The following is a 141,052-nucleotide window of genomic DNA, read 5'->3' on the forward strand; positions in this document are numbered from 1 at the left end:
ACTGCATGTGTCAACATTGGAGGAGTGTTTCGTAAGCACAGCAAGGTGTGGTTTTCTATCCAAAAGCGGCCAGCTCCCGTCTATTCACAGCAGAGCACTATCTGCGCAACAGGCCGGAGACAGAGAGGGGAGAGGTGCGCGTTGTGTCCTCTGTCTGCACAACGGAGCGGAACGAACTTAAGACTTTCGCACAACGTTAAAAAACAACAACAACAACAACTACTCGGCAGACATGGCTTTGTACGAGTCCAATTCGAGGATGCCCACCATGGGCCAGGGAAGCAACTCGCGACCGGATTTGGCGAGTGCAAGTTTTAGAAACGACGTGTTCGTCGGTGGAAACGGCTTCCACGGAGACTACCAAGGAGGGGACGCCGTGCACTCCTACAGCTCCTTCTCCAAGACCTCCATGAAGGGAGGGGGCACAAAGAAAGGCATGAGCACGGGGGGCGCGGGTGGAGGTGGCGGATTTAGGTAAGGAATTACCTAAAGAAGGATATTATTTATTAGAAGGAAATTCTAATAAATTAGAAGGAAAAGTATCAAAACAACTTTATAATAGTTAATGTTTATCTCTCCCCATGATTCCAACATCTTGGGAAAAGAATAGTAATAATAATAATAGTAGTAGTAGTTATATCTTTGATTTTTGGTGGAGGGAATATCTTTGTTTCCTGTGTCCTCCTCACATCAAACAGCTTAGCTAGGTTCCTAATTCTGTGATTTATTACCTCCATTTTATAGATTTTGTTAATTGTGTCCTGCAGGTTGCTTGGTTGTGGCGCCTCTGGTTTTTTTCTTATTTGTTTATGTGCAGCTACTGTTTAAATTCTAGAAAGGGTATTTTATGTTTTAATTTCAATTTCCATGAAATTCAATGATCATTTGTGAGCATTTATACCAATCTAGTAACAGCTGTATATTAACTAGCAATGCTTATTAAAAACAAAGCTAGCTGTACTTACACACATATATGTAGAATTGAGTGTGTAAAACACACAGTACACCGTATTCTTTGATAACGCTTTACACATTGGTATTAATTAAAGCTGCATTACAAGCTCTGAAAACGTATTGTTGTTGTTTTTTTCCTCATGTGTAGTCCACAGGCAATCCATCAAAGAGGGTTGTTCCTGACAGGCCAGTGCCAGGAATACCTGCAGAGAGCGATGATGGTTCTCCAGAGTGTAAGTGCAGCACACACGTTACAATGAACACCATTCATCTCGAGTGAAGTGAAGCATAGTTTTGCAAAAGGCCGGTGTCTGTACTGTGTGATTTTTATAGGGGGGTCCAGCTGGAGAGGCAGACAAACTGTTGAACATGGCTGCAGAAAGCATGGAGCAGATGATGGTCTGTGGCAGTGAGCTGCAGCAAATGCGTATTCCCAATGACATCTTAAGAAGGTGAGGCGAGATGCACTGTGTGTTTGTTTACCTTTGCAAATTGCAGTGTGAGTTTGTTTTTTGTGCGTTTGCATTTGATGTGTCTACTCATGACCACGTATGTATACTGGACGAACGTGCTAGAGTTTGAATTTCCTTTTGTAGTTGAATCAAACCATGTAAAGAGTTTTATGCTCGCTGAACATTCCTCTCAGCTCTACTTGCCCAGCTGAGCTCTTTGATGTGGTGCTGTCAGTGGGCCCTCGGAAGATTCACAATGTTTTCCCTCTTTTCTGCAACTCTACAGCGTCGACCAGTTCCAGCACGTGCATGCTGCGCTCCAACAGCAACTAGTCGGTAGTATGACCATAAGACGGAACAGAGACAGCGTGGGTTCCCTTGAAGGGGAGAGGATCTATAATGACGCCATGGCCTGGATCGCTCAACAGAAGGTGAGCTCTTCATACGTCAGAGACATTAAGAACATGATAAAAGAAAATATGGGTGATGAGGTTGGAATCAATATTATAACAATAATTTGGATTTCACAATAAAGTGATTTTAGGCTATACGAAATATATTAAATTGAATTGAATACATCAGCACAATATAATAAAGACATGTAGAATCACATATGAAATAATCAAATGTATGAGTAATTTGCTTCACTGTCATGGACAAAACTCTTCACACACGTGAAATGAAAAACTTTGATCATACGTTATCTTTTGAACTTACATTTCACTTGTAATTACTATTTTGGACGGTCATTAAACGATGGCACATTCTGTGACGGCATCGCCCACAAAACGTCTTGGAAAAACTCAGTGCCCAATAGTTTTCCAACCTGTGGAAGCAGTACGAATAGTTACACCTGCGTATCCGTGCTTGCATGTATGCCTGGGTGGGTTAGTGTGCTTTTAAAAAAAAACATCTTCTGTCTCAGTCTTTGTTCTTTCGGTATTGAGTTGTTTTTTTTAAGGGAAACGGATGACCTATACTGCTGCCATCTGTACCTAGCGGCTCTATTTACTGCCGGACGTTGCTTTTAGCCATTGTACCAACAGTCCAACATAAAACTTTTACTAAAGACAGTCTCTAAACAGCTTCAGCCAAGTCTGTCATGAAGGAAAAGGGAGTGGTGAGAGAACAAAAGCCTTGAGAGAGAGAGAATGTGAGTAGAGAGAAGTGACTGGCTGAGGTCGGTTTGCTGGCAGAGCACTTATCAAAGCTCAGGGCTGTGAACAAGGGGGGGGGGGGGGGGAATAGTTGAGATAGTTTCCTGCTTAACGACGGACTTAATGATTATATGCTGACACCTAGAGGACAAACGGGGGAATTGATAGTGTATCTGTTGAGAGTTAAAATAATGTTGCCTTAAAGAACAAGGAGGGCTCTCTGTGTATTCTTTGTTGCTTTTAAATCGAGCTTAGTCCTCTGTGCCCCCAGCTTCACTTAAAACCCCATCAATGAGCCACATCGATGTGGTGGGATAGTATATTTTGAGTTAATTCCCCATTCCCTGCTGTCGTAATATTCAATACGGCACCAAATGTCTGTTATTTCGCAGCTGAAAATAGTCCCCAACAAATAAACGCTTTACTCCTGTTTGAGTTGCATTTGCTGAAACAACAGTGCCCAGGTACTTAAGGAAATGACTGAGTGCTTAAAAATGAAACAATGGATTTGTGACCTATTTTGAAAGGAGGAATGAACAGGCATAAGTTACAGCGCCTCAGACACGTTAGGGAGGTTAGAGACCATTGAGAGACAGATTATGTATTGTTTGTTGAATATAAAACAAGTAATAATGCCAGCCTTATTATTTTAAATCTGTATACATACATTATATGTTATTTCATGAAACACTATACAGTAATGTTCCACTAAGTATGTTATTTTGCCTCAACTGAGGTGGATTTTGACATTCTAATTGTGTTTAGCGCTTATTGCATTTTAAAAGTTAATAAACTGCGATTTTGCATCTTGTAGCGCATGATTGAGACGGCTGCATGGGGAGATGACTCCGAAGCTATAGAAAAGCAAATCCTAAGCCACAACAAAAACCACAGCTCGGTCCAGAGGAGCCAGGAAGTAGACCGTGCCAGAGATGACCTGGTGAGTGGTCATCCTGTTTTATTTTTTTTACTTTGGACTGCTTTCTTCATACGTCTTGTTTGTAAAGGTTATCTATGCATGATGTGCACAGAAGCGTTGTAATCTTATGTAAAAACAAGCAAAAAAACAAAATCTCTTCTTTTTTTTTTAGAACATGAGGGGCGACAAGTACAACCTGTCCATGCTGGAACAAGAATGGGAAAGCCTGCAGGTAGAAACAAACCCTTTTATAAAAAAATGTTTAGTTTTTTTTTACTTTGTCAATATCAGCTGCTCTCGTGTTACTTTCTATCATAATTATACATTTCCTTGTGTCTGTCTCAGACAATGTCGGACAGCCGTGTGCACCAGCTGCGTGCGCTCCAGGGCATCATCAACGAGATCTCCCGAGCCATCATATGGGTGAATGAGAAAGAGGAGGAAGAGCTCATGTTCGACTGGGGAGACAAGAACATCGACCAGTACATCCCCAAGAAGCAGGAGAGCTACTCAGTAAGGACCTCCTCTTTTCTGCTGGGTGGATGTTTTCTGTTTTAGTTTATGGGCGTGATCATACCTTCAATATCTGATGTGTTTTATTTCCTATACCGATCAAATCTTAGTTAGAATTAAAGCTGCGAGCAGCGGTGAACGGGCCCTCGCATCCTCCAGCGCGTCGGAGGTGCCGCCGGGACTCCGGCCTGCGCGTCCGAGAACGTCCGCTGCCGTCAGACAGCGCGTCCGCGAGTGAGACGTTTTTAATCCCGCGTGGACCGCCTGATGCCGGAAATGATGCTTTGCAAATAGTCCGATGCTTCCTGTATCCGCTGCCTGGCGCTACAGAACGCGTGCAAACATGCATTATGTTGCTCTGTGTCACATGTAAACCACATTGTGTAAAAGTAATGTAAATCGAATTGTATTTGTCACAAAACTCAGATGTCCTTTGGCCAGCAGGTGGCGCTGTGAATATTAGAATAAATTAGCTTGTAGACATCCTCAGGCCATGACTTTTATCAAGCATGTGAAGTTTGGGACTGTTTGGAACAAGTACAGCTGAGTTACATTAGCTTTTTTCATGGTGAATCACTTAAAGTAGCCGCCCGCTACGGCTAAGCCATTCCGTCAACCGTAAAGCTGTTGATAACTTTTGATGAAGTTGATCCAATAATCACCCACAGCAGGTTTTGTAGCAATCGGACCCAGCATGTAGGAGGAGTTTGCAAAAATGTGTTTTTCACTCAATTCAAAATGGCGGAAAATCTCAGTAGGCGGAGCTTAGGGGTCTGAGAGGCTTTTTTGTAGATATAGCTCAAGTGGACATGTGTGTCGAATTTCAAGTCAATCAGACTTACTGGCGGCGGGGCATCACCGGTCACGCTTGTAGGGGGTGCTAGAGAGCCTTTTTTTTACACCGAAAAATGCATCCTTTTTCAGAAGAAAATTTTCACCACACCTGACAAGTCACCACACCTGATCCAAAAATGCGATCATTGAGGACAAAAAAAGTTGAAAACCCTGCAAATAATAATAATCCCCAGAATTTCAATAGGGCCTTCGCTGGACCGACGTTGTCGGTTGCTCGGGCCCTAATTATGTTTGCGCTCAAGAGACAAAAGCTTCCCTTACGTTCCGTTCTCCTGACAGGGCCTGATGAGAGACCTGGAGGAGAAAGAGAAGGAGCTAAACAAGCTGAAGGTGAAAGCAGATGGACTCCTGAACAACAACCACCCCGCCTCTGATAAGATTGACGTAAGGTGTTTCTGGGTGTTCTTATTAACCTAAACAGCCAGCTATTCATTTGGCTTTGCATTGACCACTCTGTGTGCGCCCACAGGCCTACATGGACACCTTACAGACCCAGTGGAGCTGGCTGCTCCAGATCACCAAGTGTATCGACATCCACCTGAAGGACAATGCGGCCTACAGCCAAGTAAGCGCTTGGCCCTGCGGTGAAAGTAGTGACCTGTATGTTTTGTCGCATGAACGCTGATCGAAGCCTTTTGCTGCCACTTTCAGTTTTTCAAGGAGGCCAACGAGACCTACGCGAAGCTGCAGAGAGAGCACGAGTCCATCCGAAACAAGTTCACGTGTGACAAGAACACCCCGCTGGATACCCTCACTGAACTCCTGAGAAACCTGGAGGTATCATCACGCTCATGCTCAAACAATTTTTTCTGTCGAGTGACACAGGTTTAAATCATTTAAAAGTCTGGTGAACTTGGTTCCGCCAGTTTTTTCTTTTTTTTAATTTTCTTTTCAAGCGACTAAGTGGAAGGCTTCTGAATGTCTGCATTCGTGTTGAATAGTTGCAGTGCATAGTGGCTGAGTTAAAAACACAGGTCTGATATCTGCATGTTCACAGAGAGAGAAGGAGCGTGTGATGGAGAATAAGAGGCAGGTCCAAAGTCTGGTCAACAAGTCTAAGACCATTGTCAGGCTGAAGCCTCGCAACCCCGAGGAGAAGAGCAGCAGCCCCGTCATGGTCCAGGCCATATGTGACTTTAAACAAGACCAGGTGGGGTGCATGCTCTCTCTCACACTCACACACATGAGCATGAGGTGGAATGTTACAAGTGTAACTCAGCGTCTCTTCTGCTTTGTGCTTCAGATAGGGATTCTAAAAGGGAATGAAGGCATCCTGAAGGATAACTCGCAGCGCAGCAAGTGGCTGGTGACGGGACCCGGAGGCATGGACATGTTGATTCCCTCTGTGTGTCTGAAGATCCCCCCACCGAACCCGCTCAGCATCGGCCTCGCCAACAAGTAAGAACCGTTCAGTCAATGTAGACCGGTGTAGGTCTGCGGCAAATCCTTTTAGTCGGGGCGATTCAAAATGTGTCAGCTCAAGGGGATTCATCATGTAATACACAGTTTTTCAACCTTTTCTGAGCCGCGGCACATATTTTACATTAAAAAGATCCCGCGGCACACCAACAACCAAACACGACATCGAAATGACACCTTTTAGCATAATACAGCATATATGCAGGGGTGTCAATCTCAATCACAGAGAGGGCCAAAATAAGAAATTGTGACTACGTTGAGGGCCAAATCGAGTCACCATTTAATAAACAGGATAGAAGGGATATTGGACAAAGTGCAAAAAGAATACATGTTTAGGTAGGCTACATTATTTTATGCATATGCCAGAGCAAGATGTTTGGCATCTTTTCTTGGCTGCCAGTTCATTAATGTCTGGAGTTAGGTTCTGTGCTGTGGAAACCCTCAAGATGGAGTGAAGGTGTGCATCAGTGAGACGACTCCTGTGTGGGTTTTTGTTCATCGTCATCACAGAGAAAAGCTGCTCACGCAGGTATGTGCTTCCAAACATGCAGAGCGTTTGAGCAGCATGTAGGCGGAGTTAAGGCATCGTTTCGGGGGTGAAGCTTGGAAACTGTGCAGCGCCCTCAGAGTCACACTTTGCCTTGAGTGTCATTACACTGGAGGTCTATCAGCTCCACAGGTGCTTTTTCCACCTCAACTGCAAACGGATTGCTGAGCAGTTCAAATTTAAATTTCTGAGCTGCAAAGTCGGTAAATCGCCGAGTGAACTCCGTGCCAAGTGCACCCAGTTTATCAGCAAAATGCGTAGTCGGGAACACAGCGGTGGAGACTTTTACTGCATCACACATGTCTGTGATCATACGTCCCCGTCCCTGAAGCTGGAGGTTTAGCGCAGTGAGATGCTTCGTTATGTTGCACATAAAGCCAGCTCACATCGCCACTTTTCGTCCCGGAGCTCTGTGGTGTGGCGGGCCAGTTATGATAAACATATGATATTTTCTGGCGGGCCGTTGTACCGAGGGCCGGATATATGCTGACAATTTAATGACAAGTCTCTAAATATGTTGATCCTTACTCGGCTTTTCATCGGGGTTATTTTGTCCAGGGCACAGTTCAGAGTCTGCATTTTTCCTATTCAAATATTTCTCCATCGCTGTTCGTCTCGTCACCGCAACCTCTCCCGCATTTCATTCTACTGTCTTAAATGAACACGGTCATTACTGCGTATACCTACTGCCACCCACTGGCATGGAAGAGTATATATTACTTAGCCAGCCACTATGTTGCAGCTCAGACGCTCAACAATGGCAATGTATTTGCAACAACTAAATAATATTTTTTTGGACTCATTAAGTGAAATTGGACATTTTCCCACGGCACACCTGACGATCTCTCACGGCACACTGGTGTGCCGCGGCACAGCAGTTGAAAATCACTGATGTAATGAATATATTGGATACATCACATTTCCCGGAGCTAGATAGAAAAAACAGCCTTCCTTTTGGGAAAGTCATATTTACTTTGTTGACATTGGTCCGATAGATTCTAAAAGGTTTTTACTGCCTCAAGTCCTTTACTGCGTAACTGTTTCAAAGGCCTCAGAAAATAAGCTGATACCAAAAAGGAGCAAGTAATCATTCAGTTAAAATGAAAATGTGGGAAACATTTTGATAAATATTACATCATGTTTATCATGTAGTGTCTGCATATTCATGGCTTGTGCTGCCCCTAGGAATGAGCAGTATTATGAAGCCATCATGAGCATCTGGAATCAGCTCTACATCAACATCAAGAGCCTCATCTCGTGGCAATACTGCCTCAAAGACATGAATTACATCAGCTCCCTCACTGTCAGCATGGTAAGATATCGCAAAGACTGCAACAAACGTAGCCAATTCTGAGTTTTGCTGTTACAATAACTCACTGTTTTCAAAACCAAGCAAAGTCGAATTGGATTTTATTTCCGGCTTAACTCGAAACTCTGTATTTGCTTACCTCCTGTGACTCTTGCTTAACCCGACTCCTCTCCATTGTCTCTCAGCTGTCTAAGATGCGTCCCGAGGAGTACCGCAGTATCATCAAAAGACTGGAGACTCACTACCAAGAGTTCCTGCGTACCAGCCAAGGTTCTGATATGTTTGGGGAAGATGAGAAGAAAACTATCCAGGGCCACTTTGATAAAACCCAGAACCACTACGATACCCTGATTATCCAGCTGCCTGCTTACAGTGAGTGTAAAATGTTTTTAACTAATCCTTAAATTGCCAGTCCACTACATTTGCAAAACTACTGCTGTTTTTCCCCCCACAATACATTAATGTTCTTCTAATGTTCCACCAGCCAATAAAGGGGATGAAGGGGTGAAGCCTGAACCCCCAAAACCGAAGCCTGCATCTCCCACGATCACCGAGGAGACTTCCCACCCTCCCCGAGCCAGCTCCACCCTCAGCCTTACCCTGCTCAGTAGTCTGCAAGAACTTCGACGCAGGCTGGAGCTGGCGGAGTCCGGCCTCACCAGTCATCTCCACGTTCCCCTGGGGGACAACAGTGTGCACGAGTGCTCGGTGCACATCCAGAATCTGCAGGTGTGTAACTTTTCTTTCATTGTTCTATCCAAATAAAAGTGAGGTTCTTCTTGGCTACCTTTCAAAATGTGCAAAATATAGATAAGAAACAAGTGATGCTCGTTTCTTATCTAACTTGTTTTTTACACATTGGTATCCAGACTGTGCACCAAGACTTGGACTCCATTCATGATGAGTACCTGCGACTAAGAGAAAAGATTATAAAGCAGCTGGACGGGATACCTGCCGACTCCGAGCAAGCCAAGTTCCTCCGCTCTGAACTGGAAATCATCAACCAGAAACTGGGAGGCCTGCAGGGTCTCTACCCGGCCTACCATCAAAGGTGCATTATTGTAGTCTGATCGCATCACCTTTTTATCCATCCCACAATTATTTAGAAAAATACTTTACAAACAAAATGAAATGTAAATGAAAGCAATTGACAAGAAGGAGTGCATTTAATGTGATGGCTTTGTGTCGTTAACAGGCTGTCAGCTCTTCAGGCCTTGCTCCAGAGCCTTCTCCAGGCTGAAGATATCATTAAAGTCCACGAAGCCCGGCTGACAGAGAAGGAGACCACCTCTCTGGACCTTCGGGAGGTGGAAAACTATCGGAGCACGTTAAAGGTTTGACACACTTTCTATATTTAGTTTGAACTGCAGTCTCTTGCGTTCCAGTTTCAGGACTTCAGGACAAATGGCATTAATTAGCAGCACTTACTGAATCCTCTTTGTCCTAAAAAGACCACACTTAGTAGTAAACCATCACCTACACAGAAGTTCATTCTTGCACTTGGAAACAGTGTTTGTGAAAAAAATAATAGCAACTCAAAGGTTTACTAATCAACTTCTTTTCCTGAGCTTTCAACCGCATCTCACAGTCTTTATGTCTCTTCAGTCCACAGCGACTGGAATGGAATGGAATGACTTTTACTTTTGATACTTTCGGGACATTTTGCTAATAACCCTTTTACTTAATCCGGCACACTGCGCCTTTAAGTAACATTTCCAATGCAGGACATAAACTTCTAATGGAGTATTTTAATATTGGAGTATTGCTATTTTTTACTTCAGTAAAGGATCTGAATACTTCTTCCACCACTGACATAACCGTAGCCATTCTCTGACAAAAAAACAATCATATCATGTAGTTATTGTCACAGCGCCCACCTCTAGATGTAAATAAGGCTTAAATAGGATGCCTGGTTATAGTTGAAATGAAGAATTTGAATCTATTTTGTGATTGTCTATTAAAGCAAATGAAGAGTGATCTGGACCAAAAAAGAGACCTGCTGACCGCTATGGATTCTGACCTGGCTAAAGCAGTGCACTGGAATGGTCACATCTCAGAGTCCTTCCACAAGTGTGACGGGGACTTGTCCAAGTACTCAGACCTGGTGGGTCAGATGTCTGACCGCTGGCGCCGCATCCAAACCCAGATTGACAGCAGGTGGGATCATCTCTTCATGTGCACACATTCCTTCAATACCCGTGAACCGGTAACAACATTAAAAATATCCGTTCATCCCTTCCTCTTCCTCCCACTCTTTCCTCCACAGAATGTGGGACTTGGAGAAGCAGGAGAAACAGCTGAGTCATTATCAGCAGAGCAGCACTCTCCTGCAACAGTGGATAGACAATGCCAGGAAGCGCCAGGACGCGCTCCAGACCGTTAAACTCAGCGACATTCAGACTCTAATGGACCACCTCAACCAGCAGAAGGCACGTCTCTCCTTGTTTACGTCAGCAAATTGTAATCAATAACGGATTCGATTTGATTTTGAATTGGAAATATCCACCATTTATTCAAATTGAGACACTGAGCATTGGTTTAATCGGTGAATTTAATGCCCCTTTTTGCTGACTGCACAGGCGCTTCACACTGAAATTAAAAGAAAGCAGGAGAAAGTAGAGGTTATGCAGAAAAGCGCAGACACCTGCGCTGTCTCCATTAAGGTAGGTCGTCAATTCATGTGCATAAAACCATTTCACACGTGTCAACAAGCAGATGAGCCCAAGCATGTGTGGTGCAAAATAATGAAGTCCATGTTGTGTTGTGGGTTTTCAGGACTACGAGCTGCAGCTGGCTTCCTACAGCGCAGGCCTGGAAACTCTGCTTAATATTCCTATCAAGAGAACGATGCTGCAGTCGCCCGCTTCTGCGGTCAGACAAGAGGTATGAGGAGGGCCTCTCCATTAAGTCACACCAAACCAATTTGCTGTTAATTATTGGTACACCTTAGTTATTACTACTATTTACTTTATTTAACAGTCAATCCCTTAAATGCATCTGTCTGTTAACGTTCTCACTGGCATGTAATCAACACAAGAATATTTGACATCAGTATTCATCCACTCATTTTAACTCCCTTCAGGCGGCTGACCTCCATTCTCAGTACATAGAGCTACTCACCCGCTCTAGTGACTACTACAGGTTCCTTGGGGAGCTGATGAAGAACATGGAAGAGCTGAAGGTAGGGATCACAGTTGTCAAGTATATTGTGTTGGTAAAATGAATAGTACGATAAAAAACATCATATAGGTTTGTTCAATAATATGAAAGTAGGTGACTGAGGCTCTTTCTGTTTTTGTCAATACTCTCTTCAGATCAGAAACACCAAGATCGAGATGCTGGAGGAGGAACTGAGGCGTCTGAAGGACGACGTCCAGGATCGCAACCAGAAAAACAAGTCTCTGGAGGATGCTTTGGCCCGCTACAAGCTGGAGCTCAGTCAATCACAAAGAGAGGTTTTTTCTTTTGAAGATGTTAAGAGAACCACGGCAATACAAGTTAACGCTACCAGGGACAGCCTGGCTAGCACACACAGCCAGCTTCAAGAGCTCAATGACCAGCTGACCCAAATTAAGTTCCAGCTGGATGAAGAAAAGAGGAAAAGAAGGTTGGCAGAGGAGCGCTACACAAACCAGCAAGAAGAGTATGAGGCGGCTGTTCGCCGCAGACAGAAAGAACTAGAAGAACTCAACTGGATCAAGATTGATCTGGAAAAGTCTGTGAAGGACAAGGAACGTGAACTGGAGAGGATGAAGATACTGCTAGATGAGGAAGCGGCACGTCGGCGAAATGCTGAATCAGATATCTCAAAGGTAAGAACACAGTGCACCCAGGAGGTTAATCAACTTAAGCAGACATACGAGACGGAGATCCACGTCACCAAGACCACGATCCTGAAAACCTCACAACAGAAAGAAGAAGACACGGCAGAGCTGAGACTGCAAATTGACAGACTCACCTCTGAGAAGAGAGACCTCGAGGAGGAGCTAAGGAGACTGAGGCAGTCCATTGCTCACACAGAAGAGCAGAAAAGCAGAGCAAATGCTTTATCTTTCTAACCTCTAACATTACACATTGTGGTACTGAACAATCATTTAATTAATGCATACCTATTAAAATAATAAATATAATGTACACATCTTTTTAGATATATACATTATAAATTGGTTCAGACAGTACATCTGATTGGCATTTCTAAACATTCAATTAGTGATTGGTGACATCACAATTTAAATGTTGAATTAGAATTGTGGGTCTTTGTGGGCAAAATCTGGTTTTATTGGCATTTCTTTGCAGGCATAATAATGTGTTTTCTTGTCTCTCCCCAGACATCCACGAGGATGCATGATTCCCAAAGCCAATACAGCGAGGTGCTGCTGGAGAGGGACAGTTTGCTGTCCAAGCTGAAACTGCTGGAGCAGGACAAGACTCGTCAGCTGCGCATAGAGGAGGAGCTCATTCGCATCAAGCTCACTCTAGAGACCGAGCTCCGCAACAAACAGCGGCTGCAGGATGAAAAGAATGCCGTCCTCAAGGATTTCAACTATTTTAAGAGCCAGTATGAGCTGAGAGACAGCGACATCAAGAGGTTTGAATCGGACAGAGACCAGGCTGATCGAGACAGGCTCTCCCTGAAGAACGAGATTGAGAGGCTCATGAGGGAGCTTAAGAGTGTCGAGGAGAGGTACAAGAGTCATTTGTCGATCTCTGAAAAGGAGGCTACAGACCTGGCTCTCAAGAGAGATGCCCTGGAGAGAGACATACAGAGGCTGCAGCAGAAAAACAACACTCTGACCCGGCAGACCCAGACGGATGAAAAGGTCCCAACAATCAATCCAGAAAAGTCCGTGACAGTGAAGGGTCTCCGTGACGACGTCTCTCTGGAAGAGCTCATCAAATCTGGACTGCTGAATAAAACTGACTTGGCGAAGTTCAACGAGGGAAAACTCACCATCAGAGAAATTGAAGACAAGCTAAAGTCCTATCTCTATGGCTCTACCTGCATTGCGGGGATCTATGATGAAGCCAATGACCAAATAATGCCCTTCTATCAGGCAATGAAGGAAGGCCTGCTCATGAGAGGAACCACCCTGGAGCTTCTGGAGGCCCAAGCTGCTTCTGGCTTCATTGTTGATCCAGTCAACAATGTGTTCTTGACAGTAGAGGAGGCCACAAAGAGAGGCCTGATAGGAAAAGAGTTTAAGAATAAGCTGATGTCAGCAGAGAGGGCCGTAACTGGATACAGAGACCCATCCACAGGAAAGACAATCTCCCTCTTCCAGGCTATTGAGAAAGATCTTATTGAGAAAGGTCATGGAATCCGTCTTCTGGAGGCCCAAATTGCCAGTGGTGGGATTATTGACCCCAAAGAGAGCCACCGTATTGATGTTGCTGTTGCCTATAAAAGGGGATATTTTGATGAGGAGATGAATGAGATTCTAATTTATGAAGGAGATGACACAAAAGGGTTCTTTGACCCTAATACTAAAGAGAACCTGACATATCTTCAACTTAAGGACAGGTGCATGAGAGATCCGAAGACAGACCTAATACTCCTGCCTCTAAAAGACAAGAAGAAGCTCCAGAAGTCACAGGAGAGCCGCAGCAATGTCCTTCGCAAGAGGCGAGTTGTGATCATTGACCCAGACACTGGGCTGGAGATGTCAGTGAGGGACGCCTATCGCCGGAAGCTAATTGACTACGACACTTTCCTGGAGTTATCGGAGCAGGAGGGCGAGTGGGAGGAAATAACTATCACGGGGTCTGATGGCTCTGCACGTTTGGTGATAGTGGACAGGAAAACAGGAACCCAGTATGACATCCAGGACTGCATTAAACGCGGTGTCATTGACGACAAGGCTTTGGATCAGTATCGTGCCGGAACACTAACATTGACCCAGCTCGCTGACCAAATTACCAACTGAACCAGCAGCACGGCGATGACATGTTGATGACATGGTCACCTGCAGCAGTCCCACCCAGCTCGCGCCTTCTTCTACCGTTCGTAAACGCTTCAACATTATTTCGATTACTGTTTCCCCCCCTGAGATGTTCGATGACCACAGCCCTGTGGCGGCTATATTTGACACAGAGACCTTGGAGAAAATCACTCTGTCTGAAGGGCTCCGAAGAGGCATCGTTGACACTATTACAGCACAGAGGCTGCTGGAGGCCCAGACATGCACAGGTGGTATCATCAACCCTGCCACCGGTGAGAGACTGTCGCTGCAGGATGCTGTCTATCAGAGTATCATCGATGACAGCATGGGCGCTAAGCTGAAACCTGCCCAGAAAGCCTTTGTTGGTTTTGAGGATGTGAAGACTAAGAGAAAGATGTCCGTAGCAGAGGCAGTGAAGGAGACATGGTTGCCCTATGAAGCTGGCCAGAGATTTTTGGAGTTTCAGTACTATCGTCACTATCGAAGAAGCTATCCGCAGAGGTTGGCTGGATGGTCAAGGGGCCCAGAAGCTTCAGAATACACGGAACCACCAGAAGAACTTGACCTGTCCCAAGACCAAACTGAAGATCTCCTACAAGGAGGCCATGGACAGCTGCATGGTGGAAGAAAGCAATGGTATGAAGATGCTGCAGGCCTCTTCAATGTCCTCCAAGGGAATCAGCAGCCCTTACAATGTCTCTAACCCGGGTTCTCGCTCTGGGTCCAGAGCCGGTTCCCTAGCCGGCTCCAGGAGTGGATCTCGTAGAGGCAGTGTGGATTATTCCTCAACTGTCAGCTATAACTTCTCCTCCAACACTACCAGCTACAGCTCCAACGATCACTTTTAATACACACCATAAAAACAAATTAGACTAGTTATTACCAGCAGTTTCTATGCAATGAAAAAAACTGTTTGCTTTTCTGTTTGCTTTTCTAAATGTTTGCTTGAGTGCAGTTTTTGGTGTTTTAGTGTTTCAATATTCAACTTAATACAGACTATGATTAATACTTCTAAAGCATATATGCTGAGTGAATATATTTGTCATAGGTAATTTTAATAAAGGGATTTTTGGGGGAATCTAACAATTTGTTTTTAGAATTTTTGCTCCTTGATTTATGTTGTTTTTCATTCATGTTTTTGAAAAAAGTTGTTTCGTTAATTGCAAATGCTGAAGTTTAGCTTAAAATACTGAGTTGACAATGTAATGATCAACAATGAAAATTCCTTGCCACTAAAATGTTATTCTCACGTGATTGAAAATAAAGTTGTCGCCACAATTTTGATTCATTCATTTACTAGCTGGATGTCTGTGCATTAAAAGCTGAAAATGTTCACTGCATGAGGAGAGGGCAGTATCTATTGTTACCTGTGGATGGCGCCAATTGTCATGATAAAACTACAATTGCAAGCCTGTAGCCCTCTAAGCACACCAGAGAGGTGGGAAACAAAATTGTATATTTTATGGTATAATACAAGCAGGACTGTAGTGTTGGAAATATTTATGGATGGAAATGTAATTTCAACAGCAATGCATGCTGTTATTTTTTAAATTTAATAATCATGGTCTCACCTATATATATTAACAAACATTGGTATTAATAACCAATTAATTAGTCATTAAATAAAAAATGCTCCAGCAAGTTTCTCCTGTGGTCTAATGGTAATCAAACTGCGTATATAATATAATAATTTCAACAATTATATATTTATTTACTAAGTCATTCCTTGGATGGTGCATTCAGCCCAAACAGGTCAAACCAAATCCTTTATTTCTAACATGAATACGGAATGTACCACTTCTATTGATCACTGTGACAATGACACACATGAATATAACAATTGGACATATTCACAGCACCTTTCTGCGCCGGTCTATTAGAGCTACCACCGGTATGTTCAACTTCTAGAATCATACTTACCGCTACACTAGCTGATTGAATGTCCTATAATCTTATTTAAAAAAGCTCACTTCACTACAACCACTCCTGCTAACGGTACCTATGTCATCGTCCCTCTCCCCCCTGACATGTGATGGGTTTTGGGGGGGTCCAGTGGGAGGACGAGGGAGGAAGTCTCCGTCTGCGTGTGAGGAGTGAGGGTGTGAACAAATGGAGACAGGCAGAGGAGGAGGAGGCCCTAGAGAGGGGGGGTAGGTGGAAGGGGGAGGGAACAAGGGAGACAGGCCTAGTGGCACAGTGGGAGGAGGACTATCCCATGCCAGGACTTGTGGCGGCTGCAGCGGCAGCACCGACTGGAGGAAGTGTGCTCAGGGAGGGGGGGGGCGCTGAGCAGAGCTGAGCAGAGCAGAAGCAGAAGCAGTTCAGGAACCGAGCAAGGGCTTCAACTTTATCCCCGGCAGCCACAGCAGAAGGCCGAGGAGAGCAAATTCCAGGAGAGGAAAATGAGCCTCCCAGCCTGCACTAAGCCTGTATGACAGGCTGAGGGCTCTTTGATCAGGACTTTACCCGACTCGTCCTCTGTCTGCAGCTCCGACTGACAAAGGGGACACAGAGTAGAACCCCCTTAAAAGAAGGGAAAGAAGAAGAATCAAAGTACTCGCCTTCAGTTTGAAAAGGTAAGGCACGGTGTCTGAACTTTTCCACGGTCAATCGTTTTGCACGGAGGGTTCCTTAAAGTCGGGCTGGTCAGTGCTTAAAAAAAAAAGTAGGATTAGACTCCCACACACTGTAGTACTCTTTCCTCCCCCTTCTCTTTAGCCCTTTGCTCAGTCCCATTTCATTGAGTCTGCTCAGTTATTTAAAGTGCAAAACAGGGCACTGCTCTCTGTATTTACTTTGGCTCCTACTAAAACCAGCGGTGTGTGTTGGTGCCCCAGCTCCTTCCTCCAGCACTCTGAAGACAGAGAAGGGACTCATTCAAACTGACCCAGCACTGATCTTGTGATTTTTCTTTTTTTTTGGAGGGGGGGGGGGGGGTCAATGTGAATGAGTATTATTTAGAGCCTTTGAATTAAACTCATTAAAAAGCTTGGCTTGAACTCTTAAGGTCTTTTTTAGCTTTTAAACGTCTTCCTCAATGAACTGTGTTTTGCAATGGCTATAATTTGGGGTTCCTTGCTGTTGTGGGCTCGGGTGCACTGGAGACCTTTTGTATGATGTGAAACACATGGGGTCATTCTTGTAGAAGACTTGCTCCCAGTAGTCTGATAGAGCTCCACCGACAAGCCCTTTGGAGACTGTCTGGACTCCTCAGTCAGTGGATAAATGATGGAGACAGTCAGAGTATGGCTTCTTTTATTTTTCCTTTTTTTTCTTTGAGCTACAGCTGCTGCGTGGTATTTGCGGCCCTAGGGCTATGCTTCTCAGGAAGCCATTGTTGATGACATGTACAAGCGTCCTTGCATCACAACAGCTACAGCCCTCTTCACCTGAATATTGCGTCCCTCCCTTGCTTGGAAATTACACGCACACACACACACACACACACACACACACACCTGCATTTACACCCTCTTGTGCGCCTCTCTTTCACACAACATAAACCATGCAGGTTGTTCTGAACATTTTGCAGGCTAAACTCTTTCAAGATTAGCTTTAATTACAGGCCCGGCATGAGAGGAGAAACATTTTTCAACCGGTAATTACAGCTTTTGTTGGCGGTTCTATTTTGAGGTTGCTCCTATGAACAATATCTGGCCCCTCAAGGCAAAAGAAATGTGACAGAAACCCAAAGTGTCAGGTGGTGCTCGCAAAGTCCCGGGTTCGGGCCACAGATGAATGGGCATCCTGATGGTGTGGTTTGGACAGGTGGGGTTGGCGTGAGGGTTGGGGTTGTGTACTGTAAGCAGAACACCGTGATCTAACCCTGGGAGGAACAGCAGGGGACGGAGCACTGGGGCATTTCACTGTGTCGCAGCGGTGCCGCGGCCACTCGGCTGACATGTGTAAGCCATTAAACGGAGGGAAGGAGACCTGGAGAAGGAAGGAGAATGGAAGCAATAAAGGGGAAAGGAAAAGAGAGATGGAGGGGAATGAGAGAGCGAGAGTGGGAACGTAATCCATTTTGGAACGCATTCCACTATGACCTTGGGATAGAAAACGGTAATTAGGGAGTACTTTAGGTGCGCACTTTATGCCCGGGGGCTGTCATTTTTATTCCCTACAAAATATCTCATGAAAATGCGGGACAAATACACGTTAGAGTTCCAGGGTTGCTAAATAAACTTTCAAAAAATACCTAGCTCCCCATCTCCATTTTCAATAGTTCTCATGGTTTTGTTTATGTCAGTTCTTTTTATTTATTTATTTTATTTAACCTTTATTTAACCAGGTGAGTCCCATTGAGATTAAAAATCTCTTTTTCAAGGGAGACCTGGCCAAGACGGGCAGCAACACAAGAAACACTTCAGCAGTGAATAAGTGTCGGAGCCACAGCGTAAACATTTAGAGCCCCTAACAAACTGTGGCCTTGTTCCTCTCCGGGGGCCCTTCAACCAGCCTGTAGTGTCACTGTGGACATGTTATCCTGCAGTATGAGGCGCGCGCTCGTGCCAAGTATGAATACAAGGCGGTTTGGAACAGTGAAGCTGATGGTATCAAGGTTAGGGGGGCTATTAGATGTGAATGCTAAATACCAACTGGGGGCTACAGCCAGAGGATAATGGGTACAACTCCTGTCATCTGATGGAGTGGTAAACAGGCGTGAATAGTTCTTTCCATGTGCTGGGCAATCGATCAAAGAAAGAAAGAAAGTTAATGTAATAAATTTAGTAAAAATGTACAAAAAAATCCATCAGGAAATCCCCCTGCAGGGCCCCAGACTTCCTGAAGCATTTATTGCACTTTAGGTGTTACTCAGGTTTGCAAATAGCTTTGGAGATCATTAATCTGTCCAGAGTCTCCCAAAGAGTCCGCATTGCACTGTAAGTGTAGCTGTTTTTTTTTCCGATTGGTGCAAAACTGAGCCAGCTCCTACATGCTGGGTTTGATGAGCTTTATTACCGGGACATGGATTTGAGTGCAGCACTGCAGTCTGAACCAGAGAAAGTTTGTGCTGTGTCTGGGTTTTGGTTCTTCTTTTTATTCTCCTATTATTGAGGAATACCAGGGCACCTATTTTTTATTTTTTCGATCTCAGACGCATAATTTCAGTTTAATGGACTGAATTGACACAAAATGGAGGCCATTGCCATACCATGTCAATCATAAACTAGAAGCTGGAGCCGACAGAAGCAACTCAGTCTGATTTTGGAGTGTGAATGGGGGGAAGGGAGGCCATGATTGCTTTCATATGTGCGCAGGCGTAATGTTTGTGGACAATTTAGTTTTAAATGACTAAAAAACACTTGGCATATGTTTCCAATTTGCGACCTATCCATTTAAATGTGGATTAGTCGATAAGGTAGATTTAAGTGTGGTAAAACTAGTCTGAAGTTGGGCCTCTGCAGCTTCTATAATATTGGGGTTGAATGCACTCCTGCTTCTTGTGATGAGGATTTTTATATTTAACATAGAATCAAAAAAGAGTGATACATAGATTGATTGCAAAAATAAAAGTTGCTCAGCATGAAACTTCCCCAGTTGAGTGCTTACATTTGGACACTTGTTTTTTATATTACAAGTTTTCTGAAAGTGTTATGTTTAGATATGCAATTGATACATAATGTCTTAATCTTAAATAGGTGCTAATTTGCATGAATTGGATAAAGCCAATGTTGACATATGAGTCAGAGCTATTCAGAGTTTAGTGTGTGTAAGTGCTTCTCAAGTGGACATTTTTGGCCCAGAGTATGAGAAAAAACTGAATTTGAGAAAGCAACCTTAAAAGATATGTATTGTTAAATTATATACATTTTAGGGAAAACAAGTTCAAGTAATAAATATCACCATGAAACTCCCACAGTTGATTCCTTACATTAAGACAATATTCTTTTTTGTAATACAAGTTTTCTGAAAGTTTAGGTTTAAATATGCAAATGAGCAGTTCCTAGTGGTCGCTGATGAGGTGTATGTACTACTAGGTAGATGGGTGGGTCACAGATGAGATAGTAGGTATACTCCTATATTCCAGTGGCTTTATGGCTCATAGGTGGGTATAATGTACATCACCTGAAAAATAGTTTTGTCCACCTCGTATACCTGCGTATACCCTTCAAGACAACACTGCAAAAGAGGCAGCATCTCTGGTTTGTACAAATATGTAAAAGCAATCTGTACACTGATGGCCGCACTGAAATCGCTAATGGAAAATGCAGTTGGGGAGCATGAGCCTGGCTCAAACCCCAGGCTCGGGAGAGTCTTTATTATTTGTGTTGAGACGAGCAACGTTTTTGCCAACTGTTGTCACCACAGTGGACTCAAAAATGAAAACAACTATGAGATCACTGTTCACATGATGAGGCCGTGAATTAACCCACAAGGTCTGACTAAGTGATGTCTGGATGATTTTGAGACAGTTCATGATGCTGTCTTCTTTCATCCCGTGGTTCACCTGCTCCCACAAAATGGAGGATTCCATACGGTGCGGGCCAGGTGAAGGGTGTGGCTCCTGAAATAGAAACGGGCTTCGTCCCAGCACTTTGATATGCTTTCCCATTCCGTCTTCCCTGCATTTCTTTCACGCATAAATGGAATGTTTGATTCATTTATTTTCAGCATTTTTGAGCCCGTCCCAAGTGATGGTTATGCATGAGTGAATGTGGCTGACAGCACCCACGCAGTCTAGTCAAGCTCTTACCTGCAGGGGTTGGAGCTGGGGGTGCCAGACACACCCTAATCCCCCAACATCCTGACCTCGGTAAACCTGTCGCTGCTTGTTCACGGTAGACCTGGCAACCCGTTTACTCGAATCTCTCTGCCTACCCGGCTCCTCTGCCAGCCTTGCTCTCCCAGTGTCATGGGTGGGCTCTGGGTTTTGAGTTCCTTGGCACTGCTTATTCTGCCTTTGTGAGCTAATGCTGCGCCTCAAACCGGGAACAAAAGCAGTCGGTGCAAATTAAAGACCAATTATCTTTAGTGCGTGCTGGGGCAAGTCGCTCGTGTTCGCTTGAATGATGAGTGGGAGAAGTGAGAGGTCTAGTAGGAGGAGGATGTTGGTTACTGCAACATTGCGCTTTCATGAGAAATTAATCATTCAAAGTCGATATTTAGAAAATTTTGAATTATTTTATAATGTGATTTTAGCTACTTTTTATGTATTTTATTTAATTTGGTTGAAACCTTGATTTCTCTTAGTTCAGTTGCCCTGAAATTAGTAATGTAATCAGTTATTTAATAGTTTTTAAGCATGTAAAAATAAAGCTAACTTTACTGCTAGTAGCTGGTTAGCTTGGTTTAGCATGAAGACTGGAAACAGGGAAACAGCTAGCCTGGCTCTGTCCGTACTCAGTCATAAAGTTTGCCAACAGCACATCCACAAACAAAAGTGTGGGGAAAAAAAACATGTTGTGGTTTTAGGGGGTGGTTATCGAACTTACTATTTCTTAGCGTAAGTAGAAAGCTAAGAGCCCGGCACATGACCCTCTGTGTCATTTTTCACACTTTGTTTTTGTTTAAACTTGTGAGATACATGATGCTGTGTGTTTCTCGGCAATTTAGTTTTACCTCATATGGACAGAGCCAAGCTAGCTGTGTCCCTGCTTCCAGTCTTTATGCTAAACAAAGCTAACCAGCTACTAGCAGCAACGTTAGGTTGATTTTTACCGTAGAGACGTGAGAGTGGTATCAATCTTTTCACGTAACGGCAAGAAAGCATATTTTCCCATAATGTCAAACTTTAAATACTTTAAAACGGAACACCAAATTAAGTAAGTAAGTAAAGTTTTTGTCAGCAAGTGCTTGTTAGATAGGGTACCTTCCCCATTTCCATTTGGTGCAGTACTTTGACACCTCCATGACAAAGCCTTCTTCCCAAGCCCGTGCCCTGGAGAGACGCACAGAGCCGAAGTACTGGCCAGCCTGTTCATTAATATCCCATTAGTCAACAGTTTTCCTGTTAGAGTCTAAGGGGAAATAGACTAACCCCGCCATTAATTACAACAATCCCCGAGGACCGCTCCCACCACCTCCACCAACACACACACACACACACACACCCAGCCCTGTTTCCCCGAGTGATGACCTCTTCATACACATGGCCTCTTTCATTCCGCTCTGAGGGTTGGTTTAAGCCGTGGCTGCACTGTCGCTGGTTTATGGCTCCCGCTCTGGCCCCCTTCAAAGTGTTGGGCTGTAGCCTGCAGTCATTGCAGACTTAATTGACGGACACATTCTTGACTGTGGCTCGTTCAATCACAACAAACAATTATTCAAGAAGGATGATGCAGCTTTGGCGGAAAGTGTTTCTGTTTGTGTGAAATCTGAAACATTTATCAAGCTCTTTTGATCAGTTATCTCGTACAAATGCTACACACAAATATAGATTCGTAGGTTTTTACAAGTCATCGACATTTGTTCTAATTATGGCTCTCTCAAAAGGTAGGATTTGGTTTGTTTTATTGACAATAATCTATTATATTTATAAAATACAATATTAAGTCCAGATAAAAAGAGAAAAGTAAAAGTTAAGTCAAAAATAAGTATATAAAATACCAAAAATAATAGAAAGAAAAATAGGAACTATACAAGAGCATTAAACTCAATACTACAAGGCAAGTACAAACACAGTACCCACAGGGTTGTACTTCAACTAATGCAATACTGCTGCAAATGAAGTGACATAGTTGTGTGATTAGTAGCTACAAAGTATAGTATATGTAATATTATACCATCCACTATGTACGATTACTTGTAAGATACTTGATCATATTTGTCTCTATGAATATAGAAGCGTGATACAGTACATAAAGTAATACAGTACAACATGGGACTATTCAATATACTATAGTACAATACTATAGCATGTAAAGTATTATATAGTATGATTATAGTATAATATATATATATATTATAATATATAATACATTTTATATCGCGTTTTGTCAGGGATTATAAAAATGATCGCTGAAAAAACAATTTGTTTTTTTGATCTATAGTTGAATCGAGGAATGGCGTCGGCACTAGTGACAGCCGCAGGCAACACTTTGCTATTCTTGGGCTGACAACCAGCACAGAGCACACAGAGATGACTAGATAAGAGACTAAGGGATGTGTCTGTGGTTGTGGTGGGGTGAGACAGGCTCTCCCTCCGGACCACCAGTGCAGGAAGTGCCATGAGGTCACAGGGACACGCCATCACCCAGGGATTTACAGCAACTGGTTCTATCCGGAATTGTTTAAAAGTTTTTTTTCTGTCTTTGTCGATGTTGCTCCGACTGACTGGGAGGGGGGGGGGGGGCTACCACTGCACTGTATATCTTTTTGCAGTGGAGATAAGTGGCACTAATCTCTCACATGTTAAAAAAAGCTCTTGATTTATGTTGTTTTGTTTCAACCAGTAAAGTGATTGTGACTCATACTATTGACCGTTTCTGTGCAAACAGGACACCCTCTGTCATACAATCTGGAATTGAGGTCGATCTCTAAAGATTTCTGCGGACACAATGACTAAAGCGGAGGACTTTGACCGCCAAATATTGACTGGAGCAAAGTCACCTGCTTTAAGTGGGAACGGTGTGAGGTTATTGCAGGGCCTGAGTCACCCGTGTCTCTGCTTGGGTATTTTCAACAGGAAGTCCCGAGATTCAGCATGGAGGAGGGATACGAACTCGACCTGACGTACATCACGGAGCGCATCATCGCCGTGTCCTTCCCCCGGGGCTGCACGGAGGAGATCTACTCCCACAACCTGAAGGATGTCACGCGAATGCTCAAGTCCAAGCATGCAGACAATTACCTGGTCAGTGCTCACCCGCGTGCCGCTCGCCACCTCACCTTGAAGTGAGCCCAGGTGTCAAAGTGCAAACATTGATGTAGGGGTCGATGGATATTGATGCGAGCGTATTGATCTCAGAGCACATAGTGCATCTTTCACTCATGATTATGTAGGCAGAATGCAGTGATCTAAGAGACGACTCTATAAATCACTGGCTGTGTTGTGTGTTCTCTTTAGATTATCAACCTGTCGGAGAAAAGACACGATCTCACTAAAATGAACCCGAAGGTGAGTTCACATTTACTGTGTCATCTGTAAAATACAGTTTATAATATCCTAGCAGGATGAGTATATCAATATCCATCAGCTTGGAAAAGAACCGGTACAATTCATTTCAATGGCAGAATAGCTCTCTGTTCATCCTCTTTGATCGGCTCTGTCTAACCAGCCACAGTAAACGGTATACTATTGATTGGTAATGCATAGCTGTATAGAGTGCTACTGTGTCTGTTTACACAGTGAGGGATGTGTTTTAAGACTCTAGATACGGGCTGGCCGGACATGCATGCTCCACCTCTGGATAAGATCTGCACCATCTGTAAGGCCATGGAGAGCTGGCTCAATGCCGACCCCCTCCACGTGGTGGTTATACACTGCAGGGTGAGCATCCAATCTCTCTTTTTTTTAAGTGTTAAAACCCCTGAAAACGTATTTAGTATTTCACGTGTATTTCACGCGACATCATATTCTGGTTCGGAAATTGCTAAATCCTGATTGGTGGACGGAAATATGTGACTGCCTTTTTCTAAATTAGCCACGCCCACTTCGAACATACAGAGATACGTATTTGTGTCATGTGAAATAACCGATACATTTGACAGAAAATGGTTTGTTTATGTAGGATGGAGACTGAGAAAAGTGCGCACGTGTAGTGAATCTGTTCCCCGTCCTCTCTTGTGTCTTCAGGGCGGCAAGGGTCGAATCGGCGTCGTCATTTCATCCTTTGTGCATTTTACCGACGTGTCAGCCAGGTAACCACCACTGTGTGTCACATTGTTCATGCTGGGTTACTATGAATTTCCTTGGAAGTCAGGATTGATCCTAATATGATTGCGCCCACTCGCTGTCGCAGCGAACAACCCACAACAGCTCCCGAAGACCAACAAGAAATGTCATTACCTAACCGCGGCTGATTTATTTACCTGCTTTGATTTTAGGCTCGCGGTGATTCAGAGAGTGAGTCAAAAGAAAAGTCACTTCTCTCAAATTCAAAAAAGGAAACTGCACAATCCATGAACCCTAACCCACAAGCCATGAATCACCCCCGTGTTGAATTCCATGATTCAGCTTGGAAACATGTTGGTTACTGTAATAGCTTCTGGCCACAGTGTCGGCTTCATGAAATTCTATTCATCACGAAGAAAACTGATTCCGATGTTCTTTTTAAAGCCATTGTTATTGTCCAAGCCCCGAAGTGAAAGAATGCAGCAAACATTAGGAGAGGCGGCCTGCTGTTACGCCGCTATGTAGATCCTCTCTGCACACACCAGTCATTGTGGCAAGAGCACACATCGGCCTTCGATTTAGCCTCTGCGTTTGTGTCCCGCTGGGGAAGACCCGGTCGGTAGGGCGAATGTGAAAGACGGAGGGCAAAAAGAGGTAGAGGAAGAGATAGGAAAACAATGAGGCAGATTTACAATGGAATAGATGCATGGGGGGGGAGGCAGAGGCAGAGGGAGAGGGAGAGAGAAACAGAGCTGTGGTGAAAAGGCTCCGGAGCTTGTTGGTTTTAGGTCGGTCTGAATAGCAGAGCTGTGCACACACTCTGGCCTCTCTCTGTCCTCCTCTCCCCCTCCGTGTTTACTTAAGGCTGGCATTCTCTTCCTCTCTGCTGGAATCCCCTGTCTCTCCGCTTACTTTCACTCTTGTCCATTATGCATGTGTATGCAGTGTGTTTGTGTTTGTGTGTGTGTGTGTGTCGTCCCAATTTAAGTCGGGGTTAACGCCGTTCAATTACAGAGCAGCAGAGTGTAATCTCTCTCCTGAGTCATAATTACCTAAAGTGTTTAATGTGCCTCACTGTCTCCCTCAAAGTGCTGATCAGGCGTTGGACCGCTTCGCCATGAGGAAATACTACGATGATAAGGTCTCCGCTCTGATGACGCCTTCGCAGAAACGGTAAGACCTCAAAAAAACAAAAGACGAATGCGCCCTTTCTACATAAGCAGCATGCGTCTATCCGCGTGTTGTTTGAGTTGGTGCTTTGTTGACCCACATCCAAACACATTCATGCCCCCAGAACCACCTGATTCACCACGAAACTTTGCATGTCCCGGTGCTGTTTGGTCGATATCTTTTCACTGAAAAGCCCGTCGTTGTGGATCATTGTTATGAGAATGGGAGCCCATGGGGACTTGGTGTAATCCTAACCCTGTGTACCACTGTGAATCATCAACGCTCACACGGAATGGCTCAACTAGTGTCTAACAACACGGCCAGATGAGCCCATATTATTTTGGCTGGATATCCTTTAAAATGTCTTGATACGGGTTCAGAGTTGATTTCTGTACCAAAAAACATGAGTAAATATGTGATTTTAAAAAAGTGAGCAAGACTATTTGACACATTTTGGACTGTCCATATAACAGCAAATGTGATACCCTTGAATGTTTAGTATTTCGTTGTTGGAATAGCTACAATAGTCCTGTGTATTATTTACGTCCACCTTTTGTCCTTTCGTGTCAGGTATGTTTGGATCCTCAACAGCCTTCTGAGTGGATCCATGAAGATCAACGCCTCGCCCCTGTTCCTGCACTGCGTCATCCTTCACGGGATCCCAAACTTCGACGCCACCGGAGGTTAAACTCTCATTGTTTACCACTACACACAGCTGCGACTCCCAATGAAAATGTGCAGTCGCTGCCACCATGGCGGCGTAAAAAGAACCCAGACACGACCACATCAGAGCTGGAGCAGTAAACAAGACGGCGACTTATCTCTTCTTTATATCGTTCTCTTTTTCCAACACGCGTGCATGCTCAGACAGGAAGAGGCACTTTGCATAAACAGAGCTGAGGAGTAAACCCATGGGAACCGTGTGTGCATGTAAATTGCTGTTTTTACAAATTTCACCGAAAAACAACAGAGGTGTTTTTTACGTCACGTCATGTAGCTGAAACCCCTTTCTCACAACAGCAGCTTATCACACTTTCTGTGCAAAACAATCTGAGAAGGTACTCATGAGTATCTTGTCCAACATGCTACTTAAGGTCATGCTATCAGTGCACTTGTAACTTTAAGTACTTTTGTTTCGTTTCAGTATGTCGCCCGTACATCAGGGTTTACCAGGGAATGCAAACCGTGTATTCATCCGGGATCTAGTAAGTAGCTTACACATGTGGTACGGTAATTTGTTTACTTCAGAGAATATTGGAGCACATCAAAGCAACCTTCTGTTTAACTGACTTCAATGCTTGATTTTCATTCAGAGCTACTGCTTTCTGTAAATATCTGTGATCGCTTCCCGACTCTGGCTCACTTGACTCACTGTTGTTTTTGTTCCAGTCACATTGGTCCAGGCCACAGAGGCCGTGTGTGCATCACCCTGGAGCCTGCCCAGCTTCTGAAAGGAGACATCATGGTAGGGGGAGTTTCTGCCATCAGTATTTACTGTAGCAATCACAATGTTCATTTTGTATTTTCTTTTGCAGGTTAAATGCTATCACAAGAGTGACGTAACTTCAGAGCGGGAAGTTGTTTTCCGGCTGCAGTTCCACACGGGAGCAGTGCAGGGCTACAACCTGATGTTTGAAAAAGAGGACATGGAGACTGCCAACAAAGGTAGAAAAAAACAAAACAGAGAGCAGGTCTCAACGTGCCGCCGCTAGTTTACGGCGACCCCTCCGCTCCACGCAGCATCTGCAGGGCTCGGTCTGGACTTAATTTAGACTTTGTTCTTTGAGACCAATAATCTTGTTTTCCCAAACATGTTACGTGAGAGAATCCTATTGGCAGACAACACCATTCATCCTCCCGCTTCTGAATGAATGGCCACACTAACGGCATTCCTGTGTGCTTACGTTCCAGATCCCAGATTTGCAGATTATGGTAAAGTGGAGCTGATGTTCTCCGAGGGACCGGAGAAGATCCCCGGTAGGTTCCCAGCTCTTTGTGGGTTTTATTCTCGGTAGTTGCGACAGGGAGAGGTAGTTGGAAAAGCAGACACGGAGCCTTTCTCCGTGTTCCCCTTCCCGTTGTCCTGTGCTCCGGGCCTCCCCCTCTGCCCCCTGGTGAGAAGGGACGTGGAATGTTGCAGAGGGGAAATGTAGTGTGAAGTGTGTGCTGACAGAGAGGTACAGAAGCACAGCATGTGCTGCCCCAGAGCCCCACAGGAGGGAAACTATGTGGTGCGGGTCTGTGTATGTGCAGCATGTGTTGTATACATCTGCTATTTTCTTGTGGGGGGGGGGGGGGGGCATGTGATGGTCATTTGATCAAAAGTGTGATATTTTTGCCCACCACCCCAACATGGATGTAGATATGATTTCGATCTACAGCATCAGGGGTGGAAGAATAAACCCATTGTCCCATGATGTGCTAAGGCTATTTTTAAAGGAATAGTTTCGCTTGGTAGCTTTCTTGCCGAGAGTGGGATGAAGATATCACATGTCTGTACAGTAAATATGAAGCTACAGGCAAGAGCTAGCTTAGCTTAGCAGAAAAACACAGCTCACGAATTAACACAATCTGTATGGTTTGTTTAATCCATACATATGTGTTTAAAAAACTATTATTTTATAAATACGACTCTCCTTTCAACATCTAGATGCAGTATAAACAAATGTGTTATTTTTGGGTCCAGGTGCCGACAGGTGGCAAAACGGGGCAGATGTTATCGTGGACTACAACACAGCAGATCCTCTTATCCGCTGGGACTCCTACCAGAACATCTGTGACGGTGAAGGTACAGTTATAACGCTGCATCAGTCACCACATGACTCACAAGACTTTCTGACAAAGCTATGGTCTGCCTAATGAATCAAAATATCAATGGCTGTTTTATGAAGGGAAGAAGTATGCAAAGGGGGTTATTTAGACATTAAATATTACTTTTCCACTGTACACACACACACACACACAAGCTCTCTTTTCCTCTCAGGGAATTAACATGCAGCGTGACGGGTCCTGTGCTGCAGTGTGATCGCATTAACATGCGCGCACAGTCACCACTAACTTAGTTTGCGTTGCAAGCGGCGCTAGCGGGAGTTATTGCTCACAAGCGGGACTTGCAACCCAGGCGGGCGGGCCCTGTGGAGACGAGGCTTTTATTGTAGCGAGGGAAGGACAGGAAGCTGAACTTTACCTTCAGGTTGCTGTGCGATGGGCAGTGTTGTTTCTGCGTGAGGGACAGGGAGGAGTGTTGTTGTATGTATGCTGGGTTCGGAGGAAGAGCAATCGGTTCTCAAGTTATTTTTTGTTGTTTCATCAAATGAATAGGCATGCTTTAACCATCCCACACACACACACATATACACACTCTTAGTAACGCCTGCACAGACACACACACATAGACTCACACTCTGAGCCACCCTGTTGGGACGTCCCGTCCTCGCTGCGGTTGCTGCTCTCCACTCAACCACAGAATTCACAACAACCTCCCAGAATAGAGCGACGTGGTAGTAGCTTTATAACACAGATCCACCCTTTCCCAGGATTCATTGAGTGTTTTTATAAGCGACTTTCAGCTTGATGAAAATGAGCTGGCTTTTTTTTTTTTTTTTTCATTTTTCATTTAAAATACCCCAACACGTCCATATATAACTTTATGCACACCTCTGGGAATGCAATGAAAGAGCTAAACACTCACATTTAAGAAATCATCAAAGCCGAGCACAGATATTAACAAAGGAGGATTCCCCCCCCCCCCCAGCCTTGCTTTCTCATGTAAACACTACATCTGAGACGGGAGACTGGGAGCTTTGTTGGAATTCTGCATCTACTTACCAGCAGTCCTCCGGCAGGCCCAGTTTGACTCCGAGAGGCTGTCACTCAGGGGCCGGTCGGGAGGAGGAAGTCTGAAGGACGCTTGCCACTGCAGTGCTACGGTTGTGAAAAGACAACCTCATTTACTTCAATGGCTTCCCTCCAACCACCGCTGAGACTGTGTGCTTATCCCCACGTGTGAATGAAGCGTTGAGTTTTAAAGGATTGCTTTTTCCAGAAAGCTTGTTTACTTAAGTTGACTGTAGGTTGCCGTCTTTGTGTAAGCTCGGCCACACAGCTGCCGGCTGCGGAAATGAATATCCGATAGTGAATATTAAAACCCAGAATTGCTGAATGGTAATTGCTCGCTTGGATTTTTTGTTTTCTTCCTACCTCTGGCAGTGTGTAGCCATGCAGACAGCTTGTGATATCTGGTTCTCTGCTTTCTGCTGCCGCCTCAATGCATTGCGTCGTCTTTCCAGAACCAGGCCTGGATCGTTCTCTCATCGGTTTTCATAGGGAGTTTTAATTTTCTCTGGTAGAATGTAACTCCATAGAAGACTGTTCACAGCCACAAACTAATCTAATATCTCAATCATACAATAGAATAGAAAATGCAAAAAAAGAAACGGGGGACTTAATCAGACCAGACTAAGACCACCAATTCACGGTCCAACATAATCTAATATTTTGGGACCACAAAGACAGTTAGTCATAAAAATGGCCATTTCCTTTTTCAAGAGGTCATTAAAGAAAACCCTCCAACCGAGGACAACTGTACTGCTGCTGTTAATGAAAAAAACCGTACCGAGCAACTGATTAGCTGCAACCCAGCTCCCGTATACAAGTATTGTGCTGCCCGTGTCATACCACACACTTTACTTGAAATGTAAGAAAAGTTGCAAAAAAATAATTGAGAAAACAACCTAAATCTTTGGATTACCCAGATTAACTGAGATGTTGCTTCTGCAAGGAAATGCTTTGTGGTTTTCTAATGTTTATTTACCTTCGTGCTATTGACGTATCTCAAAATGTCTGCATGGCAAGACACCACCAGGGGTATGTGAGAAAACGTTTAACACAGTTTAACTCCTCCACAATGGAGCTTACCCTCCATATGAGTGTTTATTCTGCAGTCTACGCACAAGAGGCACGTGTAGAAGCTCTGGGCGGATGATCATCATTATTGCTTTTCGACTCACGGTTGTGGCATTCAGAAGGCGCGGGATAGTAGGTAGTAACTGAGAAGGAATGGGACTGGGTTGGGTAATTGCATATCCATACACAACCAGACCTCCTCCTGTGAGAGCAGCTTGAGGAACGGTTCTGGTTTCACCGCTCTCTGCACTGTAATTGGTGGATTATTCAGGGACTGGCCACACCACAACAGCCAACATGATGAATGCTGGATATAAAGGGTTTGACTGATTTTCTTAAGTCGGGAACACACTCGGTTAACCATGCAACGGGAGTGTAATCCCGATAGGTGAAACAGCTTCTTTTTTACAATCGCCGAACCCCACAATTGAGTTTCGGGCACATCTGTTTCTCGCCGATATTGTTCATGAGAACGGCAGGCGTGCAATTTCATGACACACAAAGAGGGAGAGGAAAAACAACTCGGCTTCTGCTTCTCCGAGCTTCAAGTAGAAGGCAGGGATTGCTTTAATTAAAACGTGTCTTTTTACAGAGTAAAGAAAAGTCTGAAGCTGCAGGAATGTGGTCTCTCTGATCCTCTCCAGGCTGCCCGCCCTTTCTTTCTTTCTTTCTTTTCTTTTCTTTTCTTTTCTTCTCTCCTCCCGTCTCTCCCCAGTGGGGTAGTCCCCTAATGTAGGACAAGAGGTCGAGTTACGGCTCTCCTCCAGCCCGCCTCCACACCTAAGCCCCGCCTCACTTGTTTACATTCCTCTGCCCTTATTTGGAGATCTCAAGGCCCCCCCCCCCATTGCGTGGAGTGCAAGCACTGTCACCTTCTCAGCAGAGGAAGAAAGCAAGGGGCCAACTTCTTGGTGCTCTCTTGATTTGACCCCTTACCATTATCTGCTGGTTAAAAGCCATGTCCGCTCTCGTGTGCCTGCGTTGCCTCTTCTCCCCTGCGAGTTTTGTTTTCCCCGAGACTGGGATTGTCTTGTGTGCTTACCTGGCAGTGGAAGCGGAGGTAAGAGATTTTTTTCTTTTTTTTTCTGCTTCTTGAGACAGATGGGTGGCCGCGAGGGGGAGGGAAAGGAAAAAGGGAGGCAGCACGATGACAGAGGTGAGAGAGTGAGATGAAGAGGGGCCTGCATTGAGGGGGGAAAAGGGGGAAACATCTGTCTCGAAAGCTGCTTGCACCTTGCCAGTAGGAATGTTACAAGAGGGATTTGTTGGGGAAAACTCCCAGGCGGAACTGACCTGCATGGAGGCCTGAGCCGATGCTGCTCAAGGCCGGATGCAGGTTCAACTAGCATGTGAGCAATGGAAGGGGGGGGGGGGCAAGCCATACATACAGCAGCTTTTGGAGAGGAGGAGGGAGCTTTTATCATGCGTGTCTGGTATTCAGATCCTCCAGTCATGGTTTGACTGAAAGGCAAGTACTTAAGGCGGCACATTGAGGGAGAATCGCAGGAGTCATGTTCTAGCTCTCTATTGTTGAGGAGAGAGTGACAGCGAGGCACACTTCTCCTCCGGCCCTCGTTTTGCGTAAGTAAAAGGCTCGACTTGATTTTTGTTGTTTTTTTTAAATTCTGTGATGGATTCGACTCTTACTTGCAAAAGTGATGAAGGAGGTTGTTTGGACATATGCTGAGGGGGGGTCAAGGGGCAGGCGAGCGAGAGTAGGGTGGCTCAATCACGGCAGGGTGAGGAATGCAAGGGGTCAGACGCTGAGGATCCACAGCCGCCTGAAGAACTTAACATCTATTATATAACCCGAGCATGAGAAAAACCCCTTTTGTCTGCGGCGCGCGCTGCATACACTAGCACCGTGGCAGTTCACCTCGAAGACTGGTGGGGAGTTGTCAGGGCAGAATGAGTGGAATGTCTTTGGAATAAACTCTGATTAGAATCTCAAAAAGAGGGATATAAACATTTTGGGTGATTTTTGTTCTGACACATCCTAATTAGGTGATCTGCTCCACATGTTGATTCACATGTTTCTTCTCTGTCAATGTGTTATTATCCTAGTTATTTGCAGTCTTGATGTTTGCTCTGTATTGTCTGGAATGTTGTCTTCGTCAGGTGAGGTGTGATTGAGCTTTGTCCAGAACAGATTCTGAATGACGGGAGTTTTTGTGGGCTGACAGGACTGTGCATGCTGACGGAGTGTGGTTTTTGTGCCGCTTGTGTTCGTCTGCGTGAGTCCCCCCCGCTGCTGTCTGTGTGTGTCTCTTCTGTGTTCGTGTGCCCATGCCAGCTGACCGTATGAAGCGCTTGCGTCTCTTCTATTTTTGCAGCGCCCCGCTCTCAAGGCCTAACCCGGGACAAAGCGGCGAACAAGAGAAGCCCCGGCGGAGGAGAGGCGACGCTGGGCAGAGGGGCCCGCACCACCTCCGCCACCTCCAGCCCCGACCACAGCGACCACGCCCTCTCCGTCAGCAGTGACTCGGGCCTGTCCAGCACTTCTCTGTGGGCAGACAGACCCGCACCTGCCCCTGCCACCAACATCACCACCACTACCACCACCAACACCACCACCATCCGGCCTAACCAGGGCCCCAGCCAGCAGGAAAAGGTCCAGCTGAAGCGCCTTTTAAGTGGCTTCGGTCTCGAGGACCCCTTACTGGGGGAGATGGGTGATCAAGGGCCCAGAGTGGTCATCCAGCAGATAGTCCCGGCGCAAGTGCACACCAACGGAGACCCCAGACCCCGAGAGAGGGAAACGGACATCCTGGACGATGAGGTCATCACGGGTCACGATCTGCACAGCGTGGACAGCTTAGGGACCTTGTCGTCCTCCTGCCACAAGAGCAGCCAGAACTCCCTGCTGTCGGACGGCTTCGGGAGTCCCGGAGGAGAGGAGCAGCAGCAGCAGCAGAGCCAAATCCAGCACCACCTCCACCACCCGGCACCCCCTCCCACGGAGGAGTTCGAGAGGGCCTACGCTGAGGCCGGAAGGGGCTGCCTGAGCTCCAGGAGCAACTCCGTGGCCTCCGCTAATCCCAGCAGTGCTCCCACGGCCAAGCAGCACGTCTACAGGCAGGGCAGCTATTCCACGCAGTCCTGGGTCCGCCAGCAGCAGTTGGTCGCCGCGCAGCAGTTTATCTACATGCCCGAGGACGGGAACGACGCAGAGAGGTACCCAGGGAACAAGCAAGGGAGCAGTTCACCCAAGGCCGGCCTGCCCACTGAGCCCCAGGGCCCCGCAAGGGACATGACGACGGACGCTCTGAGGAGCGCGCCGCCGCACAAGGAGCAGGCAACGGTCAACAACAACAACAACAACCACCACCAGCGTGACGAGGAGTTCAAGTCCCTGACGATGGACATCGATAACTCCATCGACCAGCTCAACCAGCTGATCATGGACCTGGATCCCACATTTGTGCCGGTTCCCAGCCACAGCGGCTCCCTCAAGAGGAACGGCGGGACGCGCACGAACGGCTCGGTCTCCAAGTGCCCGAACGGCATCGATCTCAGATTCAGCGATAATAACGCCGCAACAGCCCTGAAAAACACACAGCAGACAGGTAAGACAGTCTGGGTGTGGTGGTGGTGGTGGTGGTGGTGGTGATGATGATGTGGTGTGGAAGCGCGGTCGTGAAACACATGTGAAACATGTGTGTCGGGCCATTATGAAACCAGAGGAGATGTTTTTGCTAGAACCATCTAATAAACATAATCAACAGCTTTAATTAACGTGCTCGGAGCATTTCCAAACGGCCCTCTCCAACAGCATCTGCCTTTCTCCTCCCTTCAACGACAGAGTTAACTTCACAAAAGCACTCCTCCTCCCCCTCTCCCACCTCACGTGTTTTAGTGGCAGAAATAGCAGGGCTGTTGCCAGCTTTTCAGATGTTTTCAGTGCGAATCTTGGGGGGGAGAGCGCCGTCCAGACTTGTCTGTGCAGCTATCTGAGTGGAGGATCAGTACGGTACACGGAGAGAGGGAGAGCAGCTGTCACCGACCTCTCTGAACATCGCCGTCTCTCTGTGTTTGATTGGTAGATGATTGCATTCTGAGGCGCACGGATATTTACTAAATCACAGTGTTTCCCTCAGACCGTCCCACTGCTTAGCTCTTTCATTAGACGTTAGTCATCTCTAATAGATGCTCTCTGTTTCGTCGTCCCGCGTTCGTCACACTTCCGTCTGTCCAGCTCTTAGCGGTGATGCGTTCTTATATACGTTTTCTCATTTGACTGTTGTTGTTGTTGTTGTTGTTGTTGTGTCTGTCGCGCAGACGGAGGTTATGCAACGTAGTAAACATCCACCAAGTAATAGTTTCCACTTTGTTCATGTTGAAACTGATTCCGGGACAGATCCCGGGAGGCTATTCTATGATCTTAAAACACTGTTTCAGTCACTGCGTGTGCGCTTCTACCAACAAGCTGTACAATTTCGTAGAAATGAGCAAGATTGCAAAATGCCTTTCTCTCCGATGCTACAGAGAATAGACCCTTTTCAGGTTTGGCTCACTCCTACAGGTTATCAGGTTTGGTACTATTGGCTTGAACATTCACACTAGATGCAATGAAACGTGTGTTTGAATCACACCGTGCATGTGGTTGCAGGGGGGCACAAGATGGGGAGGCCTGAGGAATTTCCAAGAGAGGAACAAGTGAGGCCGGAGGCAATGCTTTTTCCATTCGCATCCAAAGGCATACCTGTCTGTGCATATCAAGCACAGAGAAGCGTCATTCCAAGAAACAAACGCCAAAGGCAATAACTTGTTTTGCTCATTGGCAGATAACCGGCAGGAAGTACGGGATTGTTGTTAATGTCGACTTTTATCCGTTTGCTCAGAGTCACTCTGCCTGGCTGCGTTGCAGCATGAAGTGATTTATCGCGAGGGAAGGCTGGTTGGATTATATTGAGTGGCGCAAGTTACAGTATCCGTGTAACGAGACCAGTCACGCTTTTCCTGCCCGTCTCGTCACGTCATTGCACCACGCCTCCCATCTTGTTATTGTTTTTACTGTAAAGAAGGAAAGAAACAGAGAAGATGGAGATAGAGGAGGAAGTATTACAGTATTTATGATGTGTCAGGGGGGCTGGGACTGACATCGAGCAACTGATGAGAGGGGACATGTTCAGGAAGGTCGGGGATGCTCTAAAAGTAAAGCTTGCAGGAGAATTTGGTGCATCGCAAAGTTCTTCATCTTCTTTATATCTTATATGTTAATATCAGTATTCACTTGATGAATTATTGTGCTTTTTTTATGATGTTGGATCAAATAGAGTGCTGCAGGGACGTCATATGTTTGTATGTCAACCCCAGAGCCTTGGTGTCCTCTCTAAAGAGCCAATGGGATTTTTCCATTGGATTTTTGGATTATTGCAGAATATAAGCTCTGTGGCAAACACAAGTTTTTGATGCTTATACTTTTCGTGCAGCAAGTAATAAGCTAACGCTAGGCTAGAAACGAACTACACCGCGGTCGCATTTAGCCACAGCTAGCTTTTTTTAGGACATGTAAAAGCTTCAAAATTCACGAGAGTATTTACTGACATAATTTACTGACATATTTTAATTCGTGGAACAAAATGGAAAAAATCTCTTAAGCTTGTGCTAAACACAGACCTTATTTTAGGCATCAAACCGAAAACACTTTGACTTTGAGACGAGGGAACCGGAACTCATTTCCAGGCTTTAGGACTCATTCCTGCTGCACTTGAATGTCGCAGTGTACGAGTCCTCTTTAGTATGGATGAGCGTTGTGGATCGATTCGTATGTTAGTGTATGTACTTTTATAACACCATATTATAATAAAGTACATTTAAAATTCAAGTGAGAAATAATGTCTAGCTAAGTTAACCATATGGGAATATTTTTTTGTCAATATAGCCTTAAAGTCATCCTGCTCATTGATTTGCAACAACCCGACACAACTAGGGACCTCAAAGTAGAGCCGCCTCAGGGGAAATGGCCAAATCTATGTTGCCTCACATTACTGTGTTTATCCTCATATTGCCCGACTCTACTCTTCAGGGTATATTAGGTGACAGAAAAGATAGCGGTGAAAGTGTGTCATTGGAGAGAAAGAAGGTCTCCCACCATTCAGACCCATTGCTCGAATGTTTCTCGTGCCTCTAGTACGCTGATGCATTTAATGAAAGAGAAAGGGAAAAAAAAGAACACGGACAAGTATGTATGTCAGTGTCACCCAGACTCAGTGAGTAATGATCCCCGGCATTAGCCCCTCTGCACCATTAGCATTCTTTAGGGCTGAGAGGTCGGAGCTCGCTGGGAGGGCTCAAATTAACACCCTGGTGCTGAGTGGCAACACTCTTCAGAGTTGTCACAACATTGACCCCCCCCACCACACACACACACACGCACGCTCCCACCAGCCAGACCTCCTGGCATTCCTCAGCTGTCCTCTCAAAACATGGTTGTAGGCAGTAGCCCCATGGTCACTTTATGGGCTTTATGGGCTTAATTCAAATATCATCATTCCCAAACCTTTTACAGAGAGTTGCCGTCAAAGTCGGTATTCAATAGTACCGACTAGAGGAAGTAATACTAAAAGGTACCAACGGTTGGAGCGCTGGTATTTTTTATGTCAGTATTATTTTTTTTAAATGTACTTTGCTTCCCTGAAGTCAGCGATGCCTGTTTACCTGCTAATATTAATGATCGGGTTGCTGCTGTCTACTTGTGTGTATCCAGCTGTCCAGTCGGGCGTCACACGGATCCTGAGTCTCCAAGGAAGTGATGTCACGGATCAACCGGGCTTCTGTTCCTCAGGGTGGGGTGTGACGGAGGAGTACAGGGGCCAGCGGAAGTACTCCCCCTGCGTGCCACAGTCCCAGGTAAGTGCAGCACGTGAGCACAGTGTGCAACGAGCCCCTTCCCACCTCATGGATCGTTCTGTTCTGTTCTGGTTGGTTACATGTTTGTAAGTGTGTGTTGTTTGCCTGCAGCACCCCATGTTGTACAGGACCGACAGTGCGGACTACAGGGCCCAGGGCCCGGAGATGGACAGCGGGGTCGAGGCTGGGAGTGACATGGCTCCGCCCACTCCCGCCTTCCCCATCTCTCCGCCAACACCTTATGGTAAGTGACGGAGTTTGCAGGTGCTTTGCGATCAGCTTTCTTTGTCCCGTTTAATTAAATGTTCCCGTCCTCGTCTCCTTTGTGTTTTGTTTTTTTTACAGTGAAAAATATGTCGGAATTGACTCACCTCAGGCAAACGCCATCTCCCAGCATGCAGTCTTATGGAGGCTACAGAACGGACCACGGTGGGTGCAAATCTCTACTAAACGCCAACTGAGCTCAAACGTATGAATCTATTATGGAGATTCTTCAAGCCGAGGGAAGAAAAGTGGTCAGTGTTCGAGAATAGACGCTGGAAAACAGAACCGTGGTATAGAAAACAATTCCCCGTATAATTTCACGGTGTGTATATATAAAAACCAGAAATGTCAGTCCATTGTGATCTAAAAATATGGATCTTTTGACCTTTTTCTGAGCCTATGGATTTGAGGCACTTTATCATAGGAAGACAAACAGTTGACCAAGTTGCTGCGAAGAACTAAACACAACCCATTAAGACTGTTTTTCTTTGTGCAAACGCTCTTAACGTCAGCTTGTGTTTTTCCATTCAACCAATTAGAGATAGTGAGTGACAAAAATGCAGGCAGTGAGTAGGAGCTAATTGCAAGAGTCTTCTTTCATGTCTGCCCTGCGACTGCATGTGTGTGGATCCACTATCTCATTAGAGCGTCGCTATTTCAGGTCCCTCTGGCTTTACCTGATAATAATGACATTGTTGTTTGTGGAATTTTGAGAGGTTTCGAGACTTGAGGCCCGAGAACAAAGACGTCTCATAAATGTTGAAAGGAGGGAGATTCCTAACCAGTCTGTGCCCTGCATGTTTGGTTTTTTGGAGAATGTCTGTGTGGTCACGGTCTGGAGGGATTTTTTTAAAACATTTTTTTAGACATAACAGTGTTGATGTAAAGATTAAAACTGAGCCTTTTTTTTCTTTTTGTATGAGGTCGAACACACCCTGGCTATAAGATTGTCAGAAGATCCTTTCATGTTTTTTTTATTGTTTAGGGATTTTTTGATCATAGAAGTAGTGGAGAAAACATTAAAAGAAGTATATGTTGTGTCCCAAGCCGTTTAAATAATTCAAATTAAATCAAAAATAATTTTAATCAAATACAGCTGATAGCGCCGTCCCGACCGACCGCCTTTCCCTTAGATAAACACTGCTAGGTCTGTCGGCACTTTAGCCGTAGTTTGCACCGTTAATGCTGTTAGCGCTGTTAGCACTGTTAGCCGCGAGCCGCCGGCTCAGCCGTCGCCATGTTGAGAGCCTTTGAGAGGAAATAGAAATGCTTCCAATCTCGTATTAAGCAGCTTTAAGTTAGCTGTGTTTTATTTGGCATGTTTTGGGATCAGTGTTGTCACAGATGCACAAGATTGCACATGTTCAGGAACAACACACATACTTTCATTTCCACTCTACTTTGACCTCCTGTGGACTTGTTTCCATGGATCTAGAGTTAGTCTAAAGGCTGGAGGGCCTGGGAGCAGGCTGGCGTCCCTGCTGTGCCTCTCGCTACCTCAGACACCCGGGAAAGAATCGCCACATTCAGTCTCGCCAGATCTCCATGGTTACTGTGGGTCAGGAGGCACGGCACAAAAAAAACAACACTTTTCTTCCCCCCCCATGAAAGTGTCTCCGTGCACACAGAAGGGAAATGGGGACAATAAGAAAAAAAGCAACTCTTTCCGCTTTGCACCTCTCATTCCTGTGAGAGTAACCCAGAGAGAAGCCAGGTCCGGAGCCGTCGGTGGCTCCAGGCTTTGGCTGATTTGAAATAAAAGCTTTTAGATAATTGTGTCAGAGGGCTTTTAATTTCTAGCTGCAACGGAGTCTGATTTGTTGACTCGGTGGGTTGTGGCAGAGGGTAATTGGTGAGTGGTTTTATGTGGATTGATGGCCATGCGGACAGTTTTTATTTAATTTCAACTCCAATATTGATTGTTTGTTACTGGAAAGAACCCAGAGCTCTCCCCGAGGGACTTGCTGCCATATCTCACAGTTCTGCTCGTTACAGCCAGCTGATTTTCATTTGTTTTGGTTTGATTTTTGTTTTAGATTCAATGTATTTGCGTTCCTTTTCATTGAATTCAGCATTATGAAAACAAAACCAGCGCTTGACGACGTGAATGTGATCTATAAATGTGCTTGAATTTGTATTTCTGGTTTTGTTTTCTCGTACACAGAACCCCGAGGATATTCAGAGATGATCAGTCATGTTGGAGGCGACGGTTTACCAGACTCCTCCATCAACTGCCACAGGACGCTAAGTGCTACACACTCTGCCTCTATTGTTGGGACCCTTCCGTGGACAGACAGGTACAGATCTGCCCTACGCAGAACCTTTAAGCTTCACCGAACATTGTTTTTAGTGCCAGAGGATAGAATTTCCCAAAGAAACTTCAGACTGGTGTTGATTTCCAGTGGGATCGAGAGTATTTGCAGCACTTTTACATGAATTACTGTACAATCTGCAAGTCATCTGCTTCAGAGCTAACCCCAGTGATGTAAACAATGAGGCCCAACCTACTTGCATGTTTACATGCAGAATTCTTCACGTTTTTAAGACGAGTGGAAACGCTAGAAATTTGGGGGAAATATTGCACGTTTTTACTCGTGGCTCAGGTGGAATGGTTTGGTGTATTAATAAAAACAAAATGTGAGAAAGTGCAGTGGAAGCAGACCTAGCGAATGAATAATGAAGCATGTGACTTAAAGGTCACCCGACAGTAAAGAGACGGCCGATTGGGACATCTGATCTGTGTGGAGAGACTGTAATGTTCCTCAAAGGAATACATGAAATAAACATAAATGCAATATTTCTTTCACATTTTCCAGGTTTTAATTTGAGATTTGACTGGCGCTCTTCCTCTTAGTTATCTTCTTCTTCAATAGTTTTGATAGCACCTGATGAAAGTGCCACCAACTTTATCGCCCGGCTCCTAATATTCTCAAAAACAATAGTGGATGGAAACGCTCATTAATTTGCATTTTCCTTTGCAGATTTTCCTGGAATATTTAGTTGAACTTTGTTCCACATTAGAATGCAAACTTGACTTATGTCAATATACTATATGTTTATTACCTTTTATTTTTTTCTGTTATTCAAAGTTCCTCCACGAGCCAGTCCTGGCCAGAGCATCCCGTCCTGACCCGCCACTCGTCTCTGAGCAGCTATCCCTCGACCAGACAACCGCCGCCGCACTCCATGCCACTGGACTATGGCCACCACTCTCCTCCCTTGCACCACCCCCACATCCACCCGGCCCCCAACGCCCACAGCTCTCCTCGGAGCAGCCAGCGGAACTGCACGGCTCGCTACGTTCTCAGCCGCAGTCCAGCCCAAAGCTTCGACGAGCAGGACCACCCGGGTGTCGGGTACGGCGCGGACTGTCTCAACGCCGCCTCCAATCTGCTGGGAAACGGAGGCACGGACAGGGAACTTTTGACCTCCGTAAACGGGCGGAGCCAGTCACAGCTGCTCCAGATGCAGCCCCCGCTTCTGCCTGAGAAGAAGAGGGCGTCCGATGGGGAGCATTCGCTGGGAACGGCGTCTCCGGCCCTCAGCGGGTTCTCGAGTCCACACAGTGGGAGCTCCCTGAGTATTCCCTTCCCCAACGTTTTGCCAGACCTCTCAGCCCAGACGCTGGGCACAGCTTCACCTCTGCCAGGTGAGCCGCGCCCCCCCCCCCCCCCCCTTACGAAGCTAACGCCATCACTGCTGTCACATGGCTTGATAACCCCCACACAAATGAAGCATGTACTGATTATTTTGCGTAATAATTCTGTTTTCCAGATGTGCTGGCTGGCAAGCAGGTTACTGTAAAATTTGTGCAGGACACATCAAAATTCTGGTACAAGGCAGATATCTCAAGGGATCAAGGTACGCTTCCAGTGTCCACGTCTGTGCCAAAGTAATAAAAGAAAGGAAACTTTTCACAGAGCTACAGAGCCGACTCACAATGATGTTTCTCTTCACTCAGCCATTTTGGTCCTGAAGGACAAGGAGCCGGGTTGCTTCATCGTGCGGGACAGCCATTCCTTCAGGGGGGCTTATGGGCTGGCGATGAAGGTGGCTACTCCTCCGCCCTCAGTCCTCCAACAAACCAAGAAAGGTACGGTAACTTTTGATGGGAATGGTTGGTTTATACAAATTTGGTTTGAAAATAAGACCCAGGTTCATTGTTTGTGTATCTTTTCTGAATTTTTTTTCTCTTTGAAATAATGTTTTGGAAAAATACACGTATTTGCTGGCTTCCAATGAGAAGATAGAAACCAGCGTGTGTTAAGTATAGAGCTGAAGGCAGGATGCGGTTAGCCTAGCTTAGCATAAAGACTGGAAGCTAGGGGGAAGCGACTAACCTTTCTCTGACAAAATTTAAAAATATCTACATGCCTACAGAGTCTGCAGAAAGATAAAGTTAATGACTCTTTCTGTTATCATGAAGAAGATATCCCGTCACAGATTGGTCCGGTAGTACAGATTCCCTGGGAATCAGCCATCGCACAATCGCACACAAAGCCGTCTACAGTTACAGCCCCACTGTGCTCACCTTCATGCTGGAATATGAGAGTGTGTTTTGTGTGTGTGTGTGTGTGTGTGTGTGTGTGTGTGAGAGCTCGTCGCCGCGTTTCTCTCCCGGGCATCATCGAAGCCGAACAGACCCCATTTTGCCCTGATAGCCTGTTGTTCAGCTAATGTTTCAGCCCCTAACAAAAGATGTGCCTGGTCCATAAGCCAACTCTGATCCCAGAGCCTTCTCCTGGGAAGCGGTCTGCCCCACATAACTCTGTCTGATATGGACGTAACACATCCAGGGACTGGGGTCAAAATGGTAGTGTGTTTGTTTAGCATATTCAGGAAATCAGGGAAGGATTTTTTATTTTTTTAGAAATAAAACAACGTCTCTCTAGGAATCTGGCCAAACATTCTCTGGCCATGTTTCAACATGAAAACAAAGGCTGACTGAGTGACGATTTACACATCATGTTTTTGTTATTCAGAGAAGGGGCCAGAGGACATTAAATCACACACTGTGTGTATCAGAAACGAGTTGGAAATGTTTACTATATTCCATCGAGGATGCTCTTCCTGGACCGGCCCACCCCGGCGCCCGACCCTTTAATTTCACCGCCCACTCACACCTGTCCTTTTGTTTGCCTTCACCCTTACGCAGTCCAACGGGCACCTGTGTGTGCGGTGACGTCGCGACGCGGCCCTTCTCCACACTTTCGGCTTAGAGCATTGTGGCTCCTCAGAAGTGTGAAACTCAACCCACCTTAAGGAGCGGGGCCTTTCTCCGAGCCTTTGTGTCGAGACATTCCTCACGTAAACTCCTCCTGCCCCCTCGCAGGCGCTTCTGTTGAATCCTAATCCCATTAATCTCCGGGGAGGCTGAATGTAGCGATTTAACATGTTTTGGGTTACTCTTCGGGGCGGGGGAAATTACATGCTGCACTGAGATAAATGCTCGGGGCCGTTATTTAGGTCAGAGTAAATCTAGGGTGTACGACGGAGGACAGTTTTGCTCAAACAGACCGCAGACTATTAAAACGAATTGATCATCTGCTGTTATCTCTTTCTGTCTCTTCTCTCTGTGCTTTTTGCAAGCAGGGGGCGATCTAGCCAATGAATTGGTGCGCCACTTCCTGATTGAGTGCACACAGAAAGGAGTGCGGTTGAAGGGTTGCCCCAATGAGCCCTATTTTGGTGAGTACCTACTCTGTTAAGACTTCTCCCTTCACAGCTGGTTAGCAACAGGGACACCTCCTGGCTGTTTGGCTGCACCGCACGAAGTGCAGGACTTCACACACCACACTGCCCTCTGTTGGTGTGCAGCGCGTTGTACCACTGTCTGCTGGTTGTCTGCATCTTAACGTGACACAGGAATGCACCTAGCTCTCGATCCACGGCCTGCTGTTACATGCTTACATCTGTCCTTCTTAACCAGATTAATGGTATTTTCATCCTCCCCTGACCTGTCGTTGCATTTTTTTTTTTTTTAGCTATCCAAAGCTATCTAAACACTACCGTTCAAAGTTTTGGAGTCACCTTCTATATTGATGATCTTCTCCTTTCCCTTAACAATGACTGTTATTAACAGAGACAAAAAAAGTATTATTCAGACACCAAATGTGTTATTTACATTTGAAATAGTTTTGTCCCCAAATGATGAAGAATTCAATTATTAAAACCTACATTTAGTCGATTTCTCCACAGTGTTACATGCCCAGGGGAGAATACTGTTTTAAACAATTCAGTGTGCACTTGACACTGAAACAGGAAGCTGTTCCTATTTAAATCTACAGACATTTTAATGCTAAACCCATCTTACAAAATCGTAAAGTGGACTTCTTGCAACCTAAAAGCACACATTTATATGTCGGTAACAATGCAATCAGACAATCAGAAATGTTGTGGTTCACTCACAGAAATTGATGCGACAATAAAGCCTCACGAGATCTCACTGTAGTATTGATTTGATATCTTGTTGTTTTGCAGGAAGCTTAACCGCGCTGGTCTGCCAACATTCAATCACCCCCTTGGCCCTGCCCTGCCAACTCATCATACCTGACAGAGGTCAGTGCTCCACACGCAGTCACAGACCTGATCTAAAAGATAAACATTATTTAGGTTTTGTGGCCTCCCATATGTCTGTTTAGCTTGTCTGGCCTGTTTAGTCACTTTCTTTGTTCACGGAGACGTTTTTTGCTTTTCTGTGTTCATAGATCCTCTTGAAGATGTTGTGGAGACGACCTCACAGTCGGTCACCAACTCCGCGGCCGAGTTGCTAAAACAGGGTGCAGGTAATCAGGCGTCTAAGATCACTCGCTCTGAATAGACATCACGACAGAGCAATGACACAAAAACAGTGTTCTGTGGCGAGGATCCACACGTTTTGTCCTTGCCCTGTTATTACGGACCTTGCCACTGAAGGCACTTGCTCGACCGTTATTTGCGGTCGTGATCCGAGTGTATTTTGAATCTGCTGATTTGTTCCCGCAGCCTGTAATGTGTGGTACCTGGGCTCCGTGGAGATGGAGTCGCTAACGGGCGTCCAGGCGGTGCAGAAAGCCACCAGTATGTCTCTGAGCTCCAGCCCTCCACCGACCTCCACCGTAGTTCACTTCAAGGTGTCCTCCCAGGGGATCACCCTCACTGACAACCAGAGGAAGTGAGTGCCACGCAAGTCATATTCACACCATACACACATGCGGAGATGGTTTTTTTTTCCTCACAATAATCACTCCCCCTGTCTTTTTTTTAGGCTGTTCTTCAGGAGGCATTACAATGTCAATACCGTCATATTTTGTGCATTGGACCCTCAAGAAAGAAAGTGAGTATTGCTGATTTAAAGTTAGGCAAATCAGTTATTATGTCAAAATGTATCCTGTTTTTGTTTTTTACACATTGTCACTGCTAATTTTGAACGTGCAGTTGGAAAGTTCTGCAAAGCCAATAACCATCCTCCCTTCACTGCTCACAGGTGGAAAAAAGATGGCTGCCATTCAGCAAAGTAAGTAGATGATGATTATTTTTGACATTGGTGCAACCAGGGCAGCATTAAAGCAGTTATTTTTAAAGGGAACTTGGTCACTTTGAGGCAGATGACAGTGTTTTTCTCCACCTCTGCAGGATCTTTGGCTTTGTGGCGAGGAAAACTGGCACTTCCATGGACAATGTGTGTCACCTGTTTGCAGAGCATGACCCTGAGCAGCCAGCCAGTGCCATCGTCAACTTTGTTTCCAAGGTGATGATTGGCTCGCAGAAGAGCAAGTAGGTCTGACTCGGGACTGAGCCGGTCGCCTGGGCAGACTTTTACTAGTAGGAAGAAGAAATAAAGACTGAAAGGCTGAACAAAGGACACAACGTAAAGACTGAAGATGGTGACGTTCTCCCTGGAGATTAACTGGATATTACGTACATAATGATCACTTACCAGCACCAGGACATTTAATTACATCTTTCAGTAGAAACATGTAAATAACTTCTCTGCTGTTATTTTTCTTTCCTGTAAAATTGTAAAGTAAGAAAACAACAAAACTATAATAAAACCAACACAAATGTAATGTCTTATACTGTTAGATATATTCTTTTATGACACATAACACAAAGGCTGCATTTTTATGGACAAATCAAGAAAACCGTACCTTATTGCATGTTATCTTTTTCTAATATTTAACCAAAACAAACTTCATTTAAGCTATTAACATTCTGTAAAGTTGTAGCCGATGTAGACGCGCCTCTGTGCTGCATCTGTCCACCGTGAGGTATTTGTTGTGGAGTTTAAAATGCAGAAAAGCGGCGCATCCAACATGTATAATTTGGATTAAGGACAGGCTACATCTCGTACAGGATTATCCTATTTTATCTATGCAATGTAAATGTTTATTTTTTTAAACCACGGACATTTGTACATGCACGGCATGTATGTGGCTTCTCTGAATCTGTTAAATCATTTTTCTTCTTAAGAGGTGTGTGTGTGTGTGTGTGTGTGTGTGTGTGTGTGTGTGTGTGTGTGTGTGTGTGTGTGTGTGTGTGTGTGTGTGTGTGTGTGTGTGTGTGTGTGTGTGTGTGTGTGTGTGTGTGTGTGTGTGTGTGTGTGTGTGTGTGTGTGTCAATGAGAGAAACCATAGAAAATTATTTGAATGAAACCCTAATAATATATTGATTTGACATGAGTTGGTTAAAAACACATCAGTACTTTTGCATAGGAGATGGTACAAGTGGCATTCCACTCAAAGTTGCCAAACTTTATTTTGCCCTCTTTGGGGGGGGGGGGGGAGGGGGGCTCATGACCATTAACAGCCCCGCAGTACTTCCGCATCACAAATATATCGGTATCGTTGATTTTGTACATTTAAGTTTCATTTAAAATGGGCCATAGGCTGCTATATGGAGAGAAGAACTGCTGCAGTTGTGTTAGTGTTTTAAAAGTTCTTTGAAGAAAGAAAAGCGCTCAGTGTTCGAATTGCACAAATGCATTTAGGATTTGACATACACCTCGTTAGTCATCTGTCAGTGACATTTACAATATACCTTCCTCTGGGACCAAGATGAAACTGCTAAAGCTGTTTATGACCCCAGTTGATGGCTCGTTGACATTGTATATGCGATGGTGACCATGATAGTGTATTCCCTCAACTTCTACGGCCACGATACAGCTCTGTTTGTATTCTTACATTGATTATGTACACATTTGTTATCTATTATCTGTACCTCATACTTATCTCATACAATACTCTGCCTCTGTGTATAACATGCTACATGTGAACAATTTATTTGTATATTGACAATGGATTGTTTGATGTGTTCTGTAAATAAACAAAATGAAACCTGTGCTTAATCTCCGTGATCAGTTAACCCCTAAAAGGAAACTACACAGGCATCGACATAGCTGGGACCAGTGGCAGGCGGCAGGCTAAGACTACAATGGTACGGACAAACAGACATTTGCTGGTCATTGGTTTTTGCAAAAATTTACCAAATGAGATGTATGGAGCCAAATCCAGGTCAATAGTTTTGATCGTTTGAAAAAATAATTGAACCTGAAAGTTCAAATTTGGGTCTTGAACTTTGAAAAATACAACAATGTATTCAAAATAAAAATAAGTGAAGGAAAAGTTTTTGGGGGTTAAATATAACTTTGATTCAGTTCTGGAATCGTTTTGAATATATTTGATTTCATTTTTTTTTCACTTTCATATATACATATTAGTGTTGGGCAAGTTAACGCGTTAATTTCACGTTAACGCATTCATTAATTAACGCCGACAATTATTTTATCGCGCGTTAACGCATTTTTAAAATTTATTATAATTATTATTATTTATTTTTTTTTTTTTATTGAAAGACAAGAGACAATACATATACATAACAAGAGGATGACAAGAACAGTGGGATAAAAGCCAGCAAACATCCTATAGTCAGTAATGTTAGTGCACCTATATGCTGAAATTCACGGTAAACGCATTTAAACGGCACAGATCGGGAGCGAGCGAAGGACTTTGAAAGTTAGCGGAAATTATTTCAGAATAAGATGCCAACAAAGTATGAATTATATTCACATTAAGTATAAAACATGCTACCTGCATCTCGTGAACCAAATGTTATTGCCCTTTTGTTCATATAGCAGTACTTTTAAAATAAAAGTGTGCAATACACTACTTTTGAATTCATTATTGAACTTTGCCATAACAATGCGATTAATCACAATTAATCGCAAAAAATCCATGCGATTAATCGCAATTAAATATTTTAATCGTTGCCCAGCACTAATATATATATATATATATAAACATCAAACAAAAAGTTCGGAAATGAGTGTTTGGTAGATTATTTCTCTGATGTAACAATGCTTCTTGGCAATAAATTGTATACCGTTGGAAAGCCTGTTTATTTACCTTTTAAACGGTGCCCCATTTGTAAGGATCATGCATTTGTGGGATGAGCAGCACAGCTGAGTATGTGGGTTGCGCCCATGAAAAAGTTGCCAAATCTTCTCTGCCTGAACATGTGGAGGAACGTTATGTTCAGCAATGAGTCCAGATTCTGCCTCAGGAAGTTAGATCTTATAGGGTCAAAGTGTGGAGAAGACGGGGAGAACGCTATGCTGATTGCTGCACCGATAGAGTAACACCTTTTGGTGGAGGCAGTGTGATGGTGTGGGGCGGCATCTCCATCACTGGAAAAACGAGGCTTGTCTTCATTGGAGGCAATCTCAATGCAGAGAGATATCGAGATGAGATTCTGCAACCAGTGGCAATCCCATTTCTCCACAGTCTGGGACCGAACTCCATCCTCCAAGATGACAACGCTCGCCCCCACAGAGCGGGCTTTATCAGAGACTACCTCCAGAGTTTGGGAGAGAGGATGGAATGGTCCTGACCTCAACCCAATTGAACACTTGTGGGATCAGCTTGGGCGTGCTGTTCGTGCTAGAGTGACCAATACAACCATGTTGGCTGACTTGCGACAAATCCTGCTTGAGGAGTGGAATGCCATCCCACAGCAGTGTGTGAGCAGGCTGGTGACCAGCATGAGGAGGAGGTGCCAGGCTGGTGTGGCTGTGTATGGTTCTTCCACACACTACTGAGGCTCCTGTTTGTTAAATGAATAAATTCTAAAATTGCCAATATGTCTTGTTTCTTCCTTGTAAATGATAGACTTCAATCATCCAATCCACCAAACAAGAGTCGACAGCAACAGCAGAATACGCTGTTTGGCATTGGCAGAGAAGATTTGGCAACTTTTTCATGGGTGCAACCCACATACTCAGCTGTGCTGCTCATCCCACAAATGCATGTTCCTTACAAATGGGGCACCGTTTGAAAGGTAAATAAACAGGCTTTCCAACGGTATAATATTTATTGCCAAGAAGCATTGTTACAACAGAGAAATAATCTACCAAACACTAATTTCCGAACTTTTTGTTCGATGTTTATATATATATATATATATATATATATATATATATATATATATTGATATTTGAGGTCAGTTGCAGATTTAATATTTTCAGATTCAGATCATTTTTTTAAATAGTTTTTCATTTTCAGTTTCAGAGTTATGGCCTTGATCTGGCTTGGGGGCGTGGCATCACCTGAGAGGGGCGTGTAATTATGAGTGACAGCATAACAAAGAAGGCTGACAACCTTACTCAACCACGTTGCCTTCAGGAGACTTATGACTCAATGCTTTCCATACACCATATTCACAATGCAGTGGAAAAAAAACTAGGAGACTCTGAGCGCCATCTATCCTGAAGGAAGCTTCAGAAGGAACCAGCCACGAATATAAAACAATACCAGAACTGAATCAAAGTTATATTCAACCCCCCAAAAACTTCTCCTTCACTTATTTTTTGTTTGAATACATTGCTGTATTTTTCAAAGTTCAAGACCAAAATGTGGACGTTCAGTTTCAATTTTTTTTTCAAATGATGTGGACTTGGCTCCCTAGAGATGCACCGTGAGACTTTAGACAAGTTGGGTGTATGTTATTACACAGCTAGCCGTTTCCAGTATTTCTGCTAAGTAAGCTAGCTCAGCTTCATATTTACCAAACAGTGGTGGTTAGCGACCCTCAACTTACTTTAACAAGATGGCGGGTAAGCACATTCGCCTAAATGACGAACTTTTTCGTCAACATACTGTGTTCTGCGTTTGTTTCCTCTGCAGTAGCTTTTTGTTTCTTTTAAATCTCATTCTGCTCTCTCTGACAGCATTACCTGTGTTATTAATGTTTTACATGTTTTTTGCCCGTTCACACAGTGAAATGTTTTGTAACGTCATGTTAGCACCTTTCCGTCTAACAGACACGTGTCTCGTGCATCCCTTTGTATATTTATCTTACATTACCTTGAAATTCGGCTTCATAATTGGTAAACGTTTGGGTCGCCACTAGAATTTCTAATAAAGTTCTGTGGGTTTGAATCAAGTATGGCTGCACTGACCCCCTGGTACGCTGCTGTTAAATGGGTCAAACACACCGCTGAACCAGACACACCTGGTCTTTCCTCTCTCAAGTCTCAGCCACAGCAGCTTGAGTACCAGCCACGGGCCGTGTCTTCTGTGGCGCGTCTCATGATGCAATGGAGGATTTGAAAAGTAAGCAGACCAAGATACCACTGTCCAGAGGTCAGTAACAACATAACTCAGCTGGAACCAGTGTCCTTGTAGATATATATATATATATATATTCAGTTCAACTTGTAGCCAGCAGAGGGCGCTAACAACACAACACTTTTGAACCTGAGCATGTAGAGTCAAGTCCAGTGGTTATTGAGACGTGGCTTATTTCCCCAGTCTGAAGTGTAACTTAAAGGTGAAACACAGTAATGGTGACGGACCTAAGTGGATCACCATGATATCTTTAACAAGGCTGTCCATCAGTGTCTTTCTCTCTCGGTACATATGCACACACATGTCCACTGTCTCTTTTACGAAGCGCCATAAAAAGGAGGATTTTACCTCCACACAAGCCTGGACAGGTTGCTCTAATGGCGCTCAGGGGGAATACAATTGCATTGCCTAGCCAAAGAGGGAGGAAAGAGGTGTAATGGAGTAGTCCCCCCCCCCCTCACTACTGTCCCTTTGCAGGTGGTGAAAGTGAAGAATTCCCGGGGAGGGCAGGAAGGAAGCGAAGGCCCAGGTGTGGCGGCTGCGGAGAGCCCAGAGCCCAGTGTTCCTCTGTTATTTGGCGCCGGAGTGGCCACGAAATAAAAAGAAGCCGGGGAAAGTCCAGAAAACCAAGTAACATTATTAGACCGCAGAGGAACCCTGTCAGGAGACGATATTTCACACAGGTAATAACAGTGTGTGTGTGAGCATGACACAGCTATGTAGGCCCAACTTCATCCTGCAATAATTGCCCATCAAACTTGATTTATATGCCTTTTGCTGGCTGATTGTTGGTATACGTGAGAATGTACTTTAAAAGAAAAACAAGACAAGAAATTGCCTGACGGCTTATTTTCCAACTGTCAACCCGCACATGGGGGACCACTGAAGAGCCTCTGTAATTGAATCACTGCTATTGTGTTGACATTCCTGACCTGAGCGAGGACCCGTAACAGACGCTGATTAAGCCTGTCACATACAGTGTGCCCATCTCGACAAATAGCAGCAAACGTCACCGATTAACACCAGTCTCTTCTAGTGGGCTGAGGCCAATCAAGTTTCACTTCGCCAATGATGTGGAGGTGAAAGGGCATGTTTATCAAGGCTGACGGAGCTCATTCTCGTTCCCGGAGCATCCCCCCCAAGCTCTGCAGCATTTTTACGGCCACTTAATTAGAGGGGTACGGCTCATCTCGTCCCTTTTGAGGCGAAATTAAGGTTGGGGAGCAAAAATAGAAAGTGCATGTCTGGCATGGCTGCACAATTTGAGGCCCCTCAGTTTTGTTTTTAGCAGATGCCGAAACCTCAAAAACGCAATGAGATTAATTGTGGGGCTTTCATATCTTTCAAATAGTGCGGGTCGGGTCGAGATGATGCCCAACATCATCAATGCATCATTAGTTGTTTTTGAGTAATGCTGTGTTGAGTATTTTTTTGTTGTTTTTTCGTGAATCATTTCGAAATGTATGTTAAGTGTCAAAGCTGCACATTTCTGTGCCATACGTGGAGAGAAACCAAAACCACGCACTGAAAGGTGACCCATTAACTGGAGGGTTGTAAGCTACACTAACGGGTGCTCTCTGACTCCCAGTGTACTCCTATGTATGCATATGTATGTATGGCTAGGGACGGGTCTCAATTGGCCGTTGTCGTGGTCACTGAAGTGGAAAGAACAACAGTGAGGTCAAGTGCTGCCTGCGTGATGTGAATTTGACCTCAAGTGCTCCTTCATCGATACCACCATTGATCATGCTAATAATAGACTTCAAAGTGGAAGTTATTTGACACTGTTAACAACATAAAAGTGGATATCGATATGGTATTTTCTTTGATTCAAGACAAGCTTTACGGTAGGCTTTTGTCAACCACTTGTGGGTCGTGGGTGTCAATCACATCCCATGGTACTGGCACACCTGGTGGGTGGGAGGTGTGGGAGATTTATTGTTTGTCGTGACAATAAATATACGTCACACCGATTCATCCTGCTTTTTGGCTCCCAACTGGTCAAATACTAATGCTTCCCCACCCCCATTGTCTTATCCTTATTCAAACAGACCAACAAAATAAACTACACCAGAAATAAACTGCACATCAACAAAGTGAGCGGCGCCACTCTCAGCCCACTTCCGAGCTGCAATCCGTCAGGCTGAGAGCGTGGAGGTCCTCTCTCTCCGTCCTCCACTTCGCTCTGGCCTAATTACAGCCTTGGACTGCCTTCGGGGGCCAAGCCTCCAGAAATGGGGACCATGACAGGTCCACGAAAAAGAATTAACCGACCCTGGAATTAGATGAAAGGTGGCCTTTGCCCCCCCCCCCCCCCCCCCCCCCCCCCACACACACACCCTTTTGGCTCTTGATTTTGTCCTCCATTCAAAACCACATCTAATAATCGGATGGCTGTCGAAGCTTGGCATGGGTGCCAGTCGGAGCGGAATCAAAGGGAAAAGATGATCACATTAATCATAACAGAGGAGCCGTTGCGTCCAATTCAGCTGTGATGAGAGTCTGCTCCAGAAAGCTCTCAGACAGGGGCAATTATGTGAGAGACGGTCGTGAGACTATGGGGGGGAAACAAAGAAAAAAGAATAACAGTGAAGAATAACAGTGACCGGACCAGACTCATCATGTGATCTACAGCAGCAGCACTCCCAAACATTCCCTACATATTCCAACACACCCACATACGATATGTATGTATCCACACACACACACACACACACACACACACACTGACCCTCCCCACCACTGCCAACCCAAATTCCATGTAAAAATGGGAAAAGAGTTGGTTGGTGTTTGAGAATGAGGGGCACACACACACACACACACACACACACACACACACACACACACACACACACACACACACACACACACACACACACAGCCTTCTCCTGCAGACCTGAGGCTGATTAGACTATGTGCTTTTCAACCAGTGAGCTTTGGCTCTTAACACCGTCGCCAATGAGCCACAGCGCACTACTGGCCGAAAAAAAGCCATTGCGAGACCACTCTCGGAGCTTCGAGCCAGTGTATCTGATTCGTCCCAAATCACCTTAAAACAGTGGAAAATTGCTCCGGATTAGGATTTGACAAGCAGCTGCGGTTGGCCCGGCGTAGCCTCTTTTTTTTTTTTTTGGGACAGCGGGTCACGTTAAACACACGTGCAGTAATATCCTGTGTGTGTGTGTGTGTGTGTGTGTGTGCAAAAGCAAATTCTTCACAGTCCCTCTTTATTGAGCGGGCTGCTCCGCGGGACGACATTCCTCCGGTACACTGCCCCCCGTGCCCGGCGCTCTGCTCTGCTATGCTGAATATGCACAGGTGGCTGAGAGACCCCCCCCTCCGAAGAGCTCTGAGCGGAGGAGAGGGAGGGAAATCAGCAAGCTTTTTTTTTTTTTTTTTCAGCTTATGAAACAAATGTTTGGCATTCCACTGAGCACTGCTCTGCTGTAGACCTGTCTGTTAACAGGCGGCACTACGCCAGGGCTTGTTGTTGGCAACTGATTTGACATCGGCTTCCAAGCAAAGAGGAACCGTACACCTCGCCTCGTTATTCTTCAGAGGCATTCTGGACATTTCGTGTCGGTGCATTGCCTCTCTCATCTGCAACCCATTTATAGTGGACCTTTAAAAACGCCTTAGATGTAATTACTCAGGAATTTGTTCTCACTCACATGTGTGGTATGCGTCCTTATTTTAAGATATCTGCTTTGTGGCACTGACGAGCAGCCAGAGCAGCCCCAGCTATGTCACATGTCCTAACAACTAGTTCAGAAGACCGCTGCTGCACTGCATGTGTGAGGAACAGATACACGAGGTGCTTTTTTTGGGGGGGGGGGGGGGGGGGGGGGGGCAGGTCACCTTAACTTGTGTCTGAATTGTATTGTGACTTTCCTCTGGCGTACATGGAACCTGTTTACTGTAAAACCTCATCTCTTGGATCGTCTTCATCCAATGTTCAGATTTCTGGTCTGGAAATGGATGCCAAAATCAGCACACATTTCATAGGATGCTGTCTCGTCAAACATGTATTTTCAGAAAACGTGTATCATAAAAAAGAATTGTCTCAATGTAAGTAATCAACTTGGGAAGTTTCATGGCGATGTCTGGGTTCATCTTTTTTAATATACTCACCTGTAGTGTCTCCTCTTCATATTCAAAATGGATTTCACATACTGTTGGATTGTTTCATTTATAAAAATGCATAATCAATAACCATTTGTTTTGTATTTAAAGTATTATGCTGCAGGATAACTAGTAGTTCTCAAATAAATGTAGTGAGCAAAATAATAGAATAAAAGGTAAAGAAGGCATTCAAGTAGGCCTACCACAAATGTGTTCTCATAAGTGCTTCAGTAAATGTACTTAGTAACATTCCTCCGCTGGTTTTGTATGGATTCTTCAACATGTCATCTGTTGTAGCTTATATACTGTACCGAAGCTTGAAGTCATCATCTAATGTGTGGAACGGTCACAGTTTATGACTGTTTACAGTATACAGGTCAATGCAGGGTCACGTGCGGTAGCTCAGTGGACACACACACACACACACACACACACACACACACACACACACACACACACACACAAATGCCATCACATACTCATATACTCATTGTGCAGATGAAGTCACTTTGGCCTCTTAAGTTTACTGAAGTGTCACTGAATCATTGACAAATTAGAGCTGCATCACAGTTGAGGAAGCTGTAAATGCTTGACACACACACACACACACACACACACACACACACACACACTATTGGCGCCCCCTATGAAGGACTCTGTGCATAGCAGATGCCTGGACTCGTGTGCCCTTGAAACTGAGAGTTGATGCACATTAAGACATTGCTGTGTATTAACATGATTACTTCCTTGATAGCGTGTTTAATCACCTGTCAAATGCATCATATTTTGAAATGTATTCAGGCTATTAAGACCTCTACTAAATCCCTCAGCTAAAGCGAAGGGTTGTAGTTTTTTTATTGTTCTTTTTCTTATTTTATTCAAAATCAATTTTGAAAATGCCGTTCTACTGCTCTGCACTTGCTCGGATGGTTTTACAGGAATAACGGAGTCGAGGCAATTCATCGGCAGACCGCGAGCTCCTCGGGGGTGTGCCTACAGTCCCCGGGCTCTATATATTGAGATGTTTTGTCCGGTGGCGTTATGTGAATTAGAGAGCACCGCAGCGGGACAGCTCTGCTTCCTCACTTTGACACCACCTCCGTGCACGCTCCCCAGACGCCGCAATGGACTCCCGTTTTCGCGCACTTTGCATGACTTTTCTCCTGGCGTCGTTCACGCGGAGGTCAGGTGCGCTCGGCCCGGTCATCAGATGCGAGCCGTGCGACGTGGGCGCGCGGCTTCTGTGCAAGCCTCTGCCCCGGGACTGCGCCGAGAGGGTCCGCGAGCCGGGCTGCGGCTGCTGCATGACTTGCGCGCTGAGCTTCGGCCAGCCGTGCGGCGTGTACTCCGGGAGATGCGGCTCCGGGCTCACGTGTCAGCATCAGCCCGGTGAGACGAGACCTCTGCAGGCGCTGCTGGAGGGACGCGGGATCTGTGCAAACGGCTCTAACAAACGCCTCTCCGTCAGACCGACTCCTCCGGTCAACGAGCTGCCAGGTAACTGTTGCGCGTGCACCTTTTTTCCAATATGTTTTTATTCACCTCCAAGAACGGTTTTAAAAATGAGTTGCATGCAACGTGCAGACTTTGTTTTATTTGTTTCCCTCGTTGAATCTGCGAGCTTCTAAATGCCAAAGGAAGATGTGATGAGAAGAGAGTATGGTTGGTTTTACAAGTGTTAATCAACTCTCAGTTCCATCGCATACAATGAGAGCAGACATCCAGCTCAAAGCCACATCCACTCAGTGAGTTCTCTTCATTCATGCAAAGAGAAGCTGGAGGATGAGACGGGTCGAAGCATTAGGAGGAGGAAAGATTGTTTCAGCCTATTAGTAAGAATTTGATGGTGCAAGAGAGGAGAGGTGCAACTCAATATCAGGAAGTTGTTTCCTTTTTTTGTTGTTGTTTAAAGTCAGTGTGAAGACCTGAGCCTCCCTGAATCAGATTAAATGTTGATTTGAAAGGTGATAATGTAACTGTTTATCTCGGGTTCTTAAAGGAGAGGGACTGGGGCTACAGCTAGTCGAGGTTTAACACTTTTGGAATCAAGTGGTGGTGGTCGTTTTGCATATTTGTGTTCGTTTTTTCCAACCGATTGAACGATGTGGCACATGTCTCGATCACCATATAAAATCCCTGCCTCAAATGGAAGATTGTGTACCGCTTTTTGCGATTTAACACGTGTTGTTCTCCAACTTTAGCAGAGAATATTGAGACTTCCTACGAGGAGCGAAATTCCACCGGGTCGGGCCTCCAGACCTCGTACAGCACCCACAGGCCCACGGGACCCCCGAGACCTCCGCTTCACCCTTTTTCCCCCTCTGCCAAGTCAGAGGTCCTCTGGCGGGAGCAGCAGAAGAGAACCCAGAGCTTTAAAATGGAGGAGCTCCCGGGACCCCTCATCACGGACCAGCAAAACTTCTCTCTAGAGACCAAACAGGAGCCAGAGTATGTAAGTACCACAACCAGCTTTTTTTTTCTCTTCTTTTTTTCCCCTCTCTTCAGAGCACACTGGAGGAATGTTTTTCTCCTCTTCCTCTGTGTTTTGGTGTTTTTCTCCCATTGCGGGTGATGAAATGTTTTTGGGTCGCGGTGCCGGTGGTTGGCAGCAGAACGGCGTGGCAGCGAGCGGGTACGACGGCCCTGCGGCTGACCTGGGTCAGGCGGTTGTTTGGCCACAAGGCGTCCGCGTGCCGGGTGTACTGGGAGCCAGCGGATGATGGATTGGCCTGTGTGAGTGCCTGTTGGGAAGCCCTGCTGCTATTTTGATCTTCTCTCTGGCCAGAGAAGTGAGCACACACACCAGTAATGGGCTTTGACTGGCTGCTTTGATTAGTGACTGGAGTACTTGGACTTGAGGACAAGCCTTTTGGCTCCCTCTTTGAGCTCGTCCAAATTTCACTTTCTTCCCCCATCCTTGTGTGAAGTGTTAAGCAGCTTTGGCAAACTGTTAAGCCGCCGCAGTTCGGTCGGATGAATTGATTTCTCGTGCGTCACCTCTTTCATATCGCTCCAGCCATTGTTTAGGTATTACGCCGGGGCAGTGTGTGACACAGCCTGAGTCAGATTTGTTAACATCCTTATCCCCCCCACACCCCCACCACCCACCCACCCCTTACAAAAACAAAGAATGCATGTCCAAACCACACTGCAAAATGAAATGTTAGCTCGTGCTAATGGCATCAGCCGCACAAGTTCGGAGCTGGAGATGTTGAAGTGTCACTGCTTATGTTTTCCCCTCATCTGCAGGGTCCCTGTCGGAGAGAGATCGAGAGCATTCTCAGCAGCCTCAAGATTACAGACATTCTCAACCCCAGAGGTTTCCGCATACCAAACTGTGACAAGAAGGGCTTCTATAAGAAAAAACAGGTAAGAAAGCACATTCACAGGACCATCATATGATATTGACTGTATACGCTGAAATACAGGTTCGTGCATTGATTTCCCGAGAGGCTACACATCATTTGATATCATCTACCTGATAAACACTGTTTACAACTGTGAGAGGTCATGAGAAGGAAACCCACATTTCCTTTTTTTACATGCTGCATTAATAAAGATCCAATGCTGTAGTCGAGTGACTCAAGCTTTCGGGCTCCTGCAGCCCAATTACAGATGCGTATAGCTGTCTTCCTGCATTCATTGGTAGTCATTAGAGCCTCATCATTGCACCACCACACCAGTGAGGTAGACCCGAGCCACTGGCTCTGGAGACAGGAGCCACAGGGGCCAAACCCCAGCGGGGTTGACGGCTGGGACGATGGCCGTTTAACGGGAACCCTCCCAGGGAGACAGACGTCAAGGTGGCCGCCGGCACCCGACGCGCTCCCCCCATAATTGCTGGACTTTTGAGAAGCGCGCACAGAAATAGAGCCGCAGCCATCCCCGCGCTCACGTGGTTCAGCCCACGATCGGCTTGTAATAAATGAGTGGTTCTGACGCATTCATATGGAGCCACTTAGGGCTCCCGGCGCCCCTGCATCGCCGCCGAGGCAGCCCTTCTTATAACATAGCAGTCCCTCCTGCTTAATGGAAGTGTTCGCCTCGGCCTGCAATCATCTCATAACCAGCCTCACAACGCCGGGCTCATTGTCTTTGTTTATGTAGAACGGAACTCAGCGCACCGCCGCTGAGCCCCCGAGGGGCTGAAGGGCGTGGCACACATTTCACGTTGGTCAGTTTAATTTGGACGTTTGCATGATTTGAAGCAAGAACGTCCCTTATTACAGCTCTTAATAACAGTAAATGTCAGGACAGATGTTATGCGGGAAGCAGATGCACGTTTTTTCCCCAGTAATCTGCAAATTTAAATTTTGATTTCTGTGGTATTTTTACCATGCAATTTGTGATGCGTTCATCTCGCAACTACAGTTTTTCCTTCCCCCCCCCGTACTTCCTATGCAACAGTGATCTGAGTCCTCTCAGTCGAACCCCGCCGACATATTGAACTACATGCGGACGCCTTCCCTCCCGATCGGCTACGACTCCTCTGTGGAGCGGCAACGCCGTTGCTTGAGCCCTCGAAAAGAATGGCTGCATGTTTTACTAGAGTGAAGGTTGACCTTTAGTCAAATTGGCAGTAAAATAACAGCCCTTGGGTAGCTCCACCGACTCTGTAAGTCATTTGTAGTACCCATAATTTGGAGCTGTGGGGTATAATCAGCAACAGATGATTCGCACTGGCCACCAGCTTCTGAAAATAGATCTTGCTTCCCAGTTGTTCACAAACGGGACTAAGCAAATATTTTACCAGGTTTCTGTTTACCTTAAAGGTCTCTCTATATGTGTGTGTAACAGGAGGTAGACCATAAAAAGCAGCTCAAAATACCACAAGGCTGCGTCGGATAACCAAGGCTGCGTCGACTCAGCACAATCTGACCATTAATGCCTCTTAACTATGGCTGTTCTACTTCATCGAGTAAAGTGGCTTCTCATAATGCTGCATATTCAACTGGATTTACACATTTAGCTGCCCCTCGCCTCCACCTCCACCTCCACCCCTCCTCTCCTTATTTCTCCCCCCTCCCTTCACCTTGTCCCTTTCTTTCACTTTCAGTGCCGGCCGTCCAAAGGCAGAAAGCGAGGCTTCTGTTGGTGCGTGGACAAATACGGCCAGCCCTTGCCAGGTTTCGATGGGAAGGAGCGAGGAGACGCCCAGCACTACAACTCCGAGAGCCAATAGCAGCGGGGCCGGACGGGGGGAGGGAGGGAGGGTGGGGTTGTGAGAGCAAGAAGAATTGTAAACAAATGGAGACACTGAGGATATTGGGAGAGAGGTCAAGATACGGCTCAGCCGATACATTGGATGTTTGCTGTTTCCATCTGTTGCCTGTGGGACCTTTTTTTTTTACAAGGCGGAGCAAGGGGAACAGAGGAAGAAGAAGAAAAAGTGCCTCTGTTTCACAGATACTGTACTTTTCTGCGATGGATGGACTCTTCATAAGCTTTTTTGTCTCTGACGCAGCCAGGACAACTTCTGAGAAGAGGATGCGATTCATCTCAGAGGCCGATTATTCAAAAAAAAAAACAGAGACGTTTGTCACACAACAGTGATGAGAGTGCTCTTCATTTACGCACAATTGAGTGGCATTGCACATGTGTACATGCTTGTCATAATTTGTATGCTCGTGGTTTGTTGTAAAGACGTTGTGTATGTGTGTATGAATATGTCTTTCGGAGTAAGCATGCAGTGCCTTACTTTTCTATGAATTTCTTTTTTTTTTTCCGGTGGCTTCCTGCCCCTCAGGAAGTTGGACTGGACTGTGCAGCTCAAATACTACAGTGCGTATACTTTATTACAATTAAAATGATTGATGCTGGATCTGAAGCCACAAGAAGAGGGACATGTCCTTCAGTCTGTACTGTGGTTAATGTTTTGTTGTCACTTTGCATAAGCTGAATTTTTGGGGATAAAGGCCACAAACCGTTGTCTCTGATCTCTGTGTAGCCGGTGATCATCTCCATCACCTGGCTTGGTTTAAGTGAATAAGCTGTTTGCATGTGAAATGCAACCCTCAGACGTCTATTTTTTACTTAATAAAGGCAGTATAAAATGATCCAGCTTTTGCATTTTCATTTTTTTTTTTTGTCCTCATCTTGCCCTCTCTCGCTTTGTGTATGAAACAGGAAAAACACATTCAAACACCACCCCATCGTGATTAAATAACATTTTAATGGGACGCACAGCTACAGAATTAGAAGAACACATTGTTACAACAAAACCAATAATTGGATAGCAGCATTTACAAACAATTTTGGTCCACCACACATGAGCTCTCAACAACAGACAAAAAACACAAGTGGATCATAATAAATACTTAGAATAGATGCAAGAATAGGCCGAAATAATAAAAAGGCATAGCTGAGAAGAGCCCTCAGAAATCCTCGGCTAAACCTGAGGACCTGCAGAGACTGGTAGAGGTAGACAAATGCAGACCAGCCCATCCCAAACCTCACGCTGGCCGGGATGAGCCCTGATATGTTTGTGCTTGGCCACCGTGCACATACTTGCGGCACTTTAAGTATTTCCCCCAATACCCATTGAGGAAACGCCAATGGAGATACATTCAGACAATGTCAACACGTTGGATGAATGAGCGGCTGTGTCGTTTCGTGCCGTGCACAGCTCCAGTTTTGAATGAATCAAAAAAAAAGAAAAAAGATCCTGAAGCCTCTGAAATGGGCTTGGCAGAGCTGCGGACTTGTGGTTTTGAGAAATGGAGTTATTTAGTGAGAAACACAAATGTATACAGTGTTGCCCTATTTACAATCGGGAAGAGAGAGAGAGAGAGAGCAAAAACGGGCAAACATATAAAAAATCTAAAAATGACAAATGGTTAATGCTAGTGAGAATAAATAAGACTTGATACATACATCATGTAAATAATATGAGAGGAAATTTCCCTCTTCCGAAATAGGAATTTATATTTTGTGCGTGTTTTTAAGAGAAGTCAGTTCATCAGAAAGGTGGATTTACACTTTCCCTTTGTGAAACATGTCTGATTGTGACTAGATGCGCCCGTAAGTGTGTTTATTATGAAAGTGAGTCCATCCTCTAGCGCGTGACTTCTTGATGACACTCTGAGTCACCCAGCAGGTCGCTCGAGCCCGGGAGCTTCTTCCCGTTCCAGGGAGAGACACACCAGCAGCGAGCGGGCGGTCCGACCAGAGATGACTCACACTGATGGGGGGGAAAAAAACAAAACACATGAATAAATCATCCCGGTTAGCTTTAGGATGAATCTCTTTTTTTTCTCCCTTAAACAGGTCGAGCGAGTTTGTTTTTTTTCATCCTGGACTCCTCACCTGCTTGGCCTGGTAGTAGCCGCGTTTATCGCAGTTGGGGAGGTAGAACGTTGTGAACTTCTCTCCAAGTTGCTGCTGCGAGCTGGATATCGTGTCCACTGCTGCGTGCAGCTCAATGTGACAGGGGCCCTGTGCGTATACCGAGAAAGAAAGACAGACAATGTGAGAACTACGCCCACATGTGAACAAATACACTATGTAGGCTACTATGCAAAAAATGAATAAATAAATGAATCCCAATTATCTCCACAGCTCCTCGAGAGCTCCCTCTAGTGGAAGGAAGGCAACATTCTCAGCCTCTTGAGTCTGGTTGATGTTTCTTTTCTTTTTCTTTTGCTCACCTCTTGTGACAGCGTGTTGGCGATGGCGTTGACCTTGGTCCTGATACTCTCTTGGCCCTCCTCTTGGGGGTCCAAAGGAAGGTTGAGGCCCAACAGGTAGTGCAGAGATCCGTGGTCAGGGACAGCATCCTCTGTTTTAGGAAATAAGTTTGACTTTAATGTTGAATATATTTCTGTTTTGTGTATTTTTTCAAAATATATCTAAATTATTTTAATTATTTTTGTATTTCTTGTGTTGGCTTGAGGTCACTTTGTGGGATTTCCAGATCTTAAAAAAAACACATGAAACTCTTGAGACTACCTTGGCCCAGGTGTTCGGTGCAGACCCCCTGTCCTCTGGTCAGGGCGTGGAGCGGCCTGGCCTCGCCGGGCCTGGGAGTGCATCGGAGGCCCTCTCTGCAGTGGGCCGTGTGAACCCCACAGGACGCTCCTCTCTCCAGAGCACAGGCCATGCAGCAGCCGCATCCGGGCTCCCGCAGCACCTGCGCGCAGTCCGCCGGGACGGCGGGACAGGCGTTGAGCGTCTCCTGCGTACAGGCGGCGCAGCGGATGGGCTCCGGCCCCACCACCGGGGACGACCTCACCAAGACGGCCAGAGCTGCCACCGCTGCCACGAGAGTCATCTTCTCATATAATCCGGGCATCTTCAGATAAATGCGCTCTTCTTCTTCGATTTAGCCTCTACAATCTGCCTGGTTACTTTTCTTTCTAAACTGATTTCCCCGAACCAGCAGTATTTATACGGATGTCTGGCCTCCAGAGGAGTTAATGATTGACACGCTCGCCGCAGATATAAAATATTTTGACAAAGCAGCTTTAAACGGTGATGACCCTGCGTCACATGCGTAGATTCCAGGTTCATCAGGTCTGCAGTCAATATTGACTTTGGAACACAAAGTGAAAACAACCCTGTTTTCGTATAGGCCTACGACAAAATTACAGATCTTTGTGTTTTTCCTTTTGAGGTCATGAAAACAACCACATGGATACTGCTGTTTAAAGAAATGCAACAAAGTCGTAATGAATGGCATCCACAATAAGGAATACTGGATAGCTTATAGGCCAGGAGATAATGACTGGTGGTTATGAAAACTGTTGCTGACAGACTCTTATTTCGTGAAGTAATGCTGACCGATTTGTGCTTTGACACTGTTTTCACACTGAAATCCTATTTGTCCCTTTAATCTCTTTTGGTGAAGGTTCCCGTTATCAGGCAGATAAACAAGACCGTTCCACTTTCAGCATTGCATAACCCCAACGTTATGGATTGCTCTGCTTTGGAATCACAACATGTTTGTCTGAACAAAGATGGTTGTAACTGGTGGCAGCTTGTTAAAACCCCCTTTCGCCACTTCCTGCAGGATGTAAAAGGTTCTGACACATGTTCCTCTGCAGACTGTGTTTTCCATGGTCAGTTTTGATGAGGCTCGTAATGCGTGAAAAGTAGTTTATTCCATGAAAACTAAAATGTATCCATAGAACATAATGGAGTATCAAGGACTGACCTTCTGCTGGCAATAAAATACGGTCTACAATATGTGGTCAGAAAAAAATGTTGCTCCACATCCTGCTCCATCGAAGCACTAAACCCACTTAAAGGAGTCAACCCCAAATGATCCATGAGCAGGACCTTAATTATATTGTATGTTCAACATTCTAAAAACGCAACATATTGAAACAAACTGTAAACACTATAGCATGGCTCTTACACTGTTGTTTCCTTAGTGTAGTATTTGTCATAGCTGTGTGGCGATTGCCTGATACCTGGACTTACTCTGACGTACTCCACGTGACCCCACGTGACCCCGAGCTCTACGTTTTGTAATTTTTTTTGTTTTATCTGATATGAAACCCAAAAATGTGCTGAACTACAAAAAAAAAAAAAAAAAGATTCATGAACTGTTGTGCTTCTCCCAGGAGTGACCAATTAAGTAACAATGATTATAGAAACTCACAGATTTTGTAATAAGTGTCAAACTTTTGTTTTATTGTACTTTTACTTCACCACGTGAGATGCAAATATTGCACTTTTTGATACACTGCATTTATTTGATTGTTAAAGTTATTAGAAGAATGATAATGAGCTCATTAAAAGAAAAATGTATAGGTCAAAAAACTCAACAGCGAATAGAGAGAATTACCCTCCTTTGACCAACTTTTACATTAAAGTACTGCTTAATGTAAAAATAATCCTGTAATATAACATAGGCCTACTGTGCTCACAAGGGCCATTTGTCTGCATAACACCTTTGATACTTTCACTAAGGTAAACATTTTAATGCAGGATTTTAAATTATTTTGGTATTCCTTCTTCTACTAAAGTAAAGGATCTGAATACAACCACCACCTGAAAAGAGACTTTGGAAAAACTAGAGTGCGCATTGGAGTGGTGGCATTTCTTATAGTTATCTAGGAAAAGAAACCCCTAAAGAGAGATTTGACCGACGTGCATACAGAATTGCCTTTGGTTTCTTTTTCTTTGTAGTTTCATATCACGAGACAGATAAAATCTGTGTTGCACAAGTTTTCCCGTACAGTATTTCTGACGGGAGACACACATGTCAGAAATTGACATGAAAAAAAGACATTAAAAAAAGAGTTTTGAGAGAAAAACAGTATTGAAGAGTATACAAACACAACAAACACTGACAGGGAGTCAACACTTCCTGTTTGCCTTATTATTGTAGCTTAGTTGTTTTTTTTGTTCACTGATGACGACAAAGAAACTGTGGCTTGCACACTTTACTCTCTGGCAGTGCCCACCCTCAAAATGGCATTCTAGGCACGACGAGTTTGTTCTACGTTGCAGAGGCCGGACTGGTGGACGGTCCCCCCCCCCCCCCACATGTTTCACCTCGGGGACACCTGCAAAGAGTGTTGCTACTCCACCACCAGTTGGTGAGTTGTTGCCTCTTCAATGTTGACCATCAGGTTCACCAGCCACCGAGGGAACGGCTTCTCCTTGGAAATATTTTTGAGGACATTGGTGAACCAAAAAACTCACGTCGTAATTTGTATTTTTAAAGTTAAAGCATCTTTGCTTGAAGTGAGCACTTACAGCCAGAGACTCCTCCTTCTTCTTCTTCTTCTTCGCTTTACTGTTTCTCTTCTTCTGCACTGGCGGTTCAGCTGTTGTATTTTTTTTCCATTTGGAGATCTTAAAAAAGAACAAAAAAACATCTGTTTTCCCATTTGAGTTGCCTGATACTTCATTTGAATCGAGCCCCTAGAAAAACAAACTCACCTTTATTTTCAGTTTACCACTAATGGACCTCTTCTCATTTCCCAACCTTGTCTGCTGAGGCAGGGTAGATTCCTCACTTAAACCCACCGTACGAGTGTTCTGATCTGACTCAGAGAACTTGTCCGTTTCCTCACGATTATTGTCGGTGGATTGGATACTATGAAAACTCTCTTGGCTGAGGGAACGAGACATTCGTCGAGGTCTCAGAACCCTCAGCGGAGCATCTTCATCGTCCTCGCTCTCATCTTCTGCCATCACCTCCATTGTCTCCTCCTCCTCCTCCTCCTCTCCTTCTCCGGTTTCGCTTCCTTTTATTTCATCTTCCCTCTCTGACTCTTCCTGTATGGGCTCCAGACGTGGCCTCTGTTCCCCCATTTAGTTTTTTCTTATTCTTAAAGTACAGGGAAGAATTAATATAAAAGGTCCATTTAGTGATGAATTTTCGGATTAAAAAAAAATCATTTCACATGTTAAGAGTAGATACAGGGGCTTGAAACTTACATGTTGCTGCTTAATGTCTATGTAGCTGGATGACTTGGCTCTTCTGATATTTAAGGCTCCTGCAGTTTCAGGCTGTCGTTAGTTGATTATTGAAATCAGGTGTGGAAGCTTGATTACAGACAGGTGGGCGTGGATGTCCTTTTAGACACAGGAACCAAAGGTTATATAAAATCAAATATGTGTGTTGCAATACATATCTATTTGAAACCATATATACCATACTGTGTATATATATATATATATATATATATATATATATATATATATATATATTTCTGCACCCCACAAAGTGGGGCATTAACTTGTGAAGTCCACACATACATGCTTACGCACACCAAAAAAACAACAACGCCATTTCACGTGGTAAATACTGCAATGTACACATTTGAAATGGTAACTATTTTAAAGACACAGTTAACGACACTTTTTTGACACAAAAAGTTCAGTATATCCGTCACAGTCTCCAGTGAAAACAGTTGTATAATGTGCTCTGTAGCTCTGGAGGGAGATACAAACAAAATAAAAAATTCCTGGAAAAAACTATGTAATCTGGTACAAATAATTTAAAAAAATACAAATGAATGAATTAACTTGTGTGACCTAGAGAGTTTTTATTTCATCTGAAGAGGCAAACAAATGTGGAACCTTTCTCAGGCGATCATACAATTTGACATGTATGAAACTTAAAGGCACCATATGGAGTTTTTGACTACTAGTGCGATGGAGCAGTACTCAAAATGTGTGAATAAACAGTAGTATGTATCTTTTCTGACGCACCGACCACGCTACTTGGAGTGGATCCACGCCACTTCTTGAGAGCCTCCTTGCCGGTTGGAGAAGCGTAACCAAGGTAACCCGTGCCAATCTCAAATGATGATCGTGAGAATGAGGAAGTCTGAACTAATTCAATAATATTTGATGCTATAGCAAAGCGGAATCTTGAACCTAAATTGAAGCGTGCTTGACGTGACAGAGCTGCCCGCCATTGTCTGTCATGAAAGTTGTCGTCACTACAAGCATTGCATTGTGGGATATTTATGCCGCCGTAGCCTCCAGTGTTTGCATACTGTAATATTTCACATATGCAATTCGCGTACTATTGGTTTCACACTAAGTACATACTAAAAAACCTCACATTCTGTTTTAGCGTGCTAAACAGCGTGTTAGCATGGAAGTTTGGACGCAGCCATTGACATTACTACTGACCTTTACACACTATCCCATTATAAATGTACTCAACACGGCTGTAAGACAAACGGGATTTTTTGTGTGTGTTTTCTTTTTGTTTTGTTTTGGTTGAGTTCTGTGTCTCTTCGTTGTTTCCTGTTATTTATTAATTCAACTATACACTAGCAAAAGTGTAACAAAGTGCATTGGCCTCTCACGTAAATAATTGTCTTGAAGATGACGAAAGAAACATTGCAATAAAGTAGGTAAACATGATGTGTTTTCGCAAACTGAAGGTGAATATGAGCATAACATTTGTGTGTTTACGAGAAACATCTTTTAAGTCTTCGCCAATCAGTGATTCATGAGTTAATATTAACTTGGGAGCGACCTCTGGCTCACCTGGTACATGGTGTTCCCCCATGTATGCTGAGTCCTCGACAGCGGCCCGGGGTTTCGTTTCCAGGCTGCGGCCTATTTTCCTGTGTGTCGTCCCATCTCTTTCTCCCTCCTTCCCTGTCATCCTTCAGCTGCTCTAATAAAGGCAAAAAAAAGCCGAAACATGATCTTTAAAAATACATTAATTGGGTTAAAACTCAGCAGTTTTTGCAAGAAAATTCCTCTGGAGTCAATAACGGCTCCGAACTAACTAAACTCAGAGCATCATCTCTATTTCCCCTAAAATGAGTTCCAAAATACAGAGTTCCTTCAAGGAGACTTCCTTTGAAATGATTATAAAATTGCATATTTATAAAATGAAGCAGTGTCAGAAAATGTCTGTTTTCATGCTTGTTGAAATTTTGTTATTGATGAATATCTCAACCTCACTTACTCATCTTGACCCCTTTTAGCCCTGATGACACAAGGGGGAGTGTTATTTGTGAACCATCAGTCACCAGATTCCCTTCATTGCTTAATGTCAACTTCAGCTTGGAGTCAGGGAACCACGACGGTGACACTTTCTCGAAAGCAAAAGCAAGAACTCCTTCAGAATACATCGACGTTACAATTTTTCTCAAATTTTCAATAACTGATCAGATTTCTTTTAGTATTTCATTCCAAAGCAAAAAATAATTCAAACATCTACTGTACTGGAATTGTTTGAGCAAGCCAGCCGTGTGTTGACTTAACAGTTACACAGTGTGAACCCAAGACAAATTCTACGTCAACGCTGGGAAAACAGTTTTGAACCCCCCCCGCCCCCACATACACCCCCGCTCCGTGTTTGTGACATGGTGACACTCATCGGGCTCTGGGGTTGTGGGAGTCCACCGTTTGGCATAATAAACCATTGTGTGCCGCATTCTGCCGTGTAGAGTGACAGCTGTTATTCTTAGAGCCTTAAGGTGTGTGAAATTAAGTTTTACAGAGTGCAACTAATGAAGACTGCCTGGAAAAAGTTATATTTGTTGCCCGATGAGCGTTTGAGGTGGGGGGGGGAAAAATGTAAATAGATTGAATCCGCATATGGCTCATCCTAAAAATCAACTGAAAGATCTTCATTTCCTCCCTCAACCACAATCCCATACACATACTCGTTTCATATCTTTTGGCGGCATTGACATTCACAGCCGTACTCGTTTGATTATTTTATACACCAATATTGTCTTTATTACAAAATATTCAATAACCCAACTTTACACTGTACAAGATACAACATAGTTTACAGCTTTTGGCTATTTACAAAAAGTATGATCTGCATATCAAAGTGAACATATCTAAAAAGGCAGGTTGTAATCACTGTAAGCTTATTGAGTAAGGCAAAAAACTTGAAACATCACGTATTTACACATTTTGCGGATCGAGTGAAAGTCCAACGCTGATAAAGAGGCTACAAAGATATTCGAAAGGGCCTCACTTTTCTGAGACTGTATCTGAGAGACGTGCTAAAGCTTATATTTATATATTTCTTTTGAGGAAAACTCAAAATGTGGCTTTAATATAGCGAGAGAAAAAAAAAAAGCTGGAGTATAGGGCGACGCATGCCTCGGAGAGAACAGCAGCCAGACACTGCACCAAAAGTTTGTCCATGTGCACGGAGCATTTGAAAGGTTTAGGCTAAAGGACTAGGTCGTGCATTTGCAGAAGTCGTGTGCTTATTGTATGTGCTCTCTCTTTGTGGATGAATTCCTTCCTGGATATCTACATATATGTCTGCGCCCCACAAACTTCCAGTTAAAGTCCTCCCATGACATCTGAAAGAGCCCCGAATGCCAAATATTTTTCAACCGTCTCTCTTGTGTGTTGTTACATATATGTTGAGGCGATATGAGCAGCGAAACTAGAGATCTATGGAAAGCTCAATACTTTGGTTTTCTTTCAACAGGAGTGCTATGGCTGTGTCAACTCTTTAAAAAAAGTCATGCGCTATCAACTGTAAATATGACTCGAAAAAGCCTATTTCATCCAGTGAGCTCTGAGTATAAAAGAAAGAAGTATTTTGTGCTGTTTCGTTTACAATTCAGAGTTAACCACGCATGCATACACACGCTCACAAGTACACGCGCACGTGCATGCTTACGCACACCAAAAAAAGAAACAACACCGTATTATGTGGTAAATAATGCAATGTATCCTTGGCATAATCGGAGAGACAGTGCAAAAGCAATAGCGTGATCAGTCTTTGTCCGGATATCAACGCACGTATCCTCTGTACACGGATTATGCACGACATAGAAAACAAAGATGCACATTATACCTGGATCTGAAGGGGAACCCGGGAGCGCCACAAATCTAATCATCTGGTATTAGAGATGTTAAACAGAGGATTTGAGATTCTGGGCATTCTTGCCTCCCAAAAGTGGCAAGAAGTTTTAATAAAAATCCCCCCGAGTGAGTATGATTGTCCCGTATCACCATCTCATTTCTCCCTGGAAGTTCACACCCTGAATGAGCATATTCTGGGCTGTGCCAGTAGCTCAGGATTTATAGGAAACACCTGGACAGCCCTGTCTTCTCTAGGCCTCCTACCAGGCTTTTTCCTTTCCTTCTCCGCAGGGAAGTTTGTCTTTCTTCCTAAACCGCAACATCTGCAACAGCTGCAGCGGCCTCAATCTGGATCTCCGTCAGCTCGATGTCCTCCTCGCAGGTGGAGGGCAGGCACGTCGCTTGGCTGTTGCCGGCGTTCACCTGAATGTTGCTGCCCATGCTGGCGTAGGCGTTCAGGCTGGCGGCGGAGGAGACGTTGCCCAGGTTAGTCGGGACGCTGGTCTTGCCGCAGGAGTGGATCCGGCGCGCCAGGCTGGCGGAGCGCATGACTGAAGAGGTGGTCACGGTGCCCACGCACTGAACCTTGCCCTCCAGGAAGTAGGTCAGCATCTCGCCTTTACCCTTGACACTGACTTTGCCACGGCACACCAGGTCGTAGTTGGTGTTCAGCAGGCGGTAGACATCTTCGGTCACCTGGAAACATACGGAAACCACTGTAGGAAAACACTGTTGGGTTTCAGCCGAGTTCAATCAAATGAAACAGAATAAAACGGGATGTTTACGTATTGTTATCGACTTGTCTTTAAAGTCATGATGTCTACATATAGCATGCATTGTTTTTTATTAGTTTTGTGTTTTTATGATGTATTCATTTCTGTAGTTTTGATGTTTTTTGTCCAGGTTTCCCTATTAGCATTGCGTGGAAAACAAACCCTTATAATTGAATTACTTTTAGATAAATATTGTAATCTAAGGTGCGTTGGATACCTGTATCTTTCCCGGTACTCCGGTGCTGTCCATCCTGCTGGCCACATTGACCGTGTTCCCCCAGATGTCATACTGAGGTCGCCGCGCCCCAATCACCCCCGCAACCACCGGACCCACATTGATACCTGCACGACACATAAGAACACGGTAAAGAAAATATTGCCTGAGATTTCTGATTGTGATTTACTTTGTGATTGTGCCGACGGCTTCATACAAGGGTAGACATACCCACTCTCAACACAAACTCGTTGTACGACTGGTAGTTGATTTCATCCAAAACGTCAAACATCTCTATGGCGTAGTCTGCTATCGTGCTCAGATGGTCGTAGACAGACTTCTTGGCCTGAAGAGGAGAAGTACACGGAGCGGTTAGTGTGTATGCACGAAACGATCCCACCTATTGTCTTCGTTATGGTGCACTACGTCCATTTACACACAAAACGACACGTCACCTTGGTACCAATGGTGGGGACAAGGCCCACGGCTGCCATGTATGTACTGCCAATGGTTTTGATTTTCTCTATGTCTTTGTAGCACTCTTTATCCATGAGCTGCAATTCAAATAAGCACAAAATACAGACACCGTTCAAATCACCCGCAGGTCTGTGTTAAAAAAACAAAACAGAAAATCTGCATCCCACCTCGTCAAAGTCCGCGATGATCTCGTTCAGAAGTCTCAGGCACTCCACTCCCATGTTGTTGCCATCCAGCTCGATGTAGAAATCGTTGAAGTTCGGGATGGAGGCGAACAGGACACCGACTTGTGCGTAGGACTGATAGTAGAGATCCTAATGCAGAACGAAAGAATACAGTGTAACTGTGTCAAGCGCATCCTTTGGTGTCTTCTGATTGGTATTTTCTGTCTGTTTATCTACCTGTTGGTCTGTTTGTCTGTCTGCCTGTCTATTAGCGAGGCTCACCATGTTCCTGGGGTTCGACAACAGGAAGTGCTGAGCCACGTGAGCAGGCAGAAGATTGAAGAGAATCCTCCTGTTGTCCAGCTTGACTTTCTCCATGCCATCTCTATCCTCCTCCGCCTGACAGCAAAACGTAACACACACACACAAACACACACACACAAATACACAGATACAGCCGTGAGGATTGTAGCTTGTCCCACATTTTCACCACATGGGGTCAGTAACAAACCTTACAACATGGACTGTGTGGCTCATAGTTGGACGGACTTGGGTACATTACATGACTAATGCTGCTAGTTAAATGATTGGATAGCTTCAAATTCAGCTTTTGCAGTCCCACTTTGCAAAACAACCACCTGGCGCCAAACGAAAACAAGTGTCTTACCCTCGTGTTTGCCAAAGAACAGACAGCTGGCGGCCTATAAATACAAATCCCTCCATACCCCGATAGTTTACATATATCAAGGTTGAAATGGCAGCATTTCTACGGCACACAACGTATATACGTATATTATGACATCCACACTGATGCACACACTTCCTGACCTGCACAGCCCAAAGGAAGTCCAAGCGTAGTTTGAGGTCAAGTTGCCTGGAGTGGAGGGCCAGGGCGCTGACAAAGAGCAACAGAGACAGGATGGGCTCATAGCCCCGGATGTGGAAGGACCCCCCACTGTGGAACAGAGACCAACGCACAAGTCAGCACCGGACTGGACCACACAGAAAACTGCACATGAGGGTTATATGGACCCCCCACAGTGTCGGGAACAAAAAGTTTAATTTTTTAATATTTTTTTTTTTTTACTTCAAAACAAAATCTTAAACGAATGAAAAAGTATAAATGAAAGCGATTAAATGTGCTTGAAACTTTGAACCATACAAAGAAATTATATTATATATATAAAATTAGCTTTTTTCAAAAGAGATCTTTATCTCAATAGCCTTATCAAATTCTACATGATCACTTTTCAGGGACACAGTTATGATCTGTGCTCCAATAGAATTGGCCGAGCCCCTTTCGGTACGGGGGGGGTTGATGGGAAACAGCTAACGCGCTCCCATCATCCAGCCCACATTGTCCTTTCAGGCTTCTGATTTGGAACTAATGAGCAGATGTGCTGCTTCAAAGGGTGGAAAATGAAAGAGTGTGTGGGCTGCAGACAAGCAAAAGACTCCTCCACGCACATACATCTCAGAACATATACTGTAAATGTTCCTCCAAATTCATGGTTAGCCTCCCTTCTGCGGATCAAACACAGAAAAAGCGTTGCTTGATGTTCACAGCCAATCGTTGCCTCGTGTGATCCCGGGAACCGACCGACATAAAATAAAAAAAGAAGTGCAAACGAGGGGTGTTGTGCGTGATTGTGCGTGCCTGGTGTTCGTGGTCATGTCATGTCGTGCCGTGAACCCCTCACCCTGCAGTCTTGCGAAAGCCGCTGAGCTCCAACACGGTGATATACAGCACCCCCAGAAGGAGCAGCAGCACCATCTTTGGCAGCCAGGAGACCCGCAGGAAAAGTGCTAAGGTGAGCGTGCCCACCACACAGGACAGGAAGGCGTATCGGGCGCCGTCACAAGGCAGCTCCGCCATGGTGTGGTTGGCGCCGCTGTCCACATCGATGATGACGATGGAGCTGTTGGCGTTGGCACTACCCCACAACCAGGGCATGCAGCCCACCTGACCGAGACAGATACATATGGTAGTCTACTTTCATAGAAATAGTTATCATGATAGCTTTTTTGGTTTCCTAATTTACTTTACCATCATGTAAAGCACAATTGTTAGAATAATTATTAAATCTGTTACAATAAATCATCTCACAGGTGCAGTCTTGCATGTTAGCACTCACTTTTTTTTTTTAACCAAAGAGGAACTACAATTACAGTGCAAGGCTTGGCAACATTTTTTTCTACTGGTTGCCCAGTATGGTGGGTGATTTTTGGTGGATTTTTCGTTTGCCTTTCCCACTTACCACACAGGCCTGGGCCACAGCGTAGATTAAGAGCACTATGAGAATACAGAGAGCAGTGCGAATCTGAATGGTCAGGCACCCTGGGAAACACTGCGAGACAACAACAAAGACAAGTTAGGTGAAGGCGACGGACACCATGAGGAATTGTGAATGATGTGATACATCTTTAATATTTATATTGCGGGGCCTACATATATGACACTATATATGTTAATATACGGCAAGACTACAATGGGACAAAGTGCGTTAGCAGATGTGAGAATAGTATCGAAAGAAAGGCTTGCAATCAAAGAGAGGGAGAACATGAAAGTGTAAAAAAATAAATAAGGACAACTTTCAAACTGACGCGGTCAGGACGACCATCAACCTCAACAAAAGCTGAAATGAACAGACTAGTTTAAACACAGTACAGGGGCTTAGGAAGTAATCTGGAAGCCAATGAATACTGAATCGTTATTACGGGCCTTTGTGAAACACATTGACATGTTTCTCTTTAGTCAGCGAAAAAAGAAGAGGTACAGCAGAGAAAAATTGAAACGAGGAAACCTGACAGCTCTGTTCGTTGGGTGTGAGTAAAAGGTGACTGAGGAAAGGAAGGCGAGAAGGACGCGTTTACCTGTACTCTAGTGATATGCAGGTACATGATACAAGCGACTAGGAAACAGATGCAGAAGACGAGAAGGACAAGTACCAATGTGCCCCTGAGTGGATAAAAAAAAAAGAAAAAAAAAGGAGAGAAGAAGATGGCGGGGGGTTAGTTAAAAAGACACAGACCTGAGTAACTAAGAGGTAAATGGAGAGAGGGAAAGCAATAGAGAGAAGAAGGGACGGCGACAGATTCTGCTGTACGTACTGTGGTATGATGAGAAGATAGACAAGGCCAAACAAGGCAGCTAGGACCAGAGAGAGGACCACTGCGCTGATGAAGTGCTCATCGGGAACCTGGTGGTACTACGCGATGCCAGAGACCAGATAGAGAGTGGGTGACAAAATATAATTCGGAGGTTTTAATGCACAACAAGCATAGGTGCGTTCGTGTGTGTCTGCAGTGTCTGAAGTGCCCCTTACCCTCTGCTCGCGCTCCGAGGACTTGTACATGAGCGTGAGGAAGTTGAGGTCCGCCGTGTCCGACTCGGTCTGGCGGGCCTCGATCAGGCGGCCGATGTAGCGGTTGACTCGGGTCCTGGGGCTGCTCTGGATCACATTAGCCTGGTTTGCGTTGGGACGGTTCCTCAGCTTCTGTGGAGCTGTCCGCATGGCCCTCCGCTGGTGGAGATGATAAAAAAAGAAGAAGTCTTCACTGACAATGTAGAACTTGAAAAACAACAGTGTGATAAATAGCGCCCTGTGTTCTCCACACTACTGGAGCATTATCATATAAGGAACAAGGGTGAAAGAAGGAGTCAACAATAAACACGGGCAGCTGATTATACTTTCAAATTAGGACATTGCCTTCACACTTAACTTCATTACTGAATGCACCCCGCTGTGGCTGAGTGTCTTCGGCAGCCAAAGGGAGCTGCTTTGCAAAACATTGGGCGTTGGAGCAGAGCCAGAGAGTCAACATGGCAGAGTGGATGTGAGTGTGTGTGTGTGTGTGTGTGTGTGTGTGTGTGTGTGTGTGTACATGTAAGTGAGCATGGTGAATGAATTGTGTGGCTCGGTGGAACAGTAGGGGAGCAAAGGGTGAGCGAGGATCACCAGAGTGTTCATGAGTTCATGAGCTGACACTTCCTTGTTTTCCTCCTTTTCTTTCTGTCCTTTTCTCCGCGCTTCTGTATATTCTTCCTTTCCTGCTCCGTGCAGTCTTCTATCCTTCCCTGCCTCAGTATATTCGTCCTTCCTCCCCTGCTCTATATATTCCTCCTTACTTCCTTCTTTCCTTTCTCACTTGCGTATGTTCTTCCTTACTTCCTCCTTAGCTAGCCCAATTCCATATATTCTATACCTACATCCGTCTCTCCTTTCCCACTTCTTTGATTACAGCTATTCTTCCTTCGTTCCTTCCTTTCTCTCGTATATTCTTCCTTCTTTCCTTCCTTCCCTGGCTCTGTAAATCCTTCCTTGCTCCCTCTTTCCTTGCCTGCTTCTGTGTACATATCCTCTCACTCTTCTTCCCTTCTCTGCTTTGATCTATTCTACCTTTCTTCCTGCTTTTCATCCATGGCTTTGTCTATTCATGCTTACTTCCTTCTTCACATCCCTGCTTCATCCTTCCCTTACTTACATCATTCCCTGTCTCTGTTCATTCTTCCCTCCCCCCATCTAGTCTTTTTTCTTCCTTTATCTCCCTGTTTCCATCCCTTAGTTCTCTGTGCTTCCCTCATGCTCTCGTTTTGTTATTCACGAGGCAGCAGCATAGATTCCGACTTCTCCTTATATTCCATATTGCGCTCAATGTAGCACAGGACTCATCATGCAGCCATGTCTGCTGCACCAAAAATCCCATTCATCCGTATTGCTCCCCTCCGTGCCTTGAATGCATATATATTTTCTCCCAATTCAAGTGTCTGTGGTCGGAATGCGAAATTAGCTTTCAGTAGTGGGTGCATGTATGACTTAACCTGTCACCACTTTTCCGTTTGTCTTTCATTTTACACTAATATGCCTTCTGTCTACGGCGCAACAGTGTTGTCATTATCAGTAATGCCGATCTAAGAGGAGACATGTAGTTCGAGGTTAAGGTTTACTGCATGCAGCCACTGAGGGCAACATTAGAAGAGCAGGAAGATGATGCTTCGTCAAACTTTCATAGAAAATGATTAAAACACAAATCTGCGCTGCTATACTTGTTTTGACATAAATTACTTCCCTGGATGTTTGTCCTGACTGTAACACACCTCACTGACCCTTATCTTAGTCTTAACCCCAAAACAAACGATTCCACTTGTGGAAACTATTTTTTTGGAGAGGCGAGTCCTCATTAATGATGGTGTGACCTGTGGTTAGTCCCAAAAATGTGAAAAAATATATACCCAACACACACACCTGAAAATCTGGATTATAACAGCTGGCGCAAGAATTACACAGCTGCCAGGCCACTGGATTTCTGTTAAGGCACAAAAGGTCAAGTAAGCTCTTTGACATTTGGCCAGATTGCCAGTATGACTGACAGTTTGTGTGTGTGTGTGTGTGTGGGGGGGGGGGGGGGGGGGGTCATAGTATGTTGAACTATGGCAGGAGCGACATGCTAAGGTCTTGATAGAGCATCACTTACCATCATTCCCTAGCTTCTTACGATAAAGCGTACATCCTGCGACTGCCACATATTTATCACTAAGATGTACAGCTGCTGGAGTGAGTTCGTGAAGCCTTTTTAATTCCCAGGAACATTTGATTATTTTCTCCTTAACTTGCTCATTCATCATCGACTCAGTGACGTATTGGGTGTGATGATTTCCATGTCACATCTAAGAGAGACCATTCAGAGAAGGGCTGTACTTGGCAATTATTCTAATAATCAATTAATCTGACATTTGTTTTCTTGTTTAATCGCTTTATCTATAAAATGTCAGAAAGCGGTGACCACCGTCGAACCGCTCGCTTTCCGTCCAACCGGCCCGAAACCCCCAAAATAGGCAGTTGACTCAAAATGGTTAACGATTCATTTTTGAGTCTAAAGTCTGCAGCAAAGATCCGTAGACGATGGATAGAAGGGACTGGCTGTGCTACGGACATCACTGCAAGACTGCACTGTACAATGTTCAATGAGGTGACAAAGAACATTTGTGTGACAGCGTTGCGGACGTGTACATGCTAATAATATCTACTCTATGTCCAAGAGTTCATATTAAGAAAGCCAGTAAATTGTAAAGGAATCCACGAACACACGCTGTAGCTCCTCTAATGTTTGCTCCTTGGATGACCCACAGCTCTGTTCTGTTGAAATAATGTCCTGTGGAGCTGAACTCAGACAAATGTACAGTGTGGAACAGCCATCTCCTGGTGTTAAGCACATTGTTGAAACGGCACAGCTTTTTTTGCAAGACACCCAGGTATATACATTCAATTAAACATTTGAATATGAAGGAGGAAAGTTTTAAATGCCTCTTAATTGATGTGCGGTTCTACAGAAAGCATTTGCCTGACAGATGTTGTTGCTAAAGTAGTTTTCATCACCAATGCTTAAACAATACCAGGAAAAAGACAACAAAGATTCAGGTTGTGGTTTAAATAAAGAGATCAGGCCCACATTTAAGAGCATTTAGAAAATCCAGGTAAGTCAAACAAGCGTTTACCAAATATGTTTTTTAACTATTGCAGTAAACTCTAGACATTCAGACTTGTACATCTCTTTGTCTCCATTTATGTAAGTCACAGCACGAACAAACACAGAAACGTCAACACAGACACTGAGAGTTTATACCTTATCACCGTCCTCGCAGTTCATGACATTGGAGAAGGGAATCTCAGCCTTGAACATCTTCCTGCAGTGCATAAGCTGCACTAGCAAGTAGCACACAGTTTTGAACTTCATCTTTTTGGCGGGCTTTATATCCGAAAGAATCAATCCTGGGAATATCTGTCACCAGATAAGAAACGGGGAACAAGGATTTAGTCATGATACCCCAAACAGTTATATGTAAGGGTCTATGAATCATGCACAAGGCATTGGACAGCATGCACGTGCACACATGTTCATGCACACACACGCAATCATTATTATCAGGATCAGGAATGTCACTAGAAAGTGGTTCAGATAAGGTCAATCCCAAAGGTGGTTTTAATAGTTTTAGGACTTTGCTGCCTTCATTTCTCTTTTATAAAACTATTTTTAGAAAGATTGATCAAAATTAAGCACAAGTTAAAGCGTTTGAGGAGATGTCATTTGCAGTAAGACATATTCGTTTGGCTCGATACACAACGTCCAATGCGTTTTTCCCAGAGCAGGAGCAAATAAAGGCACAATAGCAGAGAGTGAGTAGCAGCCTATCCAACACAGCTTAGTCAGGGCACGTCTTTCTCTGAGCCATGCCTTTGATGAAGTCGAACCATCAGCTCTATTAAGAGGATTAGCGAAGTCTCCCGCATATCGAAGAAAAATGCACGCGACTGGGGTGTTACGGGTTCATACGAGGGCCCATGTAACCTGCGTACAAAGCGGTACATCGCGTAAGATTGAGAAGCTGCTGCAAGAGAGGAGAGGAGAAGTAGAAGGAGAAAAGAGTAATATGAAACCAAGACTGAAATTCCCTCTCCAGCTGCTTCTGGCACATCTGTTGGGAGATGTGCATGTTTATGTGTCAGCACTGACACACACACTAATATGTATAACTGTAAGTTTGCAAGACTGTGCAGACTCGAGATGATAGATGCCACGGGCATTATGGCCCCAGTCCAATCCAGTACAGGCTGGAAGTGAGATCAGCTCAACAACAAGTGTGTGAGAGCTCCATCCTATTTGAAGGTTTGATTGTACATATTGGCATAGAGGAGAAGACAGGTCAGGATAAGTCTGCTTTTTTGACCTAGCCTACTCGGACTTACCACACAAGTCTGTTAATACTGATTAGCATACGTGTGTCCACACTGTCTAGGTAATAAAAGGTTCAACCAAGGCCGACGTCTTATAGGAAGTGTCATCTCAAGAAACGACTGATGCTTTCATCTTGATCATTTTACTCTGCTAAAAAGAAGCTAAATACACATTCAGCAGCACAGAATTACAGTGCGATACCTTCCGTCGGTGAGATGGCACTATAAAGAAGGTTTCAATTTCATGTTTTTGGAGGAAGGCGTTCCTTTCGTGACCGTTTCCAGGCTCCACCTCATAATCTCCGTTTAGGCACTCCAGCGTAGATTTGGTGATGTGGACTTTCCTGTGGAACACATGCGGAGACGGGACAGGGTAATACACAAGCAGCCTCATAGGCACCAACAGTTCCCAAGCAGGTCATCTGCAGAAGAGTGTCACAAGAGACTGTCAAAACGAGGCCTGACACCTTTGGAGTCTTTTGAAAATGCTGCAAAAAGGTTGTTTTTTTTATGGCTAAATCTTAAAATAATTATCAGTATTTTAAAAACACTAGCATTAAGACTTTTGGTTAAAAAAATAAATACAATTATATATATATATATATATATATATATATATATATATTGGACAATAATGTAAATATTCACACCTCGCTTTACAATACGATTTCATGTGTCAATTCTAGATCACATAATTAGTGTGCATGTGCGGTGTCCATTGCTGTTGAGGCTGGTCTTCATGCTAAATGTCCAGTACTGACCCCGGTAGTCCTCCAGCCTCCATTACATTGGCTAGGGTCACATCATTGGACCACACATCATATTGCCATTTCCTGAGGCCCAGCACTCCACACAGCACCCGACCCGTGTGCAAGCCCACACGCATGTTTAGGTTGACCTCTGTGGCCTCTGCTACTGACCTGCGGGGACAGAACACATGCGGTGTTGGGGTGAGGTTGTGTTTGCATTTATATCTATACAGCTATAGGCAGAGCATTAAAAGGGCAGTTCAGAAGATGTACAAAAATAACACAAAGTGACATTAACAATTCCAGGGGTGGAAGTAACGAATTACCTTTACTATTGTGACTGTAACAAAGTCATTTTTTGTTAACTTGGAGGTTTTTTTGGTACAAGTACACACAAAAAACGGTAATTTTACCATTACTACTATTTATAACAATTATTAGGTACATTTCAAATTGCAGCCGTTACAATGTAGCAACAAAAATCAGGTGAAAAAGTCTTGATAAACTGCATGAGAACGGAACAGAAGTAAAGGAGATGAATCAGCAGCTGCAGCAGTGTCTGCGGCCGCAGGAGAGAGGTGACACTCCAGTAATGATACTGTTATAATTAATTGCGTTTACGGGCCGCCGTGGCCACTTCAGGTTGTGAATATAGTTGTCATGTTGCATAGTTAGGAGGTTAAAAAATTGTAACATATATCTTAATTAACGAGTGAGTTAAAGCATCATCCTGCGAGCAGTGACACACCGACGACCTTCGTGACCCTGAAGAGTAGGGGCACCCTAAGTCTGGTTATCATGCGATGCTAAATGCTAACATCCTCCAGCTGTGACTTCTGCGTTCCCCGAGGAACCTTTAGCTTCAGTGAGGACTTTCTGCTGTTTGTGACAGTGTGACTGCAGAGCCTCTTTCACTTGAAGACTTTTTGAATTTGAAGAGCGCAGTGGAACCAGAGAGAGTGAGAGGACAGGTTATACTGGGACGGAGAGGCCAAACGGACAGTTTATATCATGCTTTGACAATGAACGAGCGGGAAAAGTTGAACCTGGACTGTGGAGGACTTCACTGTGCTGTTCAGACAGGTGAGAACAACAACACACGGATGAACATTGTAACACTAACTAAATTTTAGATTAAAACGTCAACAAGCACATCCTGGCTGCAACAACGTTGCCTATGAGCGCACTAACGTGTGTCAGTCTGTGCATTTCTTGAATGTAAAAAAAAGTCGTGCCGAGTTATTACAGTCTATGCGAGCGACATATTAAATGGACAATACATGTCCCTGTACACGAAACTAATAGATTGCTACACTGATGTGGTTGTATGTATATATATATATATACATGTATATGTCTGTGTCTGTTAGTTTGGACATACGAGGTCTTAGCTGATGTTCTTCCACTTGCGTAGGCAATGAATTGACACTTATTGCAGTCTGTTTTGTAGCCTACTCTTTGATTTAACATTAGTATCTAAGACCCCTCCCCCCTTTTAAAACGTAACACAATAACATTAACTTACCTACTTTTTACAAAAGTACATTTTTAAGTACTTTTACTTGGATAAATTTCCTTACAGTAAGAGTGTTTTTTTCTTGAGTACAATACTCTCGTACTCTTTCCACCTTTGAACAATATATTATTGTACACAAGCACTGTACAGTTATTGAATAAGACTTATATACTAATAACACATGTCCGTCAAACTATACTTCATAGACACAAACTCGACAAATAATGTCTTTCACATGCTGAAACATTTCGACATAATATTGACTGGTCCCTCGAGCAGTCGTCGATCGATATGTTTTACAGGTGATCCATCGTGGGTAGGACCGCTACTGTCGTCATAGCATGTTTGTTTATGCACAAACCTTAAAGGAAATCAATCAGCAGTGTTAATTTAAACAACATTGTCGATTTAATTTTTTCTATTAAATCAAACATTATGTATAATGATGGAGGTCAGACACAGGCGAATAATACAAAACTCTTCATAAATAGATGTGGCAATCTGTCGGGAAGCAGACAGGGAACAAACACTGCTCAAAATGCTCTACTTTGCTCTAACATGCAGAAATAGACTAAAGAACAAAAAAGGCTGCTAGGTCGAGCATTTCTGTTTAATCAGTGTTGAGGAAAAACAAGTTGAATCTTAATTAACAGGCTTCCAGTCAAGTCATGACAGTTTCTGATTTAATCTTCCGCTGCATCTCAATCTCTCACTTTCCTTTGGCCCTATACGCAGGGTATGCGAGGACAACAAGCTCAACACAATAGCTGATTTTCTCCCTCTCTCAGCCAACTGTAGCTGTGCTCACTCAGATGTTCAGTGTTAGAATTCCCTCACAGCACACATGGCCAATCAGGCTGCAGTTTACTCTACTCGGAGGAAGTCTCTCGACATGGACTCAGTTAAACAGTGTGTTTAGAAGAGAATATCGATTAAAGGGAAGATTTCTTTGGCTTCAGCCGCGCCTGTTTAGAAAGCGAAAGGACCGATAATGATTTCATTCCTGGACACTAAGTGGAATGATACTTTAAATTTCACTATACTGCTAGATAAAAGACAAAAAATGTGAACACTCACGTTATGGTGTCAATCATGTCCAGACCCATCTCTACACAGCAGTGGGCGTGGTCGGCCTTGGGTTGGGTCAGTCCGGACACACAGTAGTAACAATCTCCCAGGATCTTAATCCTCCGACAGTGGTTCTCCTGACGATTACAAAAAGACATTGTGATTCCATGTCTTCCGCCCAAATAAGGATTAGCCAATCAGTAACAACAACATCTTTACCTCTACATTTGATCCTCAACAAGCATCTTCGTGGTCAGCTCAGTAAGTGGTTAAAAACATTCAAAGCACCAAAGGGCATCGCTCTTTCAGTTTAATCAAAGTTGCAACATTGGTGTCCGAGAGCAGCGGTGTTTCAGTTTAAATATTCTGACATTTAATTATAGTTTATCCATTTAACTGATCCATTTAGCTTCAAGCTATCCGTTGCTGCAAGTTCCAAGGTCGATTGAATTCATGGAGTTATTCATTACCTCATCATACACTGGGGGGTTATGTGTTGTACTATTTCTTGGCCGGGATCAGACCACAAATTAGTCAATTTCTAATTACACTCCACGGTCACACCCGCCTCACTACTCACGGCCGGGAGACTATACTACGCCGGGAGGAGCGCAGGTGGCAGTTTCGGAGACAGACCCCATGCGGCCGTCTGCTCTCTTCCAGGCTCTATAGTCTCGCTGTTCCACTCCCTTTCTCGAACCAGTGTAACGTTAGCAGAAAACAACTTAATGCGTCATCGAGGGTGTTTTGTTTCATGACGTAGATTAGTCCCAAACGGTCGACTCCATCTCAGTATTGGCCTTGCTAGATTAGCGCTGATTTGAAACAGTTTGGTAAGAAATGTCAGTATTAACACCAGCACTGTGTTTCATCACAGTACATCGGTACCATTTAGTTTATAGCTTAAAAAACATGAGAAAGTCAGCAAATCAGTCTGGCTAGGAGGTGGGGCTTAATGGATGAACTGTTGACAGAAATAGCCTGACACTCTTGGATTGATTGTGTTTTATGCCACCAAAGGATGTTTGACAGCATAAACATATGACACTGACCAATCACAGAGACCGTTGAAGGCAACAGAGATACAGTACCCAACCCAAAGACGTCATGTGAGGGAGAAATGAATAAATACAGGCACACAATCAGAAAGACAGAGGCAGTCAATAAAAGAAAAGAAAAAGTCAGATGAGAGTTATTCAACAACAGTTAGACAGCATACAGAACATGACGATGCCGTGGATCTCCACGTGGACTGATATTTGTACAGCATGCAAACTCTCGAGACCTTGAAGTCCCACCAACACGGAAGTGGTTCCCACAATGCAGCGCTAAATCAAAGGATCGGTCTCACTTTAGGGAATAAGGTGAGTCACTCTCTCACTCTTTAGGGACAATAAGCAGTGGCATGAAAAGGCGGCTTACCAACACAACCCATTATTAGAGGATATATGAGCAACAGGCAGAGATTTTACCAGGGAGACCGGGTTACAGAGGACGCCTTCTCATAACCCTTTATTGTTTCCATGGAGGTAATGGGATCACTGGCCATGCATGTGAAGAGCACAAAGCCTCATAATTATGCACATCGGTGGGCACAAGACAAGACGGATGCTCTATTTTTAACATGCGAGCCATGTGAGTTTTCAGAAAAGGGAGACAGCCAGGGCTTGTTAGAGGCAACTATTTGCCTCGTGCAGCTCTACATGCTGTGGTCATGCCTGTCTGAGTGCTCAGTGGCATGGAGGCACATGTGCTGTTCGTGTTCAAAGCCCTCAGTAGCAGTGAAATGAGGCGACACAGAGAGAAGCGCGTTGACTTGTTGAGCAGCTCTCTGTGAAAAACCTTTTCGGTTGAAATATTGTCTCGAATATTGAAGTAATTATTGATCTCAAATGAGGTTTCAAAACTCAGTTGTATGCCTCCGCCAATCAGTCCCGTTGCAGGTGTCTGTCCAAGGTCTGTCTATCACAGTGACCTCCGCTTTTGACCTTTGACCACCAAATTCTAGAGGTCAATTTGACATTTGTGCCACATTCTCAGAAAGGCCTCCAGGCGTTACTGAGGATTTGCATTCACAAGAAGAGATGGAATGGAGAGGCAGACCGACCACCCAAAAACATATTTGCCACGGCTGTGTTTCCTGTGGAGCAACAAAGTGTTATCTTATTTTATCATTTCGTAAAACGCAAACGGTTCAAACCTTTGGCAAAAGGAATGTGCTCAGTGCTAAAAACGGACAGCTAAATCTGGATCTGGTTCTTTCTCATTTCCTTTTGACAATAAAACCTTTTTTAACTGTAACGGAGCCAATGAGGTCTCTTCGGGGTGACTCAGGCCACGGTGGAGCAGTAACAGTAACAGATGGCGCTATAGTGAGGCATAGTTGAAGCTACAGGAAGCAGGGGAAAGCCCTGGTACTTACAGAGGCTCCTACTCTGTACTTTTCCTGTGCTAATCTGCACTACGAGGGCTTAGGGGCTAATTCAGTCCCAAGAAGGATTACCACCGTCATGTGACTGAGGCATTGTGGGCAATCCGGACGGTCAAGACGGCCACTGTGTGTATTAGGGACAGATAGACTTAGACACCTACTCACATTTTCCATTAGAAAGGGAAGCCAAAATCCATTTTTAAGATGACCGCTTTGGATAATTTATGTTTTCACTGAGGTCGGAATATATTGCGAGCACGACCAGCAGCATCAAAAGTGCAGTGTTGTTCTTTTACCAGGCACCTTACATACAGCGCACGCATATGCTTTCAGAGATGGAAATTAGAAAGCACTTCAGTGCGCACGGAAAAAAGAGAGGGAGACAAAAAAGAACACAGAGACAAAAAGAGGGAGACAAAAAGGGACGCGGAGACAAAAAGAGGGAGACAAAAAGGGACGCGGAAACAGGGAAACGGAAGGTGTGTTTGCAGCTGACTGAATCTGCCCTGCGCCAATTGTTGCTGGCACACGGTTGAAATAATTTTCTTAATTACTACAAGCAATCACACTATTTTATGTGTTCTATACGAGGCCAATACATAGTCAACAAACATTTTCCAATCTACCTTGGCTTGAATTATTTAATGTAATTTCATCAATAAAGGCAGACAGTGGATCCATTGCAAAATCTTTAGCTTGCATACAGAAGGTCTCTCAACATTTCCTCGCCTCCGCTGACTTCTTTCCATCTCTGCCTGCACGCAAGCACTGGCTGCATATTTCTCACCCAGCTCCCTTTTTTATTGATTTGAATTGATAAGCAATAATTTATGTGCAACAACAAATGAACAATATATCAACACTTCTTCCACCCACCACCAACTAGTGGGATGGAAGGAGCGGGTGCTGGAGATCCGTTTAGCAAACATATTAATATAGATTTACTTCACAGATATGACGGATACAACAAACAACAAATGTTTGGCGCTGTTTCTGATTGGAAATGGTAACGAGGAGCTCTGTTTTCTTAGATGATGAAAGATTCAAAAAATATATTTGGGTTTTAACATGCATTATGAGATTATTAAGCCTATGTCAAAGTAAACGGTAAAAGGAATTTGTGAAGCTTAATCTAATTCTATAAATAATGTTTTATGGTTTCTGTCGGTCTTTTCAGTTTGAGATGAGCAAACTGTGATTTGAATCTGTCAGCTTTTCTCTGTCACAATATGAAAAACTGTCACAATATTAAAAACAGGTTTCTTGAGGTTAAAAACACCTCAAGAACACTTGCTGTGAGTACTGTAATTATAGTAGTTGCTCTGGACTGCCTTTCCAGGAAATCAGCATTTAGCTGAGCTATGCTTAGGAACTGTAATAAAAATAACAAGCTATTGATGATTGAAATAATGTTTTTCGCCTAAATTGAAAATATGCATCTTATTAATATAGTTTGTAAATATAAATTTCAAAGGCTACTTGACTGATTTTACACATACAGGCTATAACAGTTGTATAATACATGCTATGTCAAGTCTAAAAAATAACCCTGATGACGTGGTGATGTGTGAAAATACACATTTTAAAACTGTGGTTGTGTTGTTTAAAATACTGGGGATGGTACTAGTTAGAGAGCGAACAAAAAAATGCTAGAGATGCATTCTGGGAAGTGTAGGATCCAGTGCTTTTGGAGCTTGACCCGTATTAGTGACTAAAAGTCCGGATGTCTTGGCCTCTGCTGCTTCAATGTTGACAGCTGATCATCCTAATCATTTTGAAGCATTTTTTTCACCCGTACTCCTCAGTCAAGATCTCAAGCTGGCTTGTTTGGCTTGGGTTTTGCTTCAGTCCACAGTTGTTAGGACACAGGCGTCTGAAGGGAAACTGTAGGACTTGAGAGTGATCCTTGCACCTGCTCGTGAGACAAACCCAAACAGGGTTATTGGAGCTGTGTTTACACCCGGACTTTAGTTTCTGGCAGGGAGCTGTCACAGTGTGGGCACTGAACAGTCCTTGTGCCTAATCTAAGAATACATTTTTTATTAGCATCCTGAGCAGTTGTATTTTGTTAAATTTTTCTTGGCGTAGGACTTTGTGTTATATAAACCTGCAGATGTACAAATGATCACATCTACAAAGCAGTTGGAACCGTTTTTTGAAGTTAACTTTTTGCAGAATTGCGCTTTCCTTGGGAATATAATTGTTTTTTGTTCACTTTCTTCCGCTGCATTGGAAATCTTTAGTGTCTCACAAAAGGATTACAGTTAAAATTGCACCATCTCTCAGGTTACTTACGCCTATCTAGACTAGAGTATTTGTTGTTATATGGTATAGTATAATGTATAAACAGGGAATTACATTTCTGACAACTGATTATCTGATATGCTCAGGTGAATTCTCTTCAAAATACTGGGGGGAAAAAGTAAAAATACCCGGGATGCAAATATAGCAATGAATCCCGTCAACTCCAGCATGCATCCGTGCACTGCACACGCGGCGCAGGCTATTCTCTAAGCCTTCACAGTCATAGTGTAGCCATTCGCAGTGTGTGTGAATGGAAAGGGAACTCTGACTTGTCGAGGGAAGCAAGAGGCAGCAGATAGATACATCATTGAGCCATCCTAAAAATGGAAACACAAGAGTGGAAGAGAGTGCAGAGAACCACGGGGCACAAAAGACACAGTTGAGAGAAGTAGGCTGCTGCGTGTCAATCAAAAAGCTGAGAAACAAGGAGCGGAGGAGTCTTAAAGCTGTGATGCAGGGAGGTGTTGGGAGAGGAGAGAAAAGAGACACAAGAATGAAAAGCGTTGTGAAAGTCTGCCATGGAAACGGCGACGACACGCACGCACACGCACAGACATACACACACACACACACACACACATGCATACAGACACAAAAGCAGAACTAGTCCAGAGCTATTAATGTTCTATAGCATCACAACAACAATAAATGAATCACAGAGTCCCTCTCACAACAGAAGCTGTTGTTTCGAGTGCCGGACAGACGGCTGCGAACTCAGCCAGGGAGAGGAAGTGTTTATGGAGTGACCGGTTGGTGTGCTAATTTATATTCTTGTTGTCCCTCTTCCAAATAAATCTCCTTCTTCTATTACTTTCCTTACAAAACATTGACATCAATTATGAATGCTATCTAAATTTTGTTACCTGTATTTAAAAAAATACCAACTCCTTATAATCAATTTCACACCACTTCTATGGTAAACTCCTGTCTCTTCAACCCTGTATGATTGTGTCTGCTCTGTGTGTTGTATTTTCTCGGATTCACCAAAGACCAAGTTTGAGTAGAGATACGGTTTCAAAGCTTTCCTGCAATGTCGGCGCCCCTCGTCTTCGTTCTCAGCGGTATAGTCGGCTGATTCTCAGCCCGGTGGTGGTGAGGAGTTATAATTACTCCCAGCTTGCGTTCTCGTGGGTGGTGGGAATCAAACCGCAAATACTGTTCAGTGTGAGTGGGTTTCCGGTAAATTTCAATCTTCAAGCTACCCTCTACTTCATATGTCACAGTCCAAGAGGGATTGTTTGCTATGCCTCCTAACCATAGACTGTATTTAAGAAATGGACGTATTCACCAGGACATCTCCCATTGGTTTGTGGACTGCCGTTTTAGGTGACCAAAAAGATTACAGTTAACTTTCATGAACTGAAAACAAACTCTAAAAGGCTTAAAGTTGTCCATGTTTTCATGTTACAACATGAAATCATGGACAACTCCCAGACCGGACAATACCGTGGTAGCGGCGTGTCAATAACAAGGTAGCCACGCCCTAAAACATACTCTGCTTTATAGTCTATTTTACTTTAAATGGACCATCATTTACTAAATGAACATCATGCTGTATTGAAGAACACTTAAAACTAGCGATTGAGAGCATAAGCTCATGTTTACAATGTTTACTGAGGTAATAAATCAAGTGAGAACTAGAGTCATTTTTTCATAGACTTCTATACAAACAGACTTCTTTTTCCAACCAGAGGAGTCGCCCCCTGCTGGCCATTAGAGAAAATTTAAATTTAAGGCACTTCTGCGTTGGCTAATTTTGATGATGCTGTTCACTGAGTTGCTTAGCTCACGGAAGGCTCAAACTTCAGAGAGTCTTGAAACCATTAGCTACTTACAGTAAAACATTTCAAAGCGCTCTTTTCCACTTCCTCCATATCGATACATGCAACAATGGGAGCCAGCTGTACATTACTAGCACATTTGTATTGATCAGAAACACGCTTGTGGTAGGTTGTGATGAGGAAAAGTTTGATGAGGGCACACACTTGATAAATACTGACGCAACCAAATTTGAAATCCAAAACCTGACGACTGATCCGAGGCTTTTTTCCTCATTCCATCCATTGCTGAATGTCAGCTTGCAAGGTTAATGCAACATGTCGGAGGGTACACTGTCTTTCCCTCTGGCCATTGCATGTTTGCATGTAACACAAGCGGCAACCTCCGGTGCTAAGAGATCAAGCCAATGCGGAAGTGTCAAAAACAGTTCCTCAAAACGGCCCAAGACCCCCGTGTTAAAATGCCAAACTTAACAGCAGAAATAAACTGGTTTACTGCCTGGAACAGAAAATGGTTTTGGCCCCTATGGCTAGTTTATGACAACTGTACATTTTATATAACTCCCCCTTTGAATTATATTAAGGCTGAAAAGCATAACTGAGGGCCTGGCAGCTTTGAGTGACAGGTGGATGCCGTCCCAGGTTGCTCGTCGCTATCTGTCTACTTTGCTGCGTCACCCTACCCTACGTAAGATCCGCCTCTTTGCCCATTTCTGGATTAGCCGGGACTTAGTCTGTGTCGTCGCTGCCAAGATGGCGACGAAAGGAGATAACACGTGAATCTTTTGTCAACACCTTTTTTAAGCTGCATACAACTAAGAATATAAGGGAAGGAGAAATACTGTAATAGTTTCCTTGAGTTTGAAAACTGGCGAACTGTTGCTAATTGCAAAAAAGTCTAATTTGATCTAATGTCTAAGATTAAGTGTAAGAGTGATAATGTGTCAAGTTCAGAAGCTGCTACCTGAGGTTAAAAGGCTTATCTTCATTTGTGTTCATATGACGTTGGCTGGATGAGGAGAGGAGAAGAGACTTGGTCGACTACAACAACACTCTAGGAGTACACTGCGTTCCTGGCTCACTTCCCATGCAGCTTGACAAGTCCAAAGAGTGGACAGGTGGTGTGGGGATGGTGCTGGAATGGTATTATGAGATGATGCCCGGTGGCCATGTGGCATCGCCCGCTCTGAGTACGGAACGAAAAGAGTCTGCGTGGCCACAGTGACCACAGCCATGAGTCACCGGCAGTGCCACTTCCTGCCAAAGTGGATCAGAATGAGTGGGGCTTTGGGTCAGGGCAAGGCTAAAACATTTGATGACAAGTTTCATGGCTGGGGACAACGTTTTGAGTGCAACACAAGGCTCCCAGCTAGCAGCCGAGCTGACATCAGACCGATCTATTCTGTCGTAACCCAAACAATGAGACGGATCCAATCACAACAGCAAGGAAACATACGTAGCTCAAGATTGCATTCCTTCGAGCCAAACTACTTCGGGAGATGGAAGTGAAACTGTATCATTTGAGGCCAAATGAATTGCAGCATCTTGGAAAATGAAAGTGCATCGACTTGTTGACATCACTTGACTTATAAATGAGAGCGTCTCTGGCTTGTGTGTGTGTATTTATTGCATGCACGGAATCCCAGAACGCAACTTTCCGCAGGATAAAGACAGACTGCAGCTGTCATGCAAAACAACAAGAGCCGGGTAAAGCAACCGATCCAAGACTAATTGGAAAGGCAATGACAATCATTTGACAATAACGAGTCAAATTGAGAGACACTCTCGTTTTAGTCGGTTCTAATTCTGTGCGCGTAAACAAACAAGTTAAAAATAGAAGCTCCCAACACGGCCAAGCAAAACCTTCTATGAAAGCAAAAAAAGGGTTAGTTGTAATCCTGTGGATTAATGGATTTGACAAGGGCATGTGCCGAGTGTAAGTAATAGAGGCCAGATTACATGTAGATAAGGCTGTGGAAGGGTGATCTGCGGGGGCTCAGGGGCTCAACCTTCTCGCCAAACTAAATATATGTGTCAAACTAATTCACAGTGTCGAAGAAGGAGCGATATCCTACCCGTCCTGGTGATGTGCTTTGATTCTGATCGGCACAATGTAAAGGAAAAGCACATCGAGGTTGTTTTTTTGTAACGCCAACACTGATGGCGTCACATTGGAAAGCCACAAGATTAACCACAGCGGTCAAACTCACAGCAAAAGTTGAGCGGATTCTCAGCACGGAAATCACAAAGAGCAACATATTGACAGATGGGAGAGCTGAAATCTTCTTTTTCCTACATGCAAACCCAAGAGAGATTGCGTCAAGGACAACTCAGTGGTCCCTTCATTCAGTTCGTTCACACAGCGAGTGATGAGCGGAGGCGAGGTTGAGCCCCGGGTAAATCTGGCCTAGATTAGAGATGTCTGTCAACTCTTCCTCAAATGAAGCACCGGGTAATCATATTAAGCATCATATGGGCTTCCAGTATTCACAGTGACATCATGCTAAGCTGGTACAATAGTGGCATGAGCCAGCGGCCTGTGGCCAAAGCAGTACACACACACACACACACACACACACGCGTACTTCCTTCCCTTGTCAAAGTTTGGACAGAGCACCAGCAAAAGAGCAGCTTCCCATGCCAACTGTGGCCGTAATTGAGGGGTGTGTGTTCAAGGAAGGGAAACAAACTCACCGTTGCAAGCTCATCAAACTTTCCAAACAGCTCATTTAGCAGCTTAACCAGTTCCTGGGCTGTGCACTGGGAGGCCAGACTGGTGAAGCCGACTATATCTGCAAACAGGATGCTGTGACGGAGAGAGAAAGAGAAGCTTTTCAGTCAAAGCAGGTTATTTATAGCAGCATGTATGAAGGAGAGAAAAAGAGAAAAGATTATTGGGTGCCTGATCAGATTAGCTCTCAGGTTTTTTTTTTGCAAGCGACATCTAGGAAGCCTGAGCTTCAAGTCAATTTGAACATTGATAATGTTTTTACAGGAAGCTAATCAAACATTCAAATTAATGACCTGCGGCAGCAAAAAAGAAAAAAAAGAAGAAAAATAAGAGCGAGCAAGAGGGAGCGTGCTCCGTTCTCTAACTCAGAATAGAAGCAAGAGCATTCTCATGGGGATCAAGGTGGAGACATGTCCTGTTAGGAGCTGGTGAACAGCCATTCTGGGATATATTGCAACCATCAAGGCGCTGTCACCTCACCAGGTGAACTCGTATTCCCTTTTCACAGTTGCTACATTGAACTGAGAGTGCTTGAGGTTTAAAATTGAACTGAAATAAAAAAAAAAAAATTGAAAAGTATGTGAAATCAGCACGTTTGTTTTGACTTGTGTATTGATTTGGTCAGGATCGCAATAACCAAAAAGAAGAAACGGTGCGATTCATTTACATCTCTGCTGTGATAGCACCTCCTACATTAATGCTGGCATGAATCTTTGCTTGCGACTGTCGGTGCTGTAATGCAATTGGTCCAGTATCTGTGTGGGTGGGCACTAAAATAGTCATCGATATCACTGCAGTTCCAACAGCCACACAAGCAGTTAACCGGCTGGGGGGCTAATGTTGTTCGCCGCCTCTTTTAGCTGTTAGTCCCATCTGTGACTTGAGGGCTCCGTATGTTGCTCATGTTAGTTACTCAGCGTCCTAATTGGGATCACAGTGTAGCTTACTGAGCGCTGAGGTTATCTGTTGCTGTGAGTTTTCACAGTCTGACTATTTTGCCGTCGCCACAACTGGACGATGAAAGAAACAATGAAAGAGCACTGACAGCTAACGCTATAGCTAGAGTGTGTGAGAGCTGCTGATGGAGGCAAGGCAAGTTTATTTGTATAGCACATTTCAACAACAGGGTAATTCAAAGTGCTTCACATAAAACCATTAAAAGCATCAAAACATAGGGCAAAAGAAAAGGAGATTTAAAAACAATTAAGAACATTGATTGAAACAATAAAAACAGTCATTAAAACACTAAAAAGCAGTGTAAGAAATAAAATACAGTAGTAAAATGCAGAAATGCAGGAAATTGATTACTATCCTTGAATCTGGTTGAATTCAAGGCAGCAGCAAACAGAAAAGTCTTCAATCTTGATTTAAAGGAGCTGAGGGTCTCAGCAGACCTGCAGCTTTCTGGGACTTTGTTCCAGATATGTGGAGCAGAACAACTGAACGCTGCTTCTCCATGTTTAGTTCTGACTCTGGGAACAGAAAGTAGACCGGTCCCAGACGACCTAAGGGTCCCCTTAGGAGGACAGGGGATGGTTCATAAGGTAGCAGCAGATCAGAGATGTATTTTGGCCCTACACCATTCAGTGCTTTGTAAACCAACAGCAGGATTTTAAAGTCAATTCTTTGTTTGACAGGAAGCCAGTGCAAAGACCTCAGAACTGGAGTGATGTGATCCACCCTCCTGGTCTTATTGAGGACTCGAGCTGCAGCGTTCTGGATCAGCTGCAGCTTCCTGACTGACTTTTTACAGAGACCTGTAAACACACCGTTACAGTAGTCCAGTCTGCTGAAGAGAACTGCATGGACAAGTTTTTCCAAATCCTGTTGAGACATAAATCCTCTAATCCTTGATATATTCTTCAGGTGATAGGAGGCTGATTTTGTAATTGTCTTGATGAGGCTGTTCAGGTTGAGGTCTGAATCCATAACTACACCTAGATTTCTGGCTTGGTTTGTGGGTTCTAACATCAGTGATTGAAGAGTGATGGAGGAACATGAACCAAACCTAACATCTGGTGGGAATCAGTGCTTATGTGACAGTCTGTGTGGAAGTCGACGTAGTCACCGTGATTTCACCCATTGATTTGTGGACTGCCGTTTCGAGGCATCGAGTTTGACATTTTTGGATGTCGCCATCTTGGCTTTTTGCGATCAGAAGTGACAGGAGAGGGTGGAGCTAAGCACAACCGAACGCCATTTTTAGGCCACCAAAAATGTCACAATTATTTTTTTACAGTTTGAAAACACACTCTGAAATGGTTATAGTTGTAACCTGAAGACATGGACGACTCCCAGACCGGACAACGCAATGTTAGCAGCCTGTCAATCACAAGGTAGCCACGTCCTAAAGCATACTCTGCTTTATGCTCTATTTGACTCTAAATGGGACCAAACTTTTTTAGTAAACATCAATATTTACTGAGGTAATAAATCAAGTGAGAAGTTGGGTAATTTTCTTATAGACTTCTATACAATCAGACTTCTTTTTGCAACCAGAGGAGTCGCCCCCTGCTGGCCATTAGAAAGAATACAGGTTTAAGACACTTCAGAATTGGTTTCGCTTCTCAGACCTGAAGGTTGCTGCCTGGCTATCGTCAGCAGGTGAGGCTCCATTGCATTCAGTGTTTCTGCAAATGTGTCCAAAAACAGTTTCATCCTTTTTTCAAAAGACAGAAAATTAGGCATAATAGTTGCATTTTAGATTATATTACCTTGCACAAAAAGTGTGGAGAATTTAAACATTAGATTAATGCATTTTCACTGGTGTTTTTTTCCACTACGTGTTTTTCTGTGCCGTTATTGATCTGTGCTGATTATCTCATTCGTCATATTTCATTGTGACTTGAAAACAGGCCGTGGAGGAAAGCTCACTTTCTTAAGGGGATTAGTCATCAAACTCTGACTGTCCTGTCCAACGTGCATGTCTTGCGGCTCCTGCATGTGGGCTGGTGTTTTCACAATGTGACAGAGTGCTGGATCTCTAGCGGGGAGCTGCTAAATGTCATTTTTGTCGCCTCGCAGATGCCACTGTAATGAGGGGAAATAGATTACATTTTTGTGAACGTTTTAATCGGCAACCATCTGTGGCTGACAAATATTTGAACCGGTAAACACTGTGCCAGTGTAAACACTTCACTTCACTGAAACTCTGAAAAGAACTGAACCGATACTACAGCGTATTTCACATCCGCGGGAAAAAATAGTGCACGAATGCAATCAAAGCATCTTCAATGTGTGCCGTGAATTACCCCAAAAATAAAGCAAAGAGCTAGATAAACACCAAATTGATTTTGATGCCCAGTTATGTAATCCCTCAAACTACCACAACAATATCTGTTTCATGCCTGCTATTTCTATTTCTTGTGCACTGCCTTGAACGAGCCATCTTAAAAGTTGAACTGCTGATTATAATTTGCACCCGGATGTCTCCAGCCTTCTGTCATTCTCTTCAAAGACCGGAAAAATGTAAACTCAAGACAAGCTGATTGTAAAATGAATCATCGTTTCACAGTCCCACCTTCAGTAACCGTTCAAAAGCCATGATGGAAATCCAGCCGTCTTCTCAAAAAGGAAACTATATATTTAGGGAGTTGCGTGAAGAGAGGAAGGTTGCAAACTACACTATGAAATCTTGTTGTTATATTGAGAGCCGATCATTGGTCATTTCTGTGTGTCTTTACGTAGACTGATGCTAATCATTTCAGGACTCTGCTTTTAAAAATAGCACAGTAGCACTGCATCTCTCTCTCTCTCTCTCTCTCTCTCTCTCTCTCTCTCTCTCTCTCTCTCTCTCTCTCTCTCTCACTCATGTGATAAAATAAGATAGAAGCCTTGCACACACAGTTCAGGATGATCCCTAGTGTGCTATGTGCAATGTGACCTCATATCTCTGCTCATGTCTGGTTCATGATATCCGCGTGGCTACTCGACATGTAGAGGCAGCAGACTGTGCCGTTTCAGCAATTCTCATGATGACTGCAAGCCTTAAATTCAAGTGCTCTTTTGCAAGACCGTATTGTGTAAATCGGCTCTCCACTTGCTTCATTGCTTTCAAGTCCACGTCCCTCAAAAAGGCAAAAAGAAACACTAGAATAATGGATACTAACACTGGACCGGAAGCTGATGAATGAGCTATGTGATAACATACATAATTGCAGCTCAGCCACAGGCTACAACTTCTTTCCTTCAGTAAGTCGTGTGGTTATGTTGGTGGAGGAGGATTTAGTTAGACATTTTCATACAGGCAAACAAAGGTTTTGGGTATTTTTCTGGAAAGAAACTTGAAGAAAGTACGACTTTCACACCTGCAGTTTGGTTCATTTGGTCCGGACCAAGGGTAAAAAAAAAAAAAGATTCGTTGTTGCATTTTAGTTCTGGTGCTGTTCCTGTTCACACTGACTTTTTACAAACACACCAGAAGAGTAAACATGACGTCATACAGCCCGACAGGTACCTCGTTGATTGGACGGTTTGGGCGATTGTCATCCTGCATCAAACAAAGCACTTTTTAAAACTTTAAAATATAAATAAAGTTATTATTATTATTATCATTCGTGCATCATCAGGACCCCACATGGGGAAATCAAATCCTGGTGACTGGCAGACGTTTATGCAGCATGTTAATGCTGATGTGCTTCTGTGTATTTATGTTCTTTGATTAATAACTGATTAGAAGTATTACTAGTCTTATTAGACTTCAATTCGACCGCATGCTATGATGAATAACGGTAGAGACAGTCCCTTTGCTCTCAGACGACTTGATGAAAACACACGTGCGAATGTCGGGGGGTACACATGGACACGTGCATGAGGCGCGTTATCGCTGTCACACAGTTTTTAATAGAGAACAGCGTTTGAACTATTAATCAGGAAAAATACCCGAGCCGACATGCTTATATACATTGCCTTAAATACAGATCAATTAGATTGATTGCTGAACAGATTTCATGATCAGTAGATGCATTTATTTGTAGTTGAGCTTTGATTGTTGAAAATATAATGTGGTGTGGTTGGTATGTTAGCTTTCAAACCTCAAAGTGAGACCCACCTTTTCAAGAGGTCTCGCTTTGGTTCTTTGGTCCCCACCAGCCATCGATTGACAGCTTTCACACCAGCACATGTAAACCGCACTAACGCGCTGCAGGGAGAATCCCATCGAGTGCATGGTCTCTTCTCGTGACCCAATGTGAACTTTGCTGCACTCAGTTATTTTTGGCCACGCTTACCTCATTTAAACCACATGCATACTATTGTGTCCACTTTTATGTGACGCATGCACGGCACATGGGGCCTGTGTTCCAAAGTACAAAGTTAAGGTCAGGGGGCTTCCAATTCGACCCGCTGTCTCTCTCCCTTTCCTGTGTCTGTCTGTAGCTGTGCTAAAGGCAAAGAAGCCCACAAAAGTTATATATAGAAATAATATTGAATATGGTTCAAAAGAAGCTGAAAAAATATAAAAAGCCACGAATATTGTGTTAGTAACTTCATGCTCAAATGTTCATGATGAAATACCTTACCAGCATGAGGAACTTGTCCCACTCAGCACATCATGCAGGTACATAAATCCAGGAATACACAAAAGCTTACTTGGTAATAAGGAACCGTGTCCACGTGTGCAAGGACAGGTGGACTTAATCATAAAGATAAATATGAATGTGGGAAGTGTGCTGAGCATTCAGTTAATAACACAAACATCTGGGGCTTATTTTCCAACTCCACTGCATTAGTTGTGATATATATCTGCATAGCATCATTTAAACTGTAAACAGCCACGTGCAAAATATACAGGTGCAAATTTGTGTTTCCACAGATATTTGACACAGAATTTGCAGATGCATTAAGAATACATTTCAGTGAGTAATCCCACACCTCGAAGGCACTCTCGGTATTGTGAGTTGGACCACTGAGAAGCAGAGGGATCGCAGACTGGAAGCTCCCGTATCTGATTTTCAATGTCCTCCGGCAAAACCTTCAAAACAAACGCTGCAGCACTCTTGGCAACAGCTATAGAGTTAGTCCAAACCTACTGTACTGTACTGTAAGTGTACCGTATTCACCGGTCAAAGTCAGAACCTCATCCCCAACTCAAGTTTCTGACTCCATCAACTCTACCATCCACAGCAGCCAAAGCACAACAATTGAAATGATTAAGCGGCGTAATACAAACATGATTTTTCCTGTGGTAACTACAGCTTGTCTGATAATATTGTCTAATTCGACCTCCCTCACACCCTCATCCATTGTTTCCTCTCCAATGGCACATATTCGCTCAAAGTTATTCCCTCAATTATCTCCTATTTCTCCCTGTGGGAGGCATTACTGTTGCTATTTTGGCAGACGCGGTTTCAATTTAATCACGTAGCGGAAGACACGAGCCAACTCATGGGTTAACTGTGGATGGGCCCCTCTGGAGCTGCAGTATGTGGGCTGTGTATGTGCTGACGTCGGGCCAATAAAGGGGCCGACGCAGACGGGTGTGCAGGATGCTTACAACAAAATTTAGAAGGATGAAGTGAAACTTCTTTGCAAACAATACATCTATTTTGTAATGGGAATGCCTTCATTGGTGGGAATGTCTTTACCTGTGCGTATTTGCTATATATGTGTGGTAGTGGAATGAAATATTACAAATAGACACGGTGGAAGTGCTTGTAAATTACAAAAGGAAGAGTGGTGAAGATGCCTGTCGTATTAAATGATATAAGTGATGATAAGACTGAAAGGTCTTTGATTAAAAGAGAGATGTGATATTAAAAGGTGCAGGCTCATCATTCATCTCCATTTTCACATTATTAATAATATAAATAAGCAATTTATAAGACGTGACTTGATAAACTAGGAAACAATTCAGAATGAAATACTGTCAATAAATGTCTTCCCGTACGGTAATCCCTGTTGTTCTCAGCTCAGGATCAGTCTATCACATCAGTTACTATACTACAACCGTCAAAAGAATGAAAGTGTGTGTCAACATGGAGCTATAATCTCCCACACATCGTGTTAAATAAACTTCAGGTTTGTTACTTTGGAGTCGTATTCTTTTCTCTTTTTTTCGTGAGTGATTACTGCAATATCCCCATGGCTGGATTTTAATCAGATCAAATACTGCAGTCTCATAGCATAATGAAGAAAACCAACAGTACATTGTGCGCCACACTGTTTACTTTCTAATTGCAGTCCGCCCAAATCACATAAATCATGTCCGCATCCAGTCTAGATCGCTCTCACAGGGGTGGCGCTATCTGAAGGAGTTCAGGGCACAGAAGCAATCAGCAGAGCTCCACCGAGATGTGTCCATATTTAACCACCGCGCGCACACACGCCCGTTATGCAACAAGAATTTAGTCTCCATTGCATTTAATCCCCTGTAGCAACCTAATCCTGGGGCTAAGCAAACTCTTCTCCTCAAGCCTCCCTGCTGCTCTGAGAACACAGAGGACAGGAGGAAGAGGAGACGACAAAAGGAAACAAGGGGATGTTGGAGCGGCATGAAGGAGATTTCGGAGAGGTGATGGAAAAGGAGAACGTCATGGTTTCAAACATGTTGCCGACACACGGGTTGAAAGGTCAACCACGGCCAACTGCAGCTGCAGGAGTCGGGAGGGAAATGCAAGTCTTTACTGCAGACTGCAGATTTGCATAATAGTATCTAGTAATAATACAAATAATAAGAATATTGATAACCCAGTGAAGTTAAGACAAACTCTCGTCTTTATCTGATTACTCTGTGTTTGTTGGCATGCAATCGGTGTATAGCTGGAAATATTCTTTCTTTATAATTTGAATAATAAAGTGAGACAATCCTTTTCATTTGGCAGGCATTTATTTCAAGCAAGAGTAAAGAGTAATAGTATTTACAGTATATACCAGTGTTTCCCAAATGACAAAATAAAAAGTTTTGGTTATTGACAAACTATCGCTAGCCAGCTCACAATAGGCCTAAGAGCGAATCTGTCCGCAAATCAACGTTCCTGGCCATTTTTACTGCCATTGCCACATCACCGTATATCATCATGGATCAGTAAAAACAGCCACTTCCAAGAGATATGTGTTTGATAAATGTCAACTTCGTTTTATGCATATGTTATTGAAAACATACACAGGTCATCCTGTCAACAGCAAAACGATCAGAATGTATGCGCGCCTTTCATATTAGATTCAATGTTATTAGCTACAATTATCACAACAGTACGATCATTCAGGCTCCCCCGTGTGGCTCGAAGGTGTACTGCAGATACAGATGTTACTGGATTTTGGCCATATCGCCTGGCTCTATGTAAAGGATCTGAATACTGCACATTGTATATTAGACGGCAACAAACGACACGAAGACATGAAATGTGCTCAAACGCTGAAGGGCAGGTCCACTCACAGGTGGTACGTTTGGTGGACGGGGTAAAAATGTCTGGGCGGGAGGAAAGACGCAGTCTTCTGAAAAAAAGAGTTTCTGTAACTTCTCAAAGTGAGACCCTGGATAAGGAGGAGGAATGTCCTCCTCACTAAGCATTGCCCAAACTGTCTTTCTCTATATTCCCCAGTAGGCACCCGAACTCCGAGAGCTTTGTTTCCCCTGGGGGCTGCCAAGGTATGATGGCCCAGAAGTTGGCATATGTACCACTGGCATATATTAGCCGTATAGTGCAGCAACAAATATGACCATATTTGGGATTAGTTCCTTGTTGCCCATGAATCATTTCTCTACCAAAATTGCCCACCGATATTAAACAAATGGAAAGCGTCTTTGGATTCCGTGTTATCAGGGCTGATACCAAATGAGTGAGTCGGGGGCTCACCCTTCATATTCACTGTGAAGAATTAAATATTTCAGTTTTGCAGCCTGCGGCGGTGTTAATGTTTCAGGACACTGTTGGATCGGATCACACTACATCGCGTAGCCCTCAGTGTTATTTCCAAAGGACATGTTTGGTCAATTTATTCAGTTCCTATTATTCAGTTGTTTTTTTTAAAGCATGCACCCATAATGCATTGGGACAGTGTTTATTCCACTGTTTCAGCTGGAAATTCTCCCATGAGGAGAACATAGTATCCCCAAATACCGCAGTTAAAAGGGCTGTTGGTTAAGTGAATCCAAGAGGGATTTAATTACCAACCGGGATTGTTCTGCGGCTGTGTTTTGTCGATGTGAGGATCCTACCTGACATTGTCGTGGCGCTGGATGTAGATTTTGTGAAAGATCCTTTCTGGGGGCTTCAGGAAATCCTCTTTCATCTCCATAGCTACGTTCCTGGGCAACAGACTCATTAGCAGGCGCTCCTGCGTGTGAGTGTGTGTGTGTGTGTGAACAGAAAGGGAGGGAGAGAGCAGATAAAGTAAGTTCAAATATACATTTATACAGTCAAACACAGCAAAGTTATCATTGGACAACGTGTTAGCAGCGATAGGAAATGTGCCAGACAAAAAGGTATGAAATCTAGCCGAAATGAATAATGTGTTGAAATGACTCGCGGCACAAGGAGGGGGTGGGGAGGGAAGGAAAAAAAAACAGATGCACATCTAATTTTACCCACAGTCTCAGCAACGCACAGGTGCATGTACCTGTTTCTCGTTCTCGTCCTCCATGCGGAGTCTCTCTTCAATGCAGTTGCGAGCCTGCAGGAAGGCCTTCCTCTGGGCTCGTTCCGTCAGGATGCGCACAAACAGCCCTGACAGGTTGACACTGGTGAACAGCAACGTGTTGGCAACCAACTGCAAACGGAAGAAGACAAAATTAGGAACATTAAACATGTTGTTTATAATTCTTTAGTACAGTTGTTAAAGACACGGGAAATCATCAAGAGATGTGTGTGGCTTTATATAAGAATGATCTGATTGGTATTCTGTTTGCGAGTTTGTGTGTGTGTGTGTGTGTGTGTGTGTGTGTTTTTGCTGCACAGTACATTCTTTTATGAATGTATTTAGTGAAATAACTGCACATACGCATGTACACTTGCATATGTGAAAGTGTGTCCCTAATTTTGAGGTCCTATAACTGGGGATTAGGTACCTCAAATGGGCCTTTGAGGAGCTTCTCAATTCCTCATAGATATTTTTATGCTTTTGCTTCGTTACCTTGTGAATCTTTTCAGATTGTTTTTATTTAGATATTTATTGTTATTTGTTAATATTATAGCTATTATTATTAATTCCACGTATAGTTATTTACATGTATTTTTAAAGTTTTTTTGTGATTAATTACGTTTAAGTGTCTTTCTTTTCTTATCTAAGGTGTGTGCAGGTTTTACACGTATAAACAAAGGACAAATAAAGGATAAAGGACAAATAAAGTTATCTTGAATAGAATAACATCACTATGATCCATCCCATTAGTAACTGTTGCATTTAAAACACACACACACACACACACACACACACACACACACTGTGTGGCATCCTGCTATGGTGGTGGGGCCGTATATTTCTCTATTTTGGAGTCAGCAACATTAAAGCGTCTGAGAGCCGGCGCTCTGGTCCATCCATCACAGCAGATGCACAGCAGCATGACTGCTTCAACCTTGTCCAGGACACGAAGAAAAGAGAGTTGTTGTTTTGTTTTTTTCTTGACTGGGTTCAGCTGGCTTTGACTTTGTCTACAAACCGAACGAGATCTACCTCCAGTGTGCACCAGCGGGCAGTGGTTGTGTATTGATACGATTAAAGGAACTCAAACTCTTCATATCTGAGGCCATTCATCATGAATGTTTTCCACAGCATAGTTTTACCTCAAAAAAAAAAATTACAAATGACTTTACACTTGACTTGTTTAAAAAAAGAAATATCTTAAAGCTTCACATGATATATCCTCAAATTTAACAAACTTCCATTGCCACAGCCAGGCTTGTTTCCCAGTCCAATGAATAATGGATCCAGTTCTTGGCAGCAGCAGTCTGTCTTTGTGCTTGGCAGCAGCGCTAGCAAACATCAACATGTTCAAACGAGGCTCAAGTTACTTCACAGCCTCCAGTAAGTAAATGTGGACGTCTGAAGTGAGTGGTGTCGAACACTCCTCTGCCTATCTGCGGTGGTAAACCCCAATAACCGACCATAATGTGCTGGACTCACTCTTACATCTGTTTCACCCGTTCACGGTTTTACACGGTGAGGAAACATCTACATTGCCGTTGATGATGTAAAACAATGATCTGTAGTATTCTATTGTGCAATAGGGCTTTCATTTCATTAGCAGGCTATCACTGCTGTGCTTAATGTTAAACAAACTCTCTGGGACTGGTTACATTGTTTATAGCAGACACTATAGTTATATGGCGTAAATGTGCTGTGGATTTAATATAACGGTTGTTCAGCTTTATCTTGGACATGCAAGGTTGTAAACTATAACGCCATGTGACATTTTTATACGCCCAACTCTTTGTTGCACCAATACAATGTGACACTAAAAAAGAATAAGAGTGACAGCTGAAGAGTATAGGGGACTAGTAATATCCTATTTATCAAACTCATATCCCCCGCTTGCTCCAGTAATAAGATATTTTCAGGTAGACCGAGCCACAGGCTGAGTGCCTGGGTCCCAGGTGGGTGGCCGGTGCAAGCCCAGGGCCACGCGAGGTCATGCCGCACGGCTCATCTCTAAGCTTAATGGATTAGCCCTCTCTGGTAGTGAAGCTAGCACCGTCCTTCACATGGCAATGCAGGTATCTCACATAGCCTACACACGAAAGACGGAAAACAAGCTCCTCCGCAAACACGCTGTCATCATGCGAGGGCGTGATGAACCGATCACATCTCAATTTCACTTCCCACCAAAATGCACAATCTTCGCGCCGTATGCTACGCGGAGGAGGCAGGCGTGTTCCATAGCCACCGCCACCGCCACCGCCACCACCACCCCCACCCCCGGAGGGGTTTGACTGATGTTACATATCTTCTCTCCTCACACCTGACAGTCAGTCAGAAGTGTGAGTATTGTGATAGGGGGGGAAAAAAGAAAAATCTACAAAGATATAAACGCACAGAGAGCGGTGAACCGGTTTCTATTTCAGCTCGGAAATGACATGAATGACTGTGCCCTCTTTTTCCATAACTGAAGTATATAGTAGTGTGTGTGTGTGTGTGTGTGTGTGTGTGTGTGTGTGTGTGTGTGTGTGTGTGTGTGTGTGTGTGTGTGTGTGTGTGCCCCGCTGTTTGCCCTACTTCTGGTGCTAGCAGGATGTCACTCTGATTCCCGGCCGGCTCCTTTGGGGCCTGAATCACATCCCCAGGGAAACAGTCATGGACAAGCAGACTGCTTGGCTCATTCATTTTTCTCCTCCACCCTCTCTGTTTGTTTTTCTTTTTCGGGGTCCTGCAGGTACATATGCATCACCATCACCACAGCCACGGCCCCTACAGTACACCACTATTTCTCAACCTCTGTAAATGATATGTAGACTTACTTACAGTTATGATAGTGGGGAAAGTGAGCAAGCAGACATTCACAGTCTCATTTTGTGTTTGTCCACTAGATCAAGTCTTCTTCGTGGCTCAGAGGCTGAGTTGACATGAGCTACTTTTGTTTTTATCCAAAAACTACACTTATTTATGTTTTTTTTTTTTTTTTTTTTTTGCTGTTCTTAACGTTTCAGAACTACACTTTTGCCAAATGCAATCAAAAGCCTGAGCAAACCCCACAGTGCAGCCACAGGGAGCTGTCCTCGGTGCTGAACTTGGTTTGCTGTCACCGCACGAGTCTACAACACACACGCAACATACACACAACCCACAGGCACCTAAAGCACAGCGTGTATAGCGCACACATATACGCACCGTTCTCCACATCTTCTGCGTTTTCGCCGTTACAGAAGTGGCGGTCACAATCAAATGCGAGATGGAGACCATTATTCCAAACACGACCGCCAAGAGCGTCCGCACAGGTAGGAGCGCGTAGGCGACGAAGGTGACCAGGATGAGCTGCCACACGCCCTGCTCCGGGGACGTCGGGGGCTCCATGCCCATCGCGCCCAGCGAGAAGGGGCAGCAGAGGAAGGAGAAAGTGAAGCCAAAGAGCAGCGCCAGGTTGACGATCTGCTGGAGCTGAGTCACCTGCAGGTACTTGACGTTCGTCACGATGAACAGGGAGACGAAGACGACGCAGTGGACCGGATGGGACCCCTTGGAGATGGTGAGGCTGGGGCCGGACAGCAACTCCACCACAGCCAGCGTCGAGGACAGGAAGATGAGCACGGCCAGGGCTTTGAGGGTGGACGTCTGCTCCAGCTTCAGGTTGTAGTTCTGGAAGAGGGACTCGAGCTCCTTGCAGTCGAACTCGTCCTCGCACGCGATGGTGGTCACGGGGACGCCCGTCGGACAGTGACTTCTCTTCCGCCTGGTTTTGACTTTCTGAAACGGTATTTCCTCCATGTCAGTGCCATTCATAAACTGAATACCTGCTCACGGCTCGGGTCGAACGGAAGAGCGGATCCCACGCCGACGCAGACCGGGGGAGGGGGAGAGAAAGACGCGCACAGGACAGCCGGCTAGAGGCAGAGCGTCCCAGATAGAGCCGGAGAACTGGCCGGTGGCCGCAGACGCGCTCCACACTATCCACAGGTTGAATAGTGTTGTTCGGAGGACAGATCAGCTACCAGTGAAACCTTCATGTCCCGGCTGTATTTTCCACGCGATCTGCAAAAAAAATAATATATGTATATATTGTTTAGCAGTCGTTTGAGCGCCACATGAAGAGCAGCGCACACGACGTCTAGTTCAGATGGTTAAAGCTTCTTTCTTTTTTTTGCAAGGCTCAGATAGGATCACGCCTGCGCATTATGAGGTGAAGATAAGACAGGTCTCAGCTACTCAACACACAGTCAAGACGATGTGACTGCTGCGGCTGCATAGCGCACTAATGTGACAGAGCAGTGCACACATCATCCTGTCCTTTTCTATTCCACCTACACATGATGACATGTTTCCATCATTAAAGCCTGCGCAATTGTTTTTGCATATATTGATCCATTTATGCTCTTCCTTTTCCTGTCTCATCCACACACACACACACACACACACACACACACACACACACACACACACACACACACACACACACACACACACACACACACACACACACACACACACACAAGGAGGAGAGAAAGATGCAGAATAAATACCAGTAGCCAATGCTTTCCAACCGTGATTCATGAAAATTCTCCGCGCTCACTATGGGCTGGCAACCACTGTGTTTGGTTGGCACATGCATGGGGGATGACATGCTTGCATGACATTCATCATATGATTTTTTTTTTTGCGTTGCCAGAGAGGCAGCCACCCTCACCATCAGCACCCTCTTGGCATTCAGGGGGTGGCGTCTCCATCATTACCAGGGGAAGATTAGTCATCCGTCACAGGCTGCTGCCGTCGCCATGACCCGTCGGTGCCAGGCAGGGTGTGAGAAAGTGACAGATGGATGGCCCATGCCAATGTCCAGCACTCCACCGTGCAGGCAGAACACTCGCATGGCTTCTGCCCCCCTCCTTAGCTCCCTCTCTCTCTCTCTCTCTCTCTCTCTCTCTCTCTCTCTCTCTCTCTCTCTCTCTCTCTCTCTCAACTGTTAGTACCCTCACTTCCACTGATCTGACTAACACAATTAAAGTATTTGGCAGCCGACCAAATGTAGTGACGACAGTGCTCTACAAAAGACCATTCTTTATGAGAAAAGTAAGACATTTGAACACATCTGAGTACAAAAAAAGCTCAACCGAGTCGATGCCGTATCAGACCTGAAACGATTAGTAGATTAATCGATTAGCCCGTTAACAGAAAATGAATTATTGTCAAATGTGAGGATTCGCAGCTTTTATCTCTGTTTGATATGACTGCTTTTTGGACATTTAAGATGTCATTTGGGACTAACAACGACTCAAATATCATCGTTTAATCTGCAATGAAAATTATTTGTAGTTACGGAGCTGTTTGAAATCAAACATTTCAGAAACTCTTGCCGTCACTCTGAATAGTTTGTCGGGACACTGTTGTGTCCACAACCGGGGCCCTTGCCGTCCCCTCTCACTCTGTCCCTGCTCCTGTCAGAGACATGTGGGACGCAGGATGTAGGAGTCTTTTACCCTTGTCACTGTCTATACTGGACTTCATCAGCCGCCACACACAAACACTGTTACAGTTCGTCAGCGACAGGGAGGTGATATGCAAATGAAACAAATCAGCGTCGTCATTTGTATTCCATTGACCAGAGTGTAATTAATCTGGGATTGATCTTCTGCCATCACCCTGATCAATATGTCAATATCCCTTGTGTAGCAGCTCCTAAATTAATCTCAGTAATCAGCGCTTTTCTATTTTGTAAGACATCTCGCATTCCTTTGATGCAAATGTCAAACTGTGCATTCAAACAAGATGAAAATCTGACATTCAGATTGTCATTTGTGTATCTGCACATGCAGGTTTGTGTTCGTTTTTATTTTATTTTTTATTTTTTCCTGCAGTTGATTGGCAGATGCTTTCTTCGCGCTGGTGTGAAGGTGTGCGGTATGTCCGCTTGACCTGTTTGTGACCAGCAACATTGGGGGGGGGGGGGGGGGGGGGGGGTAGAGTGTGTATGGGGGGGGGGGGGGGGGGGGGGTCATTCGTTTCGCTTTTGATGGCTTCAGGTGTAAGCGGTCACACTCTGCCAGCCCTCATCTTGAGAACAAAGAGAGGTCTTGTGGGAGTTTCGCACCACAGCGCTGCACTCCAAGGGCGCCGGACAAGGAGACGGCGGCCTGCCTCCCCTGCTGCGTACCTCTCTGCTAAAAACAACGTCTCCTACCTCCTCTGCGTCTGACTTTCTATTTCTGTCTCTTGCTCTTCCATTACACACAAAAAACCTCTCAGACTGAAAGACATGAAACAGCTGAGCATCCGAAGTGGTGTTAAAACAGATGATTATGTATCTGACATATTTACATCGCGAAGTCGTTATTTGAATAACAGCTTGATGACTCAACAGCTTGAGGTCTCTGGAGCAATTAAATTCTTCTCCGCCACATGTCAGTTGCATAGCTTCTTTCCAAAAAGCTGATCTATAGCACATAAAGGATCTTTGCTTGCTACCAAATGTGTCTCGTGTTGGGGCCTTTTTGTCGACTCTCAAATGTGGCTTCTCTTGTCGGTTGAGCAGTGAGAGATGTCTCCTTCCCTCTCGAAAAGAGATTCACACAGCTTTTAATTCTCCAACCAGCGGGAGGTTTCTGTATCTGGAAGCGGATCGCTCACACCCACACACACACAGAGCATTGCTTTGGTCCAAGAGGGGGGGGGGACAATGGGATAAAAAGCAGAGCGTCTCAAAAATATTCTTCAGAGCTGCTGCCTCCGTCTAAATACTGCTTTACACTCGCTGTCATCAAGCGATCATCTGTAATGACAGCCCAGCAGAAGGCAAGTCCCACCAGTGTCCAGATGCGGTTGAGGCATTGCTGGTCTTATAATCACAGACACATTGGCTCGACACCAGCAAATGAAACAGCCAAGCCAGACCCAAGAGGGACGGGCAATGCATGCTGTGAATTAGCTAATGTCAGCCTTAATTAAAACGTGCTAAGAAACAGAACACCTTTTTTTCCCCCTTTCACGATTGTCAGTCAGGTGTGCTGCTCCTGGTTTCCTCAGAGAAACGGCTCTATGTTGGAAGGATGAGAAAAATGGAGAACTCTATATGAGGAATGAGAGCTTTATTTATTCCAGCATTCCAGCCTTGAGCAAGGGCCTGCAGAACTCCATTTGTCCGGGCTGAAAACATAATGCACACATAATAACCAAATCACAACTGGACTCGGGGGGAAAAAATCCACGAGCTTATACTTCATTGCAGCACAATAATGATTTGTCCCCTTCTATAAAACCAGTCTACAGTTCCAGCAGATAAATGCAAAAGCTGTGTAACACCAGAATCCATGATTCAAACATAATGTGTCTGTGTGTCAACAAGGTCACTGGACAGGTTTGGACCGTATATTCTAAAAACGTCACACAAGAAAAGCCTGATCTAACGGAGTTCCGCTGTTTGTAAGTATTGCTTGAACCAGTTGTTTATGACACTAAAGGTTCTCAATATAGCAGCAAAAAGCTAATGTGTGTTGTTATCCGACCTTCTCCTTGATTTGTTTACATGGCCTTGCGTGCCTTTTAGCATAATGCTAGTGCATGTGAGCGTGTCCCACTGGTTAGCTCATGTGCTTCCGCTCTGCATTGCGCTCACATGACGGTTTCCCACCCTCCGCTTCCTGCTCAGGACTGTTTCCATTGTTTGCACTGTTAGTGCTTTTAGCGCCGTTAGCTTCTAGACGCTGGCTCAGCCGTCACCATAGAGAGCCGTGCGGAATTGATATACTCAGAATTTTTAATTTGGCACCTTTTAACAGACCTTATCACTAGTTTGCTTTGTGTATAGAAATAAACAACAGCATCCATCATAACTGGAGATATGCAGCGTGAGTCTTTTTTTTTTGTTTCTTTTTTTTGGTCGACATTGTTTCCTAAATTAATCTCGATTTTTGGTATCAATGCACTCGTCCCCACACAGTGGACTAAGACATTATTTTCGAGGTCAAGGGATGATTTATGGAATGTGCAAAAATATGGTTTATCTCGGATGTCTTTTCCCTCCTAAATATTTAGCAATGTTGCCTTCTAATATTATATGTGAGAGGTTAAAGTAAAGAGATCTGGAGGCAAATTCTGTGTGAAATACAACACAATGTTTGAAGTAGCCTCAGTAAAAAAACAATATTTGCTTCACCATCTTGAATCAACACCTCCTTCCTTTTGAGGGGGGGGGGGGGGGGGGGGGGGCTATATGCAAAATGTAAATATAAATCAAACAGGGTTTGCTTGGTAAGGATTGTTAGAAATAACAAAGTATTTCCATCTAATGTAATCCTGATGCAGCACCTTCCTTTCCCTAAACAGTAAACATGATATCCCATTTTCTCACATGACAGCTTGCTGATTGCAACCTTTCGCTTATCAACCTACACATCTGAGGGACTCGATCAGCGTCTCCTCCTTTACAGACAACACCGCCCCTCTAATCTTCCACTCACATCAGCAATGCTAATAAGCCCAACAGCTGGAGTATACTGCTTCTGGACCCATTTATTTTAACTGCACACTATGATGGAAATGGGATTGTGTAAAGAAAGTGACTCAGGAGTTTCTTTTTCTTAGTGTATTTACTCCTCTTCTATACAGTGTGGATTACTGTTTAAATGCTTTCTGTCCAACAATTCAATCCTTGTGATCCAGACCCATCGGGGCTGTGTTTCAAAGTATTGAACCGTAGATTTGATTTCAAAGGAGAAGGCTCCCTCACCTCTAAACACTGTAAAATGAAGAAGCAAGGTCAGAGGCTTATTTACAAAAACAAGAAGTAACAACCGTGGCTGTTTGGCATGTGTTTGTGTGCAAGCTTAGGGTGGATCAATAGCCATCAGGTGCATGAGATACAAGTGCAACACCCTCCCTATTGTGAAATCCTCTTAAAGCTTCTGATAGTTCAAGTAATCTGGGAGAGGCGATGTGTGAGTGTGTTTGTTCGCCTGCGTCCAGTCCATGTGCCTGGTCCCCTCCTTCCTCCAAAGTGTCACGTGCCCCACTGAAGTGTTCAGTGTGCAGGGAGACAGACACAGACAGAAAGAGAGAGAGACAAACAGACGGACAAAGAGACAGGTCTCCGATAAAATAAACCTGTTCACTTACAGACTTGATAATGCAAAACACTGCACTATTTACAACTACTGATGAAATCGTACGTTGAGATATCGTCATTTAAAATGACGTCGTCGACATTGATAATAGCTAGCACATGCTAACTAAAAAATCTTGATAAGATTGACAAGAAGGCTGCTCATGGGAGTACCAAAGTGGAGGTAAAATAAACTGTTTTCTTAATCTGATTAGGCCTACTCTGTGTTTTTTTCCCTATAATTTCACCTGAAACTGTAGTGTTTGCACTAAAGTTCTTAATAAAACGAGGACACACTTTTCACTTGTCAAGTATTTAATTCTCGCGGGAGCAAAGACAATTAAAAAAAGGTTATTTATTTATCAAATTATCAGAAAACATGCTATACCGTGGTATTTGTCGTTTGCATGTAATTAAATGACCTATAGCGTGAACGAAGAATTTGGCTACATCGCCCAGCTCCATGCCTATCTTTCTGATAGCATTGTACCCACCAAAGTAATTGCTGAGGTCTGGAAACATGGCGACATCGCTACTAAAGTCCAATGGGGAAAGAAAGCGAGCAGTCAGACGATCACACAGCCAACACTTAAGCCAGAAGTGAGAACTCCCTAATTGTTGGTAATCATCCCTCCCTGAAATGGAAAACTGCGTACGTGCACAAATACGTAGCGTAATCGTTTTTTAAACATCCATCTTTGTTTTGTCTTTCAAATAAGTCTGGCTAACTTGGGGGGGGGGGCTGTTTAAAACCTCTATCTATCTGATTGCTTGCCTTCCAGACTTTATAGCCCAGACCTCAGCAATTTACTTTGTGAGTGGAAATAGCTTTGGGAATGGCGTATGGCGTTCATTTCACTTCAAGTGAAGTGAAATGAGATGGTGGCAGTAATGAGAGATAGAAAAACTGGCACGGCTTGAGATGCCCGTCCTGCTGGCTAACGGACACCTACACAATGACTAGTGAGGGGGTCAGATGAGGTCAGCTAAAGAGTACTGATCAAGGGAAACAAGCAAAAACAGAGCACGGCCGATTGGAGATGTAAAAGGATGAGGCTCATCAACACTTGTTGAATAGGAACTGGATATTGAATTTCAAAGACACAAACAAGATTCAGCAGGCAGGGAGGGGAGAGCTTTCCCTTATGTGTGCTGCTGTTCTCATAGGAGCCAAATACTTCTCCGCTGATCAATAACCCGGAGAAAGTGGCCGCTGGCCTTGATCCTAATTAGTGCAGAGTTAGAGCAGATTAGCTCGCACCTGAGCCTTTCCCAAACAACAGCTCCCTCCCAATCAGGCTACCTAGAAGCACCAGCATCAGCATAATTCAGGTTGTGTGTGTGTGTGTGTGTGGGGGGGGGGTTGGTATATGTGTGTGTGGGGGGGGGGTTGGTATATGAAACCTTTTTTGTCACATCTTGTTTGTTGTTCATCTCATTGTGGAGAACATCAAGCTCCCCACAAACTAAGTCAGGGCATCGCAAAGCACACTGTAGGGTGGGGACAGGTCGGTCTTAAGGACAGGGTGACAAGTGCCATCGCTACGGTGGTTCCCATGGCAACGGAGCGATTAGCCGCAAACCTTTGGTGTCGAAGCCAAGTCTGCTAAACACAAAGAGGTTCAAGGAAAGGTTAGGAAGAGGAGACCATGAGAAGATTAGTATGTGGTGCTAGCCTTGTGTGTGTGTGTGTGTGTGTGTGTGTGTGTGTGTGTGTGTGTGTGTGTGTGTGTGTGTGTGTGTGTGTGTGTGTGCGCGTGCGTGTGCATGTGTGTGTGTGTGTGTGTGCATGCACGCGAGGCAAGCCCCTGGCTCATCTCCAGTGTTGTGAATTGACAGTTGCTATAAATAGAAAATACCTAAGCCTCTGTAGTTCTGTTTTCCTCTAAACCATGCAGCCAAATTTAAATATCATGAGCTTATTTCTAACAATGCAATTGATTTTGGAAGCTCATCAATTGATTCAAGCGCATCTTTCACATATATTTGTGGTTCGGTTGTATTCTGTTGGATACAGCTTGTCAAAATATTCACAAAACGAAAAAAGAAAACCAAAGCGAACGACACAGATTCAATCCAATCTGGACGCGAAAAGATAAAAAAAAAGACCAAATGAAAGAGATACTCAATATGGTGTACTCTCGTTCTGATAGAACCGATGCGTCGCCTTACATACGTGGTGCACGGTAATTAAGTCTTACCCCAGTGTAGAGTAAGCCTTTTGTCCTCTCGCCAGGCACTCCATGACGCGACGCAATGACATTTTGAAGTGTGTTTTCCATGCCGAAGACGCATTTTGATCTCGCTAACAAAACAGAAGAATAGGGGTCCTAAGATTGATATCTGTGGACCGCCACATGTACCATTAATACTGTATCTACATACTGAATAGGATTTAAACCAGCTATTGATGCCTGCAGCTTGTGTTATCTATCCTTTAAAATGTGGCCATGTCTTTGAGTCTCTCTCCAGGCGTTAGATTCACACGTTTTCTAGTAGTTGATAGGTAGGATTTGAGCAAAACCTCCTCAGTTTGATACTGTAGTCCTGAAATAGCTGAATGAGCCATGTCATGGCTAATTGGCCTTAATGGACAGTGACAAGCCCTGTGTACTACGTGTGTCTGTGTAATGTCCGCGGCTTCTCACCGAGCCTGACCCGGTTTGGCCTGACACTTCTGTTGGTCTGCATACAGACAGAAAAATCACAGCGGTTCACACACACACACACACCCTGCAACACATCAACTACCACTCTCAGCTTTTTAGAAACACAGAGACTCAAACAAAATAAGCCACAGAGTCAATCACACACACACACACACACACACACACACTCATATTAAAACCAATATATGCCGACACACAGTGAGATGCCATCTCCAGGTCAATCTACCTCGTCATTCAAAGAGACAGAGGGATATTTGTAGAGCTGCCAACAATGATGATGAGTCTATTAACCCGACTGCTTCTGGGTCAGAGAAGAAACCTCTCCACTTCTACTATTTCACCCCCGCTGCATTCATGAATGAGCTGCAGGACTTGGGAGAGGAGTTGTCAGCTCTCTGGCAGCTCTGTTCACACCAGCTCCAGAAATGACTATCAGACGGCTAAGATTTCTCTTAAGTGCCTCTCCATGTACCTTTTCTCCTGATGACAAATGGGACTTGGCCTTACCTCTCCTTGAAAGGGGAGGCAGCGGTAATAGAAGAGGAAATGAGGAAATCTAATCATGGCAATGATGATGATGATGATATACATTAACAGATGGACATGCTTTGTTGACAGATGCAGGACGGATTTGATTTGGATGCTAATTGTTGAGCAAAGAAGGCAAATTGTGAGGCGGCCACAGTGGAGACGGAATAAAACTTGAGAGGTGATGGTGCCGTTTCAATAGTGCGGATGAGCTGCGGTGGTGTTTTGAGGCGCTGCAATGCTGTGTGGACTAAACATTTTATAAGTGCTGAAACTACAGCGGGCATGAAATGAGCCAACCCTGAGTGACTCTCCTTAGCTTCTAAATATGGAGTGTGTGTGTGTGTGTGTGACACTCCCTAGCTCTCTGGAGATAATTCCTTTACGAGTACATCAGTATCAGTACATTATCATGGCACTGTCTAATGAACACAGCCTTCCACAGCTAATTTGAATGACTCTTAGCCCCTTCTGTCTCTCTCATTTCCACTGGGCGACTTAACCATGTTAGTCCAGTCAGTCAATGAAGATGAACACCTTTAGGAGTTGGATTTTTTTCTTTCTTCTACGCTGCACTAGGCCACGATGTTCCAGCATGGAGTCGCACGATGAAGGCGAGGGGTTTCCTTTCTGCAAAGCATGTCATCTTTTCCTTGTTTCCTTGTGAATCAGTGGGTAGTTTCTTACTATATTCTAATAAATCAAAGGATGAAAGTTAAATACACCCACGAACTGTTTTTTTCATTTAGCCAATCATTTAAAATAACATATTTAAACCAAAAAAAACCATCAATTAATACTGACTGAACTGATAAAATGTATGTAGGTCCATGTTCAGAGATGGGCCGGGATAACAGACGTCACACTCTGCTCCTCTCTTCAAACCGTTTCCATTCTCAGCAGCATTACGATTGAAGTCGATACCGTTTCCCCGGCTCGGCCGTTACAAATCTGAGTTCACCGATGGCCTCGGGGCACTCGGGTCCGCGTTTCCTCTCGCTCGTGCATACTAAGAGAAGAATCTATGTGGATACAATATTGTTTTTTCCAGTGCCCTTTTCAGAGCAGCGTTACGCGTTGCTGTGAAATCTGCAGTTGGGATAGAAAGCTACATGCTGGCATCTGCTGTCCATTTGGGGCACACACACACACACACAGTACAGTACACTCAGTAATAAGACACAAACGTGCAATTAGTGTTTTAATAATTACATTATGCAGAATTGCAATGGCAGTATTCAGCATAATAAATTGTGCGTGATGTTGATGGGCAAAAGTAGTTGTTAAAAAAAAAAAAAACAGATAATCATGTTCTCAAATATATGATTGCATTCACTTTTAGACAGTTTACAGTTGATTGACACACCTTTTTTGAAAACAGACACCAATGTAAAAATGTATGATGAATAACTCATGATATTTATGTCACAATAAACACATTCAGACAGCATGAGATGGAAATATTGCTGAATGAGGCTAGGACTGAAGGGACAGTATTCCCCCCCCCCCCCCCCCCTCTGTCCTTGGTCAGAAGCAGACTCCGTACACTCAACTAAATACTAAATCTCTGTAACATTGGTTGATTTGCACCTGAGATATAAAGCGAGCGTTTGGTCAAGGTTGTGTAAACAGTTTTAAAAGGCATAAGATTATGTTATGTACATCTGTTGATTCGGTGGAGAGAGAAAGAGGAAGATTCCCCGTGGACACCAGGAGTAATAGGTTCTGATCTACCGCAAAGCATTCACCAGCATCTAATACACAAGGTGTGTGTGGAATAACAAGAGCATCCTATGCCACTAACTACATACATAGTGCATTCCTTTCTGTATTAAAGCTGCATAGCTACTGCGTCAGACTCAAAGCAGCCAACATGTAAAACCTACAATATCCCATTTCCAGTTTATTGAGCTACACAGTATATTCAAGTATATAAAGAGATCCATATCAAAGTCTAAAAGAAGCTCTACGTTTACCTCTATCAAGCATCGACAGCTGAACGGTTTTTAAGGCAAACATCTGGATTACATTGGTCTGTTGAAGAAGCCACTGGTTGCTGTTCGTCAAGTCACTCTCTTTAAAAACAGGCTTCTTAAACAACCTCGGACTCATGTCGCGCCAAAGCTGGAGGCAGCGTGGTTCCACACGTACCCTGGAAATGGTACCTGAGACACACACACACACACACACACACACACACACACACACACACACACACACACACACACACACACACACACACACACACACACACACACACACACACACACACACACACACACACACACACACACAAGTCAGAACAGCTGGATGATGCTTACACTACCAGTGGATGGCAGTAAATATCAATATATTATCAGATCGTGCTTCATAACTCGCTGGTCTGGTTTCATTTGTAATTCAGACATCGTCACGCTGACTTCCTTCATTAGAAGCTAGATGGGTGTTTTTTACACTTACATGAAGTACTCAGTTTTTGGTGTTGTTTTGGTGTTGAATTCCGCCACTGGGATGCCCCTGGATGCAATCTGAGGGCCAAACATGGCTGCTGGGTACACGATTGAAGACGTGCCCACCTATAGGTTCACGACAGGGAGCAACGCTTTAATGTACAGCATTTCCTTTCAGGTCTAGTCCTGGAGAGATCCTGAGCAAATATGGTTTTATTGGTTGCACAAGAAAAGAGTAGGACGTGTATGCACGCGAAACTGAGGAATTCTCACCACCAGACAGAGGTCGCAGGTCTCCATCTCTTTTTCCACCTTGGTCAGGATATGAGAGTCCAGAGTTTCTCCAAAAAACACCACGTTGGGCCTCAGCAGACCGTGGCAGTCGCTTTCGCCGCACCTTGACACAGCGGAACCAAACAGGTCCTCAGACAATTCATCGTGTCATTCCGCATTCATCACAGAACAATAGGCCGCAACACAGAGGCGTGAATCCAAAGACAGACGCTGCTTGTGTGGCCACTGCAGCAGATGGTGGGGGGGGGGGGGGGGGGGGGCTTAGAGCAGGGGGGGGCTTAGAGCAGGAGGGAGCAGCAGGTGGTTAATACCACAAGTATCTCACAAGCATGGAGAAGGAATGGCACCTAATCCCTCTTATCCAAAGAGTGTAATTGGTAGAATACTGATTGTATGTATTCGGGTAATTGTAGGTAAAAATATTTTTTTTAAATTAAAGTGGTAAATAAAACAGTGGGATCAACCTCATCACACCATAGTACCACCGGTAAACACAGCAGTAACGTGAGCCGGCTGAGTGCAAAATCTGTGTTATATTGAAGCGGACCCTCCATCCGTCCATTCTTATCCACTTATCCAGGGCCGGGTCACAGGAGCAGCAGGCTGAGCTCTAAGGACATAATTCACCATAATCTGTGGTTCATGTCATGTGCCTTTTCTGTGTGGTTTTCCTCTTCACGCCGACAGTCGGGCACGGCCCCTTATTAAAAGCGTCAGTGTGTAACCATGGTAACGCAGTGTGTTCGGAGGAACATTTTCTCATAAATTCATGACCGTAATATTGCAAATTTGAGAGGCTTTTTACGTAAAGTTACGACTTTAATCTTGGAAATTCAGAGTTTTTTCTCTGACGACTTCCCCCCCGGCTCCTTAAGTCAATGTTTAATGAGCACAGACTGTACAAGATGTGGATATTCTGTTCCTTCATTATAACACTTGTCTGCTGCCATAGATAGTTCTGTGCGAGACAGGTTCACTCAGGATTTTCTTTTCCCACAACCTTCTTTTTTTTTTTGCTTGCACCTGCTCTTTACAGGGAGAGAATGTTTTCCACATAAAACTGGCACACAACAAAACTAAGCCAATCCAAATCTCCTGGTATTTGCACAACCCTCCTTCAAATGCATGTAGAACTAGAGAGAGAGAGAGAGAGAGACACTTCACTGCTGCCATGCAGAATGCAAAGACGACTGCGTTTTCAGGCTGGTGCCCCCGTTTAGTAAAAAGTAAACCTCCATGCGTACTATGCATCAGAAAAGCAGTACAAAAGGCGTAGTAAATCTGACCTCAGCGGTATTAATATGAGGTGACGGTAATCCTACCTGGGCAGTTTATCCACAGGAATCTGGGCATCAGCAACATCTGGGTCAGGTGCACTGCACATTAGGAGAACAGACACAGTGGGTTAAATTACTTTTTACCTGACACTTTGGGGGTTTAACTGAAGAGATCAGGCTACGCATCCTGCATGTTGATCAGCGCGCGCGTGTGTGTGTGTGTGTGTGTGTGTGTGTGTGTGTACTCCAGAGGTGCTGCCTTTTACCCTTTGTCCTTCAGGGCGGCACATATGGGGCTCCGCCTGTTCACGGTCACATGTCCACAGCTCACGCAGCGCGTCTCCAGCAGACTGCCTGCAGTTAGTTACACGCGGAAAAAAAACAAAACACACACAGCTGTTTTTCATCGAGGCCCGCCGGAGTCACACAAAACATCTCCCCCTCCACACCATGTATTGACAATGATGGTTTTGTTTTCCTCACTCTCACACAACTCGATTGAAGCCAGATTTTAGCAAAGAAAACTGTTTAACGTTTTGGTGTCGGTTTTACCGGAATCCACCCTTAAAACCGGAGGGAAAACAGAAAATCCAGACAAAACTGTCTTCTTCAGATCGGGATGTAGAGAATCAACACTTGAAATGACTTTTCAGAGTCGGTGTACCGACATTGAATTAGTGGCGAACTCTGTGGGCTCATGGGTTGTTTGTATGAAAGACCAACGACTCTGATCACTAAATGTTTCTATAACCCAGTAGAACCATGGGAAATGTCTCATGTGACTCAGCAGCAGCTTCAGGATTTCAGTTATGATTTACTTTACTAATCCGCAGAGAGCAATGAATCCGCTTCACTTCACCCTCCATGAGCATTTATGTCTCTAGATTGAAAACATTGAAACACAGTTCTGTTTTAGTCTAGATTTCTTTCCTGTAAAATGAGCATTCTGGGTAATAAAACCGTTCCCAATGAAATGATTCCAAAATGACTACGATCATGTCTGTTAGGTCCTGTGAAATGTCAGTGTGAGTGCATGACACCTCCGCCCCGCACCGTGAATCTTGAGCACGTGTTTGGACCCGGCCTGCCGGTGGAGGTCGTCTGTGCACTGGGTGATGACGACCACGGAGCGCCCCTGCTTCCTCAGCCGGGCCTCGCACTCTGCTATGGCCAGATGGGCGGCACTGGGCTTCTTGTTCAAAGCCAGCTCCCGTCTGTAGTGGAAGAACTCCCAGACCCGAGACGGGGTTCGAGAGAAGGCCTCTGGGGTGGCCAGGTCCTGAAGATGCATCAGCACAGGCGTGTTTTTAGGTCAGAACTCAAGACCACAAAAATATTCAGAGGCAAGAATTGGACGGATAGTGAAAGGCAGCACAGATTAAGTTTAAACACCTAAATTAGGGAGGGAGATTAGCTTTTTGTTTTTTGTATGAAAGACTATTTTGGATTCTCTCCTGGAGGTAAATCCTGCTGCAGCCCACGACAAGAAACCAGATTATGCAACAAACGCCGTTTCTCTCTTTGCTGGCGAGATAAATCCACTGAGCTGTGAAGATGTATTATGTAAACATTAACTACTCCCACTCCACAGCAACAACTATGAACCACAGCTGGATGTTAGACCAAACAAAACTTTGACCGAAATAAAAAGACAAAACATACACCCACGCATAACTGTGTGTGTTTTGCTTTTTAAGAAATTACCTGAGATTGCCACTTTCTCCACTTCTCGTTTTCTCCCCTGAAGGTTGGCACTCCGCTCTCTGCACTCACGCCGGCCCCTGTGATGATTGCGATGTGCTTGGCTTTGGAAAAGACCTCGCGGAATTCAGACATGTCTGGGAAATTACAAAGAAGGGCAACATGTGATGAATATTTTCTAAACCGTACCAACCATGGAACACTATGGAAGACAAGTCACAAAGCAACTGATCAAGATGTTGGTTAAACTGATCGTTTTCAACCCGGGATGCACCGATCAGGCTTTTTCAGTCCTGGTACTGATACCTGGGTTTTGGGTATCGGCCGAGAATGGATCCGTGTGTACGTGTGTATGTACATATATATATAAAAAAAAGTACTGAATTGTTATTTAATAAAATAATGGTATCCGATACCAGATCAATCCAGCCATTTGAGCTCGTCCTAATATGCAGCAGCAATTTTAACAGTCCACTAATGCCAAGGGGCAATATATCAGTAAGTATTACAATGTTTGAGTCATATATTGTAGTGTTTTCGGTGTCCCTGCCACAAACTTTGCATTAGTGGATTCAGGAACAACTGATCAATTATGCAATTATACAGATGTAATCATTAAACACTGGTTCACTAACATTGAGTGAGTTTAATAGTAACTTATCATCTAAATAGTGCTTGATTTAATTAGGTTTGTTTGTCATTCATTCGGAGTTACTACTTGATTGATTTTTCACTCATTTCCGACATCATTTGCTACGATTGTTTCTGTACCTTGTTGCAAAAGTACAGCGTAAAAGCTTCCCCTTGCGGGATCAATAAAGTACCTATCTATCTATCTATCTATCTATCTATCTATTCAAGATTTCGCTGAATGATTTTCTTCAGCACAGGGCCAGTCAGGAGGAGGGATGACCCGACTGGCTGATATCTATTGTTTGATGAAGGACTGATATTGACCTGCCACAGCAGCAGGCCAGCATTATACAGACAGCGTTCCTGTTACCTGAGTTGAGTCTCGCTGTGTCCATCAAAGGGCCTTTCATCACATGAGTGGAGCACATGCGAAGGCCCAGAGCAAAGGCAGCTCGACTTTGGAAAAGCATTGTCGCTATCCGTACGGACGACCAGAGGAACACATGAAAGACATGAAAAGAGAACACAAAAACGCAAACAAATTATTATATTGTTCTCACCGACTAGTGTTGGTTCACAGTGCGTGGTGACGATTTTCTCTATTTATATAACATGCAATCAGGACTTTTCTGCACTGAATATGAAGATGATTTACAAACTCACGTTGTGCAGCCAAGCATTGCTCAGACCTGCAGAACCTTAAATCCTAACAGGGAACCCCGAAGATACCAAAGATATGTCACGCTACATTTAGGACGCATGTATACAAAATGATGCAAAAGCATTCTGGAACGTCTGCAGTTGGTGTAATACTGCAGCCATAAAGAACATGTAGTCTTGTTTAGTTTATTCCTCTATGAATGAAGTGCAGGAAAAACAGCACAAGTTTTGACATTGAATGAGGGTATTCAATCGAAGTGAGCCTGAGCATGTGCAAACTGTTCCACTTTGTGTAACACTGAATATATGAAAAATAAATAGCAGACATGGCTGCAGGAGGAGGCCAGACCATTTGACACTGATAAGACCAGGACTGTGTATGTGCACCTTTTAAAAAAAAAAAAACGCACGAGTCGCCGCCATGATATTAACTGAGGAAATTAAAAATGTCGCCGAATGACTCCCGTCTCCCTCTAAATGTTGGACAGACTGCAAGCATATACATTTCCACTCTTGCTTTAAAAAGAAAAGCCTTAACACGCTAACGTGCTATACTTGTAGTAACATAACATCTGAAAACGAGTAGACTGGAGCTAAAAGTAAGAGGTAAGTTTGGTTTTAAACGGCCTAATACTACCAAATACTACCAAGTACAAACTACCAATAACAACAGACAATTGGGCGCGCCCTCAACCAGCTGGAGCCCGAAGCCACATGTGTCCCAACAGGTTTAACGGGCTGCACAGGCTCGTGTATGAAAGACTACAAAGACCTATGGACTTTCTGCACACGTCCTTTAGTTACAGTTGCACTCATTGTTATGGCTGTTTGTTGACCATCTTTAAACAGACTTACTTTAGCTCACATGTTGCGTAGTCCTTTAAATAAACTAACGTTACGTCGTGAACCGACGTTAGCTGGTGATTAAATCTCGTTGCGCTCTCTGTCACATAAACAGGAACTAAGTTGCACATCAAAACAGTTGTGTTTACGGATAATGTCGGCTGGAAAACAGGACGTGTAAATGCCCTTTCCTTAGTCACTTTATCGTACTCACCTCGCTTGAAGATACGGAGCAGAAAGTCACGTCGAGTTTGCTTGTTTAGGTTTACCTCTGTCACTGCAATGTATCTTGAGAGGTCGTAAAACGCACCACACTGTCGTAAACCGCGCTGTGACAAATGCTGATGAACTGAAGTTAAAAGAAAGTGTAGTTTAGGAGAGCCATCTAGTGGTAGACTGCCGGAAGTGTGATTCATTCAGGATGATTCATTCGTTCCCCTGATTATGGTCAGAGCAGCACTTCATGCTCCACCATCAGTCTATTTGCCGTGTTTCTATCCGTGTTTTCATGTTGCCTTGCTGCAAAACAAGTCTTTCATTTGCGGGACAATAAAGATCTGATGACTGAACTAATCACACATCACATGAAACTGCACTGGTCCCTCTTAATAACATATGGCCTTTTAAATATCTCCTTCTGTGGTTCTCACCATTTGTATGCTATATATGTTTACATGTAGGCTACATGTAGACGCATGAATGCCATTCGTTGTTTTTTTATTTACTTTTATTGTTGTATTACTGTAGCCTACTTAATTATGGTGAAGCCAATTTTTAACTGAAAAACTGAGCTCGATTTTGCCTTTTTTCCCATAAATTGCCATCATTATATATATATTTTCCACACGCTGCACCCGCCACCAACGCCTCTCTCTCTCTCTCTCCCTCTCTCTCTCTCTCTCTCTCTCTCTCTCTCTCTCCCCCTCTCTCTCTCCCTCCCTCCCTCTGTGAACTCCCTCCTCCCCATCGATAGCCACCTCTCAGTGTGAGTGGCCGAGGTTCTGCGTCTGCCCAAGTCGGCCGGCAGTCCAAAATTGATGGCGACCACTCCAGACAGCAGCACAGACCGCAGACCGAGAAGGAGACTCCGCTCCAAGAGCGATACCCCATATCTCGTTGAAGCCCGGCTCTCCTACAACCTGCGGACAGGTAGGCGCACATCCATCCATCCTGCCTGTCCCCCCCAAAAAAAAGAATCGATGTTCGATGTTTTCCCAGATGTCTTTATGTGGGTGGACTGAGATTGGGGGGATTATCGCCTTATTCATGTTTACGCGAATAAAAAATGCAATGTCCATACATGCTATGTTATTGTGGACTGGTGTTATGGTTTACCGTGAGATGTATCCCTCCATGATTATTTAATGGGTAGTTTTCAATATTCTCGTTAGGCACGGGGGGAAATGTGACTGTAATGTTATGCAACTTTGTAGACTATCGCCGGTGGTTACAAAAAAAAACAACCAAAAAAACATCGAGGGGGTCCAGATATTAAGCAGCAATTTTTTTCACAGCTTTAAATACCGCTCGTGTGTTAATTCTACCACTGTAATTCAACGCAGTTATGTAATATGACGGAGCTTCAACGTGACCTGTAGTGGCTAAAAGCTCTGACTGTGGTGCACAAAAATCTGATGGGATATCCGGTTTGTTCAACGTTTGTGTGTGTGTGTGTGTGTGTGTGTGTGTGTGTGTGTGTGTGTGTGTGTGTGTGTGTGTGTGTGTGTGTGTGTGTGTGTGTATACATTTTAAACACCGCATCCTAAACTGAAATAGATCACGCGATGATGCTCTTGGCGAACAGCCTTCTGGCTCCATCGCCCGTTTTACAAAGCTTGTTGCATCCCTTGTTGCCATGGTGACTTGGCATTTTTTTGTAATGCTGACTGAGTCAACAGGATTCAGATCTTTTGCACTACAGTGTTATTGAGATCCACGCTGCATCCAGCTGTCTCTTTTACAGATCTCATAGTCATTAAATCATCTCTATATATGTGATGCAGCTGTCACAATAAAAAAACATGCTTTAGTCCCATCCATCACAAGTCACCAGACACCAAAGCAACATCTTTAAATTGCTTGTTTTGTCCGACAGACCATCCCAAATCTCAAAGATATTCAATTTACAAAGATATAAACGGAAAAATGTAGCAAATCCCCCAAAATACAAAATCAGTTAATCAACTATTTCAGCACTAATGTGTGACACTGTAAAGGGTCATTGAAGACAATTTGTGTTATTTCAAGTGAGGGCAGTAGCGGTCCCTGGAGGTTGAGGTGATTCTGATTTCGGGGTCATCACTTTAGTCATAACGTGGCTGCACCTTCCCCCAGAGCAGCTGCTCAGTGGCCAACAAATAGCTGCTGTATTGACAGCTCCCAGGTGTGCCATGGCGCTGCTGGGAAAAAAAGAGCAATGGAGCAATGGTGCTCAGTTGTGTTTTCCTAGATGGATGAATGAAAAACACACAGCCTGTTTATCTCAGATAAGCCTCTGTAGTTCTTGGCTGCTCATCTGCCAATGTGTGGTGGTCCTGTGGAGAAGTCTGTTGTCAATGGCAGGACACTGTCGTCCGTCTCTGTGCTCGTTATTCTTTATCTGTTTTTCGTTATTCCCCTACTCTACGCCGAGCTCACACAAAGCATGAGCACGGCACGGGGGCGATTTGTTCAACAGCACTCTTGACTCACTTCCACCTGAAGAAGCGGAGCAGGATTTAGCTCGCTCATTGCCAAGGAAACCAAAAGCCTTGTGGTTGTGTGGGTACCAGGTGCTTAATAGTGATAAATGGCCGGGGCCTGCCAAGGATGTGAAACAAGAACCAAGGCAATTATCTCTTTGTAGTTCTGGACAAGGCGGCGACTTTGGTTTCTCTATATGCTTTTTTTTTCTCAGGGTTTATTGTGATTTTCTATGCATCCATGTTTTCATCAATGAACCTCTACTTCACAGAGCTTTAACACAGTTTCAGCTTCAATGAGACGGAGTTGTGTGATTGTTTTTTTTTGATGTGTGGAAGCTTCACAGCCAACTCGACTGTTCGCTGTTTGAACAGCTGATGATTTGCTCTATTCCCTGATGCCGAAACCGAGCTTAGTTAGCCCATGCATGGATCAGTGGCATCTGTGGGGAGTCTGTCTCTCCTGCGTGCTTGACTTCTGCAGGATCAAAAGGCCGCAGCACACAAAAACGACACGTACTAATGGGCTTCTAATGGATTCAGAGAGCGCGTGTGAAACATTGCTTTATGGCGCTGACCTGTTCAGCGTCTGCACTAATCTAATTTGCCCCACAGTTAAACGGCTCCGCACGCCGTCACAAAGACGTAACAATAATATGGCATCGGTTACTGCGCGGCTATCAGCGATCGTGTCACCTGTCATAAAACATTATAGGGTGCAGGTGCAGATGGATGGGTGACCTACTGTCACAGGGTTGATTTCAATCATTGCTGCCTGTTGTGAAGCGCGCACACACTGTCGTCTACACTAACAGCTGAGCGATCTAACTGCAATCGTTGTTGTTTACCCAAGGATCTTGTCTATGGATTTTTTTTTTTCAACCAAAAGGCAGAACATGTGTATTTGTGTGCCAACGTGCATGGTTGTGAGCACCGAGCGTGCGCTCACAATGGCCCCTTGTTGGTGTGATGTGCATGTGTTGCCTGCTGACACAGCATCCGTCTCACTGGAATAGGGTTGTCTGCTTGTTTTTATTTGCCCATCGTTCAGCAGCTTAACTACCGCCCCGTCTGCACACTCCTAATACACACACACACACACACACGCAACAAAACTCTCCCAATTACAGAAGCGTTTGATTTGCCACTAGCATCCTCCTTCCTTGGGTTTGCTCACACAATCAACCCTAAAGTCTCCATCCCTTCGGTCTCTGTATTTTACTCCTTTTTGGTCCCACTGAATGTCCATACTGTCAGATACGTTCAGTGTTTATTATAAGAATGTAACAGACTGACTGTCTGGTGCATTACAGTTGTGTTTTATAGTGCAGGTGTGTGCTCATTCATGCTTTCTATATTGTGATCGAAACAGGGAGAGCCACATGGCAGACTGTTTCTCTTTTTTAAAATTGTGCTAAAATCAGTAAATGAAGGGGCACAGCTTGTAAATATGTTTAAAGGTGTAATATGTGGTCGCTTTGTTGTTTGCTGTTTGCAAACACAGCATTCGAAATTTGCTCCTCATCAAACTGAGCGAGCTGAAGAGTGAAAGAAGAGAGGGGCCGGAGGTTAGTGAGAACCAAGGCATGAATCGGAAGGTTAAAGTTTGACAAAGCGGCGTCTAAACATTGTTTTTTTTAGAAATATGTTGCATATGATACGTTTTGATATTCATTCAGTTGTTTTTTTTCTGCAACGTCGACACACGGGTCAGCTTGTCCTTACATGCTGAGGCTCTTCTCAGGTCTGGTCTGGCATATGGAACTTTAATCCCAGCACACCTTCTGTACAGATGTTAATTGCGCTGAACAGCTGGATGCTGTGTGAAGTGCAGAGGTGTGGAGACGCCGATGGCTGGAGCTCCCACCATTATACCTGGCCTGAATGCAAATAGACAGAGCTGAAGCCCCGACCTGGCTGCATTGCAGTTGTTGCAGGATAGATGATATGCAGTCCTTATCCCTACATGTATACGACATGCATACCGTGTTCAAATGTGAACATGGCTGCAAATATAGATGCAAGTACACATGTAAATATGCACAGGGATGCATGCATGAACACACAGTATTTGGATATGTACAAGTATTCTCTCTCTCTCTCTCTCTCTCTCTCTTTCTCTCATAAGTCAATGCTCAAACCTGGCTCTGTGTTGCAGCCACATTAAGCAAAAAAAAAAAAGCTAAACTCATTCACCACCCACCACTCCCTGCTTCTCCCTCTCTCTCTCTCTCTCCCTCTCTCTCTCTCTCTCTCTCTCTCTCTCTCTCTCTCTCTCTCTCTGCTGCTGCTGCTCCGTGTTGCAGTCCCCGCCGTCCAAAACGGTACAATCAATACATACCAGATGCATGGTGGGACGGGACAAATTTCTGCTGCAGAGCTCTGTGTGCCTGCAGGGTTTTACCAGAGGATTTACAGTATGTCAGAGACACACTTCACACGGGGAGAGATTTAACCGCAGCCTCTCGGACAGGACATGATATTGTCTATCACAATAGTGTTGTCTATCACAACTCTGTTAACCAGTTTGAAAGTATCCGCATACATACACTCTCACGGAGGAAAGGTCTAGTCTGATGATCCGCTGTGTGTTGGGATTTAAAAGGCAGCTAAAGGTGACTGCAAGGTCAAGAACAAGCAGAATTTGCCATCACCGATTCGAGCTGTCAGTCCAGCGATTAACTAGCTGGGCTGGAGCTGCTAAATGTCTAATGTTTTTCAGCTGTTTGTAGCACTTGAGGCTATTAGCACACAAAGTGGTGATAATTAGTGGCAAGAGGTTTGTATCAGTTTTCTGTTTCTGTCGCTTCCAATCTCTTTTTTATACCTTGTGTGGGGGACACTCCATCATATATGATAGACTAACGGCCCTGCATCTAAAAAAAAAAACTAAAAAAAAAACAGCAACAACCGAGCAGCCATCTTCCCTACTTGGTTGCACATAGGCCTTCTTGTGAAGCGTCCCAGGTCTGAATAAAACATGAGTATAGGAAAATCAGAGCAAAAATAGCAGCGCTATATCCAGGGCCCATACTGGATGCTCCTGCAACATAAAGGTTCAATCCGCCATCAGTGTCACCCGGTCGGAAGACCTTACCAACCTTGTAGCGAGATGGTTTGAATAAAAAACGACTATCTATCTCGCTTATCTATGAGAGCCTGCAGGGAGCTTCATGCTCCCGGAATCTCTCTCTCTCTCTCTCTCTCTCTTTCTCACTCTCTCTCTCTCTTTCTCACTGTCTCTCTCTCTTTGCCACACGTAGAAATGTGGGAAAGGCTGCTGGCTGGGATGTGCAGCTGAGAAATAACGCCTTTTCTTCAAAAGCCTGAAGCAAGTGGCATGACGACGTTGCTCATGGCTCGTATTTATAGTGAGAGGGGTAAAGATACCACTGCAATCTGAGAGGCAGCATTGCCAAGGATCAATTACGCTCCGCCTGAATCACTGCTACTCCCTCATGCTGGTTTGACTGACTCTAAAGCATTGCAGTGGATTCTGTTGGGTACAAGGGGACAAAACAAAATGATGGGTGGGGCCCTCATCTCTAATATTAAACAATGACAACAAAATGTATATTCTCAGCAAGATAATGTTGGGCAGGTTGGGGGACAAACTGGGGGCATCCATTATGTGGATATGATGAATGTCCATTTGTTGCTGGCGTCACCAATAGCAGCTCCCACAGTGCACCGGCTCTTGGGGACATTTGTGCTGAGTGTGAGACTTTACAGAGTCAGAATCCCTTCAACGCTGCTGCAAAGCTGGGACTCAATTCAATCAAAGCTGCATTGCACCACTCAGCAGTCCTTCAAAAATTGCACCATGTGTGATGAAAGTCAGGATACATTTTGGCTCTCGCACTTCAAAACCCTCGTCAATATTTCTATCATTTCCAAAAATAAAATTATAATACAAATGCTACTTTCCATTTTGGAAAAACATTGTTATTTGGTATTGTTAGAACTGAATTAAGATTTCTGTATTAGTTGCCATCTAGTCATACCAACTCTACGGTTCAGTTTTGCCATCATTCTATAAAGAGTGAATATTCATTTTGGTATGAACCTCTTCGTATGAAACAGAGATGTAGAGTGTGTGCTCTACACAGAACATTATGGTAAATTATGCCGGCAATCTTAAAAACAGACAAATAGACGATGTATGTGTAAATGTTTAGGATCTAAAGAGGCAGAATAATTAAGCTATACGACATCGAACCAAGGGGACAATTAGCTCCTCTCTCCAGTGAAACGTACAGAATGTAGAATTGATCTTCTATAGACACACATTTCTAATAGACTACATAAAACTTAAAGGCTTAATGTGTAGGATTTTATATTTCTGGCAGGTAGTAAAAAGCACACAATGCTTAGTTTTCATATTTAAATAAATAATGAATCATATAAATGAGTGTAGCGAGAGATGGGGAGACATTGCCAGGGTGCCCCAAGACAGATACAATTAGGAGCAAAAGAGTTCTACTAACCTGACAGTTTGTTTTTCTTCTCATGAAGGTCATGGATATTCTAAGAGAATGTTTTTGGTCTGGATGCCGCTTGGTTGGGGTCAAGAGGTAATTGAGGCCACATCAGGAGCCACTGCTGCATCCATACCAGAAGATTTAAAATGACTCATATACTGTGTGGATCATTGTAAAATGGTCTGCTGAGAAGCAGTCATGGCTCATCAGGAATGCTCTATAATGTGGAGCTACCTGTGCCTGCGACCACGAGGTATTAGTCTGAACTTCAGAAGCAAGAGAAGGGCATAAATCTCTGTAGTTGATAGTCCACATCACCATCACACTGTGGTGTTCATCGAGAGCGAGCGGGACAGATGGAGGTTTCAGTCAAGAGAAAAATCTCTCTGCAGACATGAGAGACAGCCAGAATGTCCCAGAGGAGTGGCACGGTCTGCCTACCAGAGAGCGATGCAGAGCCCACATGAAGATCGCTCTCATTTTGTGGGATTTCTTATGTTTTTTTTTCCGATTTCCACTCGCTTGCGTTCCAGTAGCGTGACTTTTGTGAGCACGTAAGCAAACCGCATTACTCACAAAACGTGCTTTAGTGAAGCACATCCTGTCCCTCTCAACAGACTCGAAATAGCAAAGCATACAGCGTTCCCTTCTCGCGTTTTATTTCATTAAACATGACTAACACAAATGTCATTGCATCCCTACTGCGCCCCTCCCCCCCTCCAAATAAAGCTGCTGTCTGTCACCCTCTGCCACCTCTCACTGTTTCTTAATTAGCAAGCAGAGGGGGAAATCCTAAACAGAGGGCTCTGAAAGGTCTGACGTTTGAGACAACAGACCTAATGAAAGACTGAGCATTAGTTGCATCTCTCATACGTAACAACTTCTAAAACCCCAAAATGTTACGTAGTCCAAAAGTCATTTTGTCAGCTGGACACGCTCGCATAGAAAATGTGTTGTACGTCATGTGGCCTGTGAAAAGAGCATGTTTAAGAACGGATTCATTTACAGATACTGCACATAAACTACAGGCCTGTCCCTGGAGCACCACTGCTCTCTGGTGGAGCAATGCTTTTTCTACTGCACAGGGTGATCCGTGTGCAGACGTTAGTGCTGAAACGATTTATCGGGTAATACATTAGTCGTCCATGGTTTGATGATATTATCCAACAGATTACTGTTGGATAATGATCCACACAGTGTATGAGTCATTTGAAATCTTCTGGTACGGATGCAGCAGTATAGCTCCCGATGTGGCCCCGTTCACTTCTCCACCCCAACCAACCAGAAATGTTCTCTATGACCTGCACAAGGAAATAAATAACTATTTTTGCTCATAACTGTATCTGTAATCTACCGGTAATAGATCTACCGGTAGATTACAACTGATTACATGTGAATGCACCACTACTATGCAATAAAATGTACCAAAATAAAAATATAATAAAACTGTTAATGGGGCCCATTAAGTGCAGTTTGACGACAATACTTCTGCGCAAGTATATATTTTACTTGTAGTGGGACATTTTTACATTGTGGTTTACTTAAGTAAAAGGATCTGTTGGTTCGATTTATCTTATAATTGCTTCGGGCATCCGCAAAGTTCCTGTGCAGCCTGAAATTTCAATGGAAGAGCAGTTCATGTAAAACCCTTTAAGGGGAGTCACCACAGGAGAATATAGGATATAACAAACAACTAATAGATATCACAATGAAACTCCCCCCAAGTTGATTACTTACATTGAGACAATAATTTGATGTATTACAAGTCTTCTGAAAATATATGTTAACAATAACCATAAAAACATCCATTTTTGCCATGTTTGTTTTAGGGTAAAATGTATAAATCAGGCTGTGAATGATATATGAAGTAAAAACCTTCAGAGTATAGACAAGAATGTAACTTGGTGTTGCTGCTGAAATGGAGATTTCTGGCTCAAGAGTATGAGACAAAAAAACACATTTTGAGAAAACGGCCTTTAAAGATATGAATTGTAAATCTTTACATTTTGAAGACACTACAAGTAAACAGGGTAAGAAAAATAACTAATAACACCATGAAACTCCCCCAGTTGATTCCTTAAATTGTTTTCTGTAGAACAAGTTTTCTAAGATGTTATGTTGGAAATCTGCAAATGAGGCATCATCTAATGCTAACTGATGAATTTAGGAGAAAACGACAGACGCAAATAGACAATAGTAGTATGTATGTGTATTTTGGATGTTTTCTGTCCACTAGTGTGAGAGTAGACCAGTAACGAATCAATTTCCGAAACAGTTGCCCGTCATTTTCTGTTGACAAATCGTGTCAGCTCCATCATTTTTATTCTCAGTGAATGAAAACAGTTCACAGGAAAAAAAAAAAAGTCATCATACATATACAGCATTGAGACACAGCCGATGACAGAAGTTGTACATGTATTTGATGTACGCACTGGTAGAGTGTTTTATGGCTTATGAATCTGTTTTTTTAGTGCAGTGCTTGTGCAGCATGTCGTCACACACACGCCTTTTCTCTGTGCTCCCTCAGCCGGGACTTTTTCATGAACCCTTTGCCGCACCGCGGACACAGGAACGGCCGCTCCCCCGTGTGAACCATCGCGTGTCTTCTCAGCATGCCGTTCAACCTGAACGCTTTGCCGCACACCTCGCACGTGAACGGCCGCAGCCCGATGTGCTTGGTCCTGCGGTGGGCCATCAGGTGGGACCTCCTCTTGCAGCGCATGCCGCAGTCCTCGCACTCGTACGGCCTCTCTTCCGTGTGCTGGACCATGTGGGCCATGAGCTGGGCCGCGGTCGGCCAGCCCTTCCCGCACGTGTCGCAGAGGTACGGCTCCCGCCCCGTGTGTTTGTACAGGTGCCACTTGAGGTACGTCTTTTGGTAGAACTTCTTCCCGCAGACGGGGCACGGGTAGCTGACCGTGTGCCTCACCGTGTGCGCTCTCAGGCAGGCTTTGGTGCTGAACTGTTTCCCGCAGTAGGAGCACACGTTGGGCTGCCGCTTTCTGTGCTCGCTCTGGTGCAGGATCAGACAGGCCAGAGTTTTGAAGCTCTCCCCGCACGTCTCGCAGACGCGCGGCGTCACACTCACGGCGTGTATTTTTTCGTGATCGTTCAGCGCAACTGGATCGCCGTAGCACTTCTTGCAGGTGCCGCACTGGTACAGCTTTTTGTTTTGCTGGTGTCGAATCAGTTCGAACAGCCTCACAAAAGTCCTCTTACACACAGGACACGGGTATGAGCCTTCGACTTTATGCGCCTTGGAATAATGTTTTTTCATGAGGGAGAGTTCTGGATAGTTCTTCTCGCACAGGACACACTTGATGCCGTCCGAAGAGGTGGGAGCTTTTGCCGTGTCGCTTTCCTGCGTTTCGGAACTCGCCTCAGCATCGGCGTCGGGTCGGAAACTGCAAGCGGCGATGACGAAGTGGTTTGTGCTTATCTGCCTTTTCTTCCGAGGAGCCCTTTTGGAACATCTGCTCTGGTGTTTCTCAAAGTTCTTGTAGTATGTAAACCTCCGGCCACACTCCTGACATGTCATGGGGGACTTAGCCTGTGAGTTGGTAGATGCATCCGGGACTGTTGAGATGTCCTCCTGATTCCTTTTCCCCGCGTTGCTCGACGAACTGTCCCGAGAACGCTGCTTTGTTCCCTCCTGGTGCTTCTGGCAGTCCTCGTAGCTGTCACAGTCTCTCCCACAGTGAGAACAGAGGTAAGCACTCTGTTCGGTGTGGCATCTCATGTGCCTCGTAAAGTCGGCACAACAAGTAAATACTTTCCCGCACATGGAGCACTGTTTGACACGACTGCTTCTTTTACATGTTTGCTCTTGTGGCGAGTCAGAAGCTATTGATTCCTGAGGAACAACATTTTCAGCCTCAATAAAGAAAGACTCTTTGGTCTTATCTGCTCGTCTTCTACTCCTGACCACACAGGTCCTCTGGTGTTTGTCAAAATTCTTTGGGTAAGTGTAAACCTTGCTGCAAACATGACAAACGAGACTCGAGTCATGGAGAGGCTGCTCGTCGTTTGGGAGACTATTCTCATGTGTTGTGGCGCTTGGCCGCGATGAAAGCTCATTCTCACTTCTAGAAGAGTTATTCTCGACGCAAGCCTGCAAATCGATCTTCTCAAAACAGCTACTTTGGCTCGCAGAATCTGGCTGACTCGTCGTATTTGCAGAGCAACCGCTCCGGGTAATCTGGTGCTTCTTTAGTCTGCTCGGGGAACCAAAACCCTGGTCACAAACAAGACGCTCGGAGGCTTTGGAGGACGTCCTACCGCCAGTTTTCAAACGTCGGGACTTCTTTTTGTCGTCTTCATAGTCAGACTCCATGTCGTCAAAAGGTGGGAGTATTACTTCAACAGAGGCTCCTCGGCCTTCAGTCAGATCGTCAACATGCTGCCCCCCATTTCTTTCCACAATCCTCATCGGTTCAGAATTGACCTCCTCAAAGTTTTCTTCTTTCTCCTTGTTTGACTCCCCGCCGGGTGCGTCCCCCTCGTCCCTGTTTGGTAGGTGATAGGACAGGCTGGAGAGGATGCGTTCATCACCGCAGGAGGACAAGGCTGGGAAAAAGAAAGACAAAACACAACACTAATTATTTTCAGGAACTAAAAGAAGAAACATTAACAACACGGAAGACACTTAGGAATTGTGCGATAATATTACCTTGTGGGACTTGGTGGCCGTGATGTTTGTGATGCTGAATAAGCGTATTCAGGGGCTCAGGTTGACTCATGAAGTCTGCGCACTCTTTCAAGATGGAAGGGGAGAGACTGAGCCAAAGGGAAGTCTTGACATGGAGCAGAAAAGCTCAAATCAATTTCATTTTATTCTCATTCTTGCATTTTAGTTAATATATTTTGTTAATTTCCTTGTTATTGTAACAACGTCCCTCAAATTGCCTCTAATGCTCTGTAGAGAACGAGTAGGAAGGAGCAACAATATTAACATTTAATTGGTTCTAACAAATATTAAAGCAATATCTACTTGCATACCTGAAACTGTTATAAATGTTAGTAGTTTTTGCTTGACTTGTCCCAGGGTTGCTGTTTGTCAGGTACCTACTTGTTCAAGGTCTGGAACAGGGAGCAGCTTCTGCAGATTGAAGAGGAACTTTCTCATCAGAGCCTGTAGGGCTGAGTCATATTGAGGGCCGAACACTGTCGGAAAGACTTTCTACAGAATGAAGGGAAAAGTGTTTGTTACATTTCACAAAATACTGGAAGGCCCCTTTGATACCGCAAGAGATCTAGATCATCAAGACGGTTAACCAACCTGAATAAAATCAAATAGCATATAATGACAGGAACTGAGAAACCGACTTTTTTAATTAGTTTTTTAGCATTTTTCTCATGAGACATAATCTTGATAATTAAAAGATAAAGTACAAACCAACTCACCTGATAAAAGATATCTCTCTGGCATCGATCTTCCATCAGAGTGTGAACAAGGTTCAGGAAGTTTGTAACTGACTCTTTTACCTCAGAGCTGGTGGTCTAAAAAAACAACACACACACACACACACACATAAGTAAATGCAAATAACAGATAGGGTGCGTTCCAATACCCATAACACCATACAATTTAGTATGCTCGAAAAATATCTAGTGTGTCCCAATAACTACTATGTCAAATTCATTATGCCAAAATACCAGGATGTCCTTTAATGCATCCGGTTGCATTTTACCCACAATTCTCTCTGTGCAGCAGATATATGAGCAAGAGGGTCAAAGTTCAAGGTGCAATGTTATAACAAAGTAGTATGTCCTAATTGTATGCATACTGCATGCAACAGTACGTACTTCTTAAGGGCAGCTGCAGTGTGTACTAGAAGTAAAAAGAGAATGTATGCGATTTGGAACGCAGCCATTGAGTGATGGAGGTTTAACAAGAGGCCCCACCTCTTCATCCCGGTTCGTAATGTGGGTGTTTAGTCTGCTCAGATGAGGCTGGATGGCCTGCGGGCCGGCAAAATCTTCATTGCGGCACAACTCCAGCACCACCTGTTCGCACGTCAAGAGACAAAAACAATTCCTTCACATGTGGAGGTGTGGCCCGGAGCGGCAAGACCCCAACAGTACCATACAGTGTGTAAGGATTAGATGTGTGAGCAGAGTACGGGTCTGTGCATGGTGAAGTGGAGTGTTTATGGTGCTTCAGGATGCAGTTTAATTTGCTATTAATTCTAAAAAAGTAGCAATGGTCTGCATTACAAGAAAACATACAAACGGTATTATCAGCTAAATGTAAGAAGTAAAAGCAACTATTGGGCAGAATGAGCTTTGCCTGTGTTATAGTATTAAATATAGTACTTCATTTATCATAACTGGTGGAGGGCAGTTTAATCAAGAACAATTCATATCTTATAAAATCATGATAGGTTTCGTGTTTAACTTTATTATTATAAAAGTACAACGTAGTGGTGCAGAAGTGTAGAGTTGCAGGACAAACAAAAACAACTCAAGTATAGAATCTCAAAACTGTAGGTGTAACTTCACTAAATGACGTTCCACAACAGACAAGTACTTCATCTCTAAAGCATATTTATAGACAGTAGATGACAAGTTAATAGCAAAACTCCACAATTAACAAAACAACTAGGATGTTATTCTCAGCGGTGGTGGAAGTAATCAGATATTTTAATTTAATTAAAACAGCAATACCACAGTGTCCAAATCATATTCAAGTTGGAGTATTCAGCATTATAATTATGCAGAATGTCCCATTTCACAATAATCTTTATTCTATTACTGTATTGTAATTGTTGATGCATTAATGTTGCAGCTGGTATATGTGGAGCTGATTTGGATTACTGTATATACTGCTGGGTAATATTATGGCCATAACTTTTGGACACAGGGAGAAATCGCCCCCCCCCCCTTTCAGCCATGTGCTCTCAATAATCTGCCTCCTCCCAGCAGAAGATCTGAAATCCCCCAGCCTTCAAACCCTTTGTCCCCCCAGAGTTACATTCCTCAGCTCATTGATCAGCTCATTGATTGGCTGAAGTCCAACAAGCCCCTCCTCTGCCGATGCCCCATTGTTACTCTTAACACCTCAAGCAGCCACTTTCACACAACCCCCTCCCTGTCCACATTACTCCGTTTTTACTCCGTATTTGCTACGTTTACACTGAGCGGCCACACTACGCCGGAGTTTTGGAGCACCCTAAACGGAGGAATCTGAAAACTCCGCCGAGGTTGGAGGTATTTGAGAACTCCGGGGTTGCGTTTGCGTGTGGACGGTCGGATACGGATGTGCTTAGAAATAATTACGCCCACACCCGTGTTCGCTACTGGATTGGTTCTTGGCAACCATAACGTCTCCGTCCCTTATTCGTCACACTCACTATCACGTGACCCGTACCCGGAAGAAAACAAACTGGGCTACCAGCGATTCATTTCAACATGGATAACTAATTGCAAGCGTTGCTGCTAGCACAACAGCTACATGATGTTGCTGCTAGCACAACAGCTAGCAGCAGCTATGCAGTAAAAGTCTGCATTTCTGTGGAGGAAGCAGCTGTTATTGGAGTGATTAGCGAGCGGCGTGACCGGCATCAGCCCTATGGAGCAGCTCGTTGTTTTTAGATTCTAATGAGAAGACACGCTGCACTAACGTTTTACTTCTTCCGTTTGGTAGCCTTGAGAGACCGTAGTCTGTCAGTATGTCTTTATGAAGCATGAAAAGATGTACGTAGATATATTCTATTCGCGTGTTTAGTATAACATTTGTGTTGTATTAAATGCTAATCGCGGTTAGCATTTCTCCATTGGCGGTAATGTTAAAATTAGCTTAGAAGCTAGCTAGGCGGACATGTTACATGCTGGCTATATCATGGATTGTTGTTTTGTATTCATGTAATGTGTATAGGGACAGTTCGTAAAGCCATATTTCATATTGTGTTTCCACAGTTTTACAAATAAAGATTCACACTGAAGTCTTGAAACTATTCTATGGATTCCATGGTCTTTATTTCATGGATCTACTGTTAGCGATCTGCTAAGCTTTATGCACGAAGCAAGAGCAGAATAGAGTGAGAGACGTGTGTTGACCACATTTATGGACCCATATTCTAGTAAAGGTTTACATGCAAGTGTTGATTTTAAAGTAAATTTGATGTGAGAGAGAGAGAGAGATAGACCCGCAGCGCTGTAATGCTAATCGCGGTTAGCATTTCTCCATTGGCGGTAATGTTAAAATTAGCTTAGAAGCTAGCTAGGCGGACATGACGTTCAGAGCTACTAGTGAGAACAGACATCAACAACACGGAGGAAACGAGTGAGAGACGTGTGTTGACCACATTGATGGACCCATAATCTAGTAAACGTTTATGTGTAAGTGTTGATGTTAAAGTAAATTTGGAGAGAGAGAGAGCGAGAGACCAGCAGCGCTGTAACTACGTCTGAAAATAAAACTTCTAAAACTTTCCACGAACTGTCTGTTTGAGTTTATAGAGGGAGATTTTAGAGGAAGATCTTAAGTATCAAATACAACCTTTCATTATTAAAGACTACTTTATTACTCTGTCGTATTTTATTTTATTTTTTAACTAAGCAAGCAATTCACTTCCTGTTTACACCGTCACTTGCATGCCCAGTGTACGTTAATGGTCACGTGCTGTCTGCCTTCGAAGGCTGCCGTGTGGACGCAGATCAACTCGAGAATGATGCTGAAACTCCCGTGTGGACGGAGATCGGTTCTATTTGACAAATCTGCATCCAAGGAGAAACGGAGTAGTGTGGACAGGGCAGACACTTATAATGCATGAATGACCAGACTCCTACAAGTAAATATACTGTATCACATTATATCCATAATTAGGAGCTTTAAACCTTAAATTCCTCACAGTAATATAATAATATATCATCATTAGTGGATTTATATTATTTATTGATAATCATATGCAAAGTAACCATGGATGAGATGTAAAAAGTACATTATTTCCCTCTGAAATGTAGTGAAGTATAAAGTAGCATGAAATGGAAATACTAAATACTAAATGTAACTTAAGTACAGCCCTTGAGTAAATGTATCTTGCTACTTTCATACACTGTTTATTCTCACCTTTGCACGCAGGCCCATAGCTAGTTGGACTCTCTCTGTGTCCGTGAGCAGTTCAGGGACCGTTTCTGACATCGTGGTAACGAACTCCTCCAGCAGACCGTAGTACATCACAGCTCCCTGCTGCACGACCTCCAGCAGAGCTGCCGACACGAGCTGCAGAGGGGGGACGAGCAGACGGAGGGAGGAAAGGGGGAGCAAGCCTGCGGGAACAAATGTTAAAACTGTGAGGGGACAGTGAAGAGGCGGAGAAAAAAAAAACCGCACACGTTACACACTTTTAGTGAGGTACTAAAACGCCGCACTGTTTCCCGTTAACATGCGCCCTGTGACATCACTTTCTAACATATTGTTTCCATCTATCGTTGACGTGGTGAACTGTATTGATGATAGGTTTAGTCGAACACTCGCCATGGTCCGCTAATATCTTGCTCATTGTGGCAATGAAGATGGTTGTTTGCTAACATCGCAGCCATCTGACCGGAAGTGCTCGCATTACGTCGTTACGTACAAACGTGATGTGAAATAGTTTGCTACCATATTGTCCCACTAGATGGCGACATTGTAACAAGCACTGTCAGCTTGCAGTGCAACAACAATCACTGTGCTTTTCTTTTGGGGCTTTTGTGATTTTTTTTTTGCAGCAATTTATTACACGAGGACCGTGCGGAATAAATGGTCGCTGCATGTAATGTAACAACGGTTTATGCTTAGCCTATACTGTCATGCTGGCGATTACATTGTGTTTTTATGGACCTTTGTAGTTTTTGTAAAATATCCTTTTTTATAGAACTACATGAATTATATGAAAACTTTTATCCAATTTACCTCAGTCAATTGTCTTACCTTACCATCTTAAAAAAAAGAATTGCAAAAATAGTAGGAATGTGCCTTTGCATTTTTATTTATTTCAAGATGTTTTAGAAATAATATAAGAGATCCTCTATATGACCAAAACATACCACACACACACATGTTTGGTACTGGTTGTTGGAAACCACATTGGAAATTATCAAAAGACTTCCAACAGCTCCTGAAGTTTCTTTGTGTCATTTTTCGGTCACAATTCCCGATAAGGTAGATATACTTGTCACGTGAAATATCAAAAGCACTTGATATGTCGTGTTATCACCTTGGCGTTCAAAACTTGTCAAACATAGTGAGACAGGGCCAGGCATGAAGGAGGAGGGGAGGAACAGACAGGCGAGAGTGAATTACAACAGAGATCAAAAGCGAGCACTCATCTGTTCACAGTCTTCATCTATATACAATTATATCCGCAGTGATTATTAATGTCAAGAGGGAAAGTCGTCTCTGTTTGACGTTTGCCTGTCTCCTGCTCTGTGTCCGTGTTTGATTTTCTTTTCACTAAAAACTAATACATCACTGTTTCTCTCCTGAAGTGTTGCAGTCTGTTGACTTTACATAATCGTGACGCGTTATTACTCTGCTGCCTGTCGGGGAGGGGGAGACGATTGAGCTTAATGCTGGAGGGGGGGGGGGCAAGAAGTGCATGAAAACCATTCATCATTCACCTTCCCCTATACAGAAAAGTGGAAAAAAAGGCAACACACTTTTACCATCTCCTTAATTCTCTTTGAGATTGTGTCAAGGAAATGTGCTACTGTGTGTGTGTGTGTGTGTGTGTGTGTGTGTGTGTGTGTGTGTGTGTGTGTGTGTGTGTGTGTGTGTGTGTGTGTAACTCTGAGAGACTAGGACAGATAATAATGCAGAGAGAGAATGACAGATGGGAAGAGACGGATAGATGCAGGGAGAACAGGAACAGCAGATTTGTAGTGACAGGCTGCTCGGTCGGAAGTTTTGCCTAAAACCTGCACACCATCCATGGAAACCAGCTCCAACCGGAATCAGAAGTATGAAAGAAATCTCTTTCAAGTAAAATGTCCCCCATTTTTAGAGCTTATTTCATTGTTAAGTGTAGTGGAAGCCTTTTTTCCTTGATTTTTTCTTTCAGTGGTGCGTAAGAACTACCATTCACTGAGGCTTCATGGCAACAACACGGTGAGCCAACATGTCCATCAGATGTGAGTCAGGGAGGATTGGCAAGTACTTCTTAGCAGCTTTGGGGCGAGTTTACCGCGTCAGATTAAGTTTATTGTGACGGTTTGGGACACGTGTCAGGTATGTTTTCAACCGCACGAAAAGTAGACTTCGTTTGTGAAGGCCGCTACTGAAGATCCCAGAGTTCTAATGCTGAATTAGTTTCGCACACACACAAACATAAAACCACCACAAAACACAGAAACACTCCAGAGATTCTAATCAAATGATTTCTTTGATTAGATCAGTTATGATTACTGCGATCAGGACAGAAGTGGAAGCTATTTGCAAATTGTATCTGACCAGGTCTGACCTTACGTTAACTGTTTGTTCGCACTACTGTGTACTACTTAGATTCTAGTGTATATCCAAATAGGTCAACAGCACCAATTTCAGGACAATATTTCTGAAAGTAGTTTTTCTTTATTTAATACTGAACAATGTCACATAATGTACTGAATTGGCCTACATCAGTAACAGTTCCTGAGCCAGCCCATTTACACCTAAAAAACAAAACAACAACAAGACAAAAGGAAAAAGAGATCCTCCCTCCATGGACAGCAGGGGTCACAAGAACCCAAAGGAAATAGCATTAATAAATCAGAGTAAAATAAAAGCAAAGGTTGTTGCGATTTGATACATAATGGGATAGTACTAATGATGTAGCGCAGAATACAATAAGCCTAACATCATATGTCTAGAATCAGATCTCCTCACCATTCAAATAGAAGCACGACCGGCACAGTGAGACAGATAATGACAGTGAGAGAGCAGACACAAGGAATAGAAAGATTTGAAAGTAAAAGAAAAACAATCGGTTCAAAGATAAAGTTTTATTTTGTTACTGAAGTTCTAGGTCATGTTCTCTCCTTCTTCTCTCGTGAATTAAGCCAAGTGATATGCTGTAGCACTGATTAGTGCTGCGTGACGCACAAGTTTCAGAGCCACATTGCTAAATGACCTGTCTTGTGGCTTCAATTATCTGATTGTTGTAAGAATGATCTAACAGGAAATTGAGGCCAAAGTGGGCCCCAAACTTAACAGGATGTAGACCCGTGCAAGTCGACGTA

At 44.2% G+C, this 141,052-nt stretch overlaps 7 protein-coding genes across 11 annotated transcripts; 3 read left to right on the plus strand and 4 right to left on the minus strand.

Annotated features, from left to right (window-relative positions):
- The first annotated feature begins 232 nt into the window (after positions 1–232).
- Positions 233–15,327, plus strand: LOC142956068 (desmoplakin-A-like). Its single transcript, XM_076097370.1, is given in 26 exon segments — positions 233–474; positions 1,103–1,187; positions 1,288–1,406; positions 1,693–1,837; positions 3,378–3,503; positions 3,655–3,714; positions 3,828–3,995; positions 5,130–5,234; positions 5,320–5,415; positions 5,502–5,627; positions 5,848–6,000; positions 6,094–6,248; positions 8,002–8,128; positions 8,311–8,536; positions 8,619–8,854; positions 8,995–9,176; positions 9,321–9,459; positions 10,089–10,282; positions 10,392–10,554; positions 10,705–10,788; positions 10,901–11,008; positions 11,208–11,306; positions 11,440–11,937; positions 12,454–14,072; positions 14,074–14,535; positions 14,537–15,327. Coding segments are annotated over 26 exon segments (6,093 nt in total). The 3' UTR covers positions 14,913–15,327.
- Positions 15,328–16,364: 1,037 nt separating this feature from the next.
- Positions 16,365–47,330, plus strand: LOC142956718 (tensin-3-like). Its single transcript, XM_076098448.1, has 27 exons — positions 16,365–16,640; positions 23,693–23,860; positions 24,074–24,124; positions 24,374–24,496; positions 24,803–24,867; positions 25,931–26,014; positions 26,582–26,694; positions 27,156–27,216; positions 27,401–27,476; positions 27,547–27,676; positions 27,923–27,988; positions 28,698–28,799; positions 33,250–34,482; positions 37,626–37,768; positions 37,880–38,012; positions 38,114–38,197; positions 40,197–40,329; positions 41,122–41,681; positions 41,807–41,893; positions 41,994–42,125; positions 43,625–43,720; positions 44,513–44,590; positions 44,740–44,817; positions 45,017–45,185; positions 45,279–45,347; positions 45,498–45,527; positions 45,647–47,330. The coding sequence occupies exons 2-27, from the start codon at positions 23,711–23,713 to the stop codon at positions 45,789–45,791; spliced, it is 4,191 nt and encodes a 1,396-aa protein (XP_075954563.1). The 5' UTR covers positions 16,365–16,640; positions 23,693–23,710; the 3' UTR covers positions 45,792–47,330.
- Positions 47,331–55,877: 8,547 nt separating this feature from the next.
- Positions 55,878–59,938, plus strand: LOC142956533 (insulin-like growth factor-binding protein 3). Its single transcript, XM_076098166.1, has 4 exons — positions 55,878–56,253; positions 56,958–57,208; positions 58,006–58,125; positions 59,813–59,938. Exons 1-4 carry the CDS (start codon positions 55,881–55,883, stop codon positions 59,936–59,938), a joined length of 870 nt encoding a protein of 289 aa, XP_075954281.1. The 5' UTR covers positions 55,878–55,880.
- Positions 59,939–61,810: 1,872 nt separating this feature from the next.
- LOC142956502 (insulin-like growth factor-binding protein 1) lies at positions 61,811–63,046 on the minus strand. Its single transcript, XM_076098118.1, has 4 exons — positions 62,701–63,046; positions 62,403–62,533; positions 62,062–62,190; positions 61,811–61,936 (listed from the first exon to the last, which is right to left on the minus strand). The coding sequence occupies exons 1-4, from the start codon at positions 63,044–63,046 to the stop codon at positions 61,811–61,813; spliced, it is 732 nt and encodes a 243-aa protein (XP_075954233.1).
- A 5,860-nt stretch (positions 63,047–68,906) lies between these two features.
- On the minus strand, positions 68,907–105,329 carry LOC142956821 (adenylate cyclase type 1-like). 2 transcript variants are annotated; one of them, XM_076098567.1, is made up of 20 exons: positions 104,721–105,329; positions 101,517–101,666; positions 101,116–101,234; positions 91,922–92,033; positions 82,724–82,851; positions 80,143–80,301; positions 79,584–79,725; positions 78,273–78,428; positions 74,975–75,172; positions 74,760–74,857; positions 74,523–74,607; positions 73,907–73,996; positions 73,349–73,611; positions 72,477–72,603; positions 71,931–72,047; positions 71,652–71,798; positions 71,463–71,561; positions 71,239–71,353; positions 71,011–71,135; positions 68,907–70,716 (listed from the first exon to the last, which is right to left on the minus strand). In XM_076098567.1, the coding sequence occupies exons 1-20, from the start codon at positions 105,327–105,329 to the stop codon at positions 70,330–70,332; spliced, it is 3,426 nt and encodes a 1,141-aa protein (XP_075954682.1). In that variant the 3' UTR covers positions 68,907–70,329. The 2 variants fall into 2 exon arrangements, with proteins under 2 accessions (XP_075954682.1, XP_075954683.1); XM_076098568.1 differs by having other exon boundaries at positions 71,886–72,047.
- Positions 105,330–115,022: 9,693 nt separating this feature from the next.
- LOC142956649 (NAD-dependent protein deacylase sirtuin-5, mitochondrial-like) lies at positions 115,023–122,053 on the minus strand. Of its 3 annotated transcripts, none has more exons than XM_076098316.1 (9): positions 121,907–122,053; positions 120,560–120,664; positions 119,560–119,693; positions 118,909–119,134; positions 118,122–118,209; positions 117,901–117,954; positions 116,558–116,681; positions 116,295–116,410; positions 115,023–115,999 (listed from the first exon to the last, which is right to left on the minus strand). In XM_076098316.1, the coding sequence occupies exons 2-9, from the start codon at positions 120,657–120,659 to the stop codon at positions 115,927–115,929; spliced, it is 915 nt and encodes a 304-aa protein (XP_075954431.1). In that variant the 5' UTR covers positions 120,660–120,664; positions 121,907–122,053; the 3' UTR covers positions 115,023–115,926. The 3 variants fall into 3 exon arrangements, with proteins under 3 accessions (XP_075954431.1, XP_075954432.1, XP_075954433.1); XM_076098317.1 differs by lacking the exon at positions 121,907–122,053 and adding an exon at positions 121,705–121,731; XM_076098318.1 differs by lacking the exon at positions 121,907–122,053 and adding an exon at positions 120,853–121,690.
- A 9,083-nt stretch (positions 122,054–131,136) lies between these two features.
- Positions 131,137–138,405, minus strand: LOC142956291 (uncharacterized). Of its 2 annotated transcripts, none has more exons than XM_076097813.1 (7): positions 138,333–138,405; positions 137,925–138,124; positions 134,759–134,860; positions 134,258–134,353; positions 133,923–134,033; positions 133,524–133,647; positions 131,137–133,420 (listed from the first exon to the last, which is right to left on the minus strand). In XM_076097813.1, exons 1-7 carry the CDS (start codon positions 138,355–138,357, stop codon positions 131,349–131,351), a joined length of 2,730 nt encoding a protein of 909 aa, XP_075953928.1. In that variant the 5' UTR covers positions 138,358–138,405; the 3' UTR covers positions 131,137–131,348. The 2 variants fall into 2 exon arrangements, with proteins under 2 accessions (XP_075953928.1, XP_075953929.1); XM_076097814.1 differs by having other exon boundaries at positions 138,200–138,400.
- Between the last annotated feature and the right edge of the window lie 2,647 nt (positions 138,406–141,052).

The sequence above is a fragment of the Anarhichas minor genome, unplaced genomic scaffold (assembly GCF_050575085.1).
Source record: "Anarhichas minor isolate MPS153535 unplaced genomic scaffold, ASM5057508v1 ptg000024l, whole genome shotgun sequence".
Taxonomy (NCBI): Eukaryota; Metazoa; Chordata; class Actinopteri; order Perciformes; family Anarhichadidae; genus Anarhichas; species Anarhichas minor.

What these genes read in the sequence shown, in the direction of transcription:
- LOC142956718 (XM_076098448.1), top strand. Translation starts at nt 23,711, where the DNA reads ATGGAGGAGGGATACGAACTCGACCTGACGTACATCACGGAGCGCATC. An exon ending in ACTCATCATACCTGACAGAG is followed by an intron (nt 44,591 to 44,739) that starts GTCAGTGCTCCA and finishes CTGTGTTCATAG; the next exon opens with ATCCTCTTGAAGATGTTGTG. An exon ending in CTCACTGACAACCAGAGGAA is followed by an intron (nt 45,186 to 45,278) that starts GTGAGTGCCACG and finishes TCTTTTTTTTAG; the next exon opens with GCTGTTCTTCAGGAGGCATT.
- LOC142956533 (XM_076098166.1), top strand. Translation starts at nt 55,881, where the DNA reads ATGGACTCCCGTTTTCGCGCACTTTGCATGACTTTTCTCCTGGCGTCG. An exon ending in TCCGGTCAACGAGCTGCCAG is followed by an intron (nt 56,254 to 56,957) that starts GTAACTGTTGCG and finishes CTCCAACTTTAG; the next exon opens with CAGAGAATATTGAGACTTCC. An exon ending in CCAAACAGGAGCCAGAGTAT is followed by an intron (nt 57,209 to 58,005) that starts GTAAGTACCACA and finishes CCTCATCTGCAG; the next exon opens with GGTCCCTGTCGGAGAGAGAT.
- LOC142956502 (XM_076098118.1), bottom strand. Translation starts at nt 63,046, where the DNA reads ATGCCCGGATTATATGAGAAGATGACTCTCGTGGCAGCGGTGGCAGCT. An exon ending in CCAACACGCTGTCACAAGAG is followed by an intron (nt 62,191 to 62,402) that starts GTGAGCAAAAGA and finishes GTATACGCACAG; the next exon opens with GGCCCCTGTCACATTGAGCT. An exon ending in GCTACTACCAGGCCAAGCAG is followed by an intron (nt 61,937 to 62,061) that starts GTGAGGAGTCCA and finishes CCCCCCCATCAG; the next exon opens with TGTGAGTCATCTCTGGTCGG.
- LOC142956821 (XM_076098568.1), bottom strand. Translation starts at nt 105,329, where the DNA reads ATGAATGGCACTGACATGGAGGAAATACCGTTTCAGAAAGTCAAAACC. An exon ending in CCTCGGAGCGCGAGCAGAGG is followed by an intron (nt 74,858 to 74,974) that starts GTAAGGGGCACT and finishes GGCATCGCGTAG; the next exon opens with TACCACCAGGTTCCCGATGA. An exon ending in ACAGACAAACAGACCAACAG is followed by an intron (nt 71,799 to 71,885) that starts GTAGATAAACAG and finishes GTTCTGCATTAG; the next exon opens with GATCTCTACTATCAGTCCTA.
- LOC142956649 (XM_076098316.1), bottom strand. Translation starts at nt 120,659, where the DNA reads ATGCTTTTCCAAAGTCGAGCTGCCTTTGCTCTGGGCCTTCGCATGTGC. An exon ending in CACAGCGAGACTCAACTCAG is followed by an intron (nt 119,694 to 120,559) that starts GTAACAGGAACG and finishes GTAATTTCCCAG; the next exon opens with ACATGTCTGAATTCCGCGAG. An exon ending in GGAGAAAGTGGCAATCTCAG is followed by an intron (nt 119,135 to 119,559) that starts GTAATTTCTTAA and finishes ATGCATCTTCAG; the next exon opens with GACCTGGCCACCCCAGAGGC.
- LOC142956291 (XM_076097813.1), bottom strand. Translation starts at nt 138,357, where the DNA reads ATGAGCAAGATATTAGCGGACCATG. An exon ending in AGAGAGATATCTTTTATCAG is followed by an intron (nt 134,034 to 134,257) that starts GTGAGTTGGTTT and finishes TTCATTCTGTAG; the next exon opens with AAAGTCTTTCCGACAGTGTT. An exon ending in CTGTTCCAGACCTTGAACAA is followed by an intron (nt 133,648 to 133,922) that starts GTAGGTACCTGA and finishes CTCCATGTCAAG; the next exon opens with ACTTCCCTTTGGCTCAGTCT.